Source organism: Pomacea canaliculata, linkage group LG7 (assembly GCF_003073045.1).
Source record: "Pomacea canaliculata isolate SZHN2017 linkage group LG7, ASM307304v1, whole genome shotgun sequence".
In the NCBI taxonomy this organism is placed as follows: Eukaryota; Metazoa; Mollusca; class Gastropoda; order Architaenioglossa; family Ampullariidae; genus Pomacea; species Pomacea canaliculata.
This window is the reverse complement of record NC_037596.1, coordinates 20,929,261-21,047,112: the sequence shown is the minus strand read 5'-3', so window position 1 is coordinate 21,047,112 and position 117,852 is coordinate 20,929,261. Positions and strand designations below refer to the sequence as shown.

General features: G+C 40.0%; 11 protein-coding genes across 14 annotated transcripts; 8 read left to right on the top strand and 3 right to left on the bottom strand.

Moving 5' to 3' along the window:
* Positions 1-5,614: 5,614 nt before the first annotated feature.
* LOC112568996 lies at positions 5,615-16,999 on the top strand. Its single transcript, XM_025246628.1, has 9 exons — positions 5,615-6,647; positions 7,710-8,024; positions 10,397-10,527; positions 10,820-10,961; positions 12,116-12,358; positions 12,681-12,964; positions 14,276-14,431; positions 15,210-15,254; positions 15,760-16,999. The coding sequence occupies exons 1-6, from the start codon at positions 6,590-6,592 to the stop codon at positions 12,908-12,910; spliced, it is 1,119 nt and encodes a 372-aa protein (XP_025102413.1). The 5' UTR covers positions 5,615-6,589; the 3' UTR covers positions 12,911-12,964; positions 14,276-14,431; positions 15,210-15,254; positions 15,760-16,999.
* A 1,120-nt stretch (positions 17,000-18,119) lies between these two features.
* LOC112567526 lies at positions 18,120-23,204 on the top strand. The gene is made up of 7 exons (XM_025244220.1): positions 18,120-18,171; positions 18,304-18,431; positions 19,393-19,531; positions 20,011-20,253; positions 20,567-20,842; positions 20,963-21,070; positions 21,567-23,204. Exons 1-7 carry the CDS (start codon positions 18,120-18,122, stop codon positions 21,680-21,682), a joined length of 1,062 nt encoding a protein of 353 aa, XP_025100005.1. The 3' UTR covers positions 21,683-23,204.
* A 2,008-nt stretch (positions 23,205-25,212) lies between these two features.
* LOC112568972 lies at positions 25,213-44,974 on the bottom strand. Its single transcript, XM_025246580.1, has 11 exons — positions 44,957-44,974; positions 44,517-44,671; positions 39,027-39,341; positions 38,350-38,480; positions 37,919-38,060; positions 30,953-31,195; positions 30,339-30,623; positions 28,717-28,875; positions 27,886-27,930; positions 26,032-26,187; positions 25,213-25,684 (listed from the first exon to the last, which is right to left on the bottom strand). Exons 2-11 carry the CDS (start codon positions 44,659-44,661, stop codon positions 25,467-25,469), a joined length of 1,839 nt encoding a protein of 612 aa, XP_025102365.1. The 5' UTR covers positions 44,662-44,671; positions 44,957-44,974; the 3' UTR covers positions 25,213-25,466.
* LOC112569027 lies at positions 35,053-36,618 on the top strand. Its single transcript, XM_025246674.1, has 2 exons — positions 35,053-35,995; positions 36,163-36,618. The coding sequence occupies exons 1-2, from the start codon at positions 35,872-35,874 to the stop codon at positions 36,570-36,572; spliced, it is 534 nt and encodes a 177-aa protein (XP_025102459.1). The 5' UTR covers positions 35,053-35,871; the 3' UTR covers positions 36,573-36,618.
* A 2,960-nt stretch (positions 44,975-47,934) lies between the features above and the next one.
* LOC112568973 lies at positions 47,935-55,561 on the bottom strand. The gene is made up of 13 exons (XM_025246581.1): positions 55,487-55,561; positions 55,087-55,172; positions 54,604-54,750; positions 52,627-52,941; positions 51,944-52,074; positions 51,494-51,632; positions 50,317-50,559; positions 49,752-50,036; positions 49,436-49,594; positions 49,246-49,290; positions 48,679-48,828; positions 48,225-48,314; positions 47,935-48,027 (listed from the first exon to the last, which is right to left on the bottom strand). The coding sequence occupies exons 3-13, from the start codon at positions 54,746-54,748 to the stop codon at positions 47,978-47,980; spliced, it is 1,752 nt and encodes a 583-aa protein (XP_025102366.1). The 5' UTR covers positions 54,749-54,750; positions 55,087-55,172; positions 55,487-55,561; the 3' UTR covers positions 47,935-47,977.
* A 2,732-nt stretch (positions 55,562-58,293) lies between these two features.
* Positions 58,294-69,163, top strand: LOC112568980. Of its 2 annotated transcripts, none has more exons than XM_025246594.1 (10): positions 58,294-58,568; positions 59,150-59,257; positions 60,304-60,621; positions 62,661-62,791; positions 63,084-63,225; positions 64,372-64,614; positions 64,932-65,216; positions 66,555-66,710; positions 67,487-67,531; positions 68,038-69,163. In XM_025246594.1, exons 2-10 carry the CDS (start codon positions 59,200-59,202, stop codon positions 68,289-68,291), a joined length of 1,632 nt encoding a protein of 543 aa, XP_025102379.1. In that variant the 5' UTR covers positions 58,294-58,568; positions 59,150-59,199; the 3' UTR covers positions 68,292-69,163. The 2 variants fall into 2 exon arrangements, with proteins under 2 accessions (XP_025102379.1, XP_025102380.1); XM_025246595.1 differs by having other exon boundaries at positions 58,299-58,568; positions 63,087-63,225.
* Positions 69,164-72,185: 3,022 nt separating this feature from the next.
* On the top strand, positions 72,186-76,029 carry LOC112569020. The gene is made up of 5 exons (XM_025246660.1): positions 72,186-72,429; positions 72,772-73,029; positions 73,151-73,258; positions 73,762-73,890; positions 74,696-76,029. Exons 1-5 carry the CDS (start codon positions 72,207-72,209, stop codon positions 74,767-74,769), a joined length of 792 nt encoding a protein of 263 aa, XP_025102445.1. The 5' UTR covers positions 72,186-72,206; the 3' UTR covers positions 74,770-76,029.
* Positions 76,030-76,400: 371 nt separating this feature from the next.
* Positions 76,401-88,558, bottom strand: LOC112568974. The gene is made up of 12 exons (XM_025246582.1): positions 88,472-88,558; positions 83,158-83,309; positions 81,982-82,296; positions 81,291-81,421; positions 80,877-81,018; positions 79,541-79,783; positions 79,123-79,407; positions 78,795-78,953; positions 78,620-78,664; positions 77,145-77,300; positions 76,703-76,804; positions 76,401-76,493 (listed from the first exon to the last, which is right to left on the bottom strand). The coding sequence occupies exons 2-12, from the start codon at positions 83,273-83,275 to the stop codon at positions 76,444-76,446; spliced, it is 1,746 nt and encodes a 581-aa protein (XP_025102367.1). The 5' UTR covers positions 83,276-83,309; positions 88,472-88,558; the 3' UTR covers positions 76,401-76,443.
* LOC112568984 lies at positions 85,527-95,769 on the top strand. Of its 2 annotated transcripts, none has more exons than XM_025246603.1 (8): positions 85,527-85,651; positions 88,418-88,732; positions 90,639-90,769; positions 91,055-91,196; positions 92,401-92,643; positions 93,171-93,329; positions 94,076-94,120; positions 94,442-95,769. In XM_025246603.1, exons 1-8 carry the CDS (start codon positions 85,585-85,587, stop codon positions 94,786-94,788), a joined length of 1,449 nt encoding a protein of 482 aa, XP_025102388.1. In that variant the 5' UTR covers positions 85,527-85,584; the 3' UTR covers positions 94,789-95,769. The 2 variants fall into 2 exon arrangements, with proteins under 2 accessions (XP_025102388.1, XP_025102389.1); XM_025246604.1 differs by having other exon boundaries at positions 85,530-85,651; positions 91,058-91,196; positions 94,442-95,768.
* Positions 95,770-96,495: 726 nt separating this feature from the next.
* LOC112568979 lies at positions 96,496-109,564 on the top strand. 2 transcript variants are annotated; one of them, XM_025246592.1, is made up of 10 exons: positions 96,496-96,775; positions 98,880-98,961; positions 99,663-99,986; positions 103,468-103,598; positions 103,882-104,020; positions 105,002-105,253; positions 105,588-105,872; positions 106,864-107,022; positions 107,938-107,982; positions 108,268-109,564. In XM_025246592.1, exons 2-10 carry the CDS (start codon positions 98,904-98,906, stop codon positions 108,519-108,521), a joined length of 1,647 nt encoding a protein of 548 aa, XP_025102377.1. In that variant the 5' UTR covers positions 96,496-96,775; positions 98,880-98,903; the 3' UTR covers positions 108,522-109,564. The 2 variants fall into 2 exon arrangements, with proteins under 2 accessions (XP_025102377.1, XP_025102376.1); XM_025246591.1 differs by having other exon boundaries at positions 96,499-96,775; positions 103,879-104,020; positions 108,268-109,563.
* Positions 109,565-109,871: 307 nt separating this feature from the next.
* Positions 109,872-117,252, top strand: LOC112569000. The gene is made up of 9 exons (XM_025246631.1): positions 109,872-110,158; positions 111,107-111,256; positions 111,494-111,814; positions 113,490-113,620; positions 113,897-114,041; positions 114,321-114,503; positions 115,062-115,100; positions 115,662-115,724; positions 116,028-117,252. The coding sequence occupies exons 2-9, from the start codon at positions 111,199-111,201 to the stop codon at positions 116,150-116,152; spliced, it is 1,065 nt and encodes a 354-aa protein (XP_025102416.1). The 5' UTR covers positions 109,872-110,158; positions 111,107-111,198; the 3' UTR covers positions 116,153-117,252.
* Positions 117,253-117,852: the final 600 nt, after the last annotated feature.

Sequence of the window (117,852 nt, the reverse complement as noted above, 5' to 3'; positions counted from 1 at the left end):
GCGTGGGATTGTAATCAGGGACAAGGTCAGCTGATCTACGTGGACTGCGGTGACCTGCTGAGGTCTGTAGTCGTTGTAATAAAGTAAGGACTACATTACTGTCCAGCACTACACACTGGCCGATGTAGACTCCATCTCCTCGTCGCCAGTCAACATCAGCTCTACTGGTGATGGTCTCCACCACGTGACTGGGAGCAGCGTGAGTCTTCAAATTATTTTCCTACCCTTGTTGTTGTTTACAGTTTGTAGAATCTTTACAACCCTCGGACACAATAAAGTAACTAGCAATGCAAATTTTTTCGAAAGCACAGATTAAGAAGGTTTGTCCACATATGGCGTGTAAGCGAGAGAAATAGGAAACAGACTAAAAGAACAGACAAGCAAGAAAAACATGACGGAAGGTGAACGAACAGCCATTGTGTCAATAATGAGTGTGGATGTAATTCTAGGTGACAGTAAATGTCTTCTCTGTGTGTATTGTGTCAAGTTATCATATTGGAGGAAGCCCCTGCTGGACTATAGTTTTGCCTTAGTGCATGTGGGTACTGCTAGAATAATATTATTCACTGCTTTTGTCTGTTGGTTTTTCACATAATGAAATGTGTTAATGTCATTACGCGAGATAAGGAACAGGATAAACGTGAAGCCATATATGTAAGTAAAGACTGTATGACTTGTGTAAAGCACCGGGAGTTAATCAGTATTGTGCTAATCATTGACCAATGTATTATTATTATTTCGAATCAGAACGAATGCTGTAACGGTATTTTCTACTATTTTAATGAAGATTAAATATAACATTAATTTCCCACAGTTGAATACAATGTACATCATTGATGTAGGTTAAATATGATTAAAAGCAGACGTGGGAGAAGAGATGGAGAGTACACGAAAACGTCCAGCCTATATTGCTAGAGTCGAGTGAACATCCTAGAATTAACAAATTTTACATGCGACTGGACAAAATAAAACCCAATGCGAGGACATTGTAAAAATTACACTGCGACTACAGTCACACGTCGGAGCCAGAATCAAAGGAGACAGTTCCTCCATTTTCTCTGCATTTTGAACTTTTTCTTATTCAAATATGATTTTTGGAGTCAATAGTTGACCTTTTGTGATGTTTGTGATTGTGATGGCCTAGTTTTTGCGTGAACGAGACATTTTTGTTTCCCGTTTTTTTAAGGTTTCTGTTGACTTTCCATTTTATTTTATTTTTAAATTTTATTTTATTTTATTTTATTTTATTTTTGTCTGCTCTCTGCAAGACGTGTTGTCAAGTATGTGCATTTATTTAATCATGTAAACATATTGGACAATGGAGTTCTGCTCGTCTGTAGTTAACAGACAGCTTCACACCTTTTACCTCTTCTATTCCTTTTATCTTAGTTTGTTTTAATCTCACCCTATCATGAAGTATATTATTATTGATGTTATTTATAAAACTGCCATGACGTGAGTTATAGGAATAATAAAGTCTATTTTTTTATTATCACTATTATTTTCGTCTTATGCCGTCTTCGTGTAAACCAAAGAAAAATGGAATGATGCTTTTCTGACTAGGGAGGTCTAGGTACCGTGAATAATGTGATTGTGTTAATATTAAATATATATTGTATTCTATATATATATATAAGTGATTTAGATATATACACATGTGCATGCACAGTCTTTTAATCTCTCTCTGTCTCTCTGTCTCTCTCTCTCTCACACACACACACACAAGAACAGAACAGTGAATGTTACTGATTTATAGAATTGTCTGATGCAGCGTTTGTTCGTGTGTTTGTATATTTCTATGTCAGATGTACCCCTGTACCCTGTGTCTAACACAATTATATTAACGAAGGTTTAACTCGCAGGTAACACTTTTACAGAATTTTCTGAGTTGGAGGTGAGATTTACTTCAGGTGACACTCAGTCACAGTGAGACTGTTTACTCACCCCTAGCGTGACAAAGGCCGTGTATCAAAATAAACAACATCACGTGATAAAAAGCTGTGTGACGTATTACAGGTGTGCTTGACAGGGTTCGTCAGGACAGAGATGGTGCCATCAGCCATTGGTTGCTTTGTACACCTGGATTTCATGCCTGTACTTGAACATCGACATATATTAAACATTAACATTAAACATGAACAGCTACCTAACATTGATGATGATGATGATGATGATGATGATGATGATGATGATGATGATGATGATGATGATGATGATGATGATGATGATGATGATGATGATGATGAGGGGGAGGAGGAGGAGGATATTACATTATTATTATTCAAGTACATACTGGAAAAATGTGTAAATAGTGAGAAAATAGTATTGTAGAGATGAAGCTTAACAAACGACAAATTTAAGCGAAACAAGAGATCTGAGCATAATGGGCACAAACACACAAAACACAAACACGTTCATACACCTGACATACATACACGTACGTGTGTTGTAGTCGCACTGTGCTGCCAGTCGTGTGTCTCTTCACATTCATCTTCTTCCTTGTCACAGTGAACTTCACCTGACGAACTGTGAAAGGAAACTAGTTTTGAAGCATGGCTGACTGAGCTGTGTGACTCAATGTTGTTTACACCTGCACACACTCACACATGACACATCCTTGTATTTCTTAGATATGTATAGGACTTGAGAGTCACAACACAAGCGACTTTTCTTCCGGATGTGTGTGCCCGAGGTCAGGTCATCACGTGCACTTATGTACCTGTCAGTCTGTTTGTCACATTTATTTACTAGTTGACGCCTTCTCGTTGTCACCTTACCAAGACTGGTTGTGAAGGAGTCAACGTGACATCTACTGACAAATACCATGACACTCACCTGATATGATCGTGCTTTTAAACTCTTGTCTACAATTCATTGCAGTGATTACACTCTATGGTATGCACGCAGTCACGTTAACGGCTTGAAATGAGTCAGTGATGGAGGTGAGATCTACACTGCAATATGACAATAGGAGAATTGCTAGGTTTTGGAAAGTAAAAGTTAGTTTCTATTTCATCCACAGTGATTTTACAGAATTCGAGGACCACATCAACGTCGTCTACGACAGCTGTGAGAAAGCTGGGTCAAAGGGCAAGTCAGGTCAGAACTACAGGTCACGTGACTAAGGGACAGACGGTGAAGTCAATGACGGGAACAAACAAGTGGTCAGCTCGCAGTATGAAGATCAACATAGACAAGAATATTGTCCTAAGATAGTGAGATAGTCACTTTCAACACCTACTGTGAGCCTATGAACGTCTGGCAATGAACATGAACAGAACTGAGAGAGTGAAGAGAGTGAGCTGAGTAGGACTCAGTCACCAGTGAGGGTCGTTGTGGTCGTTGCAGGTTTCCATGACATCAGTGGATGAATCTTTACAGACTTCTCATCAATGGGAGTGGAGAACATTGTGTAACTTTTCTAGAGTTTCAGCAAATTCCGGAATGTTGGTTACATGTTGCCTTGTTCACCCTGTCGACTGTGACTGTCAGTGATAGACTGAAGTATAAGTATTAGACAGGATGGAGGGTCGTCGTCAGTCTCTCTGGAAATTGAGGACAAGTGCTCATACATCAATGGGGCACAACACATAACAATGTATTAGAAACACCAAGGGGGACGCTCTTGGTATTTTTCACCTTGAATATGTACATGGAGTAATAATATCTTGTGTAACTTATTAGCTTTGATACACAGAGATAAATTTTAAATAATTATATTATAACTATGGAAACCATTTGTCATCGCTAATACAGAAGAAAAGAAGGATAAAGAACGAAAATATCGAATGTATTTCTGACTCAAAAACGGCTTCTTCAAGGTGTAAACAGTATCTCAAGGCAATATTAACAATCTTCACGCTACATCATGATATTCACCTTAGTTTTACATTCTGTAAGCTCTCATACCACAAAGCCCTCTGAGTTCTCATATAGTGATAAAAGCAACAATAAAAACACATGATACAAACTGAATTTTGTTTGTTTCCCATTTGACCAATTTCATCTGCTTTATTTATTTATAGACTTTCTTCTTTTCCCTCTAATGTCATTGTGTGGCCTTTGTTTCTATTTGCTTTTTTCTTACATTTTTTATTATCGTGTCAAACAAAAATATATCACGAAGTTAGAAAAAAAAAAGATGAAAGTCTAAAAACACACAGAGAATAAGACAAAAAGAGATTGAGAGAGAAGGATATTAAGAGAAGGTGACAGGGAATAATAGTACTTGTGCCTACAGGCAGGTAAAGAAGGATAAACAAATGAGAGAGCAAGTAAAGCAGACATTCTCTGAAATAGAAGAAAGAGAGAAAGAAAGTATTAAGCTATGATACACTGAAAGACTAACTACTGTTACAGACTGATTGCTCTCATGTCTCAGTCCGACTTAAACTAGGAAAAACTGCACAACACTCAGCGTACATAACAGTCAACGAAATTATCATATATCAGCAATTTACATTTAAAACAATCGTGAGTTTGAGTATCGTGACGACACATTTTTTGAAGATTTCTTTTCTTGTTTCTTTTTTTTTAAAGACTTAACAATTTCTTTAGATTTTTAATTGTAAAATATCAGTCAATACTTGTAAGTGTTATGGCAGTGTATAACAACCTCTCTTTCCCCTCGCTATCTTCTGTCTCGGATATTCAGGTATATATCAACACTTTACTATTTACATTCACAAAATATCTGAGAAGAAAACAACAATAGTAATGTCCTCCTCTACTGACAAACAACAATCCTCATGCTTGGAACTTGAAGCTTTGTTTCCTCACTCTTCGTCGTTTATTATAGACCTTGGCGACCTGCACTACTTTCTGTCTCCCTGGTGTCATGTGAGCACTTTATTAGTTATTGTTATAGTTGTTGTTGTTGTCGTGTGGAGCTCAGTGAGACGTATTTCTAGCTTGTTAACTGCACTTTGGTTCCTTTGTGCCTCCTTTAATTTTGTGTTGACTACGTGTGTGAGGAATATGTGAATATGTGCATGTGAATGCACTTTATCGTGTGTGTATGTGAGAGAGAGAGAACACTCAGGGCTGTGTACTGAGCAATCAGGGACGATAATTCCTTCCTTACTGCAAAGGCATGGAAAATGTTTACTTTTCCTTTTGTATTAGCTGTAGTCTGTGTATGTCAATTCAGCCCTCGGTGGCAGTACAGGTAGTCAGGCAAAGGAATGTGCAGGTATACAGGTTGTCCAAAAAGTTTCGCCGGATTTTATTTTGATAACGAATGTAGATTTTTCTAACATTCGCAGAGTTATTACCGAAATTTTTGCCACAATCGATGTGGAACTGTGCCAAAAGGTTTGTCGTAGTATTGCATCACGATTGGTTTCTTGTATCGAATCCAACGGAGAACAATTTGAATGATTCCGTTACTATTACTTTATATCATTGTTTCATCCTTGTTTCTTTCTCTTTGATCCTTGTTGCATGTTTGGTTCATTCATAGTTAGCATTGTGCTCGTAGTTCTCATTCATCATACAATAAATTTCATTGAAAACATACATTCGTTTATCTTATAAAATCGGGCGAAACTTTTAGGACACCCTGTTTAAGTGACAGTACAGCTATGTTCGTGACTGGGCAAAGAAAAAAGAACTGTGACACAGTTGACGTCACACGCACCTGTCGCAAAAGGTCAAAACCACAGTTCACTGAGCACTGGGTACATCAGCTGACACACAGCCAGTGACTGGAGTTCCACACATACACGTACACGCCAGTCACCCGTCAAACCGGAATCCCGTTATTGTTTGGGGATATTTTTGTTTTCTTTCACTGGTTGAGTGTCGGGTGTGGAGCAGACGACCGACGTCGAGTGACGACATTGTTGTTACAGTCGTCGCACGTCGCCCTATAATACAGTTTTGCCTACAATAGTTGAAGCCGCTAGGAACACCAACAACTGGGTTAAAGGTAACAGACTTCCTGCTACAGGTGAGTCAACTGTTTGTTGGTAGTTATTGTCGCTCTGTCATCACGTGTGTCGAGCGTTGAGACGGTCTAGTCAATCTTGCTCATGTGTAGACACATTTCAGTGGGTGACACGACACGATAAGGTATCGAAGATAGTATGTTGACCTTATGTCTTGAATTATTTTGCAGAATAAAACCAATAGACAAACATACAGAGAACAGTAGAGATTGTGTCATCTAGACGAGCAAAGTTCTCCACGAATGTAAATACAAGTGTTTTACGGATGATGTCAGATTATCACTGCTACTGTCAGACTATTGCAGCAGAGTTGCATGACTATAAATAGACGTTTGGGTGAAGAGCAAATAAAGGGACACACATAATCAGACCACATTAACTGAAAGGTTTTCACCACATATTCTCATTAAATTGTCGTCATAGACCATCACAAACAACACAGCTCAGATTAAATAGTTCTCTACCTAACATCTGTTTCTGTATGCGCGAGCGCGTTTGTGTGTGTGTGTGTGTGTCCCGTTATAAATACACTTACCTGCTGTCTATTGAAAGTGGTAATTCAAGTCATATTGTGATCAACAACTACTTGCAGCATCACCTAGTCCCTGTATGCCTTAACACAAGGTTGGATCACCATTGATATGACGAGCTCGTGGATGAGACTTGTTGTTCTGCTGTGTGGTGTGTACAGAACATTAGGTAAACAACAATACAGTGTTGTGTGTCGTGTATGTAACACTAGGTAATCAACAATACAATGTTGTGTGTTGTGTATGGAACACTTGTAATCACTAATACACTGCCATGTGTCACGCATGGAATCACTTTAGTATTTCCCTAAGAGAATATAATGCAGACTTTTAATAAGTCATTCAGGAAAATAAAATATATTAAATGGAGGTTATATTCTGACTTTACCTTTGAATTCTAAACTCCTTGAATGATATGGATATGGGAAGAGATAGATAGAAAAGGTTAGGAAACACGAATCGACAAACTTACTCCAATGATACTACCCTTCAGTGTCTTTCAAACTCTGTTTCACTTCCATAAGATCCAAATAATACTAAAGAAGAATGTGCTTAAAGAGTAGGGAATATGTATGTAAAACTCATAGGAGTGAGGTAGAGAGGTGTGGGTGCATTGTGTGAATGTCAGGTGAGGACAAAGGCTACCATGGTTCTAGGTGATTTCTCCGAGATGTTAGTGATTACCAGTTGCACCCGTCAAATCGTACACAAATTGTCCCCAGGTTGTCAACAGGGCAAAGACAGGCTTTATTTCTTCGACAGTGATGCTATGGAGAAATTTGTGCAGACGTTTATGTGTTTGAGGAAGTTTGGATGTGAGAGAGAGAAGGATAAAGAAAGAGACTATTTGGGTGGGGATGGGTTTCTAGAACTGAGCTTGGGTAATGATTCACATTTATTTTTATGTGAGCTTGTTAATGTTAAATGTTATACAGTGAATAATTCACCACCGTTGTTTTCTGCTTAAATACTGTTATTGTTTTCATTGTAAATGTCAGTCAACAAAATATATAGATGAATTTCTCTCGTGACAGAAAAATGTTGAATTGTATACAATGAAAACATCTAACCCAAAAATAAACTAGTGGATAAAAAGCAGAGAAGAAAGGATTCTCTGGAATAACAAATTCAGACAGTGACAAAGCCGTGAAGTATTACATCTCCATGAAGTGGTAGAACCTAAGTCGTCTCACACTTCATTCTTATCGAAAGTCGTCTCTTTCTTTCTCAGGAGTAGGAATAATTAAGTGTAACAACAACAAGTTAGAAATATTTGAAGACTCACCTGCTCCAGTCACGTGTGGAGACTTCACCAGTACAGCTGATGTTTACTGGCGACGAGGAGATGGAGTAATTATCGGAGAGTGTAATGCTAACACTGGCTGCATCAGTAACTTATACAACGACTACAGACTCAGCAGGTCACCGCAGTCCACGGAGAGTCAGCTGACCCTTGTCCCTGATTACCGACGTCACGCGGGTCTCACGGTCACGTGTCAGGACAGAGGGAGTGGCTGTATAGCCTCCTGTACTCTCGTCATCAGACGTAAGTCAATCATCAACTCATTGTTACTTGTTCTATACTTTTTGCTAAATAAAGTAATGATGAAATATCAAGCATGACATTTGTCGCAATGTAGTGACACAACAAAATGCTTTGTAAGATGATCGTCTGCAGAACAAAACACTTTCTTGTTTATTCATTTGAATTGTAAGCCGCTCATTAGATTCAATATTTGTCTTCATATTTTTATTTGTTTCCATCTGCGTTATTATACCTAATGTTTACTGATGTCCTGAGATTGTGTATATAAAGTTATTTCTTAAAATGTGTGTGCTGTAATACTGTAGGTAGATTGCACTTGCATTAATAACTATTTCTGCTGAGTGATTATGCTTGTTCTCTTCAAATCCCGTATCCCTTACATAGTCTGTGTATTTTGTGTTGCTATTTGTATTTTTGTATATTGTTTTCTTATTGTGTGCACAGATAATTACACTTTTTGTATGTGTGCAAATAAGCTTTCGCGTGTGTATTGTATTTATTTACGCATTGATATCTTTATATCGATAATCCTATGTTGTCACCTATCACCATGTTTTGTGTCTTATATATACATACACACACACAACTTATATAAATATGCAGATACGGTCCATCTTTGTGTACTGTATATATTTATATTTATATACATTTATATCACCCTGTCTTGTCTGTTCCATCCTAATTACGTCTTATTTATTGCACCGTAGTTTCTTTAAAATATTGTATCCTGCTGTGATACATGTTCTGTCCTATTGTCTTTAACTGCTTTGTTTGTTCCTATGATATCCATTATACCTTTTTATTTCCTGACAATCTTTCTTGTCATTTGCAGTATACCTAGTATACCTTTATTTAATACAATCTTTCTACTTTGTTTCTTTTGTGTGTTAGCCTCCTTGTTTATAAGTATTGTACTGATTAGTATTACTTTGTATTTATTCTAGAGGACTGTTGTGATACAGAAAAATGTTGTGTGGTATCTCAATAGTTATTAATTTACTCAGCGTTGTGTCTGAGTTTTTAACTTATTGTGAGCTCTATTAGTCTCTCCGCGTTTTGTCAGGGTAGAGGTATAAAACTTACTTAAAACTCTTCACACGACGGGTGCAACACAAAAACGCTTCTAAGAGGTTGTCTGGACATTGAGATGTTGATCTCTGTGAAATGGTTTTGAGGTGTCACCTATTATGAAATTTATGCATTTTAATATTTGAGAGTTCAAACTGTCTGCTCTTTATACATGGGACCACTTAGTACTTTACATGTAGGATAAATGTCAACAGTTTAATTCCTTTCTTCTACCTTTCTCTTCACTCTCAACCAATCTCTCTTACTCTGTGTGTATGCTTTGGTTGATGTGTATGTTTGTTTGTATGATTTTATGTGCGTCTTTGTGTAAGTATGCTTGTGTGTTCACGTGGGGGGATTCTTGGGAGTGTTTAAATATCATTGACTTACTTTTCTCTTTTTTTCATTTTTTTTCAGCACTCACTCCTTTCTATTTACGTTTTTTGTGTTTCTCATTTGTCCATGTGGTTCATTATTTACATGGCTTAGATGTGTTACTGTGTTTACACCATATTTCTGCCATAATATATGAACCGTGCAGGAGTAGTTTATAATATAGCGAGTAGATGATGTTTAATGGAGAGAATAACAATTTCATTACGCTTAATCGTCCAACTAAAACATTAAAGCAGGGACTAAACTTAGCAACAAAGAATGCAAACCTTTGATCAGGGCCGCCGAGAGCCAGCCCGGGCCCCGGGACAGTCGACCTCTCCGGGCCCCTTGTACTTGTAATCGTAAATTATTTTCCCAGTTTATAATGTATGTTTACAATTCGAAATTGTATTCTACAGACTTGAAACTCAACTTCTGCATGTGTAATGCTTGGGTGTTCTGTCCTTAGACCTTTCTTTAAAAGAAAAAGAAAAGGAGAAGAAGAAAAAAAAATCCACTGACCAAGGCCGGGCCCCCTTGACAGCCGCGGGCCCGGGAACACCAGACCCCCCTGTCCCCCCCTCTCGTCAGGCCTGCCTTTGATAACAAAGGTTTATGTGAATGTCAATATTTTTTAAAGTCCAATCAATTCTTATATTCAGTTTGTTGGATTATTCTACTGATTGAAAATGTCAATTATGTCATAAGTGCGAAGGTTACTAACAACGAGAGTACATCAGAGGTCTGTACACAGACAGGTTTGTGTTTTATTCGGACACCAAAGGTGCGATAAAGGCGTGTGATCAAGTCCGTGACGAGACTGATGACGTCAAAACAATAAACAAACAGTTAAGCACTGTCACATCTTGTGTATTTTCCTGTTGTTTACATCTTTCTGTGATGAAGTAATCACAATAATTGTATTACAGGTCACCCTGAGCTCAGTGAGTGTCACGTGACCACCAACCCTGTGGACTGGACTGTGTCAGGTTCATGTCGTGTACAACAAGCTTTCTCCTCTGATAACATCTACACCTGTACATGGACACGGAACACAGGGGTAACATGGTCTTGTGGGATACAGGGTCAGGTTTTTGAGAAATGTCTTCTGACAAAAATGATTTAGGTAGAATATCTAAATTATGACTGCTTGAAATGTGACCGTTGTTTGTGTTCCTGCTTATTCCTTTGAATTTAAAGGAAACAAATGTGCCTGATCATAAGTTCTTTCTCTTTATTTTAAACAAGATAATAAGTTCAGTGTCTTGTATATTGTATTAAATTAAGTTTATATAAATCTCTTAAATAATATCTAAAATTGTACAGAAGATGTTATGGATGTATTTTCTAAGCAGCAGACATTTGGAGGGTTTGATGCCAGTCGTGAGCTGTGTTCGTTCACACAAGCTTTGCCACAAGCCGGGGGACTGTACACCTACAGCATTTCTGTGTCTCCTCCTTCTACTACAGCCTTTTCTCAGCAACTGACACTAGGTCTGAGTTTCTTCTACATTTCTCTTATTCTTTCTCACTCTCTTTCTCTCTCTCTCTCGAACGGACGTACACACACACACACAAACACACTAGCTCCGTATGAAGAATCTTGGAATATTCCAAATATCGGTACATCACCAAAAAACTTACTAAACGTCCTCGTACAATGTGATATCAGTTTCTACATTTTACTTATTACTTGCCGTTTCTTGTTGTTTTATATAGTTTGCTTTGTTTTGTACTGTGAAGTACATTAACATGTTTACTTCTTATTAAGACACGAGCTAGCTGTTAAACAAACATTAACTTTAACTATTCTATCACTATTTTCTTCAATAAAATAACTGCCACACCACCTCTCTCTGTGTGTCGCTGTCTCCTTCTGTCTCTGCCTCTCAATGACTGCGCGCATATACGTCAGCAACTACACATATACTGCGTCATGTGACTTCTATTTATTATCTTCAAATACTTATCAAGAATTTGTCACCTTACAAGACAATGCTCTTTTTTAAAAAAAAACAAAGAGACACTCTTTGAATTTCACTTCACTGACGAGGAAATAAGTAACAAGGGTTACTGAGTCACTCTTCTCTTAGGTAAAACTCTTCTCTCGGTCTACAGTCCTGTCTAGTAAGAACTAAGTGTTATTGTTTACATCATCTTCAGACAATGCAATGAAACTGACAATAATTTGTAAATGTAAACAGAACCTGATATTTAATGTTGTAGAGTATGCTCATGAAAGTGGCAGAAATGTATGGCCTATTCTACCTTTCTTGCTGCCAATTGATCATTAATTTTATCTGATGTCATGAGTTCCTGATTACGAAGATGTGTAACTTAGTAGGAAAGACGAGTTTCGTATTTTTCAGCGAGTCCTCAAGCTCGATTTGTTTTGTTTGCAGGGGAATTTATTAAGGTGGTCTGTCCCACAACACTTGGTGACGACTACACTATTTGCAATAATGAGTTGCGTCGCATCACAGAAAAAAGAAACTTTTGGATGATACTTGATATTTTAAAATGCGCCTTTTTTATTTTCTCTAAACTCTCTGGCTACAGCTAAGCTGAAAAGGAAAGAATACCATAGAAATTCAGCAAAATTGTTTGTCAACAAGTGGTGTAGTCCTTAATTTAGTTCTGTTACACAGTGGCTCCAGGTGACGTAACAACCACGTGTCCACACTCGGTGGTGAGTGGAGGAGACCTGTCCTGTACATGTCAGACGACAAACACCGCCAGTCCTCCAGCCACAGTGAGATGGGAGGGACGAGACAGTGAGAAGCTGGTGAAGACTAACGTACAGCGGGAGGACAACGGCACACAGTTCACGTGTCACGTGACATGGGCTGGGCGTGTCTACACCTCCATCACCTACACTCTGCTGGTTGATGGTACATAACACATTTCTCTATATTTTCTTTATTTAGCTTAACATTTTGTAACAACTGCCCCAGTAATGAAGATAGAAAGAAATATTTGGATCAGGGGTTATGCCCTGGCATGACACATTTTAATTTTAATCTCACATGAGACATTAATCTAACCCATTACCTGGTATTCAATAATTTCTCGAGTCAGATTAATAATAAAGCTCTCTTAATTTATTTTCAGACAATATAATCCATACTACGAAAATCATTTTCTGCTATAAAGATTAGTTAAATATTTTTTGTGCTGTTTATCCATTTATTCTCTTGTTTCTCAATATTTTAGATGTGGAGGGCCCCAGTGATGTCGTCATTAGCGAAACACATCATCCAGGTAGCAACGGTTCAACAGTCATAATGTTATCATGTAACACAACAGGTGCTGTGTACCCAGGTGTGAACTTTACCTGGAGTGCAGGTGTTTGTCAGAATGAAACACACGCCGCCAGGAGCAGCACGTGCACCGTTAGTCTGGACGCCAAGGATGACGGGAAAAGTGTGACGTGTACACTATAAATAGTATCGACAGCCGGATATCCGTCTCGACATCAGTGACACTTCGGATAACTGGTGAGATAACTGACGTCTGCTTTTATTTACCGTCAATCATCAAACAAAGCAGATGTAGTATTTACATTATATATGTTTTGATATATATATATAGGGCGGTAACGTTTATGTAAGACGTAAATTTCATTGAAGCTGTTATCTGTGTATGTTAAATCATCACCATCATCATTATAACCATCATCATCATCAACGCTTTTCCACATGTGGATGCAAGCTAAGTGCGCTGTGTTCAGGAAACTACAAGCAAATTAACAGTTAAAAACTAAGCACAGATTGGAAAAAAAAAGATGAGGTAAGACCGTTTTACATTCGCTTGAAAAGTTCATGAAAAAGAAACTTAAGTGGCAGAAGTGTCAAAGTGTTGTAGGAGAGTATCTAAAAGAGTGAGAGGTGCTAGACATTCCTCTTTATTATCTGGAAGAAAACTAAAAAGTACCTAAACGATTGGCTCCAGAAGACTTTATCAAGTTGCACACAAACCTCTCCAAACACTTGGCCACAACAGACATGAGAGACAAAGCTGATAGTCTGTGGAGGCTGTAACATTAGGTTTGCTTGGCACTGTGTTTGTTGGTGATATGGTCCGCAAGCGGATGTTGCAATGCATCTGCGTTTCCTCATGAAAAAAATTGTTCTCAGGGTGACAGTTATGACATGACCCCAATTACCCACCAACATAATAATGGAGGGGAACGATTTCTGAGATCTTTAAACCTCTTAAGTGACTGACACACGTCTCATGAGCCCCCAACACCTGCTCTTCTCTGAACAAAAAGATTTAGCAACCTTTAATAACATTTTTTTCAGGTTGGAATGATGCATCATGTGTTTGCCATGTTCAGTAAGACAGAAAAAACTACCTGACAGAGAAAGACTGGACAGGGGGATGGTGATAATGTGTGTCAACACCACCTCCTGTTCAGTCTGTTTCTGACTCCTCCTGACATTAATAGTTATTACTCTTCTTTGTTGGAATATCACTTATACTCACATCGAGATCCCAGTGTACCCCAGCGAGAGCAGAAAGGTGTTGTTCAGGTAGAGAAAACATCTCCCGCACAGAGTCACCAACACAGAAATACGATACCCTACAGTTACAAACAGTGCACTACAATTTATATTTCTCTTTTTTAACTTTCGTTAGTAAATATTAAATTTAGAAGTTATAAAACGCATGATCCCTTATACCCTAGCATGATGTATAGCAGCTGATGTTTGACTTTCATCATATCTTGTTCAAAGGAAATACATAATCCTACCATCACGTATCTCATCAGTAATAACAGTTAATGTTTTACATTCACATCCAAGGGACAGGAAACATCAGCGTTGTCTTGACAACAGATTCACTGTCATCAGCATCGGCTGTCGTCGGACCCGTCGTCGGAGCTGCTGTCGCTGTGATTGTAACTGCCGTCATCGCCATTTCGCTCGTTATTATCATCAGGAGAAGGCGCACATTAAAGAGTAAGGAGTTTCTTTTGTTTCGCTTGTTTTTACATCACGTGATGTTAAAACACGCTGTCATGATTACTTTACGTTTGACATCGAGAATGTGGATATTTTAATGATCCCTGAAATTTAAGTGTGAAATATACTCTTTGACAATACCATCCTGTCTTTGTACTGTAAGCAAAAAAAAAACGTGTCTGATAAAAAAAAATTTTATACATTGCTGTTCTTTCTATATTAGAAGTAGAACGATCTGTCATAGAGATAAACTGAGCCAATTTTTTTTTTATGTTCCTATATGTAAAAATCTCATCACACAAATTTGTTCTCTATTTATAGACAACTAAACTACAAACGCTGTTTGGCTCTCATTTCGTTTCAATCACAACTCAGGAATGTCTTGCTCATGTTTATTATGTTGATATTTGTAGTTAGACACTCAGTACTACAAGTGCCTATCCCTGGTATATTATCGTTTTTCCTAATTTTTCAACTTTGAATACTTTCGTTTACTGTTGTTTGTGGAACTACTTTAGTCCTGTATGAATGAGGAGATGACTGTCCATGTGTTAATGTCCCGCTGTGATCACTGACGTTACGAGAGGTAAGATGGCTGTGTACTGACTTCAGCGAGCTCATGGTCTCTCGGGTAGTTTTATATCTGTGTTTTTAATGTGAGGTTGCCCTCATTGTTTGACTCTGACTTGCTATTCTCCTGGGGTTTTTTTTAAGGTAAACGGTCTTCGAGCTTCATTCTAAAAAAATTAAACAACATTCGTTTTGCTTTTGTCAGAAGCGCCAGAAAAGACAACAAAGAGCCATCCGTGCCAGGATTCTGGTAAGTTTATCATAAATATTATTATAATAACATTATTACAATGTATATCATCTATGTTATTATCCATGTTATTCACTCTCACAGATAAGAAACCATCTGACACTGTAGCAAATAAAAATGACAGAAACGATGCGTATGCTCTTTACAATTTAAAGGATATCGTAAACATACACATCTTGACAAATAAAATGTAATTTTTCCCAGTTTGAGAGTGTAGATATATATCTATAGACAGACATGCGCTTGATTTATTTCTAATGTCCGCTGTAACACTATCTGTGGTCTCTGTTTAATTATTCATTAATTTCTCAAAGGGCAAGGAGACAATGAGAAATGTTCATGTCATATTCTTAATATGCAGACAGACATACAGACAGACAAAGACAAATGCAGTAAAACAGTAAACATTCAGACATGACAACACAACAGTTGTGAGAGCCTAGTTGTCCCTACCAGTGCCATGTTGTGTATGACATCACGTGACCTCTCTCTACATGTTCTACAGAGTTCGAGGACCACATCAACGAGGTGTACGACAGTTCTGAGACTGCCGGACCACACAGCAGCTGCGGTGACAACTACAGGTCACGTGGTCAGGGTACAGACAGGGAAGCCAGTCACAGGAATAAACAAGAGGTCAGCGCGCAGTATGAAGACAGTCCGAGTGGAGGATATTACAGTGAGATACGGGAGGTGGGCACTGGCAACACCTACCCTCAGCCTCACCACCGGCTGTCTATGAACCCCTACAGCAACTGAGACACGGATGGGGCACGTTAAGTTTCTTTGGATGTCACAGTCATCACTAAATGTCACAGACATCACTGGATGTCAATTGCTGAATTCATTAGTATCCATGGTTATCAGTTGATGTCTGCACGTCATCTATATCTCTCCACGGTCATGACTGGGAAGAGAAGGAAACATTGAGTAATCTTCGTGAACAGAATACAGATTTATTCGCCAGGTGACTTTGTAGTAGGCCATCACTTTTTTTTATAACCAAGAATTACACACCTGTAGTCGCCACTACAAGCACGTGAAATGTAGCCACACATGTACACAAAATTCCTCTTATTTTGATCGCTCTTTTCCTCGATCTTTCTTCACCCTCTCTCTCTCACACACACACACACACATGAAAACACAAAAACCTACACACACGCATACTGTATACTTCATCCACACATTTCAACTCCGCCAAAACTACATTCTTAAAGATACTCAAAGAAATATGCGTGCTCGCACAGACTTGTTACACAACTACGTACAGAAGTAAAACTTACGGAAATTGTGACTTTTAATAATTATATATATATATTGAAAAAGCCAGTAGTTATACAAGCAAAACTGCCTGACATTAGGTTTTCTATAAAAACAATAACAGACCTCGAGCATTTTGTGGATGACCATGACAGTAAAATTGTTGATTTAACAACATCAAAGAATGAAGGATGTGTAAAGACTCACTCAAACCACAGGTGGTCTGAAGGTGACACAATGGTCGACTAGGAACTTGACTAATGTCATTTGTTATCAAAGTATTGAGTAGAGAAAAAGATATTATCATGACATCCATATACACACTTAGTATTCTAGTCCACTTTGAGTTTTTCTTACTAAATATTAGTCTCAGTAAGTTTAGAGTTTTCTTGTCTTTGTTTATGTTCCATAAAAGTTTTGTACTTGGCGTTTGATTGAAGATCGCATGACGAGGTAGAAGAATAGAACATTTGATACTAGGACCATACCACCTCCTGGTTTTGTTTTGGGTTGTTTTTTTTTTAACTTTGCCAACGAGGAAATGTTCACACGCCGTGTAGTGTACACTGACAGTGTGAGGACAATCATTGCCGTATGCGATGTGTGGATGTGTTCACCTGCTCCATCACCTGACACACAGACATACACACTGCACACCTGACACACAGACATACACACTGCACACCTGATACACAAACATTGACAAAGACGTGCTCACTTCTGCTGTGATTCATGTTTGACATCTGACCCAGAAGCGATCTTTTTTTTTCTTTTATGGCGACGAACATGTTCTACAGTTGACTTAAGTTCCCAGTTTAACAAACCACTACCTCGATCCTTTGTTTATCCTTTCTGTCCAAAATAAAGGTTTGTATCAAAATCCTAAGTCTAAACAAAACCCGAAAGGTAATATTAAATATCGGTTAGATTTATAGACGGCGATATACCCAGCCAGAGCAACACTCGCCGCATTGGACAAAAACGAAAACATTCCTTGGGCGCTGTACACTCCTGTCATGTCACTGAGCGTCCTGTAAGTCCTGTCATGTCATTAAGTGTTCTGTGCAGTCTTGTCTTATCTTTAGGCGTCCTGTAAATCCTGTCATGTCATTAAGAGTCCTGTAAGTCCTGTCATCTTGGAGGTCCTGTGCAGTCTTGTCCTGTCTTTGTCCTGTCTTGTAACTCATGTCATGTCATGTCATTAAGCGCCCTGTAACACATGTCATGTCATTAAGCGTCCCGTAAGTCCTGTCATCTATCTGGACGCCCTGTGCAGTCCTGTCTTATACTGAAGTGTCATACACAGTCATGTTCTATCCTGACGTGTCATGTACGTTCTGTCCTGTCTGTAATGTCACAGTCGTGTCTTGTCTTGAAGCTTCATTGTATACGTGAATCATTTCTGGAAGCGTCTTGTATAGTCCTGTCATGTCTTGACATTCCTTCCACAATCTTGTCATGTCTTAAATAGTATCAACAGTCATGTCATGTCTAGAAGCTTCTTGTATTCGTCACTCACACATTCAAGTGTCTTTTACAGTCCCGTCATGTCTTAATGCATCCTGTAAGTCTTTCTTTGTGTTCAAGTGTTTTCGTAGAACCATGTCTTGTCTTGAAGCGCTGTGTACACGTCTGTCTTGTGTTGAGGTGCACTGTGCGTCCTTTAATATCTTGAACCGTCCTGAACAGTTCTGTAGTCTCCTGTCTTGTACATTTCTCTCATATTACAAAGTGTCCCATAAAGTCAATCTTCTCTAAAGCATGTTTACTTTTTGTTTGTTTACAGGTCACTCTGTCATCAGTGAGTGTCAGGTCACCACTGACACTGTCAACTGGACTGTGTCAGGTTCATGTCGTGTGCAGGAGGCTTTTTCCTCTGACAACGTCTACAGCTGCAGCTGGACACTGAGCGATGTAGGGAGGCTTGGGTCCAATGTTCAGTAATTAAACTACAAAGAAACTAGACGAAATAAGTTAAAGCTTTTATGTATGTGTACAGGGTTTTAACACATTTTGCCGGTTTGTTTGGGTGAGTTTTGGTTATTTAATATTTTACTGTGCGATCACGTGTGTGCCATGGTGCTGACATGAACACGTGTCACTCTTTAACCTTCATTCTAGATGTACAGATACCTCGAATTTCTATAGCAGCTTTACCATTTTAACAAGGTATTTATTATGTACTAACTCTAAATGTCAGGAGGAGTGGCAGAAACTCAGGAAATTGAATTTCATGCTTTACGGAAGATATTGTAAAGAAAACATGAATAAATAAACTTAAAGTTTAAGCTTTTTCGGATTATTAAATAGAATTCCCTTCTTTGTAGAAGACAATAACATCACAACTGTTTACCTGAATTATGTTTTTAATGATTTTTTTTCATGGGTGTTTAGTCGCTCATTTCTACGTGCCGGTGTTCGAGTGTCGTCTCCTAACCTTTTGGGTGGTTATGGGTGGGTCCTCACGTTTCTCGGGGCCAGGTATTTGGTCCTTCCCTTCTTTACCTTATCCAAACCTTAGTGGAATCAGGTTCTATTCTGTCTATTCATGACAGCAGGGTTGACTAGGGACAGTTTACACAGGTAGTGAACGGGGCGCCTCACGGTTTGAATGCAGGTGCTCGAACCACTTGACTACCTGCGTCCGTGTATGCGTGTGTGTGTGTGTGTGTGTGTGTACGTGTGTGCGTGTGCGTATGCGTGTGTGTGTGTGTACCTGCGGGGATGAAAGGGTGGCTGTGTGTTGGGGGTTGGGTTGTGCAGCATTCGCATTTGCAGTTTTAAAGACTGTTTACTGAAAGTGAATGTCACGAAATACACTTATACCTGAAGTTTGGGTTATCGCTGAATGATGTCACATTTTCTTTGTGTTAAGCAAATATCTGGATCGTTGAGTGAAGATCGTGAGCGATGTTTGTTTACACAACAATTGCCAAAAGTCGTGGACAAGTACACCTACAACGTGTCTGTATTTCCTCCTGCTACCAGCGAGTCTCCGCAAACCATTGAAATAGGTAATAACACACCTGTACTACTCCAGGTACACTAGGTGCTGCTGTAAACATGTAACTAGGTAATGCCTAGTGTCACCTTGTGTAATAAATAACCTGCCCAGTCAGCCTATGACACATTATCTGCTCCTGTGTAGATTTTCTGCAATCGTTAGCCTTTTGTGATCAGTATTACAGAAATGCAATACCTGATAGGTGTCCATGTTAGGTGTGATGTACACATAATGGAAATAGAGTGGAATTATATCTGTGGTATACAGGCTAGTTTTTAGCCGTTAGTTGGGACGAGACAGGGCTAGTTTGGAGCCCAGTGGTTCTATAAATCAAAAGTGGGGGCCACTAGGCAGATGCCTCGTCTCCCTGCCACTAAACACGGCCCTGAGGACGATAACGAAGGGGGGCTTTGGTGGTGGTAATGGTAATGATGTATTTCTGAGATTACGCGCTTATTGTTGTTACAAGATGTTGTGTACTAAATACAGCTTCTCCAGGTGACCTGTCCATATTCTGCCCTCGTGTTGTGCTGTTAGGAAGCAGCTTTGTCGTTGCCTGCGAGACAGAGACTGCCGGCAGTCCCTCCGCCATTGTCCGCCTGGAGGGAGAGAAGGACAGACAGAAGGTGATCAGATCTGTTCCACGGTCAGCCAATGGCACGCAGTTCAGATGTCACGTGACCTGGGGAGGAGACACAAACAGCACCAGCTACTACACACTGCTTGTGGCATGTAAGGGAGTATATTGTATATTGTGTCACAGAAACAGAAGAGCATAACATAAAAAAATTGACCTGGCATCGTGGATATAGATGGAGGAATGTTTTTCTTGTAAAATGCGATGAGATTAGATTTTCCCGTGGTACGGTGGTCAATAAGGATGTTGATGCCAGTGATAATTAATATAATGATTATCCATAAAGCTGTGGATAGATATCTGTGTGCTTCCACACCGACACCTGCTGACACCTGGTAATCCTCAGTCCTTACTACTAATTACTGTTTATTACTCCCTTCATCGTTTACTAAATAATCATTCACTCAGTGTACAAACCCTCCATAGACGGCCCGGACATCGTCTCAATCCGCAGCTCGTCTCCTAGCAACAGCGCAAACACTTCGCTCGTCTGCTCAGCTTCAGAAGCGTACCCCGCAGTTATCTACTCTTGGCAGGGAGCATGCGCAGAAGTGACAACAAGTGTAGATGGCAGCACGTGCCTCGTGTCTCGGCCAATCAGTGACACCGATGTGATCACATGCACAGCCGTCAACTCCCTGTTTGACATCTCTGTGACAACATCCTACAGTCCTGGCCTCACAGGTGGGTAAACACAGGGTTTGAGTAAAGAGAAAACAACATTTAGGGACGAAATCTTAGTTTTATGGTTTTACTAATGAAAGTATATAGCCTCATCTTTAAAAAAGCTTTCTTTTCTCACAGGAACTCATTCTCTAATAGCTGCAGCTGTTGGTGGAGCTGCTGCTGGTGTCATTATCTTGACTGCTGTCATCGTTGTCGTCGTTCTCTATATTTTAAGAAAACGAAAAGGTAAAGTTCTTATGCACATAAAGACTTAGTTAAATCTGCAAATTCTCTATAAAGCATTACACATTGAATTATTGGTATCCTCTTCGGAAAGGCAAGCGACGACTTTGGATGTTATTATCTCTGAAGACCAACCCATTCCTTATGTAACAACTACAATGTCTGATGTCTTGCATCGTCGCTCGATGGTGACTTGTAATTCTTTATAAAAACCTTCACAGTTCCAAAAAAGTCAGCTAGCTGCTCAGCAACCAAAGTTTGTGCTCTTTATACTGCATAAATGTGGAAAACAGGAACATCGGTACTCAGTCCTGCCAGAATGAGAGAGAAAAGAAGAAGGTGGGTACAGTTCTAGTCACAGGCACAGAATATTGGTGTTTGGCGTATAACCTGTATGTCTACGGTTGATGTTTAATGTAAAAAAGTGATAACATTTCTAGAACAAATGAGCAAAATAAAATGAAGGAAAACATAGTCAGTACTTTGATACAATTTTCAGATGCAATGTACGCCAGCACCACTATGGGCAGAGAAGAGCCGCATCCTTACATGGACCTAGAGATGAGAGGTCAAGGTCACTGTGAAACAGCTCCAACGTCTTCAGACTTACACTGAACAGTCACGTGGCCAGGGTATGTGGCAGTCGTTGGAAAATGTTTTACATTTTTCTTCTGTTGATGTAAGATTCTATTGATAAATTATTAAGTATTATAAAGATACTAAGTTATACATGTATCCCAATTTATACCGGTCTTTAGTACTTGGTCAGTAACATACAGACAACATAATTAACATACATTAATGATTTGTTTCATCTGACAATAATCTGGCCTTCAGTTGACAGAAAAGGGGTTAAAATTGTGTACAGTGGTACATAAGCTTACATTGAACATTCTGAGTATAATGGAAAGTGTTCAGTTTTCCTGGGTGCGACTATATAAGTTTTTCTGCAATGTTAATTTAACTTTTGAGTGAAATTCTTCTACCTTGAATTCATTATTGTAATTCATGATCGTTGTCATTTATTTTCGATTCCTCTCTATATATAATCTGTGAGAGAGAAAGCAGAAATTCAGTTTCTTATAAAGAGCCGCATTTTGCCTTTATATAAAATGTAAACACATTTTGTTGCAAAATACATTATAGATGTGAATTTCAATGGTGATTATCAGACTTGTTTTGATGAAATAAGTAAAAATCAGTTTAAATATTTTGTATTAATTTGTGGTGTACATGTCTGTGTAGGTATAAGAGCTTATGTGATTATTATTTTATTTTGTTTTATAAATTCCATTACCGTCACAGTCGGTTTTCTGAAAAAGAAACTTTACTGACAGATTCTGTGAGTTCTGCAGAAAAGAGGGTTCAGACTGAAGGTTGTGGGCAGGATACGGATTTCGTTTTCCTTTCTTTTAGTCAAACACTAGAGGACAGGGCGGTGTCTGAACATCAACATGAAGCACAGTCTGTCATCTATTATCTCCACAGGACTGCAAACCTCACGACTTGTCACATGAGATGTCTGACATTTTAGTTTCAATCTTGAGTCGACAAAACGAGGACATGTCCTCATCCCGTGTCTCGCCGGACCTGTTGACAGTTGACTACAGACAAGTACCCGGATGTGAGGTGACTGGCAGTAATGATAACCTGTTAGCAGCACTTGAAATTAGAACAGTTAAAGCCTCACTAATTAACTCTTCAAGTCCATTTGAAAGACGTAGGAACATGTGCTACAAGTGTCTGTGTATTCAAACTTGTTTTGTTGTTTACAAGAAGTGTTTCATACTAGGTTAAAGCAAAACAAAGCAGGGAAACATTGTGTGGTACTTCAACTGATAACCTTCTCAATTTTACTGTGTGTTTTTGACCCTGACTCGAATAACATGAAATATGTAGGTATGTGAATGCTAGGTATTCAATATGTAGCTGAGTAACACACGCGGTTTGTACTGTTTACTCAGCGCTCAAAGCTCAGCCTAAAACCACGGTAACAGCTTCAGCTCTACACAATTAGTAAAACTACTATTACAATCTTCATTATTGTGACATCTTATTCCAGCGGTTCTCAACCTTTTACATGTGACGACCCACCTGACGAACACCGGTACGTCCGCGACCCCCTTAGCCAGGCCGGTGGAAGAGCGGGGGGGGGGGGGGGGCTTAGCTAAGCTCGAACGCCGCGTCGAGGAAATCAACAACAGAAGAACAAAGTTCGTATCTGCAAGAAGTATAACTGTTAATGAAATTTTACTAAAGCAAATTCTGCGGTGCTAATAAATATTATTTTATTGGACACTCACTTTGATTAATGAGAAGGTTGAGCCTGCTTGCTGTTGCACAGAGAAGCGAACCTGTGTGCGATGTTCGTACCCACTGCTATTCGCAGCTCAGCCTCTGCGTCCACACGATTTCTGTATTGAGACTTCAGTGCTGACAATGCTGAAAATCCTTGCTCACACATATACGAAGTTGAAAATGGCAGAAGAACTTTCATTGCTGGAGAGGGAGAGGGGAGTCCGCGATGAGAGATTGGGGGAGAGAGAGGGCAAAAGGAGAGAGGAGGGAGATTGGAGGCTTAATTGTTTAGAGGGGGATTGTGTTTTGAGTTTTGGAAGTGAGAAGTCACTGCATGCCGAGACAGTGTACTTGAATAGGGAGAAGAGATTTGGAGTTTGATTGCCCTCACCACTCGGTTACACAATGTAAACTAATTTCACTAATACCGGTATAAGAAACTTAAAAAAAAAATGACCACCTTCGCGACCCCCTTGTAGGCACGTCGCGACCCCCCAGGGGGTCGCGCCCCACAGGTTGAGAACCGCTGTCTTATTCTATCAAAACTACAGTCGGTAAACCCATAATGTTTATAAACAAAAGTTACATCTATCTGGGTGACGTCACTCTTCATGTGACATCGAAAAATATATTTTCCTCATCATCATCCATCTTCTCCTCCTAATCCTTTGCATCATTATTATAATTGCCATATTTATCATCATAGAAATTGTCTTTTGGACGTGTTATAGAATCAAGAATAACTGTTAGATAAACGGCTGTGGTAGTTGGTTTTTTTTTTTACAAAGACGATCTGACGGCAGGTACACCTCCATATCTTAGAAACAGGGGAAGGGGGTCAGGGGAAGTTAGGATGTAGGGGGGTTGTTCTTAGGGGGCGCAGGAGGAAAGGTTTCTCTTTCATTATTTTATTTCAAAAAAGGAGGTTGAAGATCGGGACCATACTTGAACAACAACGGCTCTAGCCAGTCACATAGTTTCTCGTAACCCGTGACAGTATTAACACTGTCTGTAACACAAGATGCTAATGATGTGTCTGCTCTCTGCAAGCCGGATGTCTGGCATCACATCTCATCTGTTTATAATCCACTTGAGCTCATTTTCCTGTCAGGTCTCTGTAAATTAGTGAACTTGATACAGAATCGAATTCAGTGTCAGCGCTGTCATGCTTCAGAATATTTTTTATAACTTGTAACTTGAAAAATATAAAATATTTAAAACGTGAGAAAAATGGAACTTTAAAAAATACCTGCGAAAGTCTCTCAGTCACAAACACACAAACACACAAACATAGAAGTGTAAGCGTGTGCAAACACAAATAATCACACACAACACAAACAAGTACATGCACACTGCCATGTGCTGAGGAAATGAGAAGCTCGGTGGTCAAGGGACCAGTTTTTGAGGCTCGAGGTATGGACAGGATTTATTTTGATACTCAGTGTAATGTCTGCTAACATTGCCAAGTATACTGTCTGGTAAGACTTCTGAGTGTGAAGTCTGGTAACATTGTTATGTATTGTGTCTTCTATGACTGTTTTCATGTGTGTGAAGATTAATGCCATGTTTGATAAGACTGCTGAGTGTTTCATGTTGTGTCTGCTAATCTTGCATGGTGCCATGTCTCAAGCCCGCAGTTTGGTGCCTGTTAACTCTGATGTTACTGCAGTAACATTGGGACATGTCTTCTGGTCTTGCAGAGTGTGATGTATTCTGTTTTAGTTTTTAGTGTCCACGGGGTCTACATGGCTAGTTACAAGTGATGACAGTCACAGTCTGGCTAGTTAGTAACATCTACGTTCACTGACATTGCTTTTCCCTATTGACTTCAAGAAAATTCAAAAATATTCACTTTAAACACAGTTTTTATGTTCAGTATATAAAAGAAAAAGGAAAAAATATACAAACACGAAAACAATCTGTTGAGTACATTTTTGTTTATGCTGGAAGGTCGTTGCATTACTAAACATTATGGTACACGTCTTTCTCCCTTCCCTCGGTGTCACGTGGGTCTGAAAAATAGCACAAAAAATTAGAAAAATCAGAAGATGGTTTGTAAGATTGTTGCACTTTTTATGTAGTTGTGCTTCTTTGAAATCACTTATCTATAACTTCGTCTTTTCATAGTATTACAAAGAAGCATTATTTGTGTTTCTTTTATGGAAAGGACAGATACATCCATGCTGCACACTTGTTTCTTCACATTTATTTGCTCACCTCGGGCTGTAACCTTGACCTTACTGTGAACCTTCGTAATCCCCTTGAGGTCAGAGTATTTGTGTTCTTCACACGGCCTGCAGGTTGTGTCGTATGTCCGGTCTGGGGAAGTACAAGTGACATGAAATTCAAATGCTTTGTTGATTCCAGTGATTGGTGGTGTTTTGACAAGTATTTAATTTCAGACGAGAACACTCAAAATAATGTCAGCGCTGCTGAAATAAAGTCATTGAAAATGAGAGATTTTGAGTGTGTTTGCGTGTGTGTGTGTGTGTGTTTGTGTGTGTGTTTGTGTGCCTATTTCTATACGTATATGTGAGACACAGAACGCGTGTGTGTATCTGTACATACACCTGCTTTGACACGTGTACAATGTACCCTATTTTTACTTCTTCTTTACACAGCTCTTCTCTTTGTACTTGGTGTTAAACTCTCAACTGTTGTCTTACCTGGCAGTGTCTGTGTGTTCTCATACATGTCTGTCTGATCTTTTCCTTCACCCACACCTTGAGGCTGTGCAGTGGGGCTGACTTCTGTGATACAGAGGTTGGTGTAGCTGTGGTCGTTAGCAGGGTGACTGTCATCCGTGTGAACGTCTGTGAAAACTGTAAAAACAAAACACAGACATTGAACAAAATATTGGGGAACATTTTTGATTAATATCATGGACTGCCATCCAATTTGGACAACCTAACCACTGACATGTATGACAACAGTTTATCAGCAAATAGACAATAAAAAGTACATATTACAGAGATGCTATACGAACAATGGATTGTCGAGTAACGAGAGAACGCCCGCCAGTCTTTGATGCTGACTGTTAAAGGGGATGGGAAAACTTCCCCCCAAGCTTATTCCAAACTGGTTTTCAAGCTTGTCTTTTTTTATTCTGGAAACAGACCCTTCACGCATGTGGGGAGCATTGTCAACAAAGACGATGGAGTGGATGACATCAAAAGCGGCATCAACAAGGCCAGGCATACTTTCAACAGCCTACGCCCCCATCTGGAACTCCCAAGAATATCTGTCAGCAGTAAGACCCGCATCTTTAGCGGCAATGGGAAAGCAGTCCTACTGTTTTGTTGTGAAACCCGGAGAGTGACAAACACCATCAACAACAAGCTCCAGACCTTTACCAACCGATGTCTACGCCATATCCTGGGAATAAGATGGTCTGAAAAGATCTCAAACAGCAAAAGAAAAGAAAAGAACCAACCAGAAAGCCACTAGTCAAGACACCAATAAGTGCAAATGGTGCTGGACAGGACACACCCTGCACAAACCAGCTGATTCCATTGCCAGGCAGGAACTTGACTGGAACCCACAGTGGAAGAGGAGAGTTGGGAGGCCAAAACAGACTTGTAGAGAGACCAGTAGAGAGCAAGACAAAGGACGTGGGAGCCATATGGGCCCAACTGAGGAGCTGCCCTATACCGGGTCCACTGGCGAGTTGTTGCGGCCCTGTGCTCCTCGAGGAGTAACAAGGACTAAACAAAACTGAAAACACCTCATTTCAGCGCTTTTCTCTGAGAACTAAATGTGACTAACATCACACAGATTACTGGGATAGTGCTTTTGCACGCTGACCCGATTCACAAGACACTAGAAAGTTAGACATCACAAGATTTCAAGTTAGAGTTGACGGTATTATGACCTAACGATATATAACAAGTGTCTATATATATATATATCTGTGTCCACATCTGTGAATATCTCAGACGTAAATAAGACAAACTAATACAGAATTAACGAGTTATCTAAACTCTCAAATGGATAAAAAGTACATTTAATTTGTCAAATTTGTATGTTTTCGATAGTGTTTTGTATTGTAAAGAGCTTACGCATCGTTTCTGTCACTTGTATTGTATTTTCTACAGCGTCAGATGGTTATATTATCTCTGGTAGTGAATAACATAGATTAAAAAACAAATGAAATAAAAGGAACAAGGAAGGAAACACACACAAAAAAATAACAACAAAAAAACAATGGGTCGAAGACAGAAGGGGACACCTACATCTACCAGGTGCTACTCCCTTCCTACAGCGGACACACACATGGATAAAGTCACTTAAATGTTTTCAAAATATTCTTTTCCCCGCTCTTCCCCCTGGTGACCGGTCTCTTCTCTTTCTTTCCTCTTCCAACTGTGCCAAATGTCAAAAATAAAACAAAATTGCGTCAGATAACAGTGACGCATCAACCCCCTCCTCCAGACAGAACCCCGGTTCGGGCTGAGCCAGCAAGCGACCCGCGACAATGCATTTAAATAATGTTATTATAATAATATTTAGGATAAACTCACCAGAACCCTGGCGCGGATGGCTCTTTGTTGTCTTTTCTGGCGCTTTTGACAGAAGAAAACGAATGTAGTTTAAGTTTTTTTTTAAATCAAGCTCAGAGACCGTTTAACTAAAATAAAGAAACACGAGAACACCAAGTCAGACTCAAACAATGAGGGGCAACCTTACATTAAAACACGGATATAAAACTACCGGAGGGACCATGAGCTCGCTGTAGTCAGTACCCATCCATCTTACCTCTCGTAATGTCACTAATCCCATCTGAACATTAACATAATGACAGTCATCTCCTCATTGGTAAAAGTACAGGACTAAAATAGTTCTACAAACAGCAGAGGTAAGTAGTAAGCGTTGACAAATTTGAAAAAGACAAATATGCCAGGGATATGCACTTGAAATACATAGTCTCACTTTACAAATGCCAACATAATAAACATGAACAAAACATTCGTGAGTTGTGATCAAAGCGAAGAGAAATGCACAACATTTGTAGTTATATTGTTTATATGGAACGAAAAAGTCTAAGATTTTTACATGTATGATCAACAGAACACTGAGCTCAGTTCATGTCTGTGACCGATCGTTGTAGTTCTAATATAGCGAGAACATCATTGTATAAAAAAGAGATCCTATCCGACACGTATTTCTGTTTGCAGAATAAAGACAGGGTGGTATTGTGCAAAGAGTATATTTGACACTTAACTTTGAAGATAAAAAAAAATATCCCCATTGTCGATGTAAAACGTAAAGTACATCAAGATGACAACAGGAAACATGCTTTAACATCACGTGATTTAAAAAAACCTTTAAAAACAAAACAACAAGCTACTAACTCTTGAATTTGCGTCTTTTTCTCCTGATGATAATAACGAGCAAAATGGCGATGACGGCAGTTACAATCACAGCGACAGCACCTCCGACGACCGGTCCGACGACAGTTGAGGCTGATGACAGTGAGTCGGATGTCAAGACAACGCTGATGTTTGCTGCCCCTTGGATGTGAATGTGAAACATCAACTGTTAGTACTGCTTAGATACACGATGGTAGGATTATGTATTTCTCTTGACGATGATATGGTGAAAGTCAAACATCAACTGCTATACATGATGCTAGGACAGAAGGAAGCAGACCTTTTGTCATTTCTACATCAACTTGTAAAGTACTTGCTAGGTCAGGCAGTCAAGGCCAGTCTAGCTCTATGGATCAGATAGTTCTATAAAGATCAGCCACAAAGAATGTCTCAGACTTCTACAGACAGGTATTGCAGGGTCCGGCTTGTCTGGCAGGGTAGAGCTCTCAGTGAGTGGAATGATTCTGTCAGAGGATCAGGTCAACACGGGGAATATTCCAGACAGTGTGCTTTTGCCAAGTTCTGATCTCTGTACACGTTAGCGATGACACTGTTGTAGAGGGTCGGTCGGTATCCCGGCGGTGATTGGTCAGGGCAATGTAAAGTCAAAGGTGAGAGGACGACAGACGTGCTAGACATGGATGCAGCGTCTCGGGTCAGAGCTACGTCATCGCTATGACGACATAAAGAGTCAAGTGACGTGGGGACGGACGGAGCTGTGTCGTTGCTAGCCAAGCTCGGAAGATAAAGGTCGCGACACCTGCCGGCGCTGTTCCTGCGTCTGATTCAGCTCGACCCGTGTCAAAGGTGAAGAGACCCTGTCACAGTACCTCGCCTACATGGGGCTGGAGGACTGGTCTGACTGCATTTCTCTGGAGCTAAATGTTGGGCGAGACGGAAGACGTGGCACTACACCTTTTTCATGACACTCCAAATCACGTGACAGTAGCTGGGTACAGTCATAGTTGGAAGACTTTCCTCCTGTTAGTCTGTACCATCTAAAGGAATCAGCTAATGAGTGCTGCCGGCTGTATTAACGGTTGAAAACGTTCTTCTTGGTATGGCCACCTTCTCGTCAGACAAGGCAGGCCAAAGTTATCAACCAGGTCAGTAACAGAATAAGTAAACTTTAACTTTAAAGCTGTACATTCTTGATATGTTAGCGGAATGCGTATGAAAAAATGTTTACTTTGTTGGTTTCGTGAACACAGCGCTCTAAGCTTGCATCCACTTGTGGATGTGCGTTAATAATGATTGGCGATGATTGCTGTTTATAATTGGTTAATGATTGGGTGATAATCGATTGATTGATTGATTGATTGATTGATTAATGTTGATGATTGATGTTGATTGATATTGAGGCTTGATGCCTGAAGATTGATGATTGGATGATGGATGACTGATGATTGATTGATGGATGATAGATGAACGATGGATGATGGATGAACAACGATTTAACAGACACAAATAACAGCTTTAATAAAGCTTACGTCTTACTTTAAAGCTACCTCCATAAATGTATATCAAAAGATATAAAATGATAATACTAAATCTGCTTTATTTCATGATTGAAGGTAAATAAAGGCAGACATCAGTTATATCACCGTTTATCCGCAGTGTCACGGATGTCGAGACGGATATCCGGCTGTCGATGCTATTTATAGCCGTGCACGTCACACCTTTCCCGTCATCCTCGGCGTCCAGACTAGCGGTGCAAGTGCTGCTCCTGGCAAAGTGTGTTTCATTTTGACAAACACCTGCACTCCAGGTAAAAGTCACACCTGGGTACACAGCACCTGTTGTGTTACACGATAAAATCGCGACGGTTGAACCGTTGTTACCTGGATGATGTGTTTCGCTAATGACGACATCACTGGGGCCCTCCACATCTAAAATAATGACACACAACAGAATAAAAGGATAAACAGCACAAGCAATATTTAACATCTTTATAACAGAAAACGATTTTCGTAGTATGGATTATATCGTCTGAAAATAAATTAAGCGAGTTTTATTATTAATCTGACTCGAGAAATTGTTTAATAACAGGTAGTGAGGTTAGATTAATGTCTCTTGTGTAATTTTGTAATTGAAATTAAAATGTGTCATGCCAGGGCATAACCATTTGTCAAAGTAGTTCATTCTATCAGAATTACTGGGGCAGTCGTTACTAAATGTTCAGTTAAATAAAGAAAATATAGAGAAATACGTTATATACCTCCAACTATCAGAGTGTAGGTGATGGAGGTGTAGACACGCCCAGCCCATGTCACGTGACACGTGAACTGTGTGCCGTTGTCCTCCCGCTGTACGTTAGTCTTCACCAGCTTCTCACTGTCTCGTCCCTCCCATCTCACTGTGGTTGGAGGACTGGCGGTGTTTGTCGTCTGACATGTACAGGACAGGTCTCCTCCTCTCACCACCGAGTGTGGACACGTGGTTGTTACGTCACCGGGTTCCACTGTATGAAACATAAAACTAAATTAAGGACTATACCTGTTGTTGATAAACAGTTCTGCTGAATTCCTATGCTATTCTTACCTGTTCAGCTTAGCTGTAGTCAGTGTCGAGAAAATAAAAAGACCGGTTTTTTAAAGTACAAGTATTTTCCAGAAGTTTCTTTTTCTGTGCTGCGATGCAACTCATTAATGAAGAGAGTAGTCGTTACCAAGTTTAGTGTGAGAGAGCACTGTAAGAAATTCTCCTGCGAACAAAACAATTCGAGTTTGAGCACATGCTGAAACACGCGAGACTCATCCTTTTTACTGAGAATTTATACTTCCTCGTCGTCAGCAACTCTTCATGAAATCAGATAAAATTAATGACGAGTTGGTAGCAAGAAATGTACAATATGCGCACACTACAACATTACGTAACATGATGATCATTGACACGAAGAAATACTTGTCAGTTCCAGTGCATTGTCTAAGATGATTACGACAATAACTCTTCTCTCCTACCAAAGAAGACTGTCGTACGCGAGAAGAGTCTGACCTACCAGATAAGGAACCCAGTCTTCCTTGTCACCTGTTTCCTCCTCAGCTACTTGTTAAATTCAATGAGTGTGTTTTTATTTTTTTAAAAGCGCTGTCGCAAACCTGGGGCAGGGTCCGTAGATTTGGTAAGGGGTACGATTTCTATCACCAGTCCAACACACCGTCTATACCCCCACCAAATCCACGTCGACACTTACCGCGTGCTACCACACTAAGTTGCTTATTAATTATCCACTTTAATCAGCTCGAGCCCCCAAGCACGCATAACGCCAATGGAAAACACGAGGCAATTTAGTGCATTAAAAGATGTTAATTATTATTTCCAGAAGTTCATACAAACCAAAAAATGTCACAATTACAAAGTATGAACCCTCGATCGTTGTCTAGACCGTCCCGTTTACCTAATTATTTCCCCTACTTGTAATATGTCCAGATAACTGAGAGCCAGATCTGACCTTATCTGTCATACACACAATACTGCTCACACAATACTGCTCACACAATATTCCTCACACAATACTGCTCACACACTCTCCCGTACACTCCTCATGCGCACGCCACTTAGCTGTTCGACACTTTGTGGTGTGGAGTTTAGTTCTTGCAGAACACACACACACAACTGTCACTGCACTGTCCAATGGCGGATGCAGTATGGGTAATCTCTCGTCGCGCCGCAGAAGAAATATTGTCCGAAGACTTCGGTCTTCTGTTGACCGGCACGCGACGAGAGGAGGACGAAGAAGGCGCACCTCGAACAGTCGCCAGCAGGCCGACGATCTTGGTATGAACACAGCACCGATACCAGTGGCCGGAACACTTGTCCGTTACTTGTCGTCAGGTCGGACGAAGTTGTTCTTTCCAACGCACAGGCCGGCCGTGTGGCTATATCACCTTCTAGGTTGATGTCCTTTTCTCTCAGTAGTTCTTTCGTCTGAAGTTTAGCGAAGGACAATTGCAAACAAGACTTGAGATATCAAGATATCAAGATCACTGTCTCTCCCTAGAGGTTTAACGTAAAGCCAGCTTGTCGTCCAGATCTTTCTCTTTCAGTCCAAACCTCAGCCTGCATCTCTAGATCTTTCAGTCCCGTAACCGTCTTGTTGGCCAGTCATACCACCTGACACACCACAACCAATCACGCCTCACAGCCACCACGAGCTTAAAGGCCGAAGTTTTCTGTCAAGACAGAAGACAGTGGTATCGCCCGTGCGAGGGAAGGTAGGAGTACACGCGATGCTATTTGTGTCCAGTTGTCTCAAATTACTACTGTACCTGGACAAAGGCGGGGTAGAGATCAGAGACACCGCCGACCCGCCTGGCAATAAAACTTCTTCCTCCTCCGACCATTGTACTTGCCGCAGGGTCTGAGCGATGAGGCGAAACGACTTCTATGTGAACCTACTGTCACAGGCTCTAACCTAGCAGTACAATGTCTTTCTGAGCTGAGTACTGGTGTTGGCGGTTAGAAAGCTGAAGTGAAACGGTTTCCAACTGAACACACTGTCAGGGTTAGGACTGAATGTATTCTCCACCAACAAACAAAACTAGAATATACAAAACAGAGAAGAATGAACAGCGCAAGTGACACAAACATAAAAACAACTGAATTTTCAAACAAAATCAGTGGCTGGAGGCACTGCCATACAGATTGATACATAACAAAGCAAAATCACCAGTATAAACAATGGAAGCACAAAATTTAATACTATTACTCATCCTTCAATTGATATCACAGAATAACAAACATGTAAAGTGAACAAGATAAAAATCAGCGATAACATACGAGTGGCCTTGCCGTTTTTAGACTGGAATGAATATGTCTATATAGACAATACTTTTATCGGTGTGGAGCTGTACCGTGGTAACAACAAATCAGTTTTGAAAATACAAACATTGATGGTAAATTATTATCTCATTAATGAATGATGGTTGCAATTTGTTATTTAATTATATTATTCATTTCCAAATCTTCATCCGAACTACTGTCTGTTTCAATTAACATATTTTCCTCATGTTCGGAATCAAATTTGTATTGTTCAACGACACATCTCTCAGATATCCTCTACTAAATTATAAGTTTTCTTTTTTAAAGTGCGTTGTCCAAGTTGTCTCCGGCTGTGCTGTACACTTGCTTTGTTGTAATTGGAAGTAGAGTCTCTATCAACATGTTCATTCCAGTCTAAAACAGCGAGACCCATGCGCATGTCATAGTGCATCGGGCTTTTAATATGAACACGCTTAGGCAGATACATCAGACATATATTATTAAAACTTTCAACATAAAATGTGTCCCTAGACATCACGTAGTCCTCAGGATGTTTATACAAAACATGGCCGTGTAGAAAGTCGCTCAGCAGCTTGACAGCAGCAGGATCAGTCAGCACTATTAGAGATGGTATATAGAGCGATTGCCTGCAAGGTGAGGCTTGGTTACACTTGTCGTGGATGTTTTGGAAATGTGTAATACATCCATCCAACAAGTGCCTAAGTCTCACAGGGTCGCCATCGCAATGATCTATACACCAGTACACATGATCTCTGACCGCTGCTGTCTTGTCGCTGAGCTGAGGATGCCACGTCTTGCCGATGTTGACTTTACTGCCTTGCGCCAGTTTTTTCATCCCAGCTTTGATACTCTTAGCGACGTGCCACCTCTCGTTGATGTTTCTAACACCTTTATTTTTTACTAACTTATTTATTGTCACGTTACGATCGTGAACGTGTTCTTGAATTCTAACACCTGACTCATTCATACTTGCATACATCCTCTCACATCCCACTGCCTCGTGCCGCTGGGTGCACACGTCGTCCTCTTTGGTGATATGTTGGAGGTTTACAACCTTGTGAGTCGACAGTCCTAAAGTAACATGATCAGTGTGATACGAATTTTTCCGGCAAGCGTGCCTTGCATCTGTCATCACACTGATCCCGTCGGTCACAGGAGACTGTTCTGCTGCAAGTGCAGCTGCGACGGACTGGCGCTTCAAGACGTCAACGACTGCAGAAAACCGTGGCAGCCTTTTCCTCAAAAATGTATCGTTCACATGTCCCAAATTGGCAAAATTAGAAATTTTTTTATATTGAATGGGGATGATCCCCGACGTAATGTACGCAAGGTACATTCTTTCATTTGCAACATAACTGTCACCTAGTGGGGACGACGAGCTCCAGATGATAGTATGTCTGTTGGCACAGCCCAAAGTGATGATCAGCACATGCCCATCCATTGTTGAATTATTCACTTCGAGCGAAGAGGTGCACGAGACTGAATGTGCATGAACTTGATCAATAATATCCTTCACCTTGTCGAGCTCACCAACAAACAAACATGGGATTGCTGATGATGTTTGTTCTTGCATGGGTACATTATCACTATCTTGACTGCAGGGAAACTCAGGACTTTCACCGCTCAAGAAATTATCCAGTAGAGAGGACACAAAAGCAGACCGGGACTTACATCCCGATTTTTTTAGCCCAAGTTCAAACTTATCATTAAATATTTTTCTTGCTTCTTCATTATCAAAAAACAAGCGTATATCTTTTGTTACAGCATTATACTCGTAGGTTTTAACAGTGCCGTCCGCCAAAGTTTTCTTACTGCGTTTCTTCAGTGGCGTTGGGTTTTTCTCCATTGTAGACCGGTCACACTGTTTGGTAAATCCAGGTAGCGAAGTTTTGAGCTGAGAAATCACTTCGATGTTCCTCCCCAAGAGTTGATCGCAAAAAGCCTCGAGTTTGCCTTCAAACTCAAAATCGAAACATCTGGCACGTGGCATTCATGCATTCGATTGGTCAGACATACCACGTGTCCTACCATTACAACCAATCACACACTACAGTTAGTGTATGACGTAGGTCCCATCAGCCTCTGTGTGTTACGTAATTCAATTGCCTAATAACCTGAGTCACTCATTTCTAGTTCACGTTGCGTAACATTGTCCTTTCTCTTACGTAATCAAAGTACGTAAGTTTCGCTCTAAGGCTTGTCTGTTACGACGATAACACCTCGTGGCTACACCTCACCCCCGCCTTACGTCACCGTCATGACGTGAACGGCCACGTGACTATCTGACTCTTCCAGGCTCGCATTCTGTCTGCGTCGTGCTAGTTTGAGTACAATCTTTTTTATATTTCATTCACAATGAGTTTCTCTGTGATACTGCGGGATTTAGATGAAGAAAAGGAGAGGGCAATTCGTCAGCTGTTTGAAAGAAATGGCTGGTCCTATAATGCTGAACGACTCCCACACCAAACTTCGAGAAAACGTAAGTCATTCCAAATCTGTATTCCACTGTATATATATATTCTACTTTATAGATAATGGACAGATATACATCTTTGCATGAGAGATAAAGCGTGCGGTGAGTGCGCGCACAAATGAAATTTCATGGATTTTACAATTATACACATGATTTTGTACACTTTTCTGTAGGAGGAAGATACCCAGTGAATAAGGATACGCGGGATGGCGATGTACTGGCCATTGAGGGTGGAGAAACTTTGCCCCCCGGACCAGGTGCGGCACCTGAATGTCCACACTGCTTCCAAGCACCTTGTATAACATCAGGAGCTCGCGACGTAAAGTTCATCGGGAAGGGACAGGCGGCTTGTCCTCAAAATCGAGGTATTCGGAATAGGATCTACACAAGGTATTGGAAAATGCTAGACTTTGTTGGACTCTGGAAGGACAAGAGATACCTAGTTAGAAAAACCGCTTTGGCAGAAGGTGAATGGGTGCTGTGCCACAGGCGTGAAGTGATGCCCACTTGCGTCGTTCAAAAAGTACGGACACTGTACCCAAACCCAGATGGAGTGCCGTATGTCGGTCACCAATGGGAATAAAAAAAAAACTAAACGAGAGGAATAAAAACTAAGTTTAAAAATTCCATTGCCTTTTTGTTTGTGTTATTTGGGTTGTTTGCCTTTGTCTCCTTTCCTGTCCTCTCTCTCACAAAGGAGAACACACAAACAAAACCAGGGGTGCTAAACTGGTCCTAACCCTTTTTGATTATACAAGTCTTATCCACGTCCAGTTCTCGGTTTGTGGACTCAGGAAGACGCAAGCACCGATGACCTCCACAATGGTCGGGTTAGATAAGAAGAGAAAAAGATCGTGGGGGCACTATGTTGCAGTCGTGAATTGTTGGCCATTTGTAAAAGTTCGAACATTGCACTCAAACCGAGGTGTACTTTTAGGTCAGTCATCAGGAGGAATGAACTGAAAGTATTAAATATTATTATCCCTCTTATGAGTAAGAAAGATGTAAGGAAAGACAGTATGTTCAGATAGAAGCCGTTTCGCCTCACTTTGTCTGGTAGGACAACCTAACCCTGACAGTATGTTCAGTTGCAACCCGTTTCACTTCAGCTTTCTCACCGCCAACACCAGTACTCAGCTGAGAAGAGACGGTTTATCGCTTGCGATCTCCACTTTGCCTCGGGCCAGGTAGCAATTAGGGAAGACTGACCGCTGGTACTGACCCCGTGTACTCCTACCTTCCCTCGCACGGGCGAAACCATTTGAAAACACGCCCATTTCGACTTCGGCCTTTAAGCTCCCACCCGCACCCGCGTAAATGACGCAATTTCTCTCTATGACACAATTCTAGAGAGAGAGAAACTACGTCATATCTAGAGTAAAATAGATGTGCAAACACACACTACAGCCCTATCCCACTCTTTCACGACAAGCGCATTGTCTTCTAAGCTGAAAATTTATTGATAAGCATGTGAAGATAATGAAGGAGAAGTCCCATGACGCAATATATGTGTAGTTGCTTATGTACGTGTGGTCAATGAGAGAGAGGCATGGACAAAATGAAACAGAAAGAGAGATAGATGATGTCACTATTGTTTGGGGGTTTTTTTTCAAGAAAATGGGTTAGACTAGACAAAATTAATGTTGGTTTTACATGTAGCTCATGTCTCAATAAGAAATTAAGATGTTAGTGTACTTCACATTACAAAACAAAGGGAACTAAATATAACTACAAGAGAAAACGTTATCATAGCAAGAGGAGGAGACACGGCAATACGAATCCAGGTAATATGTAAGTCACGATCCCTCCTTAATTAGCACAAACTGTACTGTTCCTGCCACATAGACAAGTGACAGTATAACTATAGCTACCTTAGCTAACCCATGACATACAGACATGATAATAAAGAAGAATCCCAGAATCCCAGACCTATAGTCAGTTGCTGAGAAAAGGCTGTAGTAGCAGGAGGAGACACAGAAATGCTGTAGGTGTACCGTCCCCCGGCTTGTGGCAGAGCTTGTGTGAACGAACACAGCTCACGACTGGCATCGAACCCTCCAAATGTCGGCTGCTTAGAATAAATTATACAACAGCTTTGTCAAATTTCATAAGTTGTAGGGCCATGTACATTTTATTCTACATCGAATTGCGAAAAAAAATCTAAATGTCATGTATCCGGTGACAAGTAAAATAAATCACGACCATGTATTAGTTTTTGTTTTGCATTTTTTTCGCAGAAGCAGTCACGTGCACAAATAAAGGTTGAACATTTTAAAATGATCCATTATAATAATTAATATGGTTATCAGATATCTTTTTTGTTATAGTTTTAGAGTAGATATTCTATAACACCATGTTACCCCTGTGTTCCTAGTCCATGTACAGGTGTAGATGTTATCAGAGGAGAAAGCTTGTTGTACACGACATGAACCTGACACAGTCCAGTCCACAGGGTTGGTGGTCACGTGACACTCACTGAGCACAGAGTGACCTGGAATACACATATATCGACATCGATGTAGACATGTCCATACACACATACACAAACAAAGGCATATACATAGAAACATATGTGCAGTGTACACTGCCTTAAAAATGACACAAGTCAGATAACTTTATAAGCTTATATTTAAAATAACATCTCACTCACAACAGTAAAGTAAATTAAAAGAAATAAAATGCCCTCTACATAACTTGGTGAGTAAAAGTCAGAAATACCAAAGACGAAAGTGTCGGGAAAATTAAGTTTATTTCAGTTGTGTTTATTTGCGTCACCATGTTTCTCAGCACATAACGGCTCTTTAATTCAGATTACTCTGACACAGTAACATGTTTGAGTCTTGTTTCGCTAGCTGGGACAGAGGAATAATTCAACAACAACTATAGCGGGTCACGTTTTTAAAGACAAGTTTCCGCTTTTAGAGATGTTTAAACATATTGTTAACATCAATGAACATGTTAAGAAAGACTGAAGTAAACGATCTAAATAATTCAAATTATTAAAAGTTAAGAAGTTGCACGTGGATTATCGACTTACGCCTGATGACGAGAGTACAGGAGGCTGTGGGGACACTACTTATGCCCTGACACGTGACCGTGACCCCCGCGTGACGTCGGTAATCAGGGACAAGGGTCAGCTGACTCTCCGTGGACTGCGCTGACCTGCTGAGTCTGTAGTCGTTGTATAAGTCTGTGGTGCAGCTACCGTCAGCTTTACACTCTCCGATGTTGACATCTCCTCGTCGCCAGATAACATCGGCTGTACTGGTGATGTCTCCACACGTGACTGGAGCAGGTGAGTCTTCAAATATTTCTACCTTGTTGTTGTTGTTGCAGTTGATTATTCGGATTCCTGACAATAAACAACTTGAGTGAACGAAGAAAACTTGAAACTGAGACATAAAAGAGACCGGTGTCTATTGTAATATGTCTAAAGCTCTCGAAGTTCTTGGAATCTAATATCTGACATATTTCTCTGTGTGTCTCTCTGTGTCTCTGTTCGAAACATCGTACTCCCTCGTTCTTTCTATTATACGATGTTATTTGTAACCTTATAATAAAAGCTTATTACATTGTACAGTAGTAGGAGATGTTAGCTTTAATGGGATGTCTCAGTGCGTCATTGGAGCAGCTCGGTCTTCAAATATTTCTGGCTCATTATTATGTAGATCATTACACCTAACAAGACAGTAGAAGTGTTTAAGTACACAAGCACAATATACAAATGGTACACTTGTCTGTCTTTAAACGAGACAAAACGTGAGCGGAGACTAACAACCAAATAGAGAGAGAAGTGAAAGAATAGAAGAGTGAAGTGTGTGGCAGCTTAACCGACAATCAGCATAATCAGGGGCAAAAATCAGTGTTGCTCCTTGATGGCCGGTAGGTGGCGGATTTGATTGGTAAACAGCAGCTCTCATCTGACACACCTTCCTCTTTCAACTTAACCTCACAGGTAAAAGGTGACAGATGGGGAGTACTACCTGGAGACGTTTCCCTTTTTTGTCTGTTCGTTTTCCTCAGCGAAATGTGGTTTTGTTATTAAGTTTAGATTAAGATGATATTAAAGGTAATACATACAAAGCAAGGTATGCTTAGTAAAGTGTGTATCGGATATTTTAATTAATTTCTTAAGTACTATTAATACATGTATGCCTTATTATTGCAATGTGAATCGAACGAATGCTTGAAAATTATTTTCGCGCTATTTTGATGGTTTGACCTGTTTTCTTGTAAAAAAACTTTTTTTTTTTTTTTTTACTTTTATGGTCCAACTGTTCCGTTGACTGACAACGTTTATAGCGAGGAAGGCTTGCAGTAATGTTGTGTAATGTGAAAACACTGCTTGATAACTAGAGCAAAACGTTTGCAGCGGTTCATGACCCACCCGATGACACAATAAAATTATCTGGCGAAAGTGAATGGAGGGGCAGGCACAACTCTGATTTTCCACTTGTTGGGCATATATAAGATAGAATATGAACTTGGCTGTGTAATATTAAATTTGTAAAATTCGAGGAGTTATTTTTATAGACTTGATGATATTGTTAGAGTTGTGTGTTCGGTCACTAGCTAATCACATAGCATCACTCGTTTCCCTTTTTGAGTAGTATCCCTTTTACTTTGCTGTTGATAGGGCTGTTTGTCTTAGATGGTTCCTATCATGCTCAAAATCATTATCATTGTTGTTGTTGTAGTGGGCCGGTAGTCCAGTGTTGTTGTTAGTTTTGGCGGGATCTGCTAGGGCATGGTGAGAGATGGCAAATAGCGGTGATTGGCTATGGGAGATGCCAAATAGCGGTGATTGGCTAGGGTAAAACGGCGTATGGTTCCGACCGTATCAGAGCATCGCGAAAGTTTACCCCTCCCCAGAGGTATATAAGGGCAGAGCTGAGACGAGGAGATCAGAACAGAGTCGGCAGAGACAGCGCGCACAGCTACACGACGAAGAAGAGACAGCTCCGACCTCTAGCGCCTCGGGCGATTGACGCAGCCGTGACCATTGTACGAGAATAAAGGGTCGCACACCTGCTGACTGTTCCTGCCTTTTTGGTTCGAGTGTTGAACTGTTGTTGTCACCATACAACCCCCCTTACCACTCGGTTACATTTGGCGCTGCGAGCAGGATCAGAGTCAGCAGGTGAAATATGGCTGCAGAGGGCGACAGTACAGCAGAGGCTGTACGAACGTGTCATTTAGTCCGTCTTCAGAAGTTTGCCGGAGGGCCAAGTGTCGACGAGTTTGAAAGAGAGGTGGAGATAGGTCTTGCCCTAAGCCCGATGCCTGAGAATGCCGCGTGTGTCTATATTCTCAACGCGCTGGAGGGACCTGCCAGACGACGAGTTCTGATGTTCCCTCATGACATGATAAACACGCCGGAAAAGATATTGGATGTGTTGAGAGAGGCATACGGCGAGCGGAGAGATGTTATAGACATTATCGCCAGTTTTTATAACCGCCGACAGCAGAGTGAGGAGTCGGTCATCGAATATGCTGCGACACTGCGAAATTTACAGGCGAAAGCAAATCGCCTGATGAGCGACGCCATATCCAGTACACACCTGGCGACACGCTTTGTGAAAGGACTTAAACACAGCCAGGTCCGACGTGAAACATCCAGACAGCTGGCCGACCATGGGTCTTCTTTTGTCGATCTCCTTAAGACGGCCCGACGTGTAGAGACAGAGGAGATGTGTAATGACAGGGAGGATGAGATACATCGTCTGACTGCACGAGTCAGACAGCTGGAGATGGAGGCGGCCACCCGACTTCATACGACACAACAAAGTGATTTCCCCTCCGAGGCTGATCGTCATCACAAACATAAATATTTGCGACGACAGCAGACAAGGCAGCGGGGCGGCCAGCGGTCAGAACCTCCCCATGACAGCGATGGTGGAGGGGGCAGAAGGCGAGGTTTCTGCAGGTGGTTCAACGTGGCAAAAGGATGGGGTTTCATCACACCTGATAATGGCGGCCAAGACGTCTTTGTCCACCATTCAGTTATTCACAAGGCAGGATTTCGCAGCCTCGGCAAGGGTGAATTGGTGGAATTTGAACCCAGACTGTCATACAAGGGTGTTGAAGCCACGTTCGTCTGTGGTATCGGAGGAGTGAAATGCCGAGGCAGTGATCGCCGGCCGATTTCAAGAGAAAAGTTTCAAGACAAGCCAGTGGTGCAACTACAACAGCGACAACCACAACGACGGCAGAGCCAAGCAGAACTGCAACAGGACAGATTCCATGGGCGGAGCGGCCGGAGTACCTGTAATATCACCAGCCGGCCGGTGAATGACAGTGTTGTGTACACAGTCAGGCCCCTTGTTGACGGCCCTGCACGTGCCCGCAGTAACGACATCAAAGCAGCGAAGCCGTCTCCGCAGTTAGAGGACAGTCAACTGTCGGAGACAAAGAATTGTCAGGAATACGACAGTGACGAAGAAACTCCGTTTTGGTATACTACTGTCCCACCCCGTCAAGCCAGAACTATAGTGGTACCAGAAATGACTGTACCTGTGGTTCCAGTAGTGACAGTACCTGTGGTTCCAGAATTGACAGTACCTGGGGTTGCAGAAGTGACAGTACCTGTGGTTCCAGAATTGACAGTACCTGTGGTTCCAGAAATGACAGTACCTGTGGTTCCAGAAATGACAGTACCTGTGGTTCCAGAAGTGACAGTGCCTGTGGTTGCAGAAGTGACAGTGCCTGTGGTTGCAGAAGTGACAGTGCCTGTGGTTCCAGAAGTGACAGTGCCTGTGGTTGCAGAAGTGACAGTGCCTGTGGTTCCAGAAATGAAAGTGTGTGTGATGCCAGATATGACAGTGCCTGTGGTGCCCGATATGACAGTAACTGTGGTTCCAGAAGTGACAGTGCCTGCAGAGCACAGCAAATTGCAGCGGCTTCCAGTGAGACAGGCATAAACTCAGATGCATAGAAAAGTGGTGTGTGTGACACTATTCCATGACAATATAAATACCATGGACATGTTTTGTAGTTGCGGTGATCGTTGACACCCTAGATGACACTTTAGTTGTTTATTATGATGACTAGTTGTTTATTTTGCTATTTTTGTTCAATTTCTTTCCACTTTTACACGGCTGCGTCTAAGAAATGTCATGACATACGAGACAGATGGACGGAATGCCTGCCCTTATATACACCTCGTGCCCGTGCAGCAGTTATTTTGGGAAAAGAATAATCAGTCAGTCAGATTCAGCTGTTAGGCGTAGTAAAGATATTTTGTTTACAAGGCAAATCTTTACTCCACTAGGTAAATAATACCAGCGGCTGATATGACTAGGCGTTGCTTGCGGCAGCAACAGATCTTCTTTAGAGTTTTAAATATTTGAAGCCCCCCCCGAGGCCAGCATAATTAGGTGAGCTTGAATATCAGCCCTAGTCTTGCTAGCTAAAGCTCATCAGCGAGGACGCTGTTGGAGAAAGAGTCGGCGGGGATGTAGTGGGCCGGTAGTCCAGTGTTGTTGTTAGTTTTGGCGGGATCTGCTAGGGCATGGTGAGAGATGGCAAATAGCGGTGATTGGCTATGGGAGATGCCAAATAGCGGTGATTGGCTAGGGTAAAACGGCGTATGGTTCCGACCGTATCAGAGCATCGCGAAAGTTTACCCCTCCCCAGAGGTATATAAGGGCAGAGCTGAGACGAGGAGATCAGAACAGAGTCGGCGGAGACAGCGCGCACAGCTACACGACGAAGAAGAGACACCTCCGACCTCTAGCGCCTCGGGCGATTGACGCAGCCGTGACCATTGTACGAGAATAAAGGGTCGCACACCTGCTGACTGTTCCTGCCTTTTTGGTTCGAGTGTTGAACTGTTGTTGTCACCATACAACCCCCCTTACCACTCGGTTACATTGTAAAGCGCCATGCGCTTGCAACCACAAAGTGGATATATGGAGATATGTTTCTTGAACTTTATTATTGAATTTTTATTGCGGTCTCTTTCCTGGAAAACAAAGAATAATGGGCTGATGTTGGTCTAAGAGAGGAGTTTAGGTACCGTGAATAACCTTGATACGGTTACTTTATATATACATATATGTAATTGCATAATGTTTTTATGTATATGGATGTATGTACACACAAATAGGCATACACACACATTCTCTCTCTTTCTCACACATACACACACAAGGAAGCGTGAACAGAACAATCAATACCCAACCCTTATAGACATGTTTGTGTGTATGATGGTGTATATCATGTAAGACTCACCCCCGTGTACAGTGATTTGTTTATATATATATAGACAGACTAGCCACGTTCCTCGCTAAGGCGAACGCTGCGGCTGATTGTTTCTGCCATTTATACTGGACAGTTTGGGTGTCCGTCACCCGCCGTTGTCGTATGTGGGTGGAAGAGGTGCAGAGTGGAGGGGTAAGCGCTCTTCTAAACAAGTGCACTCGATATATATAATTATAATCTCGCCTTGTAACAGTTCTACGGAATTTCATTGCTGTAAGAGGTGACACATCAGGTAACACTCTGTAAAGTCAGACATTTTACTCACCTGAAGCTTGACGAAGGCTGTGTATCAGAAGAACCAACATCACGTGATAAAAAGCTGTGTGACGTGTGACAGGTGAACTTGACAGGGTTGTGAGGACAGAGGCGATGTGATGAGCCATTGATAGCTTTATACACCTGGATCCCATGTGTGTTCTTCTACACAAACATATAATAAACATCTTGAAGCTGTCAAAATCAGTTATGATTGCAAACACTAAATGACAGAAAAAAGAATGAATTGTCGCCTGACATTTTTGACAACAAGAACAACTGTTGAAATACATAATGAAACATGTGTTAGCACTGCAGTGGTTTAGTGAGAAAATAGCAAAGAACAGATGAGGCTTAAAAAACTTGACAAACCTACTAAGAGAAAAGTTTAACACGGTGAATGTATGCGGGGGCGCACACACACACGAACACACAAACACCCTGACATACATGGACGTACGTGTGTTGTAGTCGCCCTGTGCTGCCAGTCGTGTGTCTCTCTACACTTGATCTTCTTCCTTGTCACAGTGAGCCCTCACCTCACCACATTGGTCACACGACATTGGGAAAGAAACTATTTTTAAAACATGGTCGGCTGAGCTGTACTGTATGAGCACATACATACGCAGACGTATATTTGCTTTAGGTAAATACAACTGTCATTATTCACCGCGAGCTATTATAACTGTTGTCTCACACCATCATAAAAAACCTGTAACTCAGGAATAATGACAGTAAATCTGTTTCCATTGTTCGCGTTCAATGTGCACTTCGTGCCAAGTGATGGGGTCGCTGGGTACTGACACATGCTACCCAAGGAACAGGAAGGAGGATGCGGTAAAAAATATGTAAAAAGACACGGGTATGTCACGTGATACTAACTCGAGTCATCGTCCACTTCCAAGGTAGAAGACAGGATTAGGATTCTCTGACAGACTGTTTTGTCAAACCAAATAATTTCGTGCGATGTATAATGGCAATAGGCTACTCATATCGAAAGCCTAAAACATTTTGGGTGTTCCAGGGTGAGAGACTTGCGTCGCAAACTTTGACCGTTTCTTAAACAAGCCATCGACGACAAGAGAGCTTTTCTTCGCTTCGATACACTCGTCATTGAGGGGAAGGCATTTGTGTTTGACCCGTCTACAAACAGTCTGAAGGAAGAAGAACCAGTAACTGATGGTTAGGCCGGCATGAAAAAAACGTTGCTAAAAAATGAAACAAGGGCATGTGAAGATACAAGAGCTTGTGCACTGAAGACTGGTACAATCATCAGTCCCCATGCTATTTGTGCTTCGGACATGTTGTTTAGGAAAATTCCATAATTCAGAGAAATTTGTGGAAAATTGCCTTATTGGAGACTTGGTCCTGTCAGCTGAGTGATATGAAAGATGTCTTCTCGGACTATGTTGTTTACCTGTACTCACATGAACTGATACTCAATGGTGGTGTAGCTGTTTGTATTCATAAAACTGTCTTGTGATATTACACCTAAGAAAGAGTATTTTATTTTTCTTAAAGTAGATAAGTCTGTTTTGAAGCATAGCACCAAAAAGAGGATCAATGTTAATAAGTCAGCAGGTCCTGATGGCATCAAGCCTAAGGTACTGTACATCTGTGCTGAGCAGCTGTGTAAGATTTTTCATACATTGTTTTGTAGGTCATTGTCTCTGGGCAAGATTCCGTCTGGTTGGAAGACATCAAGTATTGTTCCTGTACCTAAGAAAGCTCATGTTTCTTGCTTAAACGATTATAGACCTGTAGCTCTTACCTCGCACATTATGAAAGTTTTTGAGAAATTGGTGCTACCAGTACTTAAGACCCAAGTGGCTGCTTTTCAAGATCCCTTGCAGTTTGCATACAGAGACAAGGTTGGGGTAGATGATGCTTTATTGTACATGTTACACTCGGTGTACTCTCATCTTGAGAAGAGCTGTGCTTGTGTACGAGTTATGTTTTTTTTATTTTTCTTCTGCGTTCCAAACCATTCAGACACATCTCCTTGCTCAGAAACACATAGTATGTCGTTGCATCCATGAACAGTGAATTGGGTATTAGACTATTTATCGGATAGACCTCAGTATGTACGCTGGAATAGTACTTTTACATCTAGTATGATCAACACATTCACTGGCGCGCCTCAAGGCACTGTTTTATCCCCGTTTTTGTTTACACTATATACTTCTGATTTTAAGATTAAAGAAGAGTTATGCCATCTTCAGAAATACTCAGATGATTCTGCTATCGTTGGATGTATATGTAATGACAATGAGAGCTTGTACAGAAAGCACATAGATGAGTTTGTGACATGGTGCGATTCTAACTTTCTTGTTTTGAACGCCAGCAAGACCAAAGAAATGATATTTGATTTTAGAAAGGAAAAAGGGATTGTCCATCCTGTTTATATCAAGGATGAAGCTATTGAGATGGTTATAGGGTATAAGTACTTGGGAGTATTGTTAGATAGTAAATTAACCTGGTCTAACCATGTGGATGCTGTTTTTAAAAAAACACAGACAAGATTGTTCTTTCTGCGCAAACTGAAATCTTTTCATGTTTGCAACAAGATGCTGTATATGTTTTATCAGAGCATGGTGTGTAGTGTGTTAGAGTTTGCAGCGGTGTGCTGGGGAGGGAGTGCTTCTGTGCGGGACACTGGCAGGCTGGACAAGCTGATAAGTAAAGCGAGCTCTGTTGTAGGTCTGAGCCTGGAGCTATTTGAACCCCTTGTTGAGAGAAGGCCGGCCAGGAAGGCGAGAGTTATTTTGCTCAATCCAGATCATCCACTCCACGGCACACTGACTGAACTACGCATGCAACGTAGTGGAAGGTTTTCTATGCCGAGGTGTAGAACAGAGCGATTTCGTCGTTCGTTCATTCCGGCTGCTGTCAGACTTTTTAACAACAGTATGACCTATCGGCTGGCTTCTGATTTTATGCTTTGAAAACGGTTCTTCAGGTTATATGACTGTGGTAGCAGTTTTTTTTTCATAGATGTGTGGGACTGAGTAAGTGTGTGGTAGTATGGGAATGTTGAAGTATGTGTAGTAGTTTATGCCCCTGATGTTGACAAATGTATTTCCTCTGTGTATTAATAATAAGCTTGTCTTGTCTTGTCTTGTCTTGTATCATCGTGTAACACTTTGAAACGGTTAACCCATGTGAGCCCATTATACAACACTTAGTTAATTTATTTGTTTGTAAGGAGGCAGGGGTGAGAATAATCAAAGGATGTGGTGTCTTCTTTTTCAGTTGTTAATGTCCACAGACGCTACATGGCTAGCTACGTGTGTTGATATTTACTGCCTGGCTAGAAAATCAATGTTTATTGATATTGTCTTCACGATTGCGCTTAAGAAAATTCAAAATTATTCACTTTAAACACAGTTTTTATGTTGAGTATAAAAAAACAAAAACATACAAAAACAATCGGTTCAATATATTTTTTAATGATGGAAGCTCATTGCATTACTAAGCATTATAGTACATGTCTTCAATCCTTCTATTAGAGTCACGTGGGTCTGAAAATAACAGAAAAAGATAATTTGAAAAATCAAAACAATCGTGAATTAGCTTGTTATGGCTTCTGCACAGCTTTGCTTGATAACAACTAACTTCATACTTGCATGATATCAGAAAGAAACATTATTTGTGTTTATTTTATGGAAACGACAGGTATGTCCATGCCACAGTTGTGTTTCTTGACATCTTCACTCACCTTGTGCTGTAACCTTGACCTTACTTTGAACCTTGAGGTCAGAGTATCTGTGTTCGTCATGTTGCCTGATGGTTGTGTCGTATGTCTGGTCTGGTGAAGTACAAGTGAAATTGAAACAAATAGTTGATTATGTTTCCATGGATTATGGAAAATTATTTGGTAGTTGTATGACAAGTATTTTATTTCAGACGTGAACACTGTCACAGTAATGTCAGCGCTCTGAGATAAAGTCATTGAAAGAGAGAGAGAGAGATAATATGTACGCATATATGTATCTGTGTGTGTGTGTGTGTGTGCGCGCGACTATTTCTGTGTTTCTATGTGAGAGCTAATCTGTTAGCGTGTATGTGTTTATACATGTGAATTGACATGTAAACAGTAAGTGTACTCTATTCTTACTTCTTCTTCACATCTCTGTATGTACCTGGCGTGAAACATTTAGCTGTTGTCTTACCTGTCTGTGTGTTCTCATACATGTCTACTTGAACTTCTCCTTCACTCGCACCTTGAGGCTGTGCAGTGGGGCTGACTTCTGTGATACAGAGGTTGGTGTAGCTGTGGTCGCTACCATGGCCAATTTCATTCCTGTGAACGTCTGTGACGACTGTGTAGAAAAAAAGCAAGCACATGAAACCAAATATTGGTGAACATCTTCGACTAATGAGTGCACCTCACTACACTCCCATCTGTGAGCAGTAAATGTGACTAACAGCACACAGATTACTAGGATGCTGCTTTCGCAAACTCACTCGATTCGCAAGACACTAGAAAGTCAGACAACACAAGAGGTCGAGGAAGAGTTGACCATAACTTTATGAGATAAAGATATAAAACAAAGAAAGTGAATACAGTTTTACTGTATGATAGAAATGGGTGACCTCCCGAGCATCAGTAAAACACAAACACTACTTTTTTGCAATCCTTTGTTATTAAAGAAATTACAACACTTCTACTTAAATCAGATTTTAAGTAGTAATTATTTAGCAACATAAACAAAAGGATTTATAAAGGATGTACTTACTCTCGCTGCTACCCAGTGGAAGCTGCACTGAATCAGCTGGTGCTTCTAGTAACAGAGACAAACATGGCGCAGCAATCAAAAAGACAAATAGAGAGAGTGAACCAGTTACATAAACAAAATGATCAAGCTTTAAAAGCAAAACCTAATCGAGCAATGTAGATGTTTCATAAAGAGATTTTAAACTACTTACTCTGTAATCTGCATCTTCGTTTTCTGATTAAAATAGCAGCCACAGCGGCGATGACAGCGATGCCACCAGCAGCAACAACAACGCCGATGATCACGTGCGTTGGTTTCCTCACTGATGTGAAGTCTGTTGATGGAGACTCGACGACGAAGATCTCCGAACCTTCAAAAAGATGACAGGGTTAGAGTTGGAATCAGCATTGTTAGTCACATGACTTCACAAGAGTGATTAAGTGCAACATCTCCAAAATAGACATAATAAATACAAAACAGCCTACAATTTATTACATCTCACAAACTTAAACAACAAGTGCTCTAACCATTTATCATCAGTGTCACCGATTTCGAGACGGATATCCGGCTGTCGATGCTATTTATAGCCGTGCACGTCACACCTCTCCCGTCATCGTGGGTTTCCATTCTAACGGTGCACGTGCTGCTCCTGGCGGTGTGTGTTTCATTCTGACAAACACCTGGACTCCAGGTAAAGTTCACACCTGGGTACACAGCACCTGTTGTGTTACATGATAAAGTCACGATGCTGGTACCGTTGTTACCTGGATGATGTGTTTTGTTAATGATGACATCACTGGGGCCCTCCACAGCTGGAATACAGACAGAATAAACAACAAAAGAAAACGCAGATTACACTTATTTAGTAAAACAAAATATTTTAATCATGTTTATACTGCGGATTATGTGGTCGTAAAATAATTAAATCAAGAGAATGTGAGCATAATGGGACCAGACACGTGATGTCTCAGGTGCGATTAAAAAGGACATATGTCATTCGAGGGAAAACCAAAGTTTGAATTACTTTACTCAACATTACGGACACTAAATACGCAGTAGAGCAAAGAAAATGAAGAGAAATACATTACATACATTTAACCATCAGAGTGTAGGTGATGGAGGTGTAGACACGCCCAGCCCATGTCACGTGACACGTGAACTGTGTGCCGTTGTCCTCCCGCTGTACGTTAGTCTTCACCAGCTTCTCACTGTCTCGTCCCTCCCATCTCACTGTGGCTGGAGGACTGGCGGTGTTTGTCGTCTGACATGTACAGGACAGGTCTCGTCCTCTCACCACCCAGTGTGGACACGTGGTTGTTACGTCACCTGGTTCCACTGTGTGTAAAGGAACACAATTCAGAAACATATTCCTGATTGAAAAAAACTTCTGCTTAACCAGAATATTACGGGCGTGTATATTCTCATTCCCTGGCTAGATATCTCTGCCTAACTAAGGAAGTTTTACTACGAGATTTTTATAGTGCAAGAAAAGAAAAGAGATTTTTTTCAAATATTCCTTCCAAAGATTTCTTTTTTATGTACCTCATCCCCATTTTTCAATGCAGAAAGGTCCATCAACATTTATGGATAAACTACTTTAGGACATTCTCCTGTGAACAGACCAGTGATGGTCGGGCTCCGATTTCTTTTTCTTGCGTTGTTTTGTTCAAATAAACATTTCTAAAGACTCGGAGGTAACCAAAGAAAAGTGAAAGTTATCTACCATAGTATATTGTTACGTGCTTATAGGTGTGCACTCACACGAGACATAGAGAGAGAAAAAATATGTCAATTTTTTAAATTAAAAAATAAGTGACAGAACATTTTAAGGTATTTCTTTTACATCTAGTCCATGGCCTAATAACGGGTGAAGATGCCAGCATAAGTAGCACGCACACAAGATGAGGTAGTACATATAAGTAATAATTATAAGAAATTGTTGTTTATAAGTACGAAGATAACAATGTGAATGGAACAATAAAGAAGTTAAACATGATTTATGCCAACATTCCTTGACTGCTAAAATGCAACGAATCTTCGCATTCTTCGTTCTTCATCTTAGTGACTGTTTGTAATATTGTTCAGAGTCAGGAGTTGTCTTTGGCTGAGATGTAGTCTACATAAAATCCTATGGGAGGGGGAGTAATGGGTCAGATTTGTTATGGTTAACAAACAAAGGTGAGTACGTGTCTTAAAACATTTCCTTTTATTAAAAATATGCAAGAATCAAACTGTTCACGACACACAAAGATAAATATGAATCTCAGACCTAGTGTCAGTTGCTGAGAAAAGGCTGTAGCAGCAGGAGGAGACACAGAAATGCTGTAGGTGTACAGTCCCCCGGCTTGTGGCAGAGCTTGTGTGAACGAACACAGCTCACGACTGGCATCGAATCCTCCAAATGGCTGCTGCATTAAATAAATTACACAACAGTTTTTTTCGAATTTTAAAATTTTAAGAACAAACATACACACTTTATTCTACACTTAAATATGAATTAACTTAAATGTCTTGTTTCAGGTAAATAATGATAACTATAATAAGAATAATAATAACAATAAAATCATTACCATTATTTGTTTCTCTTTTTTTTAACAGAAACAGTGACGTGCACAAAAAAGTCTTACATTTTAAACATCTTTGTTATATTAATGAGTATATTTGTCACAAGACTTGTTTGCTAAGAGTGTTGATTAGGCATCCCACAAGCCCATGTTACCCCTGTGTTCCTAGTCCATGTACAGGTGTAGATGTTATCAGGGGAGAAAGCTTGTTGTACACGACATGAACCTGACACAGTCCAGTCCACAGGGTTGGTGGTCACGTGACACTCACTGAGCTCAGAGCGACCTGCAATACACACATATAGACATTAATGTAGACATACCGGTTCACATAGACACGTGTAAACATAGGCTTGTACATATACACGTGTACACTGTTTTTGAAATAATACAAGCAGCAATCATCAGGAAACTCTATATACTTATATTTAAAATAACATTTCACCCCCAAAAGTAAAGCAAATTAGAAAAAAAAATGTTCTTTACATAATAGGATAATTAGAAGTCACAAACACCAACGAAGCAAGTTTCAAGAAGATTGAATTTCTATCAGTTGTTATTTCCGTGACAATGTTTCTCAGCAAATAACGGCTTGATTCAAATTACTCTGGTTCAGTAACATGTATGATTTCTTGTTTTGCTTGCTGGAAGGGATTGAGATACAATTCAACAACAGCTATAGCGGGTCACGTGCTGATGACCAGTTTCTGTTCTTAGCGATGTCTGAAATGATGTTTGACATCAGTGAACCTGTTATTAAACACAAGTAAATAATCTAAAAACTTCTCATTACTAAAAGTTAAGACTCTGCGTGTATTAGTGTGCAACGTTGACTTACGTCTGATGACGAGAGTACAGGAGGCTGTGGAAACACCCCCTTTGTCCTGACACGTGACCGTGACACCCGCGTGACGTCTGTAATCAGGGACAAGGGTCAGCTGACTCTCAGTGGACTGCGCTGACCTGCTGACGATGTAGTCGTTGTATAAGGCAGGACTACATCTACCGTCAGCACTACACACTCCGATGCTGACTCCATCTCCTCGTCGCCAGACAACATCATTTGTACTGGTGATGTCTCCACACGTGACTGGAGCAGGTGAGTCTTCAAATATTTCTACCTTGTTGTTGTTACAGTTGTAGATCTTTACACCTGCGGACACAATAAAATACTAGCAATCAAAGTTTCGAAAGCACAGATTAAGAAGGTTGTCCACGTATGCGTGTAAGCTAGAGAAATAGAAAACAGAGACTAAAAGCCAGAAAAGCAGACAAACAGACGGAAGGTGAACGAACAGCCATTGTGTATATGAGTGTGGGATGTAATTCTAGGTGACAGTATGTCTTCTCTGTGTGTATTGTGTCAAGTATCATATGGAGGAAGCCCCTGCTGGACTATAGTTTGCTTAGTGCATGGTGGGTACTGCTAGAATAATATTCACTGCTTTGTCTGTTGGTTTTTCACATTATGAATGTGTTTATGTCATTACGCGAGATAAGGACAGGATAAACGCGAAGCCATATATGTAAGTAAAGACTGTATGACTTGTGTAAGCACCGGGAGCTAATTCCAGTATTGTGTATATCATTATGTATTATTATTATTATTATTTCGAATCAGAACGAATGCTTGTAACGGTATTTTCCTACTATTTTAAATACAGATTAAATATTACATTAATCACCAGTTGAATACAATGTACATCAATTGATGTAGGTTTAAATATGATTAAAAGCAGACGTGGGAGAGAGAGATGGAGAGTACACGAAACGTCCAGCCTATATTGCTAGAGTCGAGTGAACATCCTAGATTACAAATTTTACATGCGATGGACAAAAATAAAACCCAATGCGAGGACATTGGTAAAAATTACACTGCGACTACAGTCACACGTCGGAGCCAGAATCAAAGGAGACAGTTCTCTCTATTTCTCTGCATTTTGAACTTTTTCTTATTCAAATATGATTTTGGAGTCAATAGTTTGACCTTTTGTGATGTTTGTGATTGTGATGGCCAGTTTTTCGTGAACGAGACATTTTGTTTCCCGTTTTTTTAAGGTTTTCTGTTGACTTTCCATTTTATTTTATTTTATTTTATTTTATTTTATTTTATTTTATTTTTGTCTGCTCTCTGCAAGACGTGTTGTCAAGTATGTGCATTTATTTTAATCATGTAAACATATTGGACAATGGAGTTCCTGCTCGGTCTGTAGTTAATCAGACAGCTTCACACCTTTTACCTCTTCTATTCCTTTTATCTTAGTTTGTTTTAAATCTCACCCTATCATGAAGTATATTATTATTGATGTTATTTTATAAAACTGCCATGACGTGAGTTATAGGAATAATAAAGTCTATTTTTTATTATCACTATTATTTTCGTCTTATGGCCGTCTTCGTGTAAACCAAAGAAAAATGGAATGATGCTTTTCTGACTAGGGAGGTCTAGGTACCGTGAATAATGTGATTGTGTTAATATTAAATATATATTGTATTCTATATATATATATATAAGTGATTTAGATATATACACATGTGCATGCACAGTCTTTTAATCTCTCTCTGTCTCTCTCTCTCTCTCACACACACACACAAGAACAGAACAGTGAATGTTACTGAGTTTATAGAATTGTCTGATGCAGCGTTTGTTCGTGTGTTTGTATATTTCTATGTCAGATGTACCCCTGTACCCTGTGTCTAACACAATTATATTAACGAAGGTTTAACTCGCAGGTAACACTTACAGAATTTTCCTGCGTTGGGAGGTGAGATTTACTTCAGGTGACACTCAGTCACAGTGAGACTGTTTACTCACCCCTAGCGTGACGAAGGCCGTGTATCAAAATAAACAACATCACGTGATAAAAAGCAGTGTGACGTATTACAGGTGTGCTTGACAGGGTCGTCAGGACAGAGATGGTGCCATCAGCCATTGGTTGCTTTGTACACCTGGATTTCATGCCTGTACTTGAACATCGACATATATTAAACATTAAACATTAAACATGAACAGCTACCTAACATTTTGATGATGATGATGATGATGATGATGATGATGATGATGATGATGATGATGATGATGATGATGATGATGATGATGATGAGGGGGAGGAGGAGGAGGATATTACATTATTATTATTCAAGTACATACTGGAAAAATGTGTAAATAGTAAGAAAATAGTATTGTAGAGATGAAGCTTAACAAACGACAGACTTAAGCGAAACAAGAGATCTGAGCATAATGGGCACACACACACACACACAAACACGTTCATACACCTGACATACATACACGTACGTGTGTTGTAGTCGCACTGTGCTGCCAGTCGTGTGTCTCTTCACATTCAATCTTCTTCCTTGTCACAGTGAACTTCACCTGACGAACTGTGAAAGGAAACTAGTTTTGAAGCATGGCTGACTGAGCTGTGTGACTGAATGTTGTTTACACCTGCACACACTCACACATGACACATCCTTGTATTCTTAGATATGTATAGGACTTGAGAGTCAACAACACAAGCGACTTTTCTTCCGGATGTGTGTGCCCGAGGTCAGGTCATCACGTGATCGTAACTTATGTACATGTCAGTCTGTTTGTCACATTTATTTACTAGTTGCTGCCTTCTCGTTGTCACCTTACCAAGACTGGTTGTGAAGGTATCAACGTGACATCTACTGACAAATACCATGACACTCACCTGACATGTTTGTGCTTTAAACTCTTGTCTACAATTCATTGCAGTGAGTGCACTCTATGCTATGCACGCAGTCACGTTAACGGGTTGAAATGAGTCAGTGAGTGGAGGTGAGATCGTTATATTGCAATATGACAATACAGAATTACTAGGTTTTGCAAAGTTAATGTTACTTTCTATTTCATTCACAGTGATTTTACAGAATTCGAGGAACACATTAACGTCGTGTACGACAGCTGTGAGAAAGCTAGGTCAAAGGGCAGTTCAGGTCACAACTACAGGTCACGTGACTAAGGGACAGACAGTGAAGCCAATGACAGGAACAAACAAGTGGTCAGCTCGCAGTATGAAGATCACCATAGACAAGAATATCACCCTGAGATAGTGAGATAGTCACTGGCGAGACCTACTGTGAGCCTATGAACGTCTGGCAATGAACATGAACAGCAACTGAGAGAGTGAAGGGAGCGAGCTGAGTAGGACTCAGTCACCAGTGAGGGTCGTGGTGTACGTTGCAGGTTTCCATGACATCAGTGCATGAATCTTTACAGACAAGCTCATCGATGGGAGGGGAGAACATTGTGTAATGTTTCTGTAGTCTCAGCACATCCCGGAATGTTGGCTACATGTTGCCGTGTGTACCCTGTGGACTGTGACTGTCAGTGATAGACTGAAGTATAAGTATTAGACAGGATGGAGGGTCGTCTATCATTTTCTGGGGAAATAGAGGACAAGTGCTGATACATATCAGAAACACCAAGGGGGACACTTTTTTTGTATTTTTCGCCCTGAATATGTACATGCACTAATAATATCTTGTGGAAATTATTAGCTTTCATACACAGAGATGCCATTTTAAATAATTATATTATCACTATGGAAACGATATTTCATCGCTCATACAGAAGAAAAGACGGATAAAACAACGAAAATATCGAATGCATGTCTCACTCAAAAATGACTTCTTCAAGGTGTAAACAGTATCTCAAGGCAATATTAACCAGTATTCACGCTATATCATAATATTCACCTTTGTTTTACATTCTGTCAGGTCCCATAACACAAAACTCTCTGAGTTCTCATATAGTGACAAAAGCAACAACAAAAATACATGATACAAACTGAATTTTCTTTGTTTCCCATTTTACCAATTTCATCTGCTAATGTCATTGTGTGGCCTTTGTTTCTATTTGCTTTTTCCTTACATTTTTTATTATTGTGTCAAACAATAATATATCACGAGATTAGACAATAAAGATGTAAAGTCTTAAAACACAAATAGAATAAGACAAAAAGAGATTGAGAGAGAATGATATTAAGACAAGATGACAGGGAATAATAGTACTTGTGTCTAAAGGCAGGTAAATAACGATAAACAAATGAGAGAGCAAGTAAGGCGGACATCCTCTGAGATAGAAGACAGAGAGAAAGAAAGTATTAAGCTATGATACACTGAAGGAGTAATTATTGCTACAGACTGATTTCTCTCATGTCTCAGTCCGACTTACAGTAGGAAAAACACCACAACACAGCGTACATAGCAGTCAACGAACTTATCATATACCAGCATGTTACATTTAAAACAATCGTGAGTTTGAGTATCTTGACGACACAGTTTTTGAAGATTTATTTTCTTTTTCTCTTCTTTGTTTTAAAGAGTTAACAATTTCTTTAGATTTTTTATTGTAAAATATCAGTCAATACTTGTAAGTGATACAGCAGTGTATAACAACCTCTCTTTCCCCTTGCTATCTTCTGTCTCGGATATTCAGGTATATATCTCCACTTTACTGTTTACCTTACAAAGTATCTGAGAACAAAACAACAATAGCAGTGTCCTCGTCTACTGACAAACCTACAACAATCCACAAACTTGGAACTTGAAGCTTTGTTTCCTCGCTCACCAGGTCGCTCCTTGCAGTTGATTGTAGTCCTTGTGACCTGAACTATTTACTGTCTCCCTGGTGTCGTGTGAGCATTTTATTAGTTATTGTTATAGTTGTTGTTGTTGTCGTGTGGAGCTCAGTGAGACGTGTTTCTAGCTCGTTAACTGCAAGTTTTGTTCCTTTATGCCTCCTTTAATTTTGTGTTGACTGTGCCTACGTGTGTGAGGAATATGTGAATATGTGCATATGAATGCACTTTATCGTGTGTGAGAGAGAGAACTCAGGGCTGTGTACTGAGCAATCAGGGACGATAATTCCCTCCTTACTGCAAAGGCATGGAAAATGTTTACTTTTCCTTTTGTATTAGCTGTAGTTTGTGTATGTCAATTCAGCCCTCAGTGGCAGTACAGGTAGTCAGGTAAAGGAATGTGTCAGTGCAGGTATACAGGGTGTCCAAAAAGTTTCGCCCGATTTCATATTGATAACGTATGTAGATTTTTCTGACATTCGCCGAGTTATTACCGAACATTTTGCCACAATCGATGTGGAACTGTGCCAAAAGGTTTGTCGCAGTATTGCATCACGACTGGTTTCTTGTATCGAATCCAACGGAGAACAATTTGAATTATTCCGTTAGTATTACTTTTTATCATTGTTGCATCCTTGTTTCTTTCGTATTTATCATTGTTGCATGTTTGGTTCATTCATAGTTAGTATTGTGTTCGTAGTTCTCATTCATCATGCAATAAATTTCATTGAAAACATACATTCGTTTATCTTATAAAATCGGGCGAAACTTTTTGGACACCCTGTATAAGTGACAGTACATGTATGTCAGTGACTGGACAAAGAAAAAAAGAACTGTGACACCGTTGACGTCACATGCACCTGTCGTAAAGGTCAAGACCACAGTTCACTGAGCACTGGGTACATCAGCTGACACACAGCCAGTGACTCCAGTTCCACACATACACATACAAGCCAGTCACCCGTCAAACCGGAACCCCGTTATTGTTTGGGGATATTTTTGTTTTCTTGCACTGGTTCAGTGTCGGGTGTGGAGCAGACGACCGACGTCGAGTGACGACCTTATTGTTACAGTCGTCGCACGTCGCCCTATAATACAGTTTTGCCTACAATAGTTGAAGCCGCCAGGAACACCAACAACTGGGTTAAAGGTAACAGACTTCCTGGTACAGGTGAGTCAACTTTTTGTTGGTAGTTATTGTCGCTGTTAAGACGGTCTAGTTAAGCTTGCTCATGTGTAGACACATTTCAGTGGGTGACACGACACGATAAGGTATGGAAGATAGTATGTTGACCTTATGTCTTTAATTATTTTAATAGACAAACATTTCTTTAATAGACAAACATAAAGAGAACAGTAGAGATTGTGTCATCTAGACGACCAAAGTTCTCCACGAATGTAAACCAAGTGTTTTACGGATGATGTCAGATTATCATTGCTACTGCCAGACTATTGCAGCAGAGTTGAAGCCGCCAGTATTACATTGAAATGGACGTTAAGATCAAATAAAGGGACATACATAATTAGACAACATTCACTGAAAGGTTTTCACCACATATTCTCATTAAATTGTCGTCAGAGACATACAATCAAAATCAACAGAGCTCAAATTAAATAGTTCTCTACCTAACATTTGTTTCTGTATGCGCGAGCGCGTTCGTGTGTGTGTGTGTGTCCCGTTATAAATACACTTACCTGCTGTCTATTGAAAGTGGTAATTCAAGTCATATTGTGATCAACAACTACTTGCAGCAGCACCTTGTCCCTCGTATGCCTTAACACAAGGTTGGATCACCATTGCCATGACGAGCTCGTGGATGAGACATTTTGTTCTGCTGTGTGGTGTATACACAACACTAGGTAATCAACAATACAATGTTGTGTGTCGTGTATGTAACATAATGTAATCACTAGCACACTGCCATGTGTCACGCATGGAATCACTTTAGTATTTGCGTAAGAGAATATAATGCAGACTTTTAATAAGTCATTCAGTAAACTAAAATGTATTAAATGGAGCTTATATTCTGACTTTACCTTTGAATTCTAGACTCCTTGAATGATGTGGATATGTGAAGAGATAGGTAGAAAAGGTTAGGAAACACGAATCGACAAACTTACTCCAATGATACTACCCTTCAGTGTCTTTCAGACTCTGTTTAACTTCCATAAGATCCGAATATTACTAAAGAGCAATATGTTTAAAGAGTAGGGAATGTGTATGTAAAACTCATAGGAGTGAGGTAGAGAGCTGTGGGTGCATCGTGTGAATGTCAGTAGAGGACAAAGGCTATCATGGATCTAGGTGATTTCTCCGAGATGTTAGTGATTACCAGTTGCACCCGTCAAATCGTACACAAATTGTCCCCAGGTTGTCAACAGGGTAAAGACAGGCTTTATTTCTTTAACAGTGATGCTATGGAGAAATTAGTGCAGAGGTTTATGTGTTTGAGGAAGTTTGGGTGAGAGAGAGAGAAGGATAAAGAAAGAGAATATTTGGGTCTGGGTGGGTTTCTAGAACTGAGCTTGGGTAATGATTCACATTTATGTTTCTGTGAGCTTGTTAATGTTAAATGTTATACAGTGAATAATTCACCACCGTTGTTTTTTGCTTAAATACTGTAATTGTTTTAATTTTTCGTGTTTTTTGTAAATGTCAGTCAACAAAATATATAGATGCATTTCTCTCATGACAGAAAAATGTTGAATTGTGTAGAAGGAAAACATCTAACCGAAAAATAAACTAGTGGATAAAAAGCACAGAAGAAAAGATTCTCGAGAATAACAAATTCAGACAGTGACAGAGCCGTGAAGTATTAAATCTCCAGGAAGTGTCGACATATTACTGTAGAACCTTAGTCGTCTCACACTTCATTCTTACCGAATGTCGTCTCTTTGTTTCTCAGGAGTAAGAATAATTAACTGCAGCAACAACAAGGTAGAAATATTTGAAGACTCACCTGCTCCAGTCACGTGTGGAGAGATCACCAGTACATCCGCTGATGTTCGCTGGCTACGAGGAGATGGAGTCAACATCGGAGAGTGTAATGCTGGCGGTACCTGTATCAATAACTTATACAACGACTACAGCCTCAACAGGTCACCGCAGTCCACGGAGAGTCAGCTGACCCTTGTCCCTGATTACCGACGTCACGCGGGTCTCACGGTCACGTGTCTGGAGATAGGGAGTCTGTCCACAGCCTCCTGTACTCTCGTCATCAGACGTAAGTCAATCATTAACTCAATGTGACTTGTCCTATACTTTTTGAAAAATAAAGCAATGATGAACTATCAAACATGACATTTGTAGCAATGTGTTGACACAACAAAACGTTTTGTAAGATGATCGTCTGCAGAACAAAACACTTTCTTGTTTATTCATTAGAATTGTAAGCCGCTTATTAGATTCAATGCTTGTCTTCATATTTTTATTTGTTTTCATCTGCGTTATTTTACCTAATGTTTACTCATATCCTGAGATTGTGTATATAAAATTATTTCTTAAAATATGTGTGCTGTAATACTGTAGGTAGATTGCACTTGCATTAATCACTATTTCTGCTGAGTGATTATGTTGTTCTCTTCAAATCCCGGTATCCCTTGCATAGTCTGTGTATTTTGTGTTGATATGTGTATTTTTGTAGATTGTTTTCTTATTGTGTGCAGAGATAATGACATTTCTTGCATGTGTGCAAATATGCTTTCGCGTGTGTATTGTATTTATTCATGCATTGGTATCTTTATATCGATAATCCTATGTTGTCACATCTCACCATGTTTTGTGTATTATATATAGATACACACAACTTATATAAATATGCAGATACGTACCATCTGTGTGTACTGTACGTATTTATATTTATACATGTATATCATCCTGCCTTGTCTGTTCCATCCTGTGTGCGTCTTATTTATTGCACCGTAGTTTCTTTAAAATATTGTATCCTGCTGTGATACATGTTCTGTCCTATTGTCTTTAACGGCTTTGTTTGTTCCTATGATATCCATTATACCTGGTTTATTTCCTGACAATCTTTCTTGTCATTTGCAGTATACCTAGTATACCTTTAATACAATCTTTCTACTTTGTTTCTGTTGTGTGTTAGCCTCCTTGTTTATAAGTATTGTACTGATTAGTATTACTTTGTATTTATTCTAGAGGACTGTTGTGATACAGAAAAATGTTGTGTGGTATCTCAATAGTTATTAATTTACTCAGCGTTGTGTCTGTGTTTTTCACTTATTGTAAGCTCTATTAGTCTCTCCGCGTTTTGTCAGGGTAGAGGTATAAAACTTACTTAAAGCTCTCCACACGATGGGTGCAACACAAACACGCGTCTGAGAGGTTGTCTGAAAGATTTACATGTTGATCCTCTCTGAAATGGTTTTGAGGTGTCACTTATGAAATTTATGCATTTTAATATTTGAGTTCAAACTGTCTGCTCTTTATACATGGGACCACTTAGTACATTGCATGTAGGATAAATGTAAACAGTTTAATTCTTTTCATCTTCCTTTCTCTTCCCACTCAACCAATCTCTCTTGCTCCGTGTGTATGTTTTGGTTGATGTGTATATTTGTATGATGTTTTGAGCGTCTTTGTGTAAGTATGCTTGTGTGTTCACAAGTGGGGGGATTCTTGGGAGTGTTTAAATATTATTGACTTACTTTTCTCTTTTTTTCATTTTTTTCAGCACTCACTCCTTTCTATTTACGATTTTTGCGTTTCTTATTTGTCCATATGGTTCATTACTTACATGGCTTAGATGTGCCACTGTGTTTACACCATATTTCTGCCATAATATATGAACCATGCAGGAGTAGTTTAAAATATAGCGAGTAGATGATGTTTAATGGAGATAATAACAATTTCATTACGCTTAATCGTCCAACTAAAACATTAAAGCAAACTTAGCAACAAAGAATGCAAACCTTTGATAACAAAGGTTTATGTGAATGTCAACATTTTTTAAAGTCCAATCAATTCTTATATTCAGTTTGTTGGATTATTCTACTGATTGAAAATGTCAATTATGTCATAAGTGCGAAGTTACTAACGACGAGAGTACATCAGAGGTCTGTAGACAGACAGGTTTGTGTTGTAGTCAGACACCAAAGGTGCCATAAGGGTGTGTGATCATGTCAGTGACGAGACTGATGACGTCAAAACAATAAACAAACAGTTAAGAACAGTCACATCCTGTGGATTTTCCTGTTGTTTACGTCTTTCTATGATGAAGTAATCACAATAATTGTATTTCAGGTCACCCTGAGCTCAGTGAGTGTCACGTGACCACCAACCCTGTGGACTGGACTGTGTCAGGTTCATGTCGTGTACAACAAGCTTTCTCCTCTGATAACATCTACACCTGTACATGGACTAGGAACGATGGGGTAACATGGGCTTGTGGGATACGGGGTCTATGGTTTTGATAAATGTCTTCTGACAAAAATGATTTATGTAGAATATCTAAATTATGACTGCTTGAAATGTGACCGTTATTTTTGTTCCTGTTTATTCCATTGAATTTAAAGAAAAAAATGTGCCGTATCATAATTTCTTTCTGTTTATTTTAAACAAGATAAAAAGTTCAGTGTCTTGTATATTGCATAAAATTAAGTTGATATAAATCTCTTAAATAATATCTTAAATTGTTCAAAAGATGTTATGGATGTATATTCTAAGCAGCAGACATTTGGAGGGTTGGATGCCAGTCGTGAGCTGTGTTCGTTCACACAAGCTCTGCCACAAGCCGGGGGACTGTACACCTACAGCATTTCTGTGTCTCCTCCTGCTACTACAAACTTTTCTCAGCAACTGACACTAGGTCTGAGTTTCTTCTACATTTTTCTTACTCTTTCTCACTCTCTTTCTCTCTCTCTAACGCACGTGCACACACACAAACACACTAGCCCCGTATGGAGAATCTTGGAATATTCCAAATATCGGTACATCACCAAAAAACTTACTAAACGTCCTCGTACAATGTGATACCAGTTTTACATTTTACTTATTACTTGCCTTTTCTTGTTGTGTTATGTAGTTTGCTTTGTTTTGTACTGTGAAGTACATTAACATGTTTACTTCTTATTAAGACATGAGCTAGCTGTAAAACAAACATTAACTTTAACTATTCTATCACTATTTTCTTCAATAAAATAACTGTCACACCACCTCTCTCTCTGTGTCGCTGCCTCCTTCTGTCTCAGTCTCTCAATGACTGCGCACATATACGTCAGCAACTACACATATACTGTGTCATGTGACTTCCATTTATTATCTTCAAATACTTATCAAGAATTTCTCACCTTACAAGACATTGCTCTTTCAAAAAAACAAAGAGACACTCTGAATTTCACACTTCACTAACAAATAAGTAACAAGGGTTACTGAGTCACTCTTTTCTTAGGTAAAACTCTTCTCTCGTACTACAGTTCTGTCTAGTAAGAATTAAGTGTTATTGTTTACATCATCTTCAGACAATGCAATGACACTGACAATAATTTGTAAATGTAAACACTTATCCTGATATTTAATGTTGTAGAGCATACTTATGAAAGTGGCGGAAATGTATTGCCTATTCTACATTTCTTGCTGATAATTGATCATTAATTTTATCTGATGTAATGAGGAGTTCCTGATGACGATGATGTGTAACTTATTACTAGGAAAGACGAGTTTCGCATTTTTCAGCGAGTCCTCAACCTCGATTTGTTTTGTTTGCAGGGGAATTAAAGTGGTCTGTCCCACAACCTTTGGTGTCGACTACACTATTTGCAATAATGAGTTGCATCGCATCACAGAAAAAAAGAAACTTTTGGATGATACTTGATATTTTAAAACGCGTCTTTTTTAATTTCTCTAAACTCTCTGGCTACAGCTAAGCTCAACAGGCAAGAATAGCATAGGAATTCAGCAAAATTGTTTGTCAACAAAGGGTGTAGTCCTTAATTTAGTTCTCTATTACACACAGTGGAACCCGGTGACATAACAACCACGTGTCCACACTGGGTGGTGAGAGGAGGAGACCTGTCCTGTACATGTCAGACGACAAACACCGCCAGTCCTCCAGCCCCAGTGAGATGGGAGGGACGAGACAGTGAGAAGCTGGTGAAGACTAACGTACAGCGGGAGGACAACGGCACACAGTTCACGTGTCACGTGACATGGGCTGGGCGTGTCTACACCTCCATCACCTACACTCTACTGGTTGAATGTACATAACGTATTTCTCTATATTTTCTTTATTTAGCTTAACATTTTGTAACAACTGCCCCAGTAATGAAGATAGAAAGAAATACTTTGACAAGGGGTTATGCCCTCTATGACACATTTAATTTTAATCACACATGAGACATTAATTTAACCCATTACCTGGTATTCAATAACTTCTCGAGTCACCTTAATAAAACTCGCTTAATTTGTTTTCAGACAATATAATACATATTACGAAAATCATTTTCTGCTATAAAGATTAGTTAAATATTACTTGTGCTGTTTATCGATTTATTCTCTTGTTTCTCAATATTTTAGATGTGGAGGGCCCCAGTGATGTCGTCATTAGCGAAACACATCATCCAGGTAGCAACGGTTCAGCAGTCATAATTTTATCATGTAACACAACAGGTGCTGTGTACCCAGGTGTGAACTTTACCTGGAGTCCAGGTGTTTGCCAGAATGAAACACACGCCGCCAGGAGCAGCACGTGCACCGTTAGATTGGACGCCGAGGATGACGGGAAAAGTGTGACGTGTAAAGCTATTAATAGCATCGACAGCCGAATATCAGTCTCGACATCAGTGACACTGCGGATAACCGGTGAGATAACTGACGTCTGCTTTTATTTACCGTCAATCATCAAACAAAGCAGATGTAGTATTTACATTATATATGTTTTGAGATATATATATATAGGGCGGTAACGTTTATGTAAGACGTAAATTTCATTTAAGCTGTTATCTGTGTATGTTAAATCATCACCATCATCATTCTAACCATCATCATCATCATCAACGCACTTCCACATGTGGATGCAAGCTAAGTGCGCTGTGTTCAGGAAACTACAAGCAAATTAACAGTTAAAAACTAAGCACAGATTGGAAAAAAAAGATGAGGTAAGACCGTTTTACATTCGCTTGATAAGTTCATGAAAAGGAAAGTTAAGTGGCAGACGTGTCAAAGTGTTGTAGGAGAGTATCTAAAAGAGTGAGAGGTGCTAGACATTCCTCTATATTATCTGGAAGAAAACTAAAAAGTACCTAAACGATAGGCTCCAGAAGACTTTATCAAGTTGCACACAAACCTCTCAAACACTTGGCCACAACAGACATGAGAGACAAGGCTGATAGTCTGTGGAGGCTGTAACATTAGGTTTGCATTGCAATGTTTTTGTTGGTGATATTGTCCGCAAGCGGATGTTGCAATGCATCTGAGTTTCCTCATGAAGAAAATTGTTCTCAGGGTGACAGTTATGACATGACCCCAATTACCCACCAACATAATAATGGAGGGGAACGATTCCTGAGATCTTTAAACATCTTAAGTGACTGCCACACGTCTCATGAGCCCCCAACACCTGCTCTTCTCGGAACAAAAAGATTTAGCAACCTTTAATAACATTCGTGCTGTATTCTTCAGGTTGGAATGTGAATCATGGAATGATGCATCATGTGTTTGCCATGTTCAGTAAGACAGAAAAAACTACCTGACAGAGAAAGACTGGACAGGGGGGTGGATGATAATGTGTGTCAACACCACCTCCTGTTCAGTCTGTTTCTGACTCCTCCTGACATTAATAGTTGTTACTCTTCTTTGTTGGAATATCACTTATACCCAAAGCGAGATCCCAATGTACCCCAGCGAGAGCAGAAAGGTGTTGTTCAGGTAGAGAAAACATCTCCCGTACAGGGTCACCAACACAGAGATACGATACCCTACCGTTACAAACAGTGCACTGCCACTTATATTTTTCTATTTTAAGTTTCGTTAGTCAATATTAAATTTAGAAGTTATAAAACGCATGATCCCTTATACCCTAGCATGATGTATAGCAGTTGTTGTTTGACCTTTATCATCTCTTGTTCAAAGGAAATACATAATCCCAACATCATGTATCTCAGCAGTAATAACAGTTGATGTTTTACCTTCACATCCAAGGAGCAGGAAACATCAGCGTTGTCTTGACAACAGATTCACTGTCATCAGCATCGGCTGTCGTCGGACCAGTCGTCGGAGCTGCTGTCGCTGTGATTGTAGCTGTTGTCATCGCCATTTTGCTCGTTATTATCATCAGGAGAAGGCGCACATTAAAGAGTAAGGAGTTTCTTTTGTTTTGCTTTTTTTACATCACGTGATGTTAAAGCACACTGTCCTGATTACTTTACGTTTGACATCGAGAATGTGGATATTTTAATGAAAGTTAGGTGTCAAATATACTCTTTGCACAATACCATCCTGTCTTTGTACTGTAAACAAAACAAAAAAACGTGTCTGATAGAATCTCTTTTTATACATTGCTGTTCTCGCCATATTAGAAGTAGAACGATTTGTCATAGAGATAAACTGATCCACGTTTTCTGTCATGTTCATATATGTAAAAATCTCATCACACAAATTTGTTCTCTGTTTATAGACAATTAAACTACAAACGCTATTTGGCTCTCTTTTCGTTTCAATCACAACTCAGGAATGTCTTGCTCATGTTTATTATGTTGATATTTGTAAAGTTAGACACTCAGTATTTCAAGTGCCTAACCCTGGTATATTTGCGTTTTTCCTAATTTGTCAACTTTGAATACTTTCCTCTGCTGTTGTTTGTAGAACTACTTTAGTCCTGTATAAATCAGGAGATGACTGTCCATGTGTTAATGTCCCGCTGTGATCACTGACATTACGAGAGGTAAGATGGCTGCCTACTGACTTCGGCGAGCTCATGGTCTCTCGGGTGGTTTTATATCAGTATTTTGAATGTATGGATGCCACTCATTGTTTGACTCTGACTTGCTTTTCTCGTGGGATTTTTTTTAAAGTTAAACGGTCTTGGAGCTTCATTTTAAAAAATTAAACAACATTCGTTTTTCTTTTGTCAGAAACGCCAGAAAAGACGACAAAGAGCTATCCGTGCCAGGATTCTGGTAAGTTTATCATAAAAGTTATTATAATAACACTATTACAATGCATATCATCTCTTATTATCCATGTTATTCACTCTCAAAGATAAGAAACCATCTGACACTGTAGCAAATAAAAATGACAGAAACGATGCGTATTCTCTTTACAATACAAAGGATATCGTAAACATACAAATCTTGACAAATAAAATGTAATTTTTCCCAGTTTTAAAGTTTAGATATATATCTATAGACAGATATGCGCTTGTTTTATTTCTAATGTCCCCCGTAACACTATCTGTGGTCTCTGTTTAATTATTCATTGATTTCTCAAAGGGCAAGGAGACAATGAGATATGTTCATGTCAAATTCTTAATATGCAGACAGACATACAGACAGACACACAAAGACAAATGCAGTAAAACAATAAACATGCAGACATGACAACACAACAGTTGTGAGAGCCTAGTTGTCCCTACCAGTGCCATGTTGTGTATGACACACACGTGACCTCTCTCCATGTTTTACAGAGTTCGAGGACCACATCAATGAGGTGTACGACAGTTCTGAGACTGCCGGACCACACAGCAGCTGCGGTGACAACTACAGGTCACGTGGTCAGGGTACAGACAGGGAAGCCAGTCACAGGAATAAACAAGAGGTCAGCGCGCAGTATGAAGACAGTCCGAGTGGAGGATATTACAGTGAGATACGGGAGGTGGGCACTGGCAACACCTACCCTCAGCCTCACCACCGCCTGTCTATGAACCCCTACAGCAACTGAGACAGTGATGGGGCACGTTTGGTTTCTTTGGATGTCACAGTCATCACTGGATGTGACAGTCATCCCTGGATGTCAGTCATCACTGGATGTCAGTCATCACTGGATGTCAATTACTGAATTGATTAGTATCCATGGTTATCAGTTGATGTCTGCACGCCATCTAGAACTCTCCACGGTCATGAGTGGGAAGAGAAGGAAACACTGTGTATCCACGTGAACAAAATACACATTTATTCGCCAAGTGACTTTTCAGGAGGCCATCACTTTCTTTACAACCAAGAATTACACACCTGTAGTCGCCACTACAAGCACGTGAAATGTAGACACACATGTACACAGAATTTCTCTTACTTTGATCGCTCTTTTTCTCAATCTTTCTTCTCTCTCTCTCTCTCACACACACATGATAACACACAAAAACTTACACACACGCATACTGTATCCATCATCCACACATTTCAACTCCGCTAAACTACATTCTTAAAGATACTCAAAGACACTTGCAGGCTCGCACAGACTTGTTCCACAACTACGTACAGAAGTAAAAGAAACTTGTGGAAATTCTGACTTTTAATAATTATATATATATATTGAGAGAGCCAGTGGTTATACAGGCAACACTACCTGACATTAGGTTTTGTATAAAAACAATAACAGACCTCGGGCATTTTGTGGATGACCATGACAGTAAAGCTCGTGATTTACCATCACCAGATAATGAAGGTTGTATAAAGACTCACACAAACCACAGAAGCTCTGAAGGTGACACCATTGTCCACTAGGAAAAAAAATGTTATCTGCACGTCCATATCCACACTTAGTATTCTAGTCCACTTTGAGCTTTTCTTGCTAAATATTAGTCTAAGTTTATAGTTTTGTTGTCTTTGTTTTATATTCCATAAAAGTTTTGTACGTGGCGTTTGATTGAAGATCGCATGACGAGAACAATAGAACATTTGATACTACGACCAGAAAATCTCCTGGTTTTGTTTTGGGTTTATTTTTAACGTTGCCAACGAGGAAATGTTCACATGTCGTGTAGTGTACACTGACAGTGTCAGGACGATCAGTGCCGTATGCGATGTGTGGATGTGTTCATCTGCTCCATCACCTGACACACAGACATACACACTGCACACCTGACACACAGACATACACACTGCACACCTGACACACAGACATACACACTGCACACCTGACACAAACATTGACAAAGACGTGCTGACCTCTGCTGTGATTTATGTTTGACATCTGACCCAGATGCGATCTTTTTTTCTTTTCCATTGACTTGGCGACGAACATGTTCTACGCATACGTGAACAGTTGACTTAAGTTACCAGGTTAACAAATCACTACCTCGATCCTTTGTTTATCCTTTCTGTCCAAAATAAAGGTTTGTATCAAAATCGTAAGCCTAAACAAAACCCGAAAGGTGATATTAAATATCGGTGACATTTACAGACGGCGATATACCCAGCCAGAGCAACACTCGCCGCATTGGACAAAAACGAAAACATTCCTTGGGCCATGTACACTCATGTATTGTCACTGAGCGTCCTGTGAGTCCTGTCCTGTCATTAAGAGTCCTGTAAGTCCTGTCATCTTGGAGGTCCTGTGCAGTCTTGTTCTGTCTTTTTCCTGTCTTGTAACTCATGTCATGTCATTAAGCGTCCTGTAAGTCCTGTCATCTTGGACGCCCTGTGCAGTCCTGTCTTCTACTGAAATGTCATACACAGTCATGTTCTGTCCTCACGTGTCCTGTACGTTCTGTCCTGTCTGTAATGTCACAGTCGTGTCTTGTCTTGTAGCGTCATTGTATACGTGAATCATTTCTGGAAGCGTCTTGCATAGTCCTGTCATGTCTTGACATGCCTTCCACAGTCTTGTCATGTCTTAAATAGTATGAACAGTCCTGTCATGTCTTGAAGCTTCTTGTATTCGTCACTCACACATTCAAGTGTCTTTTACAGTCCCTTCATGTCTTAATGCATCCTGTATGTCTTTCTTTGTGTTCAAGTGTTTTTTACAACCATGTCCTGTCTTGAAGCGCTGTGTACACGTCTGTCTTGTCTTGAAGTGCACTGTGTGTCCTTTAATATCTTGAACCGTCCTGAACAGTTCTCTAGTCTCCTGTCTTGTACATTTCTGTCATATTACAAGGTGTCCCGTCAAGTCATGTCTTCTCTAAAGCCTCATGTTTACTTTTTGTTTGTTGCAGGTCACTCTGTCATCAGTTAGTGTCAGGTCACCACTGACACTGTCAACTGGACTGTGTCAGGTTCATGTCGTGTGCAGGAGGCTTTTTCCTCTGACAACATCTACAGCTGCCGCTGGACACTGGGCGATGTAGGGAGGCTCGGGTCCAATGTTTAGTAATTAAACTACAAAGAAACTAGACTAAATAAGTTAAAGCATTCATGTATGTGTACAGGGTTTTCACACGTTTTGCGGTTTGTTTGGGTTACTTTTGTTCATCTGCTATTTTACTGTACGATTACGTGTGTGCGCCGTGGTGCTGATATTCTAGATGTACAGATACCTCAAATTTCTATAACAGCTTTATCATTTTAACAGGGTATTTATTATGCACTAACTCTAAAGTTCAGGAGGAGTCGCAGAAACTCAGGAAAATGAATTTCATGCTTTAAGGAAGATATTGTGAAAAAAAAAACATGAATGAATAAGCTTGGAGTTTAAGCGCTTTTTCGGATAATTGAATAGAATTCACTTCTTTGTAGAAGACTAATAACATCACAAGTGTGTAGGTAAATTAGGTATTTAATGATTTTTTTTTCACGTATGTTTGATCGCTGCTTTCTACGTGCCGGTGTGTGAAGGTCGTCTCCTAACCTTTCGGGTGGTTGGGGTGTGTCCTCACTTTTCTCGGGGCCAGGTATTTGGTCCTTCCCTTCCTTACCTTATCCAAACCTTAGTGGAATCAGGTTCTATTCTGTCTATTCACGATACCAGGGTCGACTCGGGACAGTTTACACAGGTATTGGACGGCGAGCCTTGCGGTTTGAATGCAGGTGCTCAAACCACTTGACTACCTGCTTCCGTGTGTGCGTGTTTGTGTGTGTGTGTGTGTGCGTACCTGCGGGGATGAAAGGGTGGCTGTGTGTGGAGGGTTGGGGGTGCAGCACTCGCATTTACAGTTTTAAAGGCTGTTTACTGAAACTGAATGTCAGGAAATACACTTACACCTGAAGTTTGGGGTTATCGCTGAATGATGTCACATTTTCTGCTTTAGCAAATATCTGGATCGTTGAGTGAAGATCGTGAGCGATGTTTGTTTACACAACAATTGCCGAAAGACGTGGGAAATCACACCTACAACGTGTCTGTGTTTCCTCCTGCTACTAGCCGGTCTCCACAAACCATTGAAATAGGTAATAACACACCTGTACTACTCCAGGTACACTAGGTGCTGCTGTAAACATGTACCTAGGTCATGCCTAGTGTCATCTTGTGTAATAAATAACCTGCCCAGTAAACCTATGACACATTATCTCACCTGTGTAGATGTTTGCAATCGTTAGCTTTTTGTGGTCAGTATTACAGAAACTCAATACCACATTGGTATCCATGTTAGGCGTGATGTACGCATAATGGAAATAGAGTGGAATTATATCTGTGGTATACAGGCTCGTTCTTAGTCTTTAGTTGGGACGAGACAGGGATTAGCTTGGAGCCTAGTGGTTCTATTAATCAAAAGTGGTGGTGGTGGGGGGGGGGGGGCACTAGGCAGATGCCTAGTCTTCCTGCCCCTAAGCACGGCCCTGAGGACGATAACGAAGTTGTGCTTTGGTGGTGGTAATGGTAATGGTAATGGTAATGATTTATTTCTGACATTACGAGCTTATTGCTGTTACAAGATGTTGTGTACTAAATACAGCTTCTCCAGGGGACCTGTCCATGTTCTGCCCTCGTGTTGTGCTGGAAGGAAGCAGCTTTGTAGTTGCCTGCGAGACAGAGACTGTCGGCAGTCCGACCGCCATTGTCCGCCTGGAGGGAGAGAAGGACAGACAGAAGGTGATCAGCTCTGTACCACGAACAGCCAATGGCACGCAGTTCAGATGTCACGTGACCTGGGGAGGAGACACAAACAGCACCAGCAACTACACACTGCTTGTGGCATGTAAGGGACTATTAGTATTGTATTAGTTACAAAATTGACCTGACATCGTGGATATAGATGGAGGAATGTTTTCCTTGTAAAATGCGATGAGGTTAGCATTACCTGTGGTGCGGGGCTCAATAAGGATGTTGATGCCAGTCATAATTTGATAATTAATATAATGATTATTCATAAAGTTGTAGATAGATATCTGTGTGCTTCCACACCGACACCTGTTGGTCGTGCAGAGTGAGCTCAGCCTCAGCCCTTACTACTAATTACTGTTTATTACTCCCTTCATCGTTTACTGCATAATCATTCACTCAGTGTACACGTGATACATTCGGTGTCAACCCTCCACAGACGGCCCGGACATGGTCTCAATCCGGAGTTCGTCTCCTAGCAACAACGCAAACACTTCGCTCGTCTGCTCAGCTTCGGAAGCGTACCCCGCAGTTATCTACTCTTGGCAGGGAGCATGCGCAGAAGTGACAACAAGTGTAGGTGGCAGCACCTGTCTCATGTCTCGGCCAATCAGTGACAGCGATGTTATCACGTGCACAGCCGTCAACTCCCTGTTTGACATCTCTGTGACAACATCCTACAGTCCTGGCCTCACAGGTGGGTAAACACAGGATTTGAGAAAAGACTGAAAGCGACATTTAATGACGAATCTTAGTTTTATGGTTTTACTAATGAGAGTGTATAGCCTCTTCTTTAAAAAAGCTGTCTTTTCTCACAGGAACTCAGCCTCTAATAGCTGCAGCTGTAGGTGGAGCTGCTGCTGGTGTCATTATCTTGACTGCTGTCAGCGTTGTCGTCATTCTCTACATTTTTAGAAAACGAAAAGGTAAAGTTCTGATGGACATAAAGTCTTTGTTAAATCTGCAAATTCTCTACAGAGCATTACACATTAAAACATTGGTATCCTCTTCGGAAAGGCAAGCGACGACTTTGGATGTTATTACCTGTGAAGACAGACCCAGTCCTTGTGTAACAACTACAATGTCTGAAATCTTGCATCGTCGTTCGATTGTGACTTTTAATTCTTTATGTAAACCTTCACAGTCCCAAAAAGTCAGCTAGCTGCTCAGCAACCAAAGTTTGTACTGTTTATACTGCATAAATGTGGAAAACAGGAACATAGGTACTTAGTCCTGCCAGAATGAGAGAGGAAAAAAGAAGGTGGGTACAGTTCTAGTCACAGGCACAGAATATTGGTGTTTGGCGTATAAGTTTGGCGCATGTTTACGGTTGATATTTAAGGTAAAAAAAAGTGATAATATTTCTAGAACAAATGAGCAAAATAAAATGAAGAAAAATATAGTCTGTACTTTGATGTACATTTTTCAGATGGAATGTACGCCAGCACCACAAGGGGTAGAGAAGAGCCGCATCCTTACATGGACCTAGAGATGAGAGGTCAAGGTCACTGTGAAACAACGTCTGCAGACTCACACTCTGAACAGTCACGTGACCAGGGTATGTGGCAGTCGATGGGAAATGTTTTATTTTTTTCTTCTGTTGATGTAAGATTCCATTGATAAATTATTAATTAATTCTTATTAATTATTAAGTATTTGTAAAGATACTAAGTTATACATGTAACCCAATTTATACCGGTCTTTAGTACTCGGTGATGCACATACAGACAACATAATTAACATACATTTATGATTTGTTCCACTGGACAATAATCTGGCCTTCAGTTGACAGAAAAAGGGTTAATATTGTGTACAGTGGCACATAAGCTTACATTGAACATTCGGAGTATAATGGAAAGTGTTCAGTTTTCTTGGGTGTGACTATATAAGTTTTTCTGCAATGTTAATTTAACTTTAACTAAGTGATATTCCTCTACCTTGAATTCATTCTCTGTATTCTTGAGCGTTCTCATGTATTTTCGATTCCTCTATATGTATATATAGTATGAGAGAGAGAGAGATGGAGGAGAATTCAGTTTCTGATAAAGAGCCGCACTTTGTCTTTTATCTAAAATGTAAACTCATTTTGTTGCAATAGATGTTAATTTCAATGGTGTTTATCAGACTTGTTTTGATGAAATAAGTAAAAATCAGTTTAAATATTTCGTTTTAATTTGTGATGTACATGTCTGTGTAGGTATAAGAGGTTATGTAATTATTATTTTATTTTGTATGATAATTTCCTGTCACAGTCTGTTTTCTGAAAAATAATATTTACTGACAGATTCTGTGAGTTCTGCAGAAAAGAGGGTTCACTCTGAAGGTTGTGAGCAGGATTCGGATTTCGTTTTCCTTTATTTTAGTCAAACACGGGTACGAGAGGACAGGGCGGTGTGTGAACAAGAATATGAAGCACAGAGTGTCATCCAATATCTGAACATGACTGGAAACCTCACGACATGTCACGTGAGATGTCTGACATTTTAGTTTCAATCTTGAATTGGCTAAACGAGGACATGTCCTCATCCCGTGTCTCGCCGGAACTGTTGACAGTTGACTACAGACAAGTACCCGGATGTGTGGTGACTGGCAGTAATGATAACCTGTTAGCAGCACTTGAAATCAGAATAGTTAAAGCTTAAGTAATTAATTCTCTTCAAGTCCATTTGAAAGATGTAGGAACATGTGCTTCAAGTGTCTGGTGTATTTAAGTTGTTTTGTTGTTTACAAGAAGTCTTTCATGCTGGGTTAATCCAAAACAAAACAGGGAACAGTGTGTGGTACTTGAACTGATAACCTTCTCAGCGCTAATATGTGTGTGTGTGTGTGTGTCTACTTGACTCTCAATCGAATAATATGAAAGGTGTAGGTACCTGAATGCCAGGTACTCAATATTTAGCTGAGTACACACGTGGTTTGTACTAAGTTTACTCAGCGCTCAAAGCTCAGCCTAAAACCACGGTAACAGCTTCAGCTCTAAACAATTAGTAAAACTATTATTACAATCTTCATTATTGTGAGATTCTATAATATCCAAACAACAGTCGGTAAATCCATAATGTTTATAAACAAAAGTTACAGCTATCTGGATGACGTCACTCGTCATGTCACATCGAAAAATGAATATTCCTCACTATCATCCACCTTCTCCTCCTCCTTTGCATCATTACTATCATTGTCATATGTATCATCAGACAATTTGTCTTTTGGAAGTGCTAAAGAATCAAGAATAGTTATATAAATGGTTATATAACTGTTATATAAACATTTCTCGAAGTTATTTATTTACTACAAGCACCAGGTGACGGCAGGTACACCTCCATATCTTAGAAAGAGGGGAAGGGGGTCACGGGAAGCTAGGATGTAGTGAGGGGTGTTATAGGGGGCGCAGTATGATAAGTTTCTCTTTCATTATTTTATTTCAAAAAAGGAGGTTGAAGATCGGGACCATACTTGAACAACAGACTCCATCAGTCACCTAGTTTATCGTAGCTCGTGACAGTAGAAACACTGTAACACAAGCTGCTGATGATGGGTCTGCTCTGTACAAGCCGGATGTCTGGCATCTCCTCTGTTTATAATCCACTTGAGCTCATTTTCCTGTCAGGTCTCAGTAAATTAGTGAACTTGATACAGAATGGAATTCAGTGTCAGCGCTGTCATGCTTCACAATATTTTCATAACTTGTAACTTGAAATCTGTGATGGTACTGACACGATTAATTTTAATACTGAGTGTAACATCTGCTAACATTGCCAAATACAATGTCTGGTAAGACTTCCGAGTGTGAAGTCTGGTAACATTGTTATGTATTGTGTCTTCTAGGACTGTTTTCATGTGTGCTAAGATTTATGCCATGTTTGATAAGATTGATGAGTGTTTCATGTTGTGTCTGCTAATCGTCCGAATCAAGTTTGTTCATATTGCATGGTGCCATGTGGCTCAAGCCCGCAGTTTGGTGCCTGCGAACATTGATGTTACTGAGGTAACACTGGGACATGTCTTCTGGACTTGCAGGGTCTCGTGTCTTCTGTTTTAGTTTAAAATATACAAACACCAAAACAATCGGTTGAGTACAGTTTTATTTCTAATGGAAGCTCATTGCTCAATATTAAACATTATAGTACACGTCTTTATCCCTTCCCTCGGTGTCACGTGGGTCTGAAAATAACAGAAAAAATAAGGAGAAAAATCAAAAGGATTGTTTATAAATTTATTTTGGTGTCTATGTAGTTGTGCTTGTTTGATAACACGTAACTATAACTTCGTACTTTCATAATATCACAAAGAAACATTAATTGTGTTTATTTTATGAAAAAGACAGGTATGTTCATGCTACAGTCGTGTTTCTTCACATTTTATTCACTCACCTCTTGCTGTAACCTTGACCTTACTTTGAACCTTCATGATCCCCTTGAGGTCAGAGTATTTGTGTTCTTCATGCTGCCTGCAGGTTGTGTCGTATGTCCGGTCTGGTGACAACTTACATGACATTAAACTGATTTGGTGATTCCATTACGGAGAAGTAATTGGCAGTGTTTAGACAAGTATTTAATTTCAAACGAGAACAATGTCAGAATAATGTCAGCGCTGCTGAAACAAAGTCATTGAAAATGAGAGATAGTGTGTGTGTGTGTGTGTTTTCGTGTGCCTATTTCTATATGTGTTTGTATGTGAGAGACAGAATCTGTTTGTATGTATGTGTGTATACATCTGAGTTGACATGCTGACGGTCTGTTTACATGTTTTCTTCTTTACACACTTCTCTGCTTCTCTGTGTACCTGGTGTTAAACTGTCAACTGTTGTCTTACCTGGCAGTGTCTGTGTGTTCTCATACATCTCTGTCTGAACGTTTCCTCCACTCGCACCTTGAGGCTGTGCAGTGGGGCTGACTTCTGTGATACAGAGGTTGGTGTAGCTGTGGTCGTGAGCAAGGTGACTGTCATCCATGTGTAGGTTTGTGAAAACTGTGGAAAAAAAAACCACATTAAACCAAATACTGGGGGCAACTTTTCGAATAATAGCATGGAATGCAATCTAATGTGAACAACCACATACCACAGACCATAAAAACATGTATTACAACAGTTTATCAGCAAATAGATAATACAAAGTACATATCACAGGGATGCTATGCAAGCAATTCATTGTCGAGTGACGAGAGAGCAGCCGCAGGTCTCTGATGCTGACTGTTAAAGGAGGGGGCGGGTAAACTTACTCCCAGCTTATTCCAAACTGATTCTCAGGCCTGTCCTTTTTATTGTTTTTGTAACCACAAGCTTCCAAGAGTGATTGGAGATCGCAAATTCGTCGCTGGGTCGCACATTAGTCAGTTTGATACCAGCTACCCATTGGTAAAGTCGTGCCCTGACGATGCGGAGGATTTGGGAATGAAGACAAGAGGTCTGCCCCGCATCAACAAGGCCAGGCATGCTTTCACCAGCCTACGCCCCATCTGGAACTCCTTCAGCATTAAGACCAGCATCTTCAACACCAGTGTGAAGGCAGTCCTACTGTATGGTTCTGAAACCTGGAGAGTGACAAACACCATCAACAACAAGCTGCAGACCTTTACCATACCATGCCTACGTCATATTCTGGGAATAAGATGGACTGACAAGATATCCAACAGCTGCCTGTGGAAAAGAACCAACCACAATGCCACTAGCCAAGACATCAAAAAGCGCAAATTGGGCTGGATAGGACACACCCTGCACACACCAGCTGACACCATTGCCAGGCACACGTGACTGGAACCCTCAGAGGAAGAGGAGAATTGGGAGACCAGAGCAGACTTGTAAAAGAACAGTAGAGAGTGAGGTAAAGGACGTGCGAATCACATGAAAGCTGCCCTATACCGGGTCCGCTAGAAGGTGTTGTTTTAGCCCTATGCTCCTCAAGGAGTAACAAGGACTAAACTAAACTAAAGACACCTCACTACAGCTCTTTTCTGTGAGAAGTAAATGTGACAAACAAGCCATAGATTACTAGGATGATGTTTATGCACACTGACCCGATTCACAAGACACCAGAAAGTTAGACAACATTAGAGCTTGAGATAGAGTTGACCATAACATTATGAGGTAACGATATATAACAAGTAAGTGTATACACTTTAACTGTATGATAGAAATAGGTTGCCACCCGAACATCAGTAAAAATATCCACAAGCAGTAACTTGTACAAACTTTTGTTACAACAAAATTTACCCCCTTTCTACTTAAAAGAGTTCTTTACTAGTATTTATTTAGAAATATAAATTACAAATTATATAAAATGAACTCACCTTCGTTGCTACCCAGCGGAAGCTGCACTGAATCAGCTGGTGTTTCTGGTGACAAAGACAAACATGGATCAGTAATCAAAGAGACAGGACGAATAAAGAGAGAGGACCAATTACACAAAACCTAATCGAACAATGTAGATGTTACATAAAGAGTCAGTGATTTGAAACTACTTACTCTGTAATCTGCATTTTCGTTTTCTGATTAAAATAACAGCCACAGCGACGATGACAGCGATGCCACCAACAGCAACAACAACGCCGATGATCACGTGTGTTGGTGTCGTCACTGATGTGAAGTCTGTTGATGGATCCATGACACCGATAATCTCCGAACCTTTAAAAAAAATGACAGGATATTATTATCATCAGCCTCATTGTTGACGTGACTTTACAAGAGTAATTAAGTTCAAAGTTTCCAAAATAAAGAGATCAAAATACTAAAAAAACTACTATTAATTGTATCTTTAAAAAATTGTATGGACTTTGGCAATCAGTTATCTCACCATTTATCCGCAGTGTCACCGATGTCGAGACGGATACCCGGCTGTCGATGCTATTTATAGCCGTGCACGTCACAATTGTCCCGTCATCCTTGACGTCTAGAACAACGGTGCACGTGCTGCTACTGGCGGCGTGTGTTTCATTCTGACAAACACCTGGACTCCAGGTAAAGGTCACACCCGGGTACACATCACCTATTGTGTTACACGATAAAATCAAGACGGTTGAACCATTGCTACCTGGATGATGTGTCTCGCTAATGACGACATCACTGGGGCCCTCCACACCTGGAATACACACAGAATAAACAACAAAACAAAACGTAAATTACACGTAAAATACGACTATTCAGCATTTAGGTAACTTTTGTCACTAAATGCTCAGATTAAAACAGAAAATACCAAAAAATATGTTATGTACATATGACCAGCAGAGTGTAGGCGAAGGAGGTGTAGACACGCCCAGCCCATGTCACGTGACACGTGAACTGTGTGCCGTTGTCCTCCCGCTGTACGTTAGTCTTCACCAGCTTCTCACTGTCTCGTCCCTCCCATCTCACTGTGGCTGGAGGACTGGCGGTGTTTGTCGTCTGACATGTACAGGACAGGTCTCCTCCTCTCACCACCGAGTGTGGACACGTGGTTTTTACGTCACCGGGTTCCACTGTGTGTAAAGGAACACAATTTAGAAACATTTCCTTATTTTAAAAAAAATGTCTGCTTAACCAGAATATTTTGGACGTGTACTCTTATTCACTCGCTAGATACCCCTTCTTGTGAAACTAAGAAAACTTTATAACGAGATTTTTATAGTAATCGAAAAGAAACAGATTTTTTTTTAATGATGTCTTACAAAAGTTTCTTTTTTCTGTATTGCACCGCCATTCTTCAATGCAGAAATTGCCATTGACACCAACTTTCATGGATAGACTGCTATGAGTAATTCTGCTGTCAACGTACAACGAATACTGAGGTCTCTGAAAACAGGCGACACCCACTTGTGTTAAGGGTTAGTTAGAAATTTAACGACCAACTCGTTATTCTCGTGAATCACGTGATCCGTCTGATGATGTGGAGATGTCTGCTAAGCTCTGTAGTGTGTGTTGTTATAAGAAAGAGACTGTATCTAACAGGGATGGTTAAGCTTTGCTTTCTTTTTCTGGGCGTTGTTTAGGGTTTTTTAATAAACTAGGGAAACATTTCTAAAGACGCGGATGTAACGAATAGACAGTAAAATGATCTACCGTGATATAGTTATACTTTCTTATATGTGTGCAGGCACGAGAGGTATACACAAAAATGGTGTAGAATTTTTTTTATGAAAGAGAAAAGTGACAGAATAATAAAAAGTTTTTTACATCTAGTCCATGTCTTATAATAAAGGTAAGGTTGCATGTCCATAAGATGAGGCAATACATATCACTAATAATTACCAGGAAGGGTGATTTATAAGCACAAAGATAGGAATTATAAATGGAAAGACGTATATGATTTATTCCTACATTATTTTATTGCTGGAACGTAGTGAATCTTCTCACTGCTCTTTGTTCTTCATCTTTGTCACTATTTGTGGTGTTGTTCAGGGCCCAGTAGTTTGTCTTTGGCTGAGTTCTTGGCTTCACAAACTCTCACGGGGGAGGGGGAGCAAAGGGTGAGATTTGTTATGGCTGAGATACAGTGTGTCTTAAAGCCTTTCTTTTTTAAATAGTGTAAGAATAAAACTGCTGATGGCATTAAGATAAATACAAAAACCAGACCTAGTGTGAGTTCCTTATCAAAGGCTGTAGTAGCAGGAGGAGACACAGAAATGCTGTAGGTGTACAGTCCCCCGGCTTGTGGCAGACCTTGTGTGAACGAACACAGCTCACGACTGGCATCAAACCCTCCAAATGTCTGCTGCTTAGATTAAAGTACGCGACACCTTTGTCAAGTTTCAGAACTATTAGGACCAGGTACATTTTATTCTACATCGAAATACAAATAAACCTAAATGTTATGTATCAGATACCAAACAAAATAAACCATGAGCATGCATTAGTTGTTTGTTTTGCTTCTTTTCGAAGACGCAGTAACGTGCACAAAATAAACGTTCTATATTTTTTAATTGATGCATTTTTCAAAAAACCTTTTTGTTATGAGTGTAGTGTAGATATTCTACAAGACCATGTTACCCCTGTGTTCCTAGTCCATGTACAGGTGTAGATGTTATCAGAGGAGAAAGCTTGTTGTACACGACATGAACCTGACACAGTCCCGTCCACAGGGTTGGTGGTCACGTGACACTCACTGAGCACAGAGTGACCTGGAATAATTTTAACATTTGTGTAGACTGTAGACATCCCAATACACACAGACACATGCAAACATAGGCGTATACATATACACACGTATTTAGTGTACACTGTGCTAAAAATGAAAGAAGCAGTAATCGTCAAGACAATTTATATACTTATGCGTACAATAAAAACTCACCCGCACCGGTAAAGTACGGACTAAAAATGTCATCGACATAACTGGATGAGTAATGGTCAGAAACATCAAAGACGCAAGTGTCAGGAGGATTAATTTTTTATCAAATGTTTCTTTTTTACGTGGCAATGTTTTCAGCACATAACGGCTCTTTCATTTAAAATTACTCTCGTACAGTAATATGTATGATTCCTTCTCCTTGTTTGAAGAGATTGAGGTATAGTATAACTAAAGAGGGACACGTTTTTAAAGTGTAATTTCTACTTTAAGCGATGTTTAAAAACATTTTTGACATTAATGAACCTGTTAATAAAGATTAAAGTAAATGATCCAAACGATTCTCGTTATTAAAACGTAAGACGTTGCACCTATCGTTGTTGATTATCGACTTACTTTTGATGACGAGAGTACAGGAGGCTGTGGAGCCAGTCCCTCTCTCCAGACACGTGACCGTGAGACCCGCGTGACGTCGGTAATCAGGGACAAGGGTCAGCTGACTCTCCGTGGACTGCGGTGACCTGTTGAGTCTGTAGTCGTTGTATAAGTTATTGGTGCAGCTACCGGCAGCACTACACTCTCCGATAATTACTCCATCTCCTCGTAGCCAGGTAATATCGATTGTACTGGTGATATCTACACACGTGACTGAAGCAGGTGAGTCTTCAAATATTTCTACCTTGTTGTTGTTACAGTTGATTATTCGGAGTCCTGACAAAAAACGACGTAAGTGAATGATATGAGAGAGACCAGTTGTTGTTGTAATGAGTCGAAAGTTCTTGGAAGTTCTCAGACATATAACACCCAAACCTGTCTCTGTGTGTCTCACTGTGTCTCTACGAAACATCTTATTCCCCTCGCTCATTCCCTTATAGGTTGTTATTTGTAAGTTTATAATAAAAGTTTATTATATCGTACAATAATTGCTGTTAGCTTTACTGGTGATCTCTCCACACGTGACTGGAGCAGGTAAGTTTAAATATTTCTACCTGATTGTTGTGTAGATCCTTGCACCTTACAACACAATGGAAGCCAAGTTTATTTACATTGTAAGCACTGGAAATTAATTTCTTTATGACTGCGCATACATGTATGTGTTATCGTTGTAATGTGAGTTGCAACGAATGACTGCAAATTTTTTTAATGTTATTTTAATGGTTGGACCTTTTGTGACCCTTGTGACTGAATTTTATTTTTCCTTTCCAGCTTCAGCTTCTTCGATTAACTAGCAGACTTTTTGCCGACGACATCAGTTTGATGTCAGTCAAGTTTCCTGTTTTGTGTTTGTTTACAGCGATACGGGCCTGGTGTGATGTGGTGTAATGTGAGACTTCATAACTAAGGCAGCAAAAGGAAAAAAAAAAGGTTTACAGCCGTTAATGACCTACCCGGTGACACAATAAACTTCTGACCTTAGTTGTAAATATTTCATGTTGAAACTAAAAAGGAGGGACACGCACAACGCGGACTCTCCACTTCATGGCCATAAACAGGATAGACCCTGAACTTGGATGTCTAGAGAATGTATGTTAACTATGTAAAATTACATCAGGTAACACTCATTGTACTCACCTGTAGCTTCACGAAGGCCGTGTATCAGAAGAAACAACGTCACGTGATACAAAGCTGTGTGACGTGTGACAGGTGAACGTGTCAGGGTCGTGAGGACAGAGGTGATGTGATTAGCCATTGGTAGCTTTATACATCTGGATTCCGTGCCTGTACTTTGACACAGACATAATTGTAATAAACATCGTGAAGCTGTCCCAGTCATGATTGCAACCTTTAAATGAGAGAAAAACGCATGAATTACTGATTGACATTTAACAACAACAACAAGTATTGAAATACATAATGCAAACATGTGTAAATGCTGCATTGGTTTAGTGAAAATATAGCAAAGTACAGATAAGGTTTAACAAACCTGATAAATTGAACGGAGAGAAGAGAGCTCAATGCAATGGTTGTATGAACAGCGCGCACACACACACAAACATATAAACATCCTGACATACATGGACGTACGTGTGTTGTAGTCACACTGTGCTGCCAGTCGTGTGTCTCTCTATACTTGATCTTCTTCCTTGTCACAGTGAGTCGTCCCCTGACTGTCTTTACCTCGATCACACGACACTGGGAATAGGAAACTTGTTTTGAAACAGACTGAGCTGTACTGTATAAACACACACAAACAGTTGTCTACTGGTGCTAAGTAAACAAAACTTTATTCACTAGGAGTTATCGGCGAGTTATTGTCTCACACAAACATGAAATCCTGTAAGTCAGGAATAAAGACAGTGAACCTGTTCACTGAATGCATCGTGCCAAGTGATGAGGTCTCCGGGTACCGACACACGCTACCCGAGGAACACGAGTGAGAATGAGATCAGAAATATATGAAAAGTCGCGGGTATGTCACGTGATGTTAAGTCAAGCCATCCTCCATTTCCAAGGTAGAGACAGAAACAGAAATCACTGACAAAGACTGTTTTGTCAAACCATGTCATGTCATGTCATGCGATGTATGATGGCAAAAGGTTAGTCATTTGGGATGTTCTCTTCTACCGACAACTAGAGACATTTTAAAGTAGCGATTCCTTTATCATCGGAAAGAAAAACTGTCAAAAATAATCTTCATATGTTACTAATTAATGTTCACTAGCAAACAGTTTGTATCGCAGATTGTTTTATTTAAACATCTTGTGTTTGGTTGTGGGTCGGTGTGTTTTGTTTATTTAACCTCGCGTTTATAAAGCAGAAGTAGTAGTTGTCACTACCTGTACAACACAGGACTTGATGGAGGGACAAGTGTATCATTATTTTATCAGTCTTCTCTTCATCTACTGGAGTGATAAACTGAACATAACAAACACATAAGTTAGATGTTTTCGCTCTGAAGATGAGCTTATTGCATTTTATTTGTAAACTTGACACTTACTAATGAGAAGTACACGATCGTACACCATCTCCAGGACAACAACATCATCACCTACTTGTGTTGTTGTGTAGTGACACGAGTAGAAATACATTACAATACACAAAAGTCACTCTACACCACACAGACCCTCCCTAGCTCAGCTTTCATTTCATTTTCCGCCCTCATGTCACGTGTGCACTTTAGTGTTTATTATTATATCATGTGAATGAGAGGAAATTATAACTTTCTAACTGCAGCCTTCCTTCCTTTATGTCTCTTTACAAGTGTTGTCATCGACATCAGAGTGTACTCTTCACTGGACTTGCTTGTGTATGTGACGAATATGTGGATGTGGCCATGTGTGTATGTGTGTATGTGTGTATGTGTGTATGTGTGTATGTGTATAAGTGAGCACATGTCATACAGACTGCGTGATCACTGAAGACAGTATGAGGAAGCCAACAGAGGAATAATTCTTCTTACTACACAGAGAGGTTTAGTGTTTTCCTTTTTTTTATAGTTTTGAGTCTTTGAAAGTAAACTTTATAAGTATCGCAGCTTGGAGTTCGGTGCCATGGCAAGCGCTTAGGTGATATGGAGGTAAATAAGTAACAGTACAATAATTGTCCTCACACACAGGTGTGGTAAAGGTGAAGACAGTAGGTGTGTGACTAGTGGGACACAAGACACCGACACACAGACAGTGACACGAGGTCCGTGTAGACACGTGAGTCAGTCACACAGGACCTGTCACTATTCACACCAGCGGAGTTCAAGCCGCCAACTACAACAACAACTACTTGGAGTCCAGGTTTTGAACTTCGCCATTGAAATGGTAATCGGCTTCCTGGTCAGGTAAGTCACCTGTTGGCTGTTTGTCTCGCTCCGTCTCTCGTCACATGTTGAGTCAAGTTGAGAGAGAGAAAGTGTGTGTGACGTGTGTGTGTTAGCGTGTTCGCGTGTGTGTGTGTGAATACGGTTTAGATGACAAAACTATTCACTGTGTAAATTAGCAGTAATCTATGTCACACTTGTGTTCAGTGAATACTTGCAGCAGTTCCCAGAAACCACCTGCTTGTATCATGTATGGCAGCCCGCAGATGTCGTCCTTCTGGCTCACACTTCTGTGTAGCGCGTGTGGGACAACAGGTAATCACTGACTGCTTTTTGGCTTCGTGGAACACTTCGTGATAACTTGAGTATTTTAATACTAAATTTATTATGCAGGCTTTTGATCAGCCACTAGATATAATATACAATAAAGGTATAATAGTAAATACAACTATCTCCCAATATTATCTTTCGATGTTAGAATCCTTTAATAATTTATTGAGGAGTAGGTAGAAAAACTGAAAAAACTAAAAACAGACTCACAGAGAGAGAGAGACATGTGACCCCATTAAACGATGCTAAATAACTGACCTAACCCCACCAAAAGCCAATCACTCATCCTGTTCCCCTCCCCCGCAATACCCTAGTTAACCTAGTCGCTGTTTCATGTTTTGCTAATCAGCAACAAGGTCAGCCCCCCATTCCTGTTCCACGTACAACTCCCCCATGCAGCTTCTCTCCACCACCGTGACAAAAACCTAAACTCACAAAGTTTTCCTAAATATAGAATTAGAGCTGAATCCCAATATTTCCTGTCTTACTAGGGGATTCAGTGGTTGTTGGACTCCATTAAACGAAAATGACAGTTCACAGCGAGTGATGTCAAGTATTGTCATTCTGTGGCTTGACTAGAACCAAACTATTGACAGTTTTACATGAGACGGTACCACAACCACAGCCACAACCGCAACCACAACCACAGCCACAGATTTCTGCTGCAGTTACATGGAACAAACAACTGCAAACGTGGACACAGTATCAGCAGCCTGATGTGGTGAGCCCTCCTCATAAGTAACCATCCTTGTTTCGGCAAAGCGAGGTTAATGATATCATCTATTCTACCTCAGGGTTAGCCATCCACATCTCTACCTGCATCGTAGAATCAAATAAAGCAATAGAATCTGCTGTAAAAACTAATTGGAGCTCATATCATAAAATGATGTAGCATTCTACACATATTACTTCTAACTCATGTATTTAGTTTATGTCATATAGAGGATAACTTCTAATTCAGCTATTTTATCAATGGCATTGTTTACAAGTCCTCATGGTCCTCGCGATGTTTGATGTTAACCGCCAGCCCACTGCTTTGTTGTTTGGATGGATGGCATCTCTCATTCAACTAGTGTAAAGTTGTATTCTGGGACCCACTTTCACATTTTTGGAGTACTTCAATCTCGGGTGATAGAAAAGTCTCAGATAATGACATCTTTGTCCCCCGTTATACTCTTGAAAGACGGCACCCACAAAGGAAAGTCAAAAGAAAACAGATGACTTACACACATTAGTCAACTACAATCGCCTGCACCACCTTGAACACTACATGCAGAATGGTTCGAACTCAAACTGATACACGTGGCTCTCATTCTCGTTAGCTTTATTTACAGAAACCCTGATGACAAATAGATGTGGGCAGAGTATTTCAGCTGTACGCTGGATGATGTACTGCTTGAAGCTAAGTAATACATGCTGCTCGGTGATTTCAACTTCGACCTCTTAAAACAGAATAAACACTGAGTAGGAAACACTTCCCTCTTCAGCCTCACACAGGTTGTTGCCTCCCCCACAAGCATCACCAGTACATGTACATCGACCGTATCTACGCCATTAACCAAAACCACAATATTGAAGTATGTGTAGCACCTAGTGGCTGACGTGACCACTTCCTCCTGTGGTTAACATGGGGCAGACGAGGCATTGAACTACTACAACCTCACACAAAACAATTACCTATCGTTGATTTAGAAACATCGCCTTAGTCGCTACAGGATGACTGCTCTCCCTTACTTGATATTTGTCCGTTGATCTGCGTAAAACGTTGTGTCTAGTGTTCATCAGTCTATCTGTTATGACAGTCGCTATGTTCCTGTGTGGATTTCTGTGTCTGCACCATTCTTCGTATTTTCATGAGCCATTTTATTTCTAGTGTCACATCTGCGCCATCTTGGCAGTTTACAAAACCTTTTCCAAACCCTTTGATTATCTACAGAGGCATTCTACACAGCTTAGTCATACCGACAAAGTTAATGTTTCACATGTTGCTAGTGTCCTACCCAATAATAAAACAAAATCTATCAATTCAAATATCAACATCATGTCTGTAAATATAATAATTTCTCTGTTTTTATTACCTCGTTCTGAAATTATGTAATTTTTTTTTATTTCTACTAATTAGTCCGAGGGGTAGATGTAAAACACAGTGACTTTTGCTTCTTCTGTTAACCTCGTAAATAAAGATTTGTTCATTTGTTCATCTGACAAAGCAGACAGGTGTTCTTTCTTTCTCCGTAATTCATCGGCACTGTATGCTCTCGCACGTGTACATGTTAGCGAGTGTCTGTGTGTGAGAGAGAGAGAACGAGAGAGAGAGAGAGATGAGGAGAGACTATTTGGGGAAGTGGCAAGGAAGGGCAAGGATTTATGTTGACATATTTTTGTAAAGGTGTTTAATTAAATGGCATAAAATAAATGAAATATAAAAACAATTTCTGAATGCGGTGCATTTTTTACATTTTTTTTCCTGTTTCTTTTAAAGCTCGGCGTCAAATCGCTTAGATAGATTACTATTAGGAGAAAATTAAGGTCCGTTCTACAGAATAAAAAAAACAAAACGAATAATACTTAAATATAAAAAATTTCACAAGAACTGAGGACGAAATATTCCTGGACAAAAGAATCTTACCTACAGCCAGACTTCAAGTTTTAGTTTGCTAAAATCTATCCAAAAGTTACTGAAAACACGGATGAATTTCTCTCCTGTTTTTCTTTCCTTGAAGTTTTCTCCATAATTTTGTCTTTTTCAAGGGATTAGAATAATTAACTGCAACAACAACAAGGTAGAAATATTTGAAGACTCACCTGCTCCAGTCACGTGTGGAGACATCACCAGTGTAGCCGATGTTTACTGGCGACGAGGAGATGGAGTCAACATCGGAGATTGTAGTGCTGTCGGTACCTGTAGTCCTGACTTATACAACGACTACAGACTCAGCAGGTCACCGCAGTCCACGGAGAGTCAGCTGACCCTTATCCCTGATTACCGACGTCACGCGGGTGTCACGGTCACGTGTCAGGACGGAGGGGGTGGCTACACAGCCTCCTGTACTCTCGTCATCAGACGTAAGTTCATTTACAATCTGTCACCTGTCCTGGATTTATTTCTTGATAGGAGCAATAAAGCGACATCAAAAATGACATCAGCAAAGCCAAAGATCTTTGGAGTTATTTATCAAAACTTTGTCTTCCATTAAGATTGTATATTTTGTATTTTTTTTTACCTTTGCGTTATGATAATTTCCTACCCATTCCTTTAAATTCAAAATTATTTCCTAATATATTATTTCTTTTGTAGTCTGTGGGTTTTTTGCATTGACTTTTCTCGATTATTTGCATCCCTGCGTTGACATTTCTTTCTGTTGCATATCTGTGTATAAATGTTTGCGTATCTTACATGTTGTTTGTATTCAATGTATATGTATACATGTGTATATGTTTATAATTATTTTCTCGCACATATCTTATTTTCTATATTCTATTTTTATGTCCATATCTATTTATATTTGTACTCATAGTTCATCTTCCTTTGTGCATTGAATGTATTTGTAAGTGTTTATGTTTACACACATACATCATCTTATGGTGTCCTCTCTTTTTTGATCAGGCGTTTGGTCACTGCGCCGTACGTCCTGTAAATATGTGTGTATCGTCATCAATTTGTGTGTTTATGTTGTCTATTTGACCTCCTTGCTTCAAAGTATTGTGCCGAATATTACTCTAAAGTTTATATTACTGGACATTTCTTATACATGTACAAGCATTTAACATCGTAATATCAGTTATTTACAAGTCGAACTATTTGTGCTTTTTATTTATTGCAAATTCTGCGAGTTTTGTGAGGATAGTTTGCCTTGTAGTATAAAGTTTACTTTGAGTATTTGACGGGACGGCGTCAGCAGGAACGTTGAACATTGAATCGAACACTCAGGTTGATCATCTGTCACGTGCGTGAAACACGTTGTGTTGTGACACCTGTATACTTTCATTACTGGGAGTTCACATTTGCGATATCATGTCTGCTGTTTGTTCACAGGATTGTTATCAGTAGGAAATAGCATTAATCACAGTAATAGGTGATTGCATTCTCTCTCTCTCTCTGCCTTATTTCTCTATTTCTCACTTTCTGCTTGTGTGTGGGTTTTTTTTTTTACGTGCATGTCTGTGTCTTTGGATGTGATTTGTGTGGATTTGTGTGTGCATATGTATTTGTTTATGTATGTGTTTGCGTGCATTTATATATATATATGTGTGCTTGTAGGTGTCTTATGATGATTCCTGTTAGTGTTTCAATATTTCCCTTTCTTTTTTCGCTCTATTATTTTCAGTCTTGTAAGATTTATACTTATGATTATTATGTTTCTATTTTTGTGTTGTTTCTAAATGGTTCGTTACTAACATAGTGTAGACGTCACTGGTGTTAGTTTACAGCAGATACTTGCAGTCAGTTATGCTCTGCGCAAGTCTCTACACATAACGATCTGTTGATGTTGAGATGAAAGAAGACCAACATCACCTCACTGATCTCCTCAACTACCAGTTTAATGAGGGTTAATGTTAACAGCGTTTAACCCTAGTCTTTCTATAACAAAAGTTTGAATGAATATCCACATTCTATTTAATCCACTCATTATCCGAGTCTGACTTATATAACTTGTCAGCTCTAAACATAGTTTGTCAGAATTGTCGTGTTGATTAGCATTACATCGTCAACTAGAAAGGATGACGTCATTAACGTACCTAACAACGAGATGACATCAGGCAGCAGTGTTTACCTGTACACAGGTCTGTCGGCAAACAGGTGTGTGCTTTGTCCCAATCAAAAATCACATATGCGGGATGACGTCAGTGACGAGAGTAATGACGTCAAAGCAATAAACCAACCGTTAACAGCAGTCACATCTTCTGTATTATGTTTCTGTTGTTTTATTTCTTTCTGTGATGCAGTAATCTCAAGGCGTGTATATTCCAGGTCACTCTGAGCTCAGTGAGTGTCACGTGACCACCAACCCTGTGGACTGGACTGTGTCAGGTTCATGTCGTGTACAACAAGCTTTCTCCTCTGATAACATCTACACCTGTACATGGACTAGGAACACAGGGGTAACATGGGCTTGTGGGTTATATTTAATGAATGTCTTCTGATAAAAAATGAATTACATAGAACATTTAAATGTGTTACACTTTTGATTGTGTTCGTTGATTTTGTTGTTACTTCTTCTCTCCCTCCAAAGATAGAAATTTTGCCTGATCCTGATTTATTTTATTCTTTACCTTAAACACAGTAATAGACTTAAAGTTTTCTATTTTGTGTATAATGAAGATTGTATGTATGTCTTAAAATTATTTTTTTTACATTTTACAAAAGAGATGGATGTATTTCTAAAGCAGCAGCCATTTGGAGGGTTTGATGCCAGTCGTGAGCTGTGTTCGTTCACACAAGCTCTGCCACAAGCCGGGGGACTGTACACCTACAGCATTTCTGTGTCTCCTCCTGCTACTACAGCCTTTTCTCAGCAACTGACAATAGGTCTGGGATGAGTATTTATCTTCTTATCTCACCAACAGCTTGAGTATTACACTATTTTTTTAAAAAAAGAAACGCTCTAAAACACTTCTTTCTCTCGTTTTCGGCATATTCCACGTCTTTATATACAAAATTCTGTGAATACCAACTTCTATCTTTGTAACTGTAAACTACAATTACTTTTAGTTATATTATTTATCCTTTACTAGATCTGAAGTGTGCTGTTAGTTTTCTATGTAACAGAAGCTTGACACACCATTAGTCTCTCGCGCGCGCGAACAAGCATTTCCAAATATACTGAGGCATATAACTTCCATTTTTTTATCTCCTCGTTTTTAATAATATATTCTTGGTATATTTACAAAAGAGTGCTGTTTAAGAAACCAGAGAGTGACAATCATTGTTCGATATACTGTCCTTTTAATGACAACACCTACCACACTTTCTAAGCCCACCCTAGGTCCTCACACGGAATGTGATTCAGAAGCTTGACCTGCTGGTCAGTAGCAACTCTCGTTCTTCCCCGGTTGATAGTAAACTACAAAAGGTTGCTAAAGATTTTCCTATATACATAGACTGCTGGTAAAGGTTTTAAGGACAATGTCACAAGCTTGATTGCTCTCTCATATCACGTGTTTACAATGAGTATCATCACCTGTCAGCGACGGGGGCTACATTAGTCCTTGACCTGTGATGCTTCCACCAACATACTCAAACTTTTTATACCTTTTTTTTTTACTTATGTTGTTTTGTCTTATTCTACATTCATTGCTGATAACTAAAGCTTGAATCCATCTAAGTTTCTCAAAAGTTACCGACAATGAGGAAAATTTGTAACAAATCAGTAAGGAGAGTGGGTGTCAGGTGTTTTCATCACAAGATTTCAAAAAGGCTTTGTTTACAGGATATTTGCTTAAAATAGTCTGTCCACAAAAATTTGTGACGGTAATTCTTTCTGCATTCAAATTTGCCTCTGCAGAAAAACAAAAGTTTAGAAGATGCTAAAATGTTTCCGTTTACTCTAAAAATCGTCTACGGAAAGGCATATCTAGCATACGTCCATATATTTTTGACCAGAATTTTTCTGCAACGAGGTGTTCCTCAATTTGGTTCTGTGTAGTTGAACCAGGTGACATAGCAACCACCTGTCCACACTCATTTGCCAAAAAGATTTACAATACTGAATGTGGTTTTATGTTACACACAGTTGAACCCGGTGACGTAACAACCACGTGTCCACACTGGGTGGTGAGAGGAGGAGACCTGTCCTGTACATGTCAGACGACAAACACCGCCAGTCCTCCAGCCACAGTGAGATGGGAGGGACGAGACAGTGAGAAGCTGGTGAAGACTAACGTACAGCGGGAGGACAACGGCACACAGTTCACGTGTCACGTGACATGGGCTGGGCGTGTCTACACCTCCATCAACTACACTCTGATGGTTGCAGGTACAAAACGTATTTTTATCTATTTACCTGCTCATTTAGTAACTTTTTGTCCCCTTAAAGCTGCTAAATACTGATTGGATGTTGCCAGAGGTCGCCAACTTTCACAAAATACCCTCATTCTTTTATTTTGGTATCTGTTAATTAAGACTGAGGTCGTCATTAGTGAAACACATCATCCGGGTAGGAACGGTTACTCCTTGGTTTAATCTGTTATTGTCGATATGTAATAATTTCAATTGAATTTATAAAACCTATTTCGCCAAGTTAAACTGTTCTGAACACGTGACCATAGGACTACCAATGAACCGATTGCTTAAAAAACAAATTCTGAATCCATAAAGAGACAAAAATCTTAGAGCACTTGTCGTTTACACACTGCAACAAACATCGTTAATTTTTATTTAATTCATAATATTATTTATTTAATTTTCAAAATATGAAAAACAACGAAATCATTTCTTCTTGTCTTATTCATCGTCATATCATTAGGTTATAAAAATATCTGATGTGTCACCTTCACATTCAAGGTTCAGGGAATGTCTCCACAGCAACAGACTCTATCCTCTCATCAGCACCGACTCTAATCGGACCCATCGTCGGCGCTGTTGTTGCTGTGGTTGTAACAGCCATAATATCCATTGTTCTCGTTATTATCATCAGGCGACGAAGAAGTAATTTAAAGAGAGGTCAGTTTTTTTCACATCACATGACCTGAAAATACTTCACCCTGCCTACATCTTGACTTTCCTCTGTTTATTGTGTCATTCCATGATTGAAGAACATTATTTTTTTATTCCTTGTTACTCCTCGAGGACCACAGGGCCACGAAGAACGGGGATATAAACATTATTCAACATAAAAATGAAAAATGTATCTCTTCAATATGTTATTCTATCACATTGAGTCATATTGTGCAAATATTCTGTTTGACAAATCTGGTTTTAAATAGACATTGGTCAACAATAATCTTTGCACAATGGCATTCTTTCCTACGATGTGTTAAATAAAATTGTTTTACACAATGTATTTATGTGCTTATAATTCTAGAAATATGTGCCAGAGTCTTATTGCACAATGCCCTTCTCTACTTGTTTAGAAATTAAAAACTGGGTTAGATAAATGTCAACTGTCTTAAATGTCTTTTTATTCTGATTTATTTCCCCACATTTCATTCTCATCACACGCTTCAGAACGAAACAGGAAACAGACACACGTCGCATGTTGATGTTTATTATGATTACAATTCGCATTTTAAGAGAAATTATCCAACAGACACGTTAACATGCATAAATTTACATCTTTTAGATAAGATTCTGAATTAATGAATACACATATGTATGCTTGAGGGGCTGTTCTCAAGTTTCTGTTTTAAAATAATGTTCCTCTCGTTGTTTTTGCATGTTTCAAGCTGCATTTGTTTTACTGTTCTCAGAAGCGCCAGAGAAAACTGCAAAGATCCAGACTTGCAAGGATTCTGGTGAGTTCTTCTCTAACATCTACGCCATTATTTCTTTATTGCAAGAGACAAAAATTTAAGAATAACCACTTACATTGTCAGAGTAAACATGAAATGATGCTTCTCTGTTTATTTATTCTCTGACATTTAACTACCACAAGGAAAATGTTTGCAATTTCATATTCATAAAAAATATTGCAGACGGAGAAATGTAGAAACACAGTGAGGCCAACATGACGGACATTTCAAAGTAATAATTGGTAGTGATTACTCTTACATACCAGTAAGTAGGTTTTGAAAAAGTAAAAGTAAGTTTCCATTACATCCACTGTGATTTTACAGAGTTCGAGGACCACATCAACGAGGTGTACGACAGTTCAGAGACTGCCGGACCACACAGCAGCTGCGGTGACAACTACAGGTCACGTGGTCAGGGTACAGACAGGGAAGCCAGTCACAGGAATAAACAAGAGGTCAGCGCGCAGTATGAAGACAGTCCGAGTGGAGGATATTACAGTGAGATACGGGAGGTGGGCACTGGCAACACATACCCTCAGCCTCACCACCGGCTGTCTATGAACCCCTACAGCAACCGAGACACGGATGGGACACGTTTCTTTGGATGTCACAGTCATCACTGGATGTCACAGTCATCACTAAATGTCACAGTCATCACTAAATGTCAATGAACCCTACAGCAACTGAGACACAGGAGAGAGGATGGCTAGTATTTCAAAGTCGCAAATGAATATTGTGTAAGTTGCGGGTATGTATGGCCATTAGTGGCTGACAGCTTATAGACATGTTCATCAGTGGGACAAAACCCTGACGGCGTATGTTCCATCAGTTGCAGTGAACTATGTAAAACTGAAATACGTGGTGGACATACTGATGCTGGTGATTGTGACTTCCCATAATTATTATGCAAATCACATTGCCGCTGGTTAATGTCTGCGGAAATGGAGGACACGTGCTGATACATGAAGTGTACAGACAATTAGCAGTGTATAATAAACACTAAGGGGCCATCAGTTTATTAAAGACATCGCAGTAGTGTTCTTGGTTTATCAGCACAAAGACACAAACAAAAGAAGGATGGGTGTCTACAGACTCTCACAAACCACAAGCTCCACTTAAAGTACCCTGATAACCACTGGGAACTTGTCGAGTGATGTTAAACACAATATCATGTACCAACTTTCATGTAAGGATTCCAAGAGATAATGCCAAGTACTGAATCACACCAAAATTAACTCATCAATGGTCATACAGAAAAGTAGAATGAAGAGCGGGCTTTACCTCCTACAGGTAATTTGACCACGTGACCACACTAACCATTACTCGTGTCTTTCTCGGACAGTACTAAGGGTACGTTTCTACCCGTTTTGAGGGTTTGTCAAGTACAACAACCAACCAAAGTGCTTTTATCTTCTCATCCTTTTAAGTTTTGACTGACACGTAAGCTGTTCATCTGCCGTCCAGCAGCGAGTGAATCACCTAGGGCTCGTTACACGTTTCTAAAACTTAAAACTGTTCTGAATAGGAAAAGTTTCTAACTCTTTTTTTCCAAAAGTATCTTCTGTGTCATCTAGATGTTTTGCACAAGCACATGCTGACGGCACCGACAGTCTGTCTGAAGACGTTTTATTTTATTTTAGAAAACAAGTTTAGATTAAACATTTTTAGAACTGTGTTGTGTACTGTGTTCGTACAAACCCGAGCTAGCAATGTTGACAATAAAGCAGAAGGTGAACAACACTGTATACACCTGTAGAGAGTATTATTTCAGGATAAAGCACGATCACCTGCTTGTGTCCTCGTGTAGTGAGAGACGTAGAAATACAATCAACATTACACATTACAATACACAGCATACACTACAATACACATTACACATTACAATATACATCATACACAATAAAGCACATTATACACTACAATACACATGCTTGGAGTATTAGCCCCTCATTCAGTCAGTCGCTCTTTACTGTTTAGCTCTTCTTTAATTTTCGCCCTGACATCGGGTGTGGGCTCTGTTGCTTTTTTTGTTTTTTTGTTGTTTTTTTTTGTTTTTTTGTTGTTGTTTTTTTTTTTTAAACTTCATCCGAAGTAATTATAGCTTTTTACCTGCAGCTTCTTTTCATTTATGTTTGTACAAAGTGTTGTTAAACCTTCTCCACATTAAAGTTTCATTAGTGTGCATGTCACAAGTATGATGTGTGTGAGCGCATTTCCGAAATTGAAAGAAAGACTAAGTAATGTCTCAAGACACTGAGTGACCAGGCAGGGGCGGCAATTGTTTTCTTACTACGAGGTGTTAAGAGGTTTATTACCTCCCTTGTCTTTAGCCTCAAAGGCGACCCTTGTAAGTAGGACTGCTTGGTGTTAGCTGACACTGCAGGTACATAAATGACAGTATAGGGATATAAGTGACAGTACAGACAAATAAATAACAGTGCAATGACTGGTCTTACACATAGTTGTGGTTAATGTGAAGTCAGTAGTTCTGTGACTTTTGGGACACATGACACCGACACACAGCCAGTGACACGCGCTCCGTGTAGACACATGAGTCAGTCACACAGGATCTGTCATTATTGACACCAGCGGAGTTCAATCCGCCAGCAACAACAACAACTACTTCGCCATTGAAACGGTAATCGCCTTCCTGGTCAGGTAAGTGTCTCCTCACATGTTGTGACAAGCTGTGTGTCAAAGAATACAGTTTGTATTTCATTAGTTACTGTATTAATTACCGATAATAAACGTCACGTTAGTGGCTAATGACTACTAGTAGCAGTTCCTTATATCTGTAGCGGGAGGGCTTGTGTAGGGAGCGTGTACCGCTGACAGAGGGTTACCTCCCCCCCGCACCACCTTCCAGCCCCACACCCGGTCGCGCGAGGCAGACGACAACAGCGGTGACGTAGCGCCAAAACTTTTTAGCAGAAAACAGCGGGCAAACATTGTGACTGGTCCTGCTTGGATGACCAGTAAACATTTCGGTTTCCGAAAGGTGGCTAGGCTCCCTGTTTCTCTCTCTCTCTCCTCTCCGAGGACTTCGTTGCCGTTAGTTCCGACCAGGGTTTAGAACCCCTTTTTTCCCTCCCCAGGGAGTTATGTGCAAGGTTTTAGTAAGCTAGGTAGGTAGGTTAGAATAGATATAGTAGTTGTTTGTGTCAATTATGCAAATAAATCTGTCTTTGAACTGATTAATTACCTGTGTGAGCGTCAGTCCGAACGAATACTAGCGTGTCGTACGTCTGTCCTCGTGTGAATAGACGAACGTGTGTCACTAGAGAGCAGACATGAAGATTGCTTAACAACAGCTAGTAATGACTGACACCTAATGAGACCAAACGTTCTGTGTCTCATCTCTGTCATAGTTGTTGTACAGGTTTATTGTCAGACGTTGTGAGGTTCAGTATCGGAGGCTGCTGTAGTCTCATCATGTGTGCTCTGTGTTTCACAACTGCTTTCATTCCGTATTTTAGTGTGTATAAGACGACACAGTTCTCACTAGATGAATAATGTTGATTTATTTCACGCACACAACAAAAACAGATGTACAACATACAATCTTTCGTTCTAAACACAATTACTGACACACGTACTAACTCTATTCTCTCCTCTTTGATACTCAACCTGCTAATAACTAGCACCTACTCCTCCCGTAAACGTAAACACGAGATTCAAACATTTTATAAACAGGCATAATGGAACTAAGACTGCAGCTAACAAATATGACAACAACAATGACAACCTGCAATAAATTAAAAGCATCTATGAGGGGTTTAAGTACCTTGCTGCTAAATGGCCCTCCTCCTGTACTCGGGGTGGTCAACGCTAGTCAAGGGCCGTATTCTTGTTCGTCGCTCATCTTACCTTTACCGCAAGTCAGACCCTGTAGAGAAGAGTGAAAATGGCAGGATAGGGGAAACCCTGTAACTTGTGGCATTGTACTCTTTGACTGACCTACCAATTAGTACCTGTGACCTCCCAGCAAATGGGCTGCAAGCACTGGCTGGTTGATTGGTTAGAAAGTGCCTCCACTTTGAGATGATTTTGTTGAAGAGACAGGGCGGAAGGAACAGGAGTACCCGGAGTAAACGCAGACACTCAGTCATGCGAACAGGTGGCTTATACAGAGAGCGATATGAGATCGGAACCCAGAGCCTTTCACTGCAGTGGTGACAAGCGGGTGTTCTACCCACTATACTACTGGCGCAAGCAATGATCTCTGCTGTCGGACACTACGTCATCCGGTCTGTGGTCACGTGTTTCACCTTGCGGCTCGTGCGACAGGGTACAAGGGTGGAAAGGGGTGCAAGGAGGAGTGGACAAACTACTGACAACACTACAACTTTTTCCCCAGTACATTATTTTATGTAGAATCAGAAATCTTGAGCTTATTAATGAAAAGTGTTTGTCAGATTATTGTTTTGGTGTTTTGTGAGATTATGGTATCACAGTAGTACGACTACAAATGGACATTGACATCAAGATCACGCAAAAACGACGAATGCATAGATACGTACTGATTATATTTACTGAAATATATTAGCTCCTGACGTATTCCTGTAAGCTGTCAGAGACCCACTATCGAAAACAAAAATTAAATAGTTTACGCTGCCTCACCACCATTTTTCTGTGTGTGCGTGTGTGTGTGTCAATGAATACAGTTGAGAAGACAATTTCTTAATATCGAATATTAGAGACAATACAACTCATATCATGACCGATGAATACTCGCATCACGTTGACCTCCATGTGTCTGTAGTTTGTATGGCTGCCGACAGATGTGATGGCTGCCTCCTGGATGACACATCTTGTTCTTCTATGTGGTGCTTATGGAGCACTAGGTAATCAACAATACAGTGTTGTGTGTGTGTAATAGGTAATAAACTAGGTAATAAACAGTACAAAATAATGTTTTATTTTGTGTAGCTCTAGGTAATCACTAGCACACTGACGTGTGTCATACATCGAACATCTAGCAATCATGTCAATGATAATGTAGTGTTTTGATAGGCACTTGGTACACTCGTTTATAAAATAGTCATCACAACTAATATTCTGACTATGAATTTGAACGTTAGAATCTGAATGATGTATAATGGATAGGTACAGAAAGTGTGGAAATATATACAGAGGTTTTATACCATTTTGATTCAGCACTTATTTTCGATATTTGCTGCAACATAAACACATGTCTACATGTGTTAGTCTAAAGTCGACATGTTAACTGCAATGTCTGCTTTGTACGATATTGTCTATTTTTAATGCTTCGTGTTATTATTTAAATTCCTGGTAAAAGTACTTGAATTTCTGTCATGACATAACTGTAATGTATAGGACAACAACAAGTAATCGTACAGAAATACACAGGTTTTGACAGACATGAATGTCAAGGATGGAGTGATCATGGGGAAACCTACTGACAGAGACATATCAAGTATGACATCTCCAAGAACTGTCGCCACCTTACTGTAGACACAGTTTTATCATTTACATTCTCTTTTGAAGTTTTCGCCATTATTTTATGTGGTCTCTTTTTTGTCAGGGCTTAGAATAATCAACTGCAACAACGACAAGGTAGAAATATTTGAAGACTCACCTGCTCCAGTCACGTGTGGTGACATCACCAGTACAGCCGATGTTGTCTGGCGACGAGGAGATGGAGGCAACATCGGAGAGTGTAGAGCTGACGGTATTGAGGGTAGCTGCACCAAGAACTTATTCAACGACTACAGACTCAGCAGGTCACCGCAGTCCACAGAGAGTCAGCTGACTCTTGTCCCTGATTACCGACGTCACGCGGGTGTCACGGTCACGTGTCTGGACAGAGGGAGTTACTCCACAGCCTCCTGTACTCTCGTCATCAGACGTAAGTCTACATTCATTATTTCAACTTCATTTATCCGGTATTCTTTACAGGAAATGTGTAAGAAAGAAACACCAGACATAACAAATGTCACACTGCGGTCACGAGCGAGACTAAACCTGTCAAACAGCAAACTTCGCTTCATAAGTATCCCAAGAACCGAAGACCTTTGGCATTCATTCATTACAAAAAAGATTTCATAATGTACGCTTTCTATATTTTCTTTTTTAATGCGTTAATATACATTATAACTCTTATCTTAGGTTTTATCTAAAGTTATGTGTTAACATTTGTGGTATTTTGTGTTGATCTTTCTAATGACTGTCGATTGTTTGTTTGCATGTATACATGAACCTTTACATTCTTTTTGTCTCTATTATGGGTGTACACATATTTTTCTATTTTTCGAATTTTGTGCTTTGTAATTGTAATCAAATGTGTGTATATTTCTAATTATATATATATACGTGACTATATATGTTTATATAGTTATACATATATATCTTCTTACTTTTTATATATTTTGTTTAGTGCATGCTGCTAGAAGTCTGTAAATTTCTGTATGCCGTCGTGATCTGTATATTTTATTTTCCGTTTTTCCTTTAGGTCTATGTTCATGTTCTGTTTGCCATCTTATTCAGTGTCCTTAGGGTATTTCGTCGAAATATTTGTATGTTGTGCATGTTGTCTGTTTGGCCTCCTTACAGAAGTAATGCATTGCATAATGTTACTTTGTATTTTATGCTGGTGGTGATTTGTGTTATATACAAAATTTGTTTGGTATCTGAAGTCTATATTTACCCTGCGTGCTGCTTCGGTCTTATTCTTACTGGGAATTCTATTTTCTCTCCTCACTCTGTCTGCTGTCTCTCTCTCTGGTTAGTAGCATGAAGGTTACTTTAGCCATTACACACCATGGATCCAACAGAAACCCACATCTAGGAGTTTTGATTGAATGTTGGCATGTTGATCATTTGTGACCATTTTGTGACATGCTTGAAAGGTGTGGTGTGTCATGACATCAGATATCATTAAATGGCACTGCAATCTGTAATAGCAGTTGTGCTTTTCATGTTTGTATTTTGACCACTTAGGTAAGTACAGTTATTATAGCAATGAGAAGTTGATTTCACTTCAAGTGAACATTGTGTTCATAGCAGGTATTTATGCATTATCCATGCAGGGGTCATCATCATCATCATCATCATCATCATTTCTTGCTACTCCTCGAGGAGCATAGAAACAACAGCAACAATTTTACAGCCCCTCCTACACAAGATCTGGGAACAAGAGCTAGTCCCAGCAGACTGGAAATTAGGCCACCTGGTCAAACTACCAAAGAAAGGAGACCTGTCCAGTGCAACAACTGGCGGGAATCATGCTGGCTGTCCATCCCCAGCAAGTCCTGACAGGATAATACTAGAGAGACTGAAGAAGGCACTAGACATGAGAATGAGACCAGAACAAGCAGGGTTTCGCCAGGACAAATCATGCATTGACCACATTGCAACCCTTCGTATCATCATAGAACAGTCCATCGAATGGCAATCCTCCCTTTATATAACCTTTGTGGACTTTGAGAAGGCCTTCGACAGTGTAGACAGGGACGTCATCTGGAGACTGATGAACCACTATGGTATTCCACCTAAATTCATAAACATCGTCCAGGGATTGTACGAAGACTCATCCTGCCAAGTTATCCATAATGGCAAACTCACTAAACCTTTTGTAATGAAGACTGGTGTAAGACAGGGTTGCATACTATCACCGACAATCTTCCTGATGGTCATAGACTGGGTTATGCGTAAGACGACCCAAGACAACAACACCGGTATCCAGTGGACCTTCACTAAACAGCTAGAAGACCTGGACTTTGCAGATGACATTAGTCTCCTATCTCATCGGCGGCAGCATGCACAAACCAAACTGAGCAAGCTAGCAGAGAAAGCAGAAAAGACCGGCTTAAAGATCAACAAAAAGAAGACCGAAGTGATGAAATTCAACAACAAGCAGGAACTCCCAATTCAACTTCAAGGAGAGAACATCCTAGAAACAGACCGCTTCACATATCTGGGGAGCATCGTCAGCAAGGATGGTGGAGCGGACGAAGACATCAGAAGCCGCATAAACAAGGCCAGGCATGCTTTCAACAGTCTGCGCCCCATCTGGAACTCCCGAGCATTATCCCTTCGCAGCAAGACCCACATCTTCAACACCAATGTGAAGGCAGTCCTATTGTATGGTTCTGAAACTTGGAGAGTGACAAACATTATCAACAACAAGCTCCAGACCTTTAGCAACCGATGCCTTCGCCATATTTTGAGAATAAGATGACCTGAGAGGATCTCCAACTAACCAGAATGCCACTAGTCAAGACATCAAAAAGCGCAAGTGGGGCTGGATAGGACACACCCTGCGCAAACCAGCTATAAATATTGGTATTTATGCATATCCATGCAGGGGTAGCCTCCTGATATAACGATTAGCTCATGATTTTATGGGAAGAATAGAAATTTCCCCTCACTTACCCCTTCAGTTCTCACTTTTAGTCCGGGATGAACTTGGCACAGAATGCAGGCATTTTCCTAACAAAGAACTGAAAGAATACCTGCATTCTTTTACTTTAATCATTTATTTCATCGTCACACATCCCTTTTCTCTTCAGCTTAAAATATAGACTGTCCGGATTATTTTATTAATGAGCATAACAGAAATTAGTAGACTGGATAAATTATGATATCAAATAACGGCTGACGTTTGTTATAAACCTACTGTGTTTTTTCTTTGTTTGTTTGAGGGGTTTTATCATCATTTGGATTTTTCAAAAAACGCAAAAAGTGGGCGGATGGCGAGTTATTTACTGTGTGTGTGCGAGCGTGCCTGACGTCGGCCATTTTCTCTTTGATGTGCCGGCGCCTTTGAGCTGCTCCTCTAGTGTAGACTGTGAAGTGTAGGGACGATAACATAAAGTGATGTTTACGGCTGTCTTACATCTCTGACTGGGTCAGAGGGAACCTGACAGTTCTCACTGGTGCTGTCTTGTGAAATCCTGAACAGACTTAAATTGTGAAGTTCTGACCACACGTTGAAAATTTTAAATTATTCACGTAAAAACCTGTTGAGGTGAGTGCGTCTCACTTTTCTTTGCTCTTCTTTTAATCTTTATGGATAAATTGTGCTCGAATGTAAATTATTCTTTTGGGAACATTTTATGATTAATAGTACTGTATATGATTATTAGTTTTTAAAAATTGCATTCTGTCCAGATATTTTTCTTTTGTTCTTATTTGTGTTCGTCGTATTGATGTACAAGTTCTCGCTGGACATGAACAGAGGCAGCAATCGGGAAAAGACGGTTGTGTTTGTGTTTTTCCATGTTGGAGCTCATAACCTGACCTAACGAAAAAATTGTGTTGCAAAAAAGGGGGACATGATTTAATGCGTTTTAGTTTGTCTGTAAATAATCACAATACTTGTATTGCAGGTCACTCTGTACTCAGTGAGTGTCACGTGACCACCAACCCTGTGGACTGGACTGTGTCAGGTTCATGTCGTGTACAACAAGCTTTCTCCTCTGATAACATTTACACCTGTACATGGACACGGAACACAGGGGTAACATGAGCTTGTGGAATAGGAATTCTAGGTTTTTAATAAAGGTCTTCTGAAAGATAAGAAAGATGTATGTAGAACATTCATAAGTATAAATCTTTTTACTTTAGCCGTTGTTTTTGTTTCTGTGCATTTAGACAAAAAGAATAAAATATTGCTTGAATCTGACTTTTTTTATTTCTGTGCTTCAAACATGCTGAGAGCTTTGTATCTTTTTATGTACTTGAGTTTTATGTATGTCTTTAAATTTTACAGAAGATGTTATGGACGTATTTCTAAACAGCAGACATTTGGAGGGTTTGATGCCAGTCGTGAGCTGTGTTCGTTCACACAAGCTCTGCCACAAGCCGGGGGACTGTACACCTACAGCATTTCTGTGTCTCCTCCTCCTTCGACTACAACTTTTTCTCAACAACTGACACTAGGTCTGAGATTTGTATTTATCTTCTTATCTCTCCAACAGTTTCATTCTTACACTTTAAGACAACCAAGTGCCTCATATTTCTCTCTCTCACACACACCCTCACACCCAAACACCCGGTTATTATTCCCGGATAAAGAATCTTGAAATAATGTGAAGATAGTTCCCTACTGTTTCATCTGCAAAACATTTTGTTTAATCGCGACACCAGGTCTGTGTACTTATCAAGTACCCTTTCTTCTAGTTACACTTAATGCCATTTGATTTGTGTACATTAACATCTTTACCATTATTAAGACAAGGACAGAATGTATACAAAAATCATACTTTAGTCTTAAATTTTTAAAAATTGCCACACCATTTATCTCCTTCCCTCTCTCCCTTTCACGTGGGCGCCCAAACATAAGAACATTCAAATATGTTGCGGCATGTGATTCCCTTTCTTTAACTCCAGTCCTAACAACGTATCCTCAGTTTACTCACAAGACAGAGCTTTGAAAACAGACGAGAGCTTCCTTGACCATTACTTTTCGCTCTTGTTTTGTTTATGACAACACCGACTACAGAGTTCACAGACCTCATCAGATGAAACACGTGATTCAGAAGCTTGACGGAGTGTGTAGTCTCAGGTATCGTCTTTGTCCGGTTGATGATGAACTGCAGGTGTACTAAGGGTATCCATAGACGGCTGACGAACGTTTCTTGGAGGATATCATAACCAGTACCCTGATTAATACTAGACGTAGTGTCGATAACCCTTTCTGCATTAAAGGGGGCGTTGTACAGAAAAAATATTTTGGAAGATATTTGACATCGGAAAATATGTCGGTGGTTTTTATTTCATATGAAAATCCCCTATAGATAGCTTTATATAACAGGCAGATATATCTAGCGTGTAACTCATAGTATACGTCCATAACATTTTCATTAACCATATTTTTTATCGATAAGAAATGTGATCCCGAAAATATTCTGTTACGTACAGCTGAACCCGGTGACGTAACAACCACGTGTCCACACTGGGTGGTGAGAGGAGGAGACCTGTCCTGTACATGTCAGACGACAAACACCGCCAGTCCTCCAGCCACAGTGAGATGGGAGGGACGAGACAGTGAGAAGCTGGTGAAGACTAACGTACAGCGGGAGGACAACGGCACACAGTTCACGTGTCACGTGACATGGGCTGGGCGTGTCTACACCTCCATCAACTACACTCTGCTGGTTATATGCACGTCACGTACTTTCCTACATTTTCTTGATTCAACTAAGCATTTCTGAAATTTTTGTCGTAATGTTGATTAGATAAAATAAGTCGGAAAGTTATTTTCATCTGAAACAGCACGCTTCAGTTTAATAACACGTGAGATGTTAGTCTAACCCATTATCTGGTTTTCCATCAATACTCGTGACATTAATCTTCAAACTAGCTTTATTTATTTACAAAATAATATATTGTATTAGAATGTAGGATAATAGTTGAAAAACATTATTAAAATATATTCGTGTTATTAAGTATAATTAACGTTTTCCTTTGTTGCCAATTCTTTTATTTTGTTCTGTCTGTATTCCAGATGTGGAGGGACCCAGTGATGTCGTCATTAGCGAAACACATCATCCGGGTAACAACGGTTCTAGCGTCGTGACGTTAAGATGTAACACAACAGGTGCTGTGTACCCAGGTGTGAACTTTACCTGGAGTCCAGGTGTTTGTCAGAATGAAACTCACGTCGCCAGGAGCAGCACGTGCACCTTTACACTGGACGCTAAGGATGACGGGAAAAGTGTGAAGTGCACGGCTATAAATAGCATCGACAGCCGGATATCCGTCTCAACATCAGTGACACTGTGGATAAATGGTGAGATAATTGCTGTTTTCTATCTTTCTTATAAATTTAAATAAAACTAAATGCACTATCTTCATACTGTGTGTTTCGATATTCATTTCAGTCATTTAACTTTTCATTAACCTTCATTTAAGCTGTTATTTGAATGTTTCATTGTACTAATATTCATCATCGTCAATCATCGTCAATGAATGTGTAAAACACATTTCTCCATATGTATGCGAGTTCAATGCACTGTGCTCACAAGTCTGCAAATCCATCCACAGTTTAGCAGACACCAAAGCACGGAATATAAAAACAAAGTTTAATTAAGCCTCAACATACATGTCAGACAGTAGCAATAAAAAGTAGCAATGACCAAGATAAGGGAGTGAGGAGTGAGGTGAATACAATAGTTAGTTAGCTACTGTGTGTTACAATGGATTCTATCTCAACCAAGTACTGAACACAACAATATTTCTACAGAGTCGTTTTCTTCAACACTGTAAACCAACAAAACAATATTCAAACAATATTCACAGAAGTTAAAAAAAAAAGTAAATTTTAAAAAACTGTTTATATTTTTTAACATTTTTGTTCTTTTTTCAATCAATCAAACTGTATTGTCTGTATAAAGCACACGTTTCGAACATAAGTGTCTTTTTGGGGTCACACAGGAACAATTACAAATGAACACATCATGTCACACGTTTATAATACATATAAACACACATATCTACACACATGCGAGCAACACACACATATAGACCCCCTAAGAATACAACATAATCTTTCATAATCATCCACCGCTGATGTCACGTGATTTTGAGTGTCAGGGGAGGGAAGCGTAGAGACGTCAGGCTTGTTTGTTTGTTTGTTTGTTTGTTTGTTTGTTTGTTTGTTTGTTTGTTTGTATTAGCATTAGGTTTGACAACAAGTGTACTTCAAGTGAAATACATACTTGTAGAATATCTCAGAATTATCTCAGCAGTACTAACAGTCGGTGTTTACCTCCACATCCAAGGGGCAGGAAACATCAGTGTCATATCGACATCAGGCTCCCAGTCATCAGCATCGGCTGTCGTCGGACCAATCGTCGGGGCTGTTGTCGCTGTGGTTGTAACTGCCGTCATCGCCGTTTTGCTCGTTATTTTAATCAGAAGACGAAGACAGAAAATAAAAAGTAGGTAGTTTTCTACATCACGTGATCTTAAAGTACTTTGTCCTCTTGTCATTTTGATGTTCTTCTCTCATTGTACTTACACGTCTTACATCGTCAGTGGGGATACTTTAGGGTTCTTCAAAATTAAGTGTCAAAGACACTCTCTGTATGATGACATTTGTTCTTTATTCATAAAGTATAAAGACGTTAGAACTATTTTTGGACATTGTTGCTTACTCCATATTAAAAATAGAACAATCTGTCATACAGATGATTTGAACACAATGCTCTTGTCTTCTTAAACGTAAAATAGAAAAAAGTGTCAGACACAATCTCTTTGTTTAAAATCCTCTCTGTTTAATACAAATTAACTCAAAACATTCCATGAAATTCTTTCATGCTTAAACTTCAACTGATTAATTCTTTTTCGTGTTTATCATTTGGTCAAAACAATCTGAGTGTCTCTTGTTCACTTACAATCACTTTTGTCTGAAACTAATGGATAGACCCTGGGTGGATCTGTTTGAAGATTTTTCAGGCTGTAGATGTTTGCATAAAAAGATGTGTCTCTGTATTTACCACTACCACTACCTACCACTAACTAGTTTTTTAATTGTCAACTTTAAATACTGTTTATCTTGTTGTCTTCTAGAACTACTTTAGTTCTTTAATTTTAAAAGTGAGGAGATGGTTGTCAGTCTGTTAATGTTCTGCTCTGAGAGTTGACATTACGAGTGGCAAGATGGCCGCGGGGTGGCTTCAGTAACATGGTGCACGTGCTCATGGTCTCTCCACCTTTACATCAGTGTTTGAAATCCATGTTTTACCCTCGAGGTTAGATATTGCTTGACTTGCTATTCTCATCTTTTAATTAAACACGTCTGCTATTTTTGTTTTAATTTTTAAACCAACAATTTATTTTTTTATTTTTGTCAGAAACGTCAAATAAGTTGACCAAGAACACGCCGTGTAAAGAATCTGGTGAGTTGATATCTATGTTGTTATCTCCTTCACTAATGTTGACAAACCATCTGACTCTATATCAAATACAACAAGAGACAATGCAAACGCGCTTTTCAAAAGAAACAAAATGGAAAACATAAAAGGAGTACAGATAAAAGGTAGTTTTATGCTTTTGACAGCTTACTTTGCTAATTATGTATCAGTTCTTCTGGGATATCTACCTGACACACAAACACTTGTTCCTCTGCTCGCGTCCATGTTATGCGTGACATCACGTGACCTCTCTCTCTACATGTTCTACAGAGTTCGAGGACCACATCAACGAGGTGTACGACAGTTCTGAGACTGCCGGACCACACAGCAGCTGCGGTGACAACTACAGGTCACGTGGTCAGGGTACAGACAGGGAAGCCAGTCACAGGAATCAACAAGAGGTCAGCGCGCAGTATGAAGACAGTCCGAGTGGAGGATATTACAGTGAGATACGGGAGGTGGGCACTGGCAACACCTACCCTCAGCCTCACCACCGCCTGTCTATGAACCCCTACAGCAACTGAGACACGGATGGGGTGCTGAGCCTTTGGTGTCATTGGATGTCCTGACATGATGTAACAGTCATCACACGATGTCACAGTCATCATCGTTGTTGTTGTTGTTGTTGTTGTTGTTGTTGTTGTTGTTGTCGTCGTCGTCGTCGTCGTCGTCGTCGTCGTTGTTGTTGTTAAAGGTTACTTCTGTTACGATCTTTTGAACTGGCAGATTTCACTGTTTACTTAAACTGTAATTAAACTAATGATTGACACAAACATCATGTCCACCTGTCAACTCACGCCATCTAGCGGTGTCAGACAAATGAATTCAAACATCACGTGACTATCGACGCGACTCTCTTGACTAATACACAAGTCACAGGTGAAGGAGGAGATTAAAGTGTACTTGTATTCCTTGACCTCTACCTCCAGGTGTCAATGTGACCATAATTATTACCAGGTAATCATCAGCCCCGCTTGTTCGGTCCATTGTAAGAAGTCGGTGCCTGTCGTGTTGAGGTTTATACATCCTACAAATGAACTTTCCTTCTTACTTCTTGTGATACTTTTTACTTAAGGTGTTGTATGTCAACCATGCAGCCGGCGATCACCCTGTACGCCTGACCCCAGGGTCATCTCCACGTCAGGGGCAGACAAGGACCTCAAATATAACAAACACGAGAGAGTTGAGAGAGACAAGCACGCTATGGTTTGATTTTTAGTTTTATATTTATATATATATACACCGTTACATATACTGTACTCGTGTTTAAGAAATATTCATGTCCAAGGTTTAATATGTATGAGCAGATTAAAAAACAAAACAACACTTGTTTGTGTTCTCGTGTACTGACAGACACCCAGATACAAACACCCTGAATTGTTTTCCTCTCCCTTCCCAGGTGGTTCTACCCGGTTTATTTATAGACTCCCTCTCTCTGTGCACCTTTCTTGTTCCCTCTGAGGTCACCGCCTGCCCCTGGGTGCACTTGATTGTTTGTTGTTTATTTAGTACCGTTTGGAATTCAGTAAACAGGAGTTTCTAGCACGATAGACAGTCTTGCTTTCTTTGTGAGTGCTTGTCAGGGTGTTGTCAGTGACTTGTCATGACATTGACTGTACGGTCTGTACCTACTCCTTGTACACGGTGCTACCTGCGTGTGTGTGTGTGATAGAGGATATATATATATGTGTGTGCTTATGATCGCTTTTTACCGAAAGGGAGAGAGAGACTGCATGATCACCCAATGTGTGACGTCATTTTCATTATTTCCTTCCTTTCTGCAAATCCACGAACAGCTTTTGTTTTTCGCTTGTAACATTTGTAGTTGCTTGATGTCACACTCCATTCTCCACACCACCGCGCGTATTTAGATGACAGTGCATACATGACTGTGACACTCTAGTCACATCAGTGACAGTGTATTACATGACACTGACACAACTCAGTGAGTGAATGTAACAATGAAGGCCGTAGTGTTGTGACCAGCGAGACACACGACACCAAGTGTGACACACACCAGCACTGCCTGCGACACGAGTCACCGGATAACAGGATCCAGTCCATCGCTCAAGCGTGAACAGTTGACACTGGCATGACAAGCGGCTGTGAGACTCACGTTGGCAGCGGCGCCGTGTGGATGTCAATAGGCTTCCTGGTTGAGGTGGGTGTCAACACTTGTTAGTTTACAGTACAGCTGGTCTTACTGTCTGTCAGTATAGTGTGTGTACAGTAAGCACATCGCGTGTACAGTCAGTACATCATGTATAGTCGGTACATTGTGTGTACAGTCAACACATAGTGTGTATATTCAGCACATAGTGTGTACAGTCAGTACACCGTGTATAGTCGGCACATCAGGTGTATAATCAGTACATCATGTGTACAGTCTGTGTATCGTGTGTGCAGTCAGCACATTAATTCTGTGTACAGTCAGTATATTTTGTGTAAGGTCAGTACACCGTGTGTACAGTCAGTACATCGTATGTACAGTCAGTACATCTTGTCTACAGTCAGTCAGCACATCATGTTCAGTCCTGTGTTGACAAGTGTACTCAGGCTGTAGATGTGTAAACACAGTCAACCAAGTGAGTTGACCAAACAAGGTGTCAGAGAAATGTTTACTATATCGTCAGTCTGTCGTCAATACTCGTCATATATCAGTAAACGATTGTTTTTTCCCGTTACAGTGCATCTACACACATCAATAAGCTTAGAGGAATAACAGAAGAATGTACAAGACATGTCTGCTCACAGATATACAGAGGTTGTACACAGATAAAGTGAGAAGACCAAAGTTGATGCACAGAGGTGGCCTGACTCTTATTGTATATGTAGACAGAGGTCTCATAGGAAACAAGTTGTTTGCCACATCTAGATAAGTGACATCACCATGTCTGAACATTCACACACAAAGGAAACAGTGGGTTAAGCTGTAACGGATACCGTACACATCATAGACACCTGACTACTTATAGTTGACAATCTTATTAGCAAACATATGATGCCTATAACAAATCAAAGATTTAGAAACTTTCCCTTTCTCTCTGCCTATGAATAAGCTTATTCTGTGAGAGAGAGAATACAATTATTGTCTTTCTGATGTTCACAGCTGTCTACGAGGTCAACATGAGGTCAACAAGTACTGACAGCTGCCCCTTGACATCAATGTGTCTGTGACACTCATGGCAGCCTACAGATGTCATGGCTGGCTCCTGGATCACATTCCTTGCTGTGCTGTGGGCCGTGTGTGGATCTCTAGGTAATCACTGACACACTGTTACGTGACATGTATGTGACATTAGGTAATAGATATTAAGTCTGCCCACCTAAATAAGCCTACAAATAATGGATGATGATAGAAAGAGCGAGGAAAGCAGAATAATGTTTCCTACAAACATTCATTGAAATTATTTACATCTCCTAAAACTGATTACAACAGACACTGATCTCTATCATGTCTCAATATCAAGTTTTCTCTGTTCACTCACGTTGTCAGGAGTGCGAATAATCAACTGCAACAACAACCAGGTAGAAATATTTGAAGACTCACCTGCTCCAGTCACGTGTGGTGACATCACCAGTACAGCTGATGTTGTCTGGCTACCAGGAGATGGAGGCAACATCGGAGAGTGTAAAGCTGACGGTAGCTGTAGTCCTGGTACAGCCTTATTCACCGACTTCACACTCAGCAGGTCACCGCAGTCCACAGAGAGTCAGCTGACCCTTGTCCCTGATTACCGACGTCACGCGGGTGTCACGGTCACGTGTCTGGACAGAGGGAGTGGCTCCACAGCCTCCTGTACTCTTGTCATTAGACGTAAGTCAACAATCATCATCTCAATGTTACTTGTCCTGTCTTCTTCTGTATGACTGTGATAAAGTAACATCACACTCAACATTTGTCACATTGTCGTGATGACGAAAACCAAACACATCAAACATCGCCTTTTTCATGAAATGAACATCTCAACAAAAAAATCTATTTCATGAGATGATCATTTGCACGACTAAAGACCAGTTTTCTTTCATCAAAGTTTTCCTTCCTTAATGGAGATTTCGTTTGCTTTTTCTTGCTCTTTTTTGAATAAATTTTTTTACTTATTTGAGGGGAATTTTATTCATTTAAAATTATTTGTCATTACTGTGGTAATTATGCAAGCTGACTGCATTGGTGTCTCTTCTTTACTGTGATTCGATCTGCCTTTACCTTATAATCGCCACGTTGCCGGTGAGTCATGTATTTTTGTGTAGATTATCTTAAGTCTTTATGTACAACGTGTATATAGATACATGTACGCACTTTCATATTTTATTTGTCATATGTGTGTATAGGTTTCCGTTTTCTTACTATTTTCTGTTGTGTATATCTATTTATATCTGTATATATATATAGGCGCATCTTATTTCACGTGTTTTGTATTTACACCACCAGCATCTGTATCAATCCTTTTCAGGAAATTATTTGAATGCTGTTGTACTTAGTGTGTATAATTTAGTATACAGTCGCAATCAGTTTATTTTCGTTTAATTGTTTTCTGTGTAAACTTTGTCTCATATTCAGTGTACTTTTTGCATTACATCCTAATATCTGTATATTTTTAATATTTTCTGCTGGATACCTTGCATTTTGTCTCCTTTGTACGCAGTAGGACATGTATTTTATACAGGACTTGGCTGTTGTATTTCAATATTATTTACCTACTGTCTTTGCCCCTTGTGCTACATATTTACAAATATGATAAATCGTAACATCGTTTGTCAGAGAAGTACCATAAAAGTTTGCCTAAGCTCTTATCTTTCACATTGGCTACAAGATAAACAAGTGTTCAATCAAACATCGACATCTTAAATGCCTGTGATATGTTTGAGTTATCACATCAGTATACGTGTCTGGGGCTGCGGTAATTCTCGGGACTGTTTAAATATCATTCCCTTCCCCTCCACTCCGTCCTGTTTCTGTCCGTCCTGTCCGGCGTTCACAGCAGATTTAAGGTCATTCATGCAGGAGTAGTTTTCTGGTGGAGTTGATTTTTCTATGAAAAAATACCCAGAGAATAATGACTTCACTGAACTCATCATTTCAGCTACAACTGTGGGGGACTGAGCTTGAACTATAACAGTTTTTCATCAAGAGAAAAGGGGTGCAACTTTTTTAATAACCGTTTCTTTCTTGTACGCAGTTCTTTAAGTTCTGTCTTACTCGTTAGCTCGAAATATTGAATTTGTTTGTTTGTATTAGTCTTTTGATTGTATTACATCACGAATGATAACATGATAATGATAAAATGATAACCCTGACGAACAATCAGGTGACTTCGTGAAGCCGTGTTTTTATTCAGACAGCAAAGATCCACTAACTGATGATGACCACACCATTGACGAGAGTAAAGGCATCAAAACAATAAACAAATAACTGACTGATGTTGCTGCATCTCCATTGAGTTGTGCTTGTGTTGTGTTAGTTCTGTACATCTATGTTACCTACATTCCAGGTCACTCTGAGCTCAGCGAGTGTCACGTGACCACCAACCCTGTGGACTGGACTGTGTCAGGTTCATGTCGTGTACAACAAGCTTTCTCCTCTGATGACATCTACAGCTGCAGCTGGAAAATGAACGATGGAGTAATACAATGTTACTAATTTATTTCTTCTTTTTTTTTCTCAAAGCATGCTTTTTTTTAATCACAGATGTGCGTTCTTCTTGAGAAGTTGCACAGTTGTTATTAATAACATTATCTTTTTTGTTTTACTTTCCTAGTTAGTTTCTTCTCTGTGATGCTATGTTGTACATAAGTTCTTTGCCTTCTAGTTCATTATCCCCGTGCCTTACCTAAGATACCAGCTGTCCACCCGACATGTTTATGTGTTATTTATTGTTGTCTCTGCTCTTCCTCACAGCAGCAGACGTTTGGAGGGTTTGACAACAATCGTGAGATGTGTTCATTCACCAATAAACCATTGCCACCCGAGAAGGGAGTCTACACATTCACCATAGTTGTCTTCCCGCCGCCTACCACCGCATTTTCACAGACTGTTACAACAGGTTGACACTTTTGGCCATCATCACCACTACAACTGCCATCACTACCAAAACCACGACAATTTTGCAAGCACTTCGACAAAGCATGAATGAAAAAAGTCAAACCTACCTCTACCCACCTATCCACACACTTACATGCATGCTTACACATTTATATAGTCACACAATTCTATATACAGACATATGAGCATACAAACTTACCTCAAAAGCTGTCCACCTATGTACACTCAGTGTTGTCATACCATGTACCTTGACCTGAACTACAGTTAATTTGTTTTTCAGGAAGTGTTTTTACTCCTGTCACACTATCAACGACACCAAATGTTACAGGAGCAGATCATTCCCACGAGCCACCAGGCTCCCTGGTGTGGATTATTGTGGGTGTTGTTACCGCTGTCGCTGTCGTTGTCATTCTCATCACTGTGATCGCCATTGCCATCAATCGACGAAAGTGCAAATTTCACGGTTAGTAGCTCATGGAATGAGTGAGTAGACTTTGTGTAAGTGGGTTGTCACTCTGACAATTCATTGACCATATCTCATCAAGATCTTTCCAAATCAAAGCTTTCAATTATCATCATCGTCGTCATCGTCATCATCATCATCATCATCATCTTGTTATTATTATTGTTATTGATAAGAAATATAATCTTTTTTCCTCTTCTATTTACTGTCTGTATGACTTTCTCCAATCTTTCTTTGTGTCTGCCACTAAACGCAGCGTAGTTCTCTGAATTCTCTGCTCTACTAGTTCACTCCCACCTTTCCATTCGTGGTTGTCATCCCTTGATGGTGAAGTCTTTAGGGTTGTTGTTGTTGTTGTTGTTGTTGTTGTTGTTGTTGTTGTTGTTGTTGTTGTTGCTGCTGCTGCTGCTGCTGCTGCTAGTAGTTGGAGGAGAGTTGCAGCAGCAGTTGTAGTCATATCACCTGACAACTATATTAAAGACTATTGCGCTTTAAAACTTTAATCTCTCCATTAGTTTTTCTTCATAGTCCTTGAACGAAAAATCGTTTCCGTTGCAGCGGTTACAAAGGGAAAGCCCAGCAATAAAGAATACGATGGTGAGTGGTCTGCTGACCCTAGTGTACATGACTGTCAGTTAGATGATGTACAGTAATGACAGACACGGAGTCTTGTGTGACAGGACCGCCATGCTTTGTAGATGGACTGACTCCAGTGACATGGCAGTTGTTCTTTACATGTCGACAAAGACGATAAAGATGATTGTTTGTGATAATCTTTGTGGTGCAAAATTCCACAAACACACAGCAGGAACAATGACAAATTCATAAATCCGGAAACCAAACATGCTGAGATGATTCACATTAACTCTGTACAGTTCAGTCGAATATTGATTGCACAAAAACATTCCCCAGATGATCATCAACAAGTCCTGAACCGTGAAGAGTTAATGGTGACAAGAGGACAGCAGAGGATTTCAGTCATCTGCTTCCTCTACCCTTTGTCCTTTATCCTCACTTATCTGTCAATCCACCCTTCCAACACTTCTTCCTACTTTGTCACTGAGACCTGGTTGTTTAGGACTTGTACAACTAATCGGTTTATGTCAAAATGTTTTGCATTTCCATGTACGTCCACGTCTTCACTTTTCGTGTTTCCAGACTTTGAAGAGGACATCAATGTAGTTTACCATCCGGCAGACGGTCAATGTCCACAAGTTACAGGTGAGTATCTTACCTCTACGAAGCAGATAAACGACTTTTAATTTAAAAATTTTGTATTAGACACATAAATATACTCCCGGGTTAATCAATGGTAAGTATACCAAGGACATAGGATTTAATTCATCTTGAAGTAAAAGAAAAGTATCTGTTGCATGTTATTGAAATTACCAAGACCTAGTGACTCGTCTTCATCGTCATCAGAGAATTGTAAGTGGCTCGCCATGTTTAGGGCATGAGTAGAAAGCCTGTACCCAGCCCTCACCTTCCCCTGTCACTGACACTGATTATTGTTGTCTGTCTCAGATGCTGAGCAGCATTATTATTCAACTCCATTCGATGTCACATCTAAGATGTGGTCAGCCACAACCACACCCACTGACATCATAGACAAGGAAGGACCGAGACACGTGACAGCGCTGTATGACTAATCATCGCATCCTGGCGCCGTGATGACAGGGTGGGACGATGGAACCTTTCTAGGAACTGGGTGAGCAGGAACAATGGAACCTCTCAGCCACCCACGAATGTCACGTCTCCACGGAACAAGAAAACCCTTTTCGTGATTCATGTGGGTGGTGCAAAAGTGAAATCTTTAAGAGAAAACTCAGATGTAATGCTGAAAGAGGACAAGGAACTTATATCAAGGACAAACCTAAGAAAACCAATCCATCTTCACCAGGATTCACTGTGTCGCTCACACAACCGCCGACGCACAAAAACTCCGAAAGAATGAGACATTATAGACAGCCTCGCCATTGTGATTGATGATTCCCGTGGCTAACATCTTCTTTTTGAAAGAAAGTGGAGAGGGATTCTGTGGGCTTTCACATTTAATAAAAATACCCAAATTTTCTAAAACCCTTATGTCGATGTGTAGTTTCATGCATTACGGTTTTAATTTTGACAGAATAGACATCCGCCTACAGTTCTTGTCAGATTTTTGCTATTCCAGTAAACACGTTGAGTTCCTCCTCAAATGTAAGATGATACTCGTGTGCATATTTGTGTATTCCTGTATCCGTACCTACTTGAATAGTGAGCAATTGGTGTTGTTCTCATTCAACTACATTTTACAAAGGGTCGGTGACACTAGTAAATGTGTAACATGTCCCACACACAGATGTCTAAAGATGTCGCTAGTTGCCAGACTTAATTGTGTCCTACCCTGGCCACAGTTTTCTAGAGACCAGAGGCGGAAGCTCGTGTCACGAGGATGATAACAGTTTTCCGCTGTCTGCACATCAAGAGGTGGATGATGACTGTAACGATGGACGGATGCTCACTTCCTGTTTAGATGTCAGATGATGAATCACAATAGCAGTCACCATGACAACACGTCGACAGCTCATGGCTTAAACCTCTCAATGTACAGCGCCACCTGCAGCACTGACCTCAGGACAATAAATTGCTGGAAAGTCTGAGCATCGCGTAAACTTGCCAATGATTTGCTTTGAAACAACAGTACTGATGATTGTGACATAAGGCAAGTGTTGGCCTTATTCCCAAAATGAACAATCCGTATAAGGTTTAGTTCCGGTTGAGAGATTTAAATATACTTGGGCGGGAGCCGACATGAAGCTGTCTCTTGTGTGTTTTCTAACTGGACAGTTTAATGAGTGCCACCTCTAATACCCACAAACCAATAACACAACATGGTGTCAGAAGTGAGCAGCAAAGTGCTAGCTGTGTGATTTCTCCAGAAACTTTCAGGTGGGCACGTTTTTCTCATTTTGAAATATTGCGTCGTACGTTCGCAAAGTGACATTTCTCGCAAGATGGCAGAGACACATCAGAGAAAACACTTCACTGCAAACGTTCCTGTTCCCTCAAAGCTGGATTTGTCTTCTAACATTGAAGTAAATTGGAAAAAATTTATTCGTCAGTGGCAGAACTATGAGGTAGCTACGCGCCTTGATAAAGAAGATTCAGCTTATCGTTGTGCAGTTCTATTAGCTTGCATTGGTGAGGACGCACAAGAAATCTACGAAGGATTATCCTTTGCAGAAGGGGAGAACGACAAAGATATTCAGACTGTCATCGACAAGTTCAACGACTTTTGTTTGGGTAGCACACATGAGGTGTATGAGAGCTACAAGTTTCATAGCCGAAACCAAAACAAGGACGAGTC

Coding starts and splice junctions, on each gene's coding strand:
- LOC112568996 (XM_025246628.1), top strand. CDS start 6,590: ATGACGAGCTCGTGGATGAGACTTGTTGTTCTGCTGTGTGGTGTGTAC. Junction 6,648..7,709: donor TGGTGTGTACAGAACATTAG/GTAAACAACAAT, acceptor TTTCTTTCTCAG/GAGTAGGAATAATTAAGTGT. Junction 10,962..12,115: donor TTCTCAGCAACTGACACTAG/GTCTGAGTTTCT, acceptor TCTGTTACACAG/TGGCTCCAGGTGACGTAACA.
- LOC112567526 (XM_025244220.1), top strand. CDS start 18,120: ATGTCTTGTCTTGAAGCGCTGTGTACACGTCTGTCTTGTGTTGAGGTG. Junction 18,432..19,392: donor GCAGCTGGACACTGAGCGAT/GTAGGGAGGCTT, acceptor CTTTGTGTTAAG/CAAATATCTGGATCGTTGAG. Junction 20,254..20,566: donor CTACACACTGCTTGTGGCAT/GTAAGGGAGTAT, acceptor TCATTCACTCAG/TGTACAAACCCTCCATAGAC.
- LOC112569027 (XM_025246674.1), top strand. CDS start 35,872: ATGAGTTTCTCTGTGATACTGCGGGATTTAGATGAAGAAAAGGAGAGG. Junction 35,996..36,162: donor ACACCAAACTTCGAGAAAAC/GTAAGTCATTCC, acceptor ACTTTTCTGTAG/GAGGAAGATACCCAGTGAAT.
- LOC112568972 (XM_025246580.1), bottom strand. CDS start 44,661: ATGGGATCCAGGTGTATAAAGCTATCAATGGCTCATCACATCGCCTCT. Junction 28,876..30,338: donor CGTGACACTGCGGATAAACG/GTGATATAACTG, acceptor TTCACATCCAAG/GGGCAGCAAACATCAGCGTT. Junction 26,188..27,885: donor CCATCCGCGCCAGGGTTCTG/GTGAGTTTATCC, acceptor TTGTTTTTACAG/TTTTCACAGACGTTCACACG.
- LOC112568973 (XM_025246581.1), bottom strand. CDS start 54,748: ATGAAATCCAGGTGTACAAAGCAACCAATGGCTGATGGCACCATCTCT. Junction 52,075..52,626: donor CTGTACTCTCGTCATCAGAC/GTAAGTCAACGT, acceptor TGTGTATTGCAG/GTCGCTCTGAGCTCAGTGAG. Junction 49,595..49,751: donor GGTGACACTGATGATAAATG/GTTAGAGCACTT, acceptor ATCTTTTTGAAG/GTTCGGAGATCTTCGTCGTC.
- LOC112568980 (XM_025246594.1), top strand. CDS start 59,200: ATGACGAGCTCGTGGATGAGACATTTTGTTCTGCTGTGTGGTGTATAC. Junction 59,258..60,303: donor TGGTGTATACACAACACTAG/GTAATCAACAAT, acceptor TTTGTTTCTCAG/GAGTAAGAATAATTAACTGC. Junction 60,622..62,660: donor CTGTACTCTCGTCATCAGAC/GTAAGTCAATCA, acceptor ATTGTATTTCAG/GTCACCCTGAGCTCAGTGAG.
- LOC112569020 (XM_025246660.1), top strand. CDS start 72,207: ATGTTCTGCCCTCGTGTTGTGCTGGAAGGAAGCAGCTTTGTAGTTGCC. Junction 72,430..72,771: donor CTACACACTGCTTGTGGCAT/GTAAGGGACTAT, acceptor AACCCTCCACAG/ACGGCCCGGACATGGTCTCA. Junction 73,259..73,761: donor CATTTTTAGAAAACGAAAAG/GTAAAGTTCTGA, acceptor TACATTTTTCAG/ATGGAATGTACGCCAGCACC.
- LOC112568974 (XM_025246582.1), bottom strand. CDS start 83,275: ATGGCTAATCACATCACCTCTGTCCTCACGACCCTGACACGTTCACCT. Junction 82,297..83,157: donor CGGCCTTCGTGAAGCTACAG/GTGAGTACAATG, acceptor GTTTTTTGTCAG/GACTCCGAATAATCAACTGT. Junction 81,422..81,981: donor CTGTACTCTCGTCATCAAAA/GTAAGTCGATAA, acceptor AAATTATTCCAG/GTCACTCTGTGCTCAGTGAG.
- LOC112568984 (XM_025246603.1), top strand. CDS start 85,585: ATGTATGGCAGCCCGCAGATGTCGTCCTTCTGGCTCACACTTCTGTGT. Junction 92,644..93,170: donor CTACACTCTGATGGTTGCAG/GTACAAAACGTA, acceptor TTCACATTCAAG/GTTCAGGGAATGTCTCCACA. Junction 93,330..94,075: donor AAGAAGTAATTTAAAGAGAG/GTCAGTTTTTTT, acceptor TACTGTTCTCAG/AAGCGCCAGAGAAAACTGCA.
- LOC112568979 (XM_025246591.1), top strand. CDS start 98,904: ATGGCTGCCTCCTGGATGACACATCTTGTTCTTCTATGTGGTGCTTAT. Junction 103,599..103,878: donor CATGGACACGGAACACAGGG/GTAACATGAGCT, acceptor ATTTCTAAACAG/CAGACATTTGGAGGGTTTGA. Junction 104,021..105,001: donor TTCTCAACAACTGACACTAG/GTCTGAGATTTG, acceptor TGTTACGTACAG/CTGAACCCGGTGACGTAACA.
- LOC112569000 (XM_025246631.1), top strand. CDS start 111,199: ATGGCTGGCTCCTGGATCACATTCCTTGCTGTGCTGTGGGCCGTGTGT. Junction 114,042..114,320: donor TTCACAGACTGTTACAACAG/GTTGACACTTTT, acceptor TTTGTTTTTCAG/GAAGTGTTTTTACTCCTGTC. Junction 115,725..116,027: donor TCAATGTCCACAAGTTACAG/GTGAGTATCTTA, acceptor TGTCTGTCTCAG/ATGCTGAGCAGCATTATTAT.